This window comes from Leishmania infantum, chromosome 32 (genome assembly GCF_000002875.2).
Source record: "Leishmania infantum JPCM5 genome chromosome 32".
NCBI classification, from domain to species: Eukaryota; Euglenozoa; class Kinetoplastea; order Trypanosomatida; family Trypanosomatidae; genus Leishmania; species Leishmania infantum.
In genome coordinates, this window is record NC_009416.2 from 244300 (window position 1) to 350642 (window position 106343).

The 106343-nt window shown below is 57.7% G+C and overlaps 24 protein-coding genes and 1 pseudogene across 25 annotated transcripts; all 25 read left to right on the forward strand.

Annotated features, from left to right (window-relative positions):
- Positions 1-621: 621 nt before the first annotated feature.
- On the forward strand, positions 622-1326 carry LINJ_32_0730 (putative ubiquitin carrier protein 4; the record flags this gene model as incomplete). The annotated part of the gene is made up of 1 exon (XM_001467694.1): positions 622-1326. The coding sequence occupies one exon, from the start codon at positions 622-624 to the stop codon at positions 1324-1326; it is 705 nt and encodes a 234-aa protein (XP_001467731.1).
- A 5512-nt stretch (positions 1327-6838) lies between these two features.
- On the forward strand, positions 6839-7729 carry LINJ_32_0740 (conserved hypothetical protein; the record flags this gene model as incomplete). Its single annotated transcript, XM_001467719.1, has 1 exon — positions 6839-7729. The coding sequence occupies one exon, from the start codon at positions 6839-6841 to the stop codon at positions 7727-7729; it is 891 nt and encodes a 296-aa protein (XP_001467756.1).
- A 681-nt stretch (positions 7730-8410) lies between these two features.
- On the forward strand, positions 8411-9004 carry LINJ_32_0750 (U6 snRNA-associated Sm-like protein LSm4p; the record flags this gene model as incomplete). The annotated part of the gene is made up of 1 exon (XM_001467720.1): positions 8411-9004. One exon carries the CDS (start codon positions 8411-8413, stop codon positions 9002-9004), a length of 594 nt encoding a protein of 197 aa, XP_001467757.1.
- A 1759-nt stretch (positions 9005-10763) lies between these two features.
- On the forward strand, positions 10764-12209 carry LINJ_32_0760 (conserved hypothetical protein; the record flags this gene model as incomplete). Its single annotated transcript, XM_001467721.1, has 1 exon — positions 10764-12209. One exon carries the CDS (start codon positions 10764-10766, stop codon positions 12207-12209), a length of 1446 nt encoding a protein of 481 aa, XP_001467758.1.
- A 2461-nt stretch (positions 12210-14670) lies between these two features.
- Positions 14671-16464, forward strand: LINJ_32_0770 (conserved hypothetical protein; the record flags this gene model as incomplete). Its single annotated transcript, XM_001467722.1, has 1 exon — positions 14671-16464. The coding sequence occupies one exon, from the start codon at positions 14671-14673 to the stop codon at positions 16462-16464; it is 1794 nt and encodes a 597-aa protein (XP_001467759.1).
- A 1237-nt stretch (positions 16465-17701) lies between these two features.
- On the forward strand, positions 17702-18874 carry LINJ_32_0780 (conserved hypothetical protein; the record flags this gene model as incomplete). The annotated part of the gene is made up of 1 exon (XM_001467723.1): positions 17702-18874. One exon carries the CDS (start codon positions 17702-17704, stop codon positions 18872-18874), a length of 1173 nt encoding a protein of 390 aa, XP_001467760.1.
- A 654-nt stretch (positions 18875-19528) lies between these two features.
- On the forward strand, positions 19529-20236 carry LINJ_32_0790 (putative RNA binding protein; the record flags this gene model as incomplete). Its single annotated transcript, XM_001467724.1, has 1 exon — positions 19529-20236. The coding sequence occupies one exon, from the start codon at positions 19529-19531 to the stop codon at positions 20234-20236; it is 708 nt and encodes a 235-aa protein (XP_001467761.1).
- Positions 20237-21886: 1650 nt separating this feature from the next.
- Positions 21887-22777, forward strand: CYC9 (putative cyclin 9; the record flags this gene model as incomplete). The annotated part of the gene is made up of 1 exon (XM_001467725.1): positions 21887-22777. The coding sequence occupies one exon, from the start codon at positions 21887-21889 to the stop codon at positions 22775-22777; it is 891 nt and encodes a 296-aa protein (XP_001467762.1).
- Positions 22778-23814: 1037 nt separating this feature from the next.
- On the forward strand, positions 23815-28746 carry LINJ_32_0810 (conserved hypothetical protein; the record flags this gene model as incomplete). Its single annotated transcript, XM_001467726.2, has 1 exon — positions 23815-28746. The coding sequence occupies one exon, from the start codon at positions 23815-23817 to the stop codon at positions 28744-28746; it is 4932 nt and encodes a 1643-aa protein (XP_001467763.2).
- Positions 28747-31106: 2360 nt separating this feature from the next.
- On the forward strand, positions 31107-34523 carry LINJ_32_0820 (putative protein kinase; the record flags this gene model as incomplete). The annotated part of the gene is made up of 1 exon (XM_001467727.1): positions 31107-34523. One exon carries the CDS (start codon positions 31107-31109, stop codon positions 34521-34523), a length of 3417 nt encoding a protein of 1138 aa, XP_001467764.1.
- A 1567-nt stretch (positions 34524-36090) lies between these two features.
- On the forward strand, positions 36091-36588 carry LINJ_32_0830 (conserved hypothetical protein; the record flags this gene model as incomplete). Its single annotated transcript, XM_001467728.1, has 1 exon — positions 36091-36588. One exon carries the CDS (start codon positions 36091-36093, stop codon positions 36586-36588), a length of 498 nt encoding a protein of 165 aa, XP_001467765.1.
- A 1389-nt stretch (positions 36589-37977) lies between these two features.
- On the forward strand, positions 37978-41625 carry LINJ_32_0840 (annotated as a pseudogene). The gene is given in 3 exon segments: positions 37978-38916; positions 38919-40184; positions 40186-41625. Coding segments are annotated over 3 exon segments (3645 nt in total).
- Positions 41626-43239: 1614 nt separating this feature from the next.
- On the forward strand, positions 43240-46635 carry LINJ_32_0850 (hypothetical protein, unknown function; the record flags this gene model as incomplete). The annotated part of the gene is made up of 1 exon (XM_003392673.1): positions 43240-46635. The coding sequence occupies one exon, from the start codon at positions 43240-43242 to the stop codon at positions 46633-46635; it is 3396 nt and encodes a 1131-aa protein (XP_003392721.1).
- A 5338-nt stretch (positions 46636-51973) lies between these two features.
- LINJ_32_0860 (putative serine/threonine protein kinase) lies at positions 51974-56065 on the forward strand (the record flags this gene model as incomplete). The annotated part of the gene is made up of 1 exon (XM_001467729.1): positions 51974-56065. One exon carries the CDS (start codon positions 51974-51976, stop codon positions 56063-56065), a length of 4092 nt encoding a protein of 1363 aa, XP_001467766.1.
- Positions 56066-64722: 8657 nt separating this feature from the next.
- CYC2 (putative CYC2-like cyclin) lies at positions 64723-65217 on the forward strand (the record flags this gene model as incomplete). The annotated part of the gene is made up of 1 exon (XM_001467730.1): positions 64723-65217. The coding sequence occupies one exon, from the start codon at positions 64723-64725 to the stop codon at positions 65215-65217; it is 495 nt and encodes a 164-aa protein (XP_001467767.1).
- Positions 65218-69805: 4588 nt separating this feature from the next.
- LINJ_32_0880 (hypothetical protein, unknown function) lies at positions 69806-71209 on the forward strand (the record flags this gene model as incomplete). Its single annotated transcript, XM_001467731.1, has 1 exon — positions 69806-71209. The coding sequence occupies one exon, from the start codon at positions 69806-69808 to the stop codon at positions 71207-71209; it is 1404 nt and encodes a 467-aa protein (XP_001467768.1).
- Positions 71210-72362: 1153 nt separating this feature from the next.
- LINJ_32_0890 (conserved hypothetical protein) lies at positions 72363-73898 on the forward strand (the record flags this gene model as incomplete). The annotated part of the gene is made up of 1 exon (XM_001467732.1): positions 72363-73898. One exon carries the CDS (start codon positions 72363-72365, stop codon positions 73896-73898), a length of 1536 nt encoding a protein of 511 aa, XP_001467769.1.
- A 5744-nt stretch (positions 73899-79642) lies between these two features.
- On the forward strand, positions 79643-81919 carry LINJ_32_0900 (conserved hypothetical protein; the record flags this gene model as incomplete). Its single annotated transcript, XM_001467733.1, has 1 exon — positions 79643-81919. One exon carries the CDS (start codon positions 79643-79645, stop codon positions 81917-81919), a length of 2277 nt encoding a protein of 758 aa, XP_001467770.1.
- An 898-nt stretch (positions 81920-82817) lies between these two features.
- Positions 82818-84524, forward strand: LINJ_32_0910 (conserved hypothetical protein; the record flags this gene model as incomplete). Its single annotated transcript, XM_001467734.1, has 1 exon — positions 82818-84524. One exon carries the CDS (start codon positions 82818-82820, stop codon positions 84522-84524), a length of 1707 nt encoding a protein of 568 aa, XP_001467771.1.
- A 3986-nt stretch (positions 84525-88510) lies between these two features.
- On the forward strand, positions 88511-90010 carry LINJ_32_0920 (putative phenylalanyl-tRNA synthetase alpha chain; the record flags this gene model as incomplete). The annotated part of the gene is made up of 1 exon (XM_001467735.1): positions 88511-90010. One exon carries the CDS (start codon positions 88511-88513, stop codon positions 90008-90010), a length of 1500 nt encoding a protein of 499 aa, XP_001467772.1.
- A 1933-nt stretch (positions 90011-91943) lies between these two features.
- LINJ_32_0930 (putative 60S ribosomal protein L18a) lies at positions 91944-92483 on the forward strand (the record flags this gene model as incomplete). The annotated part of the gene is made up of 1 exon (XM_001467736.1): positions 91944-92483. The coding sequence occupies one exon, from the start codon at positions 91944-91946 to the stop codon at positions 92481-92483; it is 540 nt and encodes a 179-aa protein (XP_001467773.1).
- A 1335-nt stretch (positions 92484-93818) lies between these two features.
- Positions 93819-95027, forward strand: LINJ_32_0940 (ethanolamine-phosphate cytidylyltransferase; the record flags this gene model as incomplete). The annotated part of the gene is made up of 1 exon (XM_001467737.1): positions 93819-95027. One exon carries the CDS (start codon positions 93819-93821, stop codon positions 95025-95027), a length of 1209 nt encoding a protein of 402 aa, XP_001467774.1.
- A 1948-nt stretch (positions 95028-96975) lies between these two features.
- Positions 96976-97377, forward strand: LINJ_32_0950 (conserved hypothetical protein; the record flags this gene model as incomplete). Its single annotated transcript, XM_001467738.1, has 1 exon — positions 96976-97377. One exon carries the CDS (start codon positions 96976-96978, stop codon positions 97375-97377), a length of 402 nt encoding a protein of 133 aa, XP_001467775.1.
- Positions 97378-98248: 871 nt separating this feature from the next.
- LINJ_32_0960 (conserved hypothetical protein) lies at positions 98249-99091 on the forward strand (the record flags this gene model as incomplete). Its single annotated transcript, XM_001467739.1, has 1 exon — positions 98249-99091. One exon carries the CDS (start codon positions 98249-98251, stop codon positions 99089-99091), a length of 843 nt encoding a protein of 280 aa, XP_001467776.1.
- Positions 99092-101224: 2133 nt separating this feature from the next.
- On the forward strand, positions 101225-103906 carry LINJ_32_0970 (putative vacuolar proton-ATPase-like protein; the record flags this gene model as incomplete). The annotated part of the gene is made up of 1 exon (XM_001467740.1): positions 101225-103906. The coding sequence occupies one exon, from the start codon at positions 101225-101227 to the stop codon at positions 103904-103906; it is 2682 nt and encodes an 893-aa protein (XP_001467777.1).
- Positions 103907-106343: the final 2437 nt, after the last annotated feature.

Below are 106343 nucleotides of genomic sequence, written 5' to 3' on the forward strand. Positions count from 1 at the left end.
AAAACGAAAAGGGCGACGCGTAGTCCCACAGCGGCCTTCCGCGTTGCTGTGACCTCGACGCCCTCTTCGTTTGCCCTCTTCTCCCTCTATTTCGCATTTTTTTTTCGCTTATCCTTGCCGCTGTCGCTGTACCTCTTCAACGTGTTCGTCCCGCTGCCTCACACTCTGGCTGATACCGACACACCCACATAGAGGAGTACGGCGACCGCGTTGTGAGGGCAAACGCACGCGCACCGAGTGAGACGCAAGCAGACAAAGATTTACTCGACAGCCTGTTTGTGCCTCCCCTCCATATCCTCTCACTACTCTGCCTGCGCCGTTGCTTTCCTCTCCCCCTCACGCACACCGGCATCGCACAAACCTTCGGCTATTCATACTCGGCCCCCCTTTTTGCCCGTTCCGTCTGCCGTGCCCCTGGGATACATCGAGGAAGGCGCAAGGGACTCGGCGGATCGCGAGGGAAGGACAGAGGAGTCCCCCTCCCTCCCTGGTGTCTGCTCCCTTTCAGCCAACAGCACCACCCTTCTTTCTTCTCCGTTGCTGTTTCTCGCTCCACCACAGATCCCAGCCGCCACCACCGAACAAGGGAAAGGAGGCACACATATTTTCACCGCATCCAACATGAGCGGCGCAGGCAACCTCCGCAGCAACCGCCGTCGGGAGATGGACTACATGCGGTTGTGCAACTCAACGCGCAAGGTGTACCCGTCCGACACAGTGGCCGAGTTCTGGGTAGAGTTTAAAGGTCCGGAGGGCACGCCGTATGAGGATGGCACCTGGATGCTGCACGTCCAGCTACCATCCGATTACCCGTTCAAGTCACCGTCCATCGGCTTCTGTAACCGCATCCTGCACCCGAACGTCGACGAGCGTAGCGGCAGCGTCTGCCTCGACGTCATCAACCAGACATGGACCCCCATGTACCAACTGGAGAACATATTCGACGTCTTCCTTCCGCAGCTGCTGCGCTACCCCAACCCATCAGATCCCCTAAATGCGCAGGCCGCGCACCTCCTCCACGCCGACCGCGTCGGCTTCGATGCGCTGCTCCGCGAGCATGTGAGCACCCACGCCACACCAGAGAAGGCGCTTGAGTCGATCCCGGAAGCGTACAGGCCACATGACAACACGAATGAGGAAGAACCAGACGAGGCCAACGCCAAGGACACGGCCTCTGACGGCCCTGTGAATGCAGGGCACTCGAAGGGATTGACGGACTCCTCAGTGACACCGACAGAGGACCACCGAGTCATGCACGACGACATGGCCATCGACGGCGACGAGGACGTAGAGGCCGAGTACGAGCCGGAGGAGATCGATCTTTGATACTTTGCTGCGACCGCCTCTTATACCCGCCGCTTACTCGCGCGTTTGAGGCATTCCTCGAGAAGTTGTGTGCGCCCATCGTCGGCCCCCTTTCCGAGCGCCCTCTCTCGCCGCCGAATGTTGGGAGACTCGCCCGACGAGGCGGCTCTTGATGCCCCAATATGAGTCCTCCATTGCGAGATGAGAGGTGTGCATCTGGCGCTGCTGCCCCTGGAACCCTCCGACAGCGAACAAAAGAGTAGATGCCGAAATGACAACAACAAGTAAAGCTGCACCGTCGATCCTTGCTGTGTGCGTGCGTGCCTGTGTTGGAGCGTGCTGAATTCGCAGACTCCCGTGTCCTCGTGCGCATCCGTCTCCCACCCCCTCGCACTGCTTCACACCCACCCTCACAAAACTCACACATGCATAGGCATTGGCACAACCCCTCTTCGCTTCATTATGTTTTATGTTTTTTTTTTTCCCTTTGTCTTGCTCTGTTTTACCTCTGCTTCCACTCTTTCTTCTTTTTCCCGGTTATCATCTCCGTTCTTGTTCTCACCTTCTCTTTCCTTCGCTGGCCGGTTTCGCTGTTTTTCCTTGTTCTTCCCTTTTGTTTTCGATGTCATCGTTGTTTCTTTGCTGCTGCTGATTTCAGATTTCTGCTTACTTGCGTTCGTGTCTACATGTATGCTGGTTTAAATGAGGGTGGGGGAGGTACTGCTGCTACGGCTCACCCGTTCGATGGTTGTCTGTGTGTCTCTGGTGTCGCCCACCGCACGTCGCTACGGATGCTATAGCGTTTTTTCTCGATGTCGTCTTTGGACGTTTCGTTTTTTCTCCGTAGGTGCGTGTGCATCTTTCTCTCCATCTCCCCCCCCTCGCAGACGAGCCTGCAGTGTCTGACGTTCTCCACTTGAATGGCGAACAGAGAGGAGAGAAAGAGAAAGCGAGGCCTCAGTGCACGGAACGGCGAACGTGCATACAGCGACTCGCACGAATGCGTCCGCCACCATGGAAAATATATGCGCGGGTGGCGAAGCGAGGCGATTAATGCACCTTCATGCGTTCTGATGTTGGGGCGATTCCGAGCTCCCTGGCACACGACCGCACATACACACCATGGCTTCTGTTGTCGCTCTTGTGGTTGTTTCATTCATTGCACTTCTTTGCTACCTTCCTCCCTCTCCCTCACTGGCGAAGGCGTTGGAAAACGAAGAACAACAGCGAAACAGGTGGTCGCCGCCAGAGGCAACCCATAAACAGCAAGAATAGCAATGGCTCTATCAACACCGCAGGAGTGCGAGCTGGAAGAGGAGGCATTTTGTGGAGCGTGTTGCAAGAGCGACAGCGAGAGCTGCAGGAGGATGGTATTATGCACACTCCTCATGTGCCCCAGTATGTGATCGTGTGCGCTCATTCCTGCTCTTTCACGTAACCCCCTCAAGCAAAAAGGCGACAGTAACTCGTCTTCGCCCTTCCCATCTCTTTTCGCTCTACCTATCCACTGCGTGCGTGTGCCTAGGTGTGCCCTCCCTCTCTCCCCTCCTTGCTGACTTGCCCGTATTTTCCTTCTGCGTTTCTCTGTTGTCTTTAAGTGCGAGTTGACCGTGGCGTTGTTTTTCTTTGCCCTTTTTCCTTTGCTCCGTCGGATGAGGCGGGGGTCGTGTAGCCGATTTCCCGCCTGCTTTCTCAGCGTGTCGCCACTCTTTTTTTTTTCTCCTTTTTTCATGTGCCTGTGTGTTTCGACGTTTCCGCCCATTCATTTCGTCCACCATGTTTCTTTGACTTGTTTGCTCTTCCAAATCCCCTTCATGCTCACTCGCGCCACACTTCTGCGCATCTTTTCCACATATGAGGCGGCGCGCGCCTACCGAAACAACAAAAAGGAATAGCAGCACGTGGCATGATGTTAAACTTGTCAGCCCGTTCCAGCACAAGCGTACTTCGCCGTCTCACGCGCACACACGCGTATGCATGTATACCTGTGCACTCTATAGCTCCATGATGGATGTGGGCACCTGGACATGCGCTGCGTGTCATTTCCCCTATTACTTCAGTCCGAATCGACCAATGACTCTTTTTGAAAATTTTTTTATTGTGCCAAGAGCTCAGATCTTTGGACATGTGCATCCGTGTGCATCTCTGTGCGTGCGTGTGTGTGCTCTGCGAACGCCGTAACACTCGCAAAGACATTATTACTTCTTTTTTTTCTCGCGCTGTTTTCCTTGCTGTTTTTGCTTGCCATTCTTGTGCTTTTCGGTCTCTGTCGAACTTTCGGATGATGCCAGCCACTTAACAGTGATATCAGGGTGTAGTGCTCACTCAGTGGGAGGCCAGCAACCTGCAGTCTGCTGCTGGGCACGGTTTCGGGCTCTTGGCGTTGGCAGACGTGCCCGCACTGGAACTTTGCCGAAAAGATGTGCTGGCATGGCCACACTTGTACCACCTCAGCACGAGTGGTGTCTGCGATTCAACGAATATAAACAAGGATATTGAGCTCGCGAGACGGCAGCCGACGATGCTTGCCCAGCTGCGCGCGTGCAGGTGTCTGTACGGTTGGTTCCTGCAGCGGCGGGTGACTGGAGGTGACCGCATGAGGTGCCGATGGTGTGCCGCCTACTACACCGCTGGCACCGTGGGGGTACCCCTGCGCCTCCTGGTGACATGAACGGAACTGCCAGATGGAGACAGCGAGCCACCCGGGCAGCAGCGTTGCCCTGAGGCAGGCCCCGGCCCCGAAAACGCGCGCCCCGCGCGCACGCGCTGCGAATGGCCGCTGGCACGGTGTATCCCGCCCAAGCAAGGCATGGAGCGGTGAGCAGGGCGCGGGCGACGGTGGAGAGGGGCGCGCAGAGATGCACAGTGATGAGCCCCAAAGTGCATGTGTGGGGAACGTGCGGCATCTCCTGCATCGGACCTGGTGGGCTGATGTGGCGCAGATGCCGGAAGCATGAGGGGGCCACCCCGGGCTGCACCGTCGAGCCCCCGCAGACTCCGATGTGGAGAGTCGCCGCACCACATTGAGGAATGCCGCGGCCTGAGGGGACGGAGGGAGAGGCATGGCACACAGGCAGAGTGTGCGGGGCCTCCGAGGGCCCTCGCCTGCAGCTGGGCAACTGCCTCCCTGAGCTCATCCGGCACGCGCCTAGGCCCGCCCCTAATTACCCGCGCGCCAGACGCCAGGGTGTTCCGCCCCTCGAGCAGGACCCCGGAGGTGGCCTGCTTGGATCAAGGCATGCAGTCCAGCCGGGTCCGCCTGGCGCCGATCGCGCAGCACGTATCCGAGGAAGGACGAGAGGTGCACGCTAGAAGCATGGCCCAATGCAGCGGCAGGACGGCTCGTCCCAGACGAGCAGGGCTGAGCCATGGCGCAGCAGAGGTAGGAGAACTGCGATTGCGTGTGTGCGCATAGTTGTTGACTTGCTCGTGGCAGAATGGCCACGCGGACAAAAAATCTCTCAAGCTTTTTCTCTCACTGCCGCTGATGCCACGAGTGTCTTTCGTGTGTGGATGAAGGGATGCATGGCCACAGTCTCGCACAGAAGCATGCTTGTTGTTTTTTATGGGCCCTCCTTAGCAGGCAAGGATGCGCAGAGAAACGCAGAAGTGGCTGCGGAATTCGCGTGTATGCGCTCCTGTACACTCGCACATCTTTTTGCTGTTCTTCATCACTTGCGTGCGGTTGCGTCTTGCCGTGTTTCGGACTTCTTTTCTACTTCCCATCGGTGGTTGTGTCTTTTTTCGCGTTCTTGTCACTTCTTCGTTGAATGTGCGTCTGCGTCTGCGTCTCTCTCTGTGTGTTGTCGACACACGCGGTTGTTGTGGCTGTGCGTCTCTCTCGCTTACTTCTCCTCTTCTTTCCTTCTTCTGCCCCGCTCTTCTCCTTTTTCGTTTAACTTCTCAAAGGTGAGAGAGAGAGGGGGGGTGAGGAGGAGAGGTGGTCAGGGGTGCAGGCCATCCTGCAAACGTTTAATCTTCTCTACTGACATAACTTTGCCTGTGTACGTGTGACAGCTGCTCTTGCTGGACTGTCTTTCTTTCTCACACGCACACACGTCGCCTCTCTTGTCGGGTGCTTGGCGTGCAGCCGACGCCTCGTCATCTTTTTGGACCTTCGCGTGTCTGATCCGCTCGTTCATTTCTCTGTGTTTTGGCCCTGTTCGTTTTTTTGTTTCGTTTTTTTTCACCTCCGTTTCCGTTTTTTTTTTCCCCGCTCTTCTTTGCTACCCGTCTTCTTTTCTTGGTGAGTGTGTTGGGGCGTCGGTGTATATGCGCTTGCGCGTCTGCTCTCCCTCCATCATCATGTGTCCCTGCCTCGGCCTCTCCCACTCTCCCCGTTCTTCTCGCCGAGGAAGGATGGTGATGCCATTCATCTCAAATCTGCGCGTCGTTTTCCTTGCTATTCTTCGTGTTTGTGCAAACTTAGCAAGCCCGTCAAACGCCGCGTCTCATGTTTGTGGGGCCACCTATGCAGAGCCTAGGGGACTGTTTCTCGCGTCTTTGTCTTGCCGAGTAGTAGGCAGCGCTGATGCGCGTGTCGCGCATCCGCACATCACTGCGGCCGCCTTGCAAGCGCATGAGCGGGCGCGCACCTCTTAAAGAAAGCGCCCTTCTTACGTGGCAGAACAAACAGTGAAGCTTGCATTCCCCATAAACGACGGAAAGGGACGAAAACAAGAGCAGCATGGGGATTCAGCACGCACGGAGACACCAGAGAGGGAGAGCGATGTGTGCGCTATCTCTCATGCACCTCTCTGCCGCACGCGACTGTTTGGAGCCAATGTGCCATCGCCCTTCTCCCCCTCCATATGCGGCTTCTCTTTCGACCTTTGGCCGAGGTAGATGAGGGGAGAGGCCAGCCTGTGCTTGTGTCTCGGTTTTTAGGAGAGGGAAGGGTAATGTGGCTTCGCGCACCTGCTCGCCACCTCTGCGTTAGCGGTACGCCTTTCCACTATTGCAGTCGTGTCTGTGTCTCCGCCTCCACGGTACAGCTGGCATTGCGTTCCACGTGCGCGGCTGCCTCGCCGCGGCCGACGCTCTTAGTGGTGCTCGCGCGTTTCACATTACCTCTCGCTGCGGCTTTGCATGTGGAGGCTTCGCCTTTTCTCATCGCCATCTCATCCCTTGCTCTTTGCTTGTACGAGTGCCCGGCTTTATGTTGCTTCATACCTTCTCGTTGGTGCGTTGTTGCCGCATCACACACACACACACACACACACACGTACACGTGTGAGAACGCCAACAGCGCAAACACCGACATAATGAAGTTACTGATAGAGTTCACATCCCACGAACCCACTCCCCCTCCCCTCCCGCGCACGCACATACACACACGCACACATTATCACCTGGCCGGCACATGTGATCCCGCAAGGGTACACTGCCCTCTTTAATCCGTTGTTATTTTTTCGTTTTTTTTTTTGTGCTGTGCCCTTGCCGAGCAGAAGTCTTCTGTGACTGGTAGGCACACGGCGACGAAACGCTGCCGGCAATCCCATCAAGAGCTTCCGGTGTGAAGCGTTTAGCCTCCATGCCGTGCAACGTGTCATGCTCTACCTCCCAGCACAGCGTGACCGACGAGCCGCGCTTTATTATGGATTTTAGCATGAACAAGGTGGCCAAGTACTTCCGTCTATTAGGTTACGACACGCTCTGCTCCCGCGACGTGCCGCAGGCCGACCTCATCCCCGCCGCGTGCGCTGAGGGCCGAATACTTGTGACATGCAGTCGGCCACTAGCACGCAGCGTGCAGCTGCACAACCACCGCGTGCGCACCATGCGGCTTGGCACTGCAAAGGCGATGACAGGCGCTGCGCGTCATGTTGTGGCATACGATTCGGATGGGGAGTCCATCTACTCGCATGAAAGCGGGGAGGTGGACGTCGAGCTACGGTGCCTCTTTACTCAGCAGTGGCGCAGCAGCGAGTTCAAGCGCGCTATGATCGAGCTCATTCAACAGGCGGGGGTGACGTACGACCTGAACCGGGTCTTCCGCCGCTGCGTGACATGCAACGAGCTTCTTGTCACGGTGAAGAAGGAGGAGGTGCGCGGCCGCGTCGTGGCAAAGATTCACGAGATTTACGACGAGTTCACTGAGTGCCCCGCGTGCCGAAAAGTCTTCTGGGGCTTTGATGGCATTTTTGCGATCAACTACAAGAGCTTTCGCTCCCTCAACCTGTTGCGCTCGCTGTGCATCTGCGCTGGGGCCCCCGTGGAGGAGGAGCGGACGCGACTTACTCGACTTCGCTGCTTTCGCTCGTTTCCTCGTATTGCGAAGGTGCTCATCTTCTCCTACCTGGAGGACGTGGATCTAGCGAACATGATCGCCGTTTTCCCTGCACTGCGCGACCTCGCCGAGGAAGTACAGGAAAGTCGCCAAACAGGGGAGCCTGTCCAAAAGATGCGGCTCAGAAAGCGTTGATCTAACCGCGTCGGTTGAAGGACACGCCGACGGGGAGGAAAAGAAAAGAGCCACTGAAGATGTGCCGCGCCGATATCGTCTTGGCAGCCGCAGTTCTCTCGTAAGGTGAGTGTGTCGCACTGTTCTTGCCGCTCACTTATCTACCCGCACACGCACACAGAAGGAAAAAGAGCAGAGCAGCAGAGCGAGAGGAAGAAAGAAAAGGAGACATATGTGCTGCTGCTCTGTTCTTGCTTGCGCGTTTTGAAAGCTTCCCCGCGTTGCTGTCCTTGTCCCCGCCCTCACACCCGCGCTCATGCATGAGAGGTGTACCGCTCACTGCCTTTTCTTTTGACTCTTGCCACCAGGACGAGGCCAAGCGTCTCCAACGGTGACGGTGCGCATCTCCACACTCGGAACGCTGTTCTCAAATTCACACACACACACACACACACACACGCACAAACACACAGTCAGAACCAGAGGAACGTGCGTGAATTGCAGGATGGGCCACACGAAGTGTCCATTAGGGGAGGTTTCTACCGTAAAAGCGGAGGCCGGCAGAGCTTCATCGCTTAGTTGCACCTCCTCGGTGCAAGACGACCAGTGCCTTCATCTTCTCTTCTTGGTCGCGACGGAGGCGGCGCCGAATGTGAGGGCCGCTACACCTGCCTCGCTCATCATGATCCCTCTCTTTTTTCCATGACTAGCACCACGTCATGCACCAATTTAAACGCCTGTCTTGCACTCACTTGTTTTTTCAACCCCTCTGGTCTTCTCAGCGGATCTCTTGCGCCTCTGTTTTGTGACTCGCACCCACCATTCCTCCTCCCCCCTTCCCTGCCCACACGCATGCAGGCACACCTCGAGGCGGCAAGAGGTGCCCTCCACAGGATATTTTGTTGTTACCGTGCACACCCTCACTCCCTCAAACAGACATTCAGAATGAGCTTCGCACGCCGGCCAATCACTCCCATCGAGATCTTGCGTAACTGCCGCGGCAAGGAGGTCTCCATCGAACTTGCGGACGGCGAGACGGTGAACGGCACCGTCATGCGCACGGATCGTGCCATGAACGTGGTAATCAAGCAGTGCACTCGCACTGGCGCTGACGGCGAGTCGTTTTGGAAGTCGCGTGAGTGCTTTATCCGTGGCGCCAGCGTCAAAAACGTGCGTATGACGGACAGTGCACTTGTCGCCGTGCCGGCGCCATCGAAACGCAAGGCGGCGGGCGGCAAAGGCACCGATACCCACAAGGAGAAGTCGGTAGGAGGTGGCAAGCGGCCACGGAAGTAGCGCTGTTTCCTTATGGGAGGTGAATCGGCGCCTTCCTGACGAGGGAGGGGACGGCACACCGCGCAGCGCGTGGTATTTCAGGGGTCTGCACCCCATTGTGTGGGGAGGCGAGGCAGCCCCCACTACCCCTGCCAATGCACAAGCACCTCTGGTGGTGACAGGGTCAGGTGCCTGCGACGAAGGGAGGTCAGAGCGATGCATGGCTGCTGATGCCGGCGCTCAGGCCCTGGATGGCGTTGCGTGGGGGCGACCTGCGACGGTGAACGCGTCTGTGCAGCCCATATGGCCAGGCAGCGTGTGAGCGTGACTGGAGTGCTGCACCTCATGCGCCCCTCGCTGGCCACTGGTGTGGGGAGCCTGAGCCACCCCGCGGCGGGATGCGCGAGGTGGCGACCGGCATAGTGGGGGCAACTGTGGTGCTGACTGCGAGGCGGCGGGTGGGTAGAGCTTGAGGGCAGGGGGCCGTGCTCGGGTGGCTGGGTCGGCGCACGACTGTGATGCGTGTCGAGTGCTGCTTCGCGCGACGCGATGGGCCTGCGACATGCCGGGCGAGTAGGGTGGGCCTGCACCCATGTAGTCTAGCAGTGCATGATGAACGGGCTGAAAAGAGGCGAAGTGGCTGTGTGTGTGTTAGAGGGGGGGGCAAGACTGCACGATTTTGTGACGCCTCTCCGATGGAACGTTTTCTGCTGCTCCTGCTCTTATTGCAAGGCTTTCCGCAGATGGTACACGTGTGCTCGCGTTGTGATGAATGTCTTTCCGGGTGTCTGCGGAGGCGCACGAAGGCGCTCCACTGCGGCAGACACTTGAGACCCGAAGAGTTGCGAAAAAGCAAAGCACGGAGAAAGCGCCCAGGCTGCCAGTGCGTGTCTGCGTATGTGCCGGGACGGCTACAAGAGGAGCTGCATTGTTGAATGATGCGTAAGAGGCCGTGCTTCGCCCTCTCTTGGCAACTGCATATATCTGAGTGCGTGCGCGGGCCGAAACAAGCACCGCGGAGGCCTTTGAACTCCCCCACTCTCGGCATTCTGCCGTTGATCTTCATTCTCTGCCCCGTTTCCTTTCCCTGTCTCTCTCTCTCCGCTCCTTTCGACCTCACCGTGCACTGCGCTCACACACACGCACGCAAACGCTTGCATACCTCTGGCGCAAACGTTCACGCCAAACCCGTTCTACCCTCCCCCCCCCATCCATCCACACACGCCTCGCTCTGTCTTTCTCTGCCCTTGGCAGGACGACACCTTAGCGATACACGTGGGAGGGTGTTTTGGTTTTAGTGGAGTGTGTGTGTCAGTACACGATAGCAGCGGCACGTTGTGGGTGTTGCTCCCGGCACTCCGCTCCTTCGCCCCCCAAAAGGAATAAAAGAGAGGGAAGCGCGCCGCTTGTGCGTGCGCGCGTGTGTGTCTGTGCCTGTGTGCTGTGACGCCGACATCGACAATCAACGACCGTATCTGCTTCTTCCTTTCGTTTCTAGTTTTCCACTTTTTGTTTCGTCTTCCGGTGCGTGCGCGCTTCTGCGCGTTGTGAGCGGTCTCTCTCCCTTCTCCCTATCCGTGGCGGTTGGTGTGCGTCTACGGCAGTGGAAGGCGCAAGCCAAGCAGACGTGGAGGAAAAGAGGCGTCGTTGTGTAATGCTAGGCAATAGCCAGCACACTCTTGCCAGCACAACTTGTGGCCTGCTCGGCCTCCCTCTTAGCTATCAAGGCAGCAGCAGCAGCAACAATACGAGAGGCCCCGCGAGCGGCGAGCGTCAAGGAATGAACCCAGTCACTGGAGGCATTCCCGGAGTTGCGAATGGCGCGCAGATGATGTCGCCGACGTTTCCGTCGCCCCATAGCCTATACAGCCCGCAGCACCACATGGATGTGTACCGCACGAACGGCAGCCTTTCTTTGGCGGCAGACCCGTTCCCCGCGACGCCGTACACCCCCATCAGTAGTCTCTTCATGTCTCCCTCCGTGCGCAACTCACTGACCACCCCGCACTCGGTGCGGCCGCGTCGCCCGGTCACACACGTCACGTCATCGAAGTTTTCCATGTACACCACCATCTACAACCTGGAGCCGGAGCCGAAGCCAAGCGTGATGATGCCCAAGGTGCGCATGCAGATATACCAGACGAGTGCGCGGTACACCGGCAAGGACATTCTTCTGCGACGGCTTGTGAACGTTCCAGTGAAGGAGGAGGAGTGTGCGGCGGTGAAAGAGGCACTGCGGCAGTATCGGCACCCCAACCTGGTGCCACTGACGAACCTCTTCGCCACGGAGGAGTTCGTGATGGGCAGCACTGACGTGATCATGGAGTACCGCTACATGTCCGGGGCAAAGAGTTTGCAGGAGGCCTTTTTTACAGAGGGACGCCGCGCGACGGAGGGACTGCTGTGGTCCTTCACATGTCAGCTCGTCGGCCTTCTCCGCTCCTTCCACGAGACCCTTATTCCGTTGCACGGCTTGCACTGGTCAAAGATCATCTACGTCGAGACGACCGGGCGATTCTACTTCACCGGCTTGGGACTGACAGACCTGCTAGAACCGCGCGGCACAACGGTGCAGCAGCACATCCTCATGAAGCAAGACATTCAAGCCCTCGGCTTTATCCTCTTCCAGCTCGCCTCTCGGAACCTCAATGTCAAGCTGGAGACCTTCACGAACAAGCAGCCGCTGCCCGGCTTCTCACAGAGCTTCTGGGAGCTCATCAAGACATGTCTGGAGGGTCACGCCGACTCGGCCCAGCTGTGCCACGCTCTCGGTGAGCGGATGTCGATGGAGGTGGGCCACCAGGAGGGACACACGGACTTTCTAATGTCCCAGTGTCAAAAGGAGATGCACAACGGCCGTGTGATGCGCCTGCTCATCAAGCTGAGCTTCGCTCTAGAGTCGCCGGCGGAAGTGCACGAGTACACGTCGGAGAATCAGCGCTATGTTCTGCGCCTCTTCAACCAGTTCCTGTTCAACCAGGTGGATGAGCAGAACCGAGTGAACGTGGACTGGGGCCACGTGTACCACTGCCTGAACAAGCTGGACATCGGCTCTGACGAGACGATCCAGCTGATCGGCACGGACACCAGCAACACTGTGCTCGTAGTGAGCTACGCTGACTTGCGTGCCATGCTCGACAGCGTTTTCGATCGTGTGCAGCAGGTGTCGCAGATGACGACGGACGTCGACCCTCAGCGGTACACCATGACACCTGGTAGCATATAGACGCCGCAAGCAAGAGGGTCGCGACGTGGGTACGTCGGCTTGCTCTTGGTGCGCATGCGCGTGTGGCTCTCGATTGAGTGTGCCTGTGTGGAATGGAATGCGATGCTCATCTTCGTTCTTTTTTTTTCGTCCTCTTCCCCGTTGCGTTTTGCCTTTCTTGGTATTTGCCGCCCCTGGTGCAGTCTGCGTGTGCGCACAAAGGGAGGCGAGGGAGGAGAAGGAAAAGGATAAGCATGCACAAGTTCTGCGGGTTGGGTGCCGGTGGGCCTGTGTGCGTGTGTTCGTATGTTGTTCTGTATTTGCTCTTTGCCTTTGGTTTCTTTTTGTCCATCTCTTGGAGTGTGTGTGTGTGTGTAGGTGTGTGTGCCGATGCGCGGGGCACGTGCTCTCCGTTGCTTCATTCATCAAACGTTGGAGCTCTATTACTACATGGGACTGCGTGTCTGTGTGCCGGTGTTTGGGGAGTGCTTGCACACGGAAAATCGAGGGCGGCTGCTGAGTGAGAAAGAGAGATAGAGAGATATTGGAATTCACTGTCTGGTCCGTCAAGCATGATTTGCACGATGCACCGGCACAGAGTGCAATCGAACCTTCCTGACGCCTATGACGGAGGCGTGAAAGGCAAAGGCGTGCATCCTCTCAGTGCGAACACGTGTGTGTGTACGTCTGATGTCGGCCTTGATGCTAATGACGTAGCACCTTGTGGGTTCGTCTATGCGTGCGCGGTGTGTTTTTCTCCTCCAGGTTCACCCACCCACCCACACACACTCTCTCGCCCTCTTTCTACGTTCATGTTTGCGTACGCGTGTGTGCGTGTTTGTGTGTGCGCGTCGGCCGCCGTGGTGGACCACAAGCGTTGGGGCCAGTGCTCTTTGTTCTATTTTTATTTTTCTTGCTCGCGTCCTCTCTGTTGCTCTCGTTCTTTTGTGTGGGCTCGTGGCGACACGCGTTCTGTATACGTGCGTGTGGGATCGTGCGTGCCGGGTGGTGTCTGTGCGTTGTTATTGGGACCGTTTTTTTTTTCTTTTTTTTGTCTGTCATGATGTGTATGTGCATGTGCGCGTGTGCGTGTGTGTGTGTGTCGTCTGCCTTTTCACTGTTATTTTACTGTTTTTTTTTTCCTTTTAGCTCTCTCATGTTTGCCCTCCTCTCGCTCTCCCCGCCTCTCATCCTCGCCCCTTCGGATGTTTTGTTTTGTGTTGTTGTTCGGCCCTCCTCCCTCTTTCTCGCCTTCCCACCCTCGTGTCGCTTCAGTGCTGCCCCCCTCCCCCTCTGTCTCTCCCGTAATCGCTCTTGTGGTATTGATCGCTGGTCTGCGCACGCTTCGCAGCTTTACCTGTTCCGTCCATCTTGACGCTGGTCGAGATTGCAGTAGAGGTGAAGCGGTGGCAAAATGTCTATGCTTGTGTGCGTGTGCGCGCGTGTAGGGCAAGCCGGCAAACTGCTTCGAGCGCAGACACATGAAGAGCGTGAGAGGGAGAGCGAGGGAGCTAGGGAAGAGTTGACCATAGAATGAAGGGATGAGAAGAGAGCGAGAAACGGCGAGAGACAGAGGAAGACTTTAAAGACGCCAACAAGCAAACGAAGAGACAAAACCAAGAAAACGCGACAGCAGCTAGCAACACAAAAGACGAAACTACCGGGAGGGGCATGCAGTCGCTGTTTTTCGGCGTCTTCCGGGGCCTGCCACCGCTGTCGCCGTCGTAGTGGCACCTCACGCCCCTTCAGTCTTGCTCTTGTCGCCTCAATCTGTTCCTGGTCGCGCCGTCTCTGAGATGTGCAAAGCCCGACTGAGCGAGGCTTCTCCCTTTCCAACTCATTTTCTGCGATGCTCGTGCGCACTAGTGGTGCGGAGAGGCAGGCTGTGGCCCTTCCAAGTCACACCATCCCCCTCACTCAGGGCACAGCGACGCCCACAGCGATGCAGAGGAATTCGGTGAAGAGGCTCGGTTCTGTATGCGGGTATGCTTTTCTGATTGTCTTCTGCTCGTAGACGGCACGCTCCGACTCACGCGCGCACACCTTCACATTCAGAGACGTGCGCTACGACTGAGGCCCTTGGCCAACCATGCTGCGCGCCTGTCGAAGGCGCGTTTCTCTTGCTGCGCGTTTCGACGTGATAGCGATCCCAACACAACACCTCTGTCACTCTCTCTTTTTTGATCTCTCTCGTTGCTCTGCGCGTGTGTCTTTGCCCTATCGGCGGTATCGGCATCCTCGAGCCGTGCGTCCACGCTCGACAGCAAAGGAGGAACCTCCGCCGCGCTTCAGCTTCATACCTCTGTGCTGAGTATTTCGGGCGTGCATCCCTTTCTTGCCACCCCCGTCCCTTTCCACTCGTTCTGCTGTTGCAGAGACAGTGCGGATCCCTCTTTTTTTGTTTGGTCTTGTCCTGAGCGACGCCCTCTCCCCACTTCCATTCCTCTCGCTCTTTGAAACGCAGAGGCGGTAGCATGCCGGGATGGCGGCGATGACCAAAGACGTGATTGTGGCCTCGTGCAAGGCCAATGGCGGGTACGCCGCGCCGTGCCTCAACGATCAGCTCTTTCTTCACTGCTGCGGTTTCACCTTGATTCAGAACCTGGAGCCGTACAAGGATGTGAAGGTGCTGTGGCTCGAGCAAAACGCGCTTTCCGAGCTCAGCGGCTTGGAGAGCCAAAAAGACACTCTCGTTTCTCTCTTTGTGCAGAACAACCTCATTCGGTCACTATCATCGTTGACGGCGACTCTCCACGGCCTGCGCGTGCTGAACGTGTCGCACAACTACCTGACCTCTCTCCACGGCATTGCCGCGGGGTGTCCGTCGCTGGAGACGTTGCAGGCGTCTCATAACCAGCTCACGTCTCTCGAAGTGTGCGAGGAGCTCTGGCAGCTGGCTGGCAGCCTCACCAGTGTCGACTTGTCCTTCAACCGCATCGAGACCGCCCGCGAGCCGGCCGGCAGAGCCGTCACAGCCCCCGGCGCTACCGCCACCACCGCGGCCGTGGGAGAGTCAGAGTGCACTGCAGACGACGGCGATGTTCGCATAGTCGACGCTTCGGACATCAGCGCCATCGCACCCGTCGCTGTCTCCACCACGGCGGTTGCGCTTCCCAAGCCGGACCCGCTCGCCATAGCACAGTTTTTCCAGCACCTCCCGCTGGTCAGCGTCATCTATTTCCAAGGTAACGGACTGTCCCACTGCTTGCGTCACTATCGACGCAACATGATCCTGCACCTGCCCGCCCTCACCTACCTCGATGACCGTCCCATTTTTTCAGAGGAGCGCCGTGTGACGGAGGCGTGGGGCCGCGGCGGAGACACGGCCGAGGCGGCCGAGCGTGCGACTATCCGCGAGGAAAAGCGTGCACATCTCACCCGGTGCGTAACGTTGCTGACAGAACAGCGAGAGGAGCAACGGGCGGTGCGGGATCGTCTGACGCGGCAGCTTGACCAGCGCCGCGCGCAGGAGCTGGAGGAGCTGACTCAGCGGCGTCGGCGCGACCGCGACAACCGCGCCGCCGTGGAGTCTGCAGAGGTTGTCGCCCGTGACGTTGTGGAGAAGGCGGAGCAGGATGCTCGCTGGGACGCTGAGGAGCTCTTCCAGGAGGCCCACAGGGCCATGTTGGTGGCCGAGACGGAGCGCCGCCACGCCTACGAGCAGCGTGTGGCTGTGAAAGAGGCTGCACAGGCCGCGGCGGAGGAGGCGGTGGCAGAGCGCAAGGCGGAAACTGGTGCTGGCAGCGGCGACGACGACAGCGACACCGCCAGTGCCGCCGCGGCTGCTGCCCTGAAGGTGCTCGAGGACGCGGCGACGTGTTCGCCCGACGGATTCTCCTCCACGTGCCGTGACATTGATGCCACCGACACGATCGCGACGACACTCGAGACGCCTCTCTCCCCACCTTCGAGCGTTCTTGCCGCACTACTGCAGTTGGATGACGACGTTCTGAAAGAGATGGAGATGGAGATTGAGCACGTGCTCCATGACATCAACTCCAACGCACTCCCCACCAAGTACGCTTCGACCGCCCTCGACGCTGGGGCAGGGGAGCTCGATCACAGTCGCGCCATGTTCTCAGGCCACCAGGTCTGGGACCGCGCCACGTTGCTTATGGAGAAGAATGTGCGTGCCGCGGTAGGACACGTGTCGAAGCAGCTGCGGGCACAGCGGAATCAACAGCGGCGTCGCAGCTCTGACGTGCTACAGGAAGAGGTGTGGCAACGTTTCGAGGAATGGAAAGCGCGCCGGGCCTCTCAGCCGTTGGATTTGTAGGACAGAGAGAGTAAGAGAGGCGGAGCAGGAAGATACCACTCTTCCTGCTCTGTATTTTGTTCTTTTTCTATTCTCGCTTCAACTGTTCTTCTCCTCCTCCCTATAGACCGTGCCACGTGCCTCTTCGCGATTGCTTCTAACGTGCGTTTCTCTGCAGATTGCATGCTTGTAGGCCTTTTCTCTCCTCTCCACGTACCCTCTCCCCTCTCCCCCACCCCCGTTCCGCGGCTTTCGCTGTCTGTCTCAGTCCTCTGCATGATGTAGATATGCCACCGCTGCGCTGTGCTTTGAATCCGATAAAGTAGCGCTTACAGCTCCGTCTTCCTCATTTTTTTTGTGTGTGCGCGGCCTCGCTGTGATTGTCCTCTGGGTGGGGTGAGGTGCCGTGCTGCGTGTGTTTGAAAGAGGAAGCAAAGACGAAGGAGGGCATCGCTGTGGTGGTGCAGAGCTGTGCAACGCAGGGATGCATCCAGCCTTAAGCCCTCCCTGGACTCTTCGCAGCACCTCCGGTGTTTGTTGCCGCTGTCCCCCCATGTAGTTCCCCACTCGTGTAACGCGATCGGTGAGCAAGAGTCAGTGCGCTCACTCGGCCCCGTCCCCTTCATTCTCTCTGCCCTCCTCCCTCTCCGTGCTTGCACACATAGGAGTGCAGCTCCGCTCGTTACTTGTCAAAGGCTCTGTAAACACACGCACAGATGACGGCAGCAGGGCCATTTAAATACGAGTGCGGCATCTCAACGTATCGAACATCTCGCTCTTGCTCGCGTGAATGCGCCACACGTGAGATACAGAGAAAAGGTGAGTCGTGGTCCGCTATTCAACCACTATGCGCGGTGCGAGAGGAGAAAGAGAGCCGTGGCTTTGCGCGTGAGCCAGCGTACGCCTGGCAGCATCTTCGCTCCTTTTCTCCAGATCGTATTTCAGCTTGCCTCCCGCGCGGAGCGCACTGCGCCGTGCAGGAGACGAGCGAGCCTTGCGCCCCCCCTCCCCCCGTACCTGCACCCATGTACGTGCTGCACTGCTCTGCTGTCTGGCTTGTGTTCTTGTTACTCTCCTGTGTGCCTGCAAATCTCTTGGTTCCTCTGTTCCCTTTTCGCCGCTCCATGCGCTGTGCAACGACATTTGCGCCACGTCTTCCCCACCCCTCCCTCCCGCACCAGTGGCAGGGGAGACAGCTGTTAAGCACGTGGGACTTTCTGCTTCCATTCCCGATTTTTTTTTCAGTTCCCTCTCTCGGATGCCAGGGGCGAGTGACAGAGGAGCCGGTTATGTGTCGTGCCGCATCCATTGTCTACCCGCGTGCTTCTCACGTGCGGTCATTGCCGTTTGCAAGCTGAACTCACCAGCGCCAGACATTCCACCGCTTGTCTCTCTCTGCAGGTGTGGACTGCCGGGCTACAGCGCACGGGAAGGTGAAGTGTTCAGCGCAGCGGCCAGCGGCCTTCATCCACGACAGCAGCTGCCCTTCGTGCTCTCTCGCGTTGCCGCCTCCAAGGCAATTGCGTCGTTGTCGCCCGACGATCGCGCCGCCTGTCTGAAAGAAAAAGACGGCCTCACCGTCGTGTTCACGGATCGTCGCGAGGCGGCGCCAACGCTGCACGGGTGCTGCCTCAGCATTGCACACGAAGACTCGGTCGCGGCATCGGTGGCATGGCCAGTGCTATCGTCCGACTCTTCTTCCTTCAAGGACTATAATGCGGCTTCAGAGAGGCTCTACATGGGAGCACAGCTGGCGTGCTCGCACTCCACTTTGCCTGATGCGACGGCTACCTCTTTTACATACGCAATCGACGTGGCAAACGTGGCGGAGGTTCACCGCGTGCGCAGCCGCTTTCCCCACCTCGGCCAGCGATGGATGCCTCAGTGCACCACGACCGCGTCCGCCGACGATGTAGGGCGTGCTTTAACGTGCGTTCAGAAGCAGCACCAGGAATGTGTGGCGGCGGTGGGGGCGCCGCGGGACAGCCACGGCGGCGAAGGCGCCAGCGCACGCCAGGCGGCATGCCGCCGAGATGAGTGGTGGAAGCACTTGGCCACGCCGTATGTCACCGAGGCGGACGCATATGCCGCAGTGGTGCTGGCGCAGCACTGGGGTGCGCGTGAGTGCGCCGTGAAGCTGTTAGGCATCCCTGGTCGCTCTTTCGCATACGAGTGCGTGCGTGCGCTGCCGCCAGGAGGTGGTGGTGCGGTGATTATGGAGTCCACCCCGTTTACAGCGTCTTTCCTGGTGCCACACACCCTCTATTCTGCGGAGGTACACGGCGCTGAGGCGGCGACCTTGGCGCGGCAAGGACTGCATCCTCTTCTATACCTCTATACATGGACGGAATGGGTGCCGCTCAATAACACGGTGGATCTCCCCTACGTGGTGGTGCTGGCCTGCGCACCTTGTCGCTCAGGCGCACGGTGATGCACCCTCTCTCTCTGTTTGTAAGTGTGCCGCGCGCGCTTCTTGTTTGAGAGGTACATCCCTTCTGCCATGGTGGCGGTGCGGGCGGACGCGTGCATTGCTAGCTGCAAGCAACGGTGGCGCACTGAGGGGCACTCCTCAGCCTTTTGCTGGCTATGCCTGCATGTCAAACACCGACTTCGCAACTGCTCTCGACCCGGGCACAATGAGACGACCCGCAAGCGGCAGAAGCAATGAAACGCGAGACCAATGCAACACGTCAAACGCGGTCGTCTTTTATGTGATCTGAGAGTTCACGTTGTATCCCATTGCGTATCGGTGGTGATAGTGCTGTGGCCGAGGACTCCTCGACTGTCAGCATTCGTGCTTCTGCTCTTCATGCACACACTCACCTTCTTACCCACTCGCTCTTTCTCTCTTCAACCTTATCGACTCTCTGGTGCTTTCGTGCCTCTTTTGTGCCAACGCGCGCAACACACACACGCACACACACGAACGCACACCACATCTGCTTCGGTGACGCTTCTCTCCCTTCCTCTCTGCGCTCGCGCGGCTCCAACCAACACACCTGCCACGCAGCTTTCAGCTCTCAGCGATCACCTCGGCCTTCGAGTAATAAAAATCACCCACCTTCACACCTCTTCACGTTCCAACATGCCCGCCAAGGCCGCCGCTAAGCCCGTCAAGCCCGCCACGAAGGCAGCGCCCAAGCCCGCCAACAAGGCTCCCGCGCCGAAGGCTGCTGCCGCGAAGCCGGTCGCCAAGGCTGCGCCGAAGGCCGCCGCCCCCGCTGTCCGCCCCGCCTCTGGCTCGTCTAACGGCGTGTACGTGAAGAACTGGGGCACCGGCTCCGTCGCCGACGCCACGAATGTCTTTTCTGCCGCCGGCAAGGTGGTCAAGGTCCAGCTGCGCCGCCAGCGCTACGCCCTCGTCTTCTTTGAAAACTCTGCCGCTGTGAAGAAGGCCATCGACCTCTTCAACGAGAAGGAGGTGCTCGGCCAGACTGTGCTGGTGGTGCCGGCAAAGGCCAGCCCCAAGCCGGACGCGCACGAGAACTCCTCGTGCGTGTTCGTCAGCCCCATCTTCCGCCCTTCGACGACGAAGGCGCAGGTGATGGAGCTGTTTGCTGGTGTGAAGGTCCAGCGCCTGCGTATGTACCGCCAGAACTTCGCGTACGCCTACCTCGACTCCCCCGCTGCGGCGAAGAAGTTCGTGGAGGAGAAGAACGGCACTGCGTTCCGCGGCCACACGCTGCGTGTGGCGCTGTCGGCTCGCTCTCTGGAGAAGCTCCGTGCTCGCCAGGAGGTCGCCAATGTCGTCATTGCCGCTCACCGCCACTACAAGGTGCATGAGCGTCAGTAAATCGGCAAGGCACCTCCTTCGTGATGCACAGCGCCCGGATGCTTCGGCAGAGGGCGTGCCTCACGCCGCTTTCGCCTACACACGCGCGCACCTTATCCGCCTTCTCACCTCCTGACCTTTCCTTCTCTTTGAGTTGCTCATCTTCACCGCGCCCGCTGTACCGCTCCCTCTCTTGAATGTTCCTTCTCTTGCTCACTGCGAGGGAGGGGCAGACATAGATAGGAAGAAACACTGAGACGGAGGGCAGTGAGGATGTGTAAGGCAAGCGCGCGCGAGAGGGAGAAGTAGGGAGCGAGAGCGACGGTGCTCTGTGGCCTCCATGTCTGCGTGTGTATGTGTGTGTGTCTGTGCGGAGGATGGCGGCGTGAGGGCGCATTAATGCCCCCTCCCCCCACTCCACCCCCAGCCGTTACCTCTTTTTTCTGTGCGACGTCCTGGCATCACTTTTTTTCCGTTGTTTGGACGCACACACGTGCTCTCCCCGTCGCACAGGAGGAACGGCCCTCGCTGAAGCTAACCAGAAGGCAATACAAGTAACGCGTCTCCCATCCTTTCCTTTTCCTAAGTGTGCAGGCTCTCGCTTTCCCTCTTTTCGCCGCATGACACTCCGCCCATACCCTTTGCATGGAGGGGAGGGAAAAGGGGTGGAGAGAGAGACGTGCATGGGCCACGCGGACTGATTTCTTTTGTGATTTGTTTTCTTGTTTGTCATGCCCTTCATTTTCCTCCCCCAAACAACAATCAAACGAAGAATCGCCGATGAGGAACCAGATCGTGTTGGCTTGTGCATGCGTGCATGTTTGTGGGTGTGCGGGGGTTTTTAGTCCCACCTGCACGCCCACACCCATCCACACAGGTACGACTTGGCCTCTCTGCGAAGTCACCCCCGCCGCCCGCCGCCACGCAGCGTCTCTCGCGGGATGGGCTCCATCGTGCGCCGTGTACCCACGCGAGAGAAAGCGGTGGGGGAAGGGTGCCGCTCTGCCACACTCTTCAGGCTTGTTCGTCTGCCTTTGTGCCGCTTCTCTGGGTGGGAGCTGCTGGAACCCCTTCGCACGCCACGTCGTCACCATGACCTGGCCAGTGCGGTGCGCGCCATGAAAACCTCCATAGCCCATCATCTTATGCGCATCTCCCTCTCTCTGCGGCGGCGTCATCTCCTGTTTTCCCGGCACCGAAAACACACACACACACATACACACATGCACACACATATAAAGCCGCATCCGCATACGCCTACACGCGCCCTTTTGAGCTGTGCAGCCGCACTTGGTGATTTGATACCGCCTACGTCCCCCCCCTCATACACACACAAGGTACGCACAGGGAGAGGGAGAGCAAGAGAGCCGACGCAGGTGAAGAAGGACAGCCGTGCACGCATCGGGGTGCCGACAACAGAGGAAAGGACACCGACGCCTTTGCCCGTTTCTTTTTTTTTTTCGCTTCCTTCCCTCCTCTCTCCCTCCTCTCCGTTGTCGAGCTGGCAGTCGTGGTTGGGGCTTCTGTGGTAGGGGGGGGGGCGGAACTGTGTCGACACGCACCGCTTGGGCTTTCTCCGACCTGTGGCGGTGCGCACTGCCCTTTTCTCTCCATCTACACGCCATCCTTGATGCACGCAACATCACAAAGGACCCTGCGTTACACCGCAATATGTCGTCAAGCCCATCGTCGCCGGTGCACAGCTCACCTGCGTCTACCGGCTTCGCTGCTCCTTACCTGCCTTCCTTCACGCGCCGCTACTTTCGCCTTTCTCAGTCTGCCTTTGTCATCTCCGACTACCTTGTGCGCAAGTTCCGCCTCACTGAGAGCGTCCTGCTAACGTCGCTGTGCTACTGGCACGAGTTTGTCGCCGCGCACGGGCTGCGCAAAGCCAACGAGATCGTGCTGGCCACCACGTGCGTCTTCCTCGCTGCGAAGGTGGAGCATGCGCACATACGGCTGGCGCGCCTAGTGGAGGCTGCGTTTGACCTCGATGTGAACACGACTGCTCCAGCAGAGCTGGAGCAGTGGTGCCGTGCCGTGCTGGACGTGGAGCTGGTGTTGTGCGATACCATCGGCTTTGACTTTGTGCGCATCTTCCCCCTTGCTGACACTCTGCGATCGGTGCAGACCCTGGCTGAGGCGGGGCAGCTGCAGGACGCTGCACGGCAGGAGATTGGCACGGCAGTGCGACGCGTCTTTCTTTTCTCCTTTGTCACACCGCTCTGCATCAAGGTGTCGATGCAGCGACTCTGCACGTCAATCCTCTATATGATCGTGACGGCAGCGCGCAGGGAGCTGGTGACGGCTTTTCAGTCCATCTGGAGTGCCCCAGAGGCCGAGTTTCCCGATGAGGCGGAGCTGGAGGGGATTACGGCCGTGCTCATGGACGTCTTCGCGTACCTGCACAAGAAGTTCGGCGTGCCGGCACTGGACGACGTCAACGAGGCGCGATACAAGCGCTGCCGATCGCAGCATGGTAACGATGCTGGTGTCGCGAGCTCCGTCTTTAGCAGCGCCAGCGCCGACTTTACACCACTCATGAAGATGTCGGAGCAGTGAGTGGCCTGCCCGAGGTAACTTTTCGACTGCAAGAGAGAACAGCAAAGAAAGCGGCTTTCGCAGTCTGATGGACTGGAACTTGACTTCTTGTGAGGTGCGCCGAACTCTCTGTCCGCTGCTCGTGGCCACTCACGGTGGAAAGGCCGAAGGGAGAGCAGCATTGGGGGGGGGTTTCATGGTGTATATGTGTGCGGACTCGTATTTGCCCCCTGCTTTCTCCCTTTTCTGTCTCTTGGTCTAGTACACCGGTGCGATGACGGCGTCAGAGTCGGTCTCTTGTTTCCTCTTCACAATTGTGCCCATTAGCACATACTGTGCACCTGCGCTTGCGAGTGACTGCTACTATGCTTCTCCAGAAAGGAAAAAAGGGGGCGAACATGAACAAGGACGGTGCCACGCAAGACGTCGCTAAGCCTTGGCAGCGGGAGGGGGCTCGGGTAGCGCTGCTGCCGAGAGCCGGGCGTTTGCTCACACTTTTGTTGCGGATCTGTTTTGTGTGTCTGTATGTGTAGACGGTGTCGCACAAGTAAGCACACCAACTAGTGAGAATCGTGGAGAAAGATGCCAAGCATTCCCGTGACCAGCCTCCCTCAGTCGACACCCCATCTACGTGACCTCTGACCTCGTGCCGCTCTACTCGCACCGGTGCTTCATCCTCCATGTCCTCCCCCTGTACGTTCTCTGGCCGAATTCAGTAGCGCATCTGTGGTGGCGTGTGTCTCCGTGTGTAACGAGGCAGCGTGTCTCCCATCTCACCTTTGTTTCCGTCTTTAGGCTTGCGCCACCTTTTCATCGGCTTTTGTGTGCTTTACGTTTTTCTGTGCATCCTAGCGGCAGTGCTGTCGCCCTCTTCCTCGCGAGGTAGTACCGCGTGGCAGTCACCGTTCTTCATCTTTGTGTTGTTGCTCTCTCTTGCTGCTAGCTACACGCGCGTCCCTCTCTTCGTTGCATTTGAACTGCACCCTCACAGCAGAGGACCGCCCCTCTCTCTCTCTCTCCCTCCCCCACCACCTTCTTCCATACCGTCGTGTGAGGGGATGCAGCTGTGCAGTGGCACCGTGAGCGTGCACTGCCGCGAGGATGTCTGCCAAGATGGCGAGTCCGTGCAGTTCATGGCGGTCAACACCAGCGGCACCATTTTGGCGGTGCTCACGCAGCTCCGTATCCAGTTCTGGAGTGCGGGGCCGAAGGTGGTCTATCTGACCTCACTCGCGGTGCCTGACACCTCACTCGAGGATAATCCGGCCATGTATGTGCTGTGGCGTCAAAGACCGGGTAACCACCTCGCCGTCGTTACCGCTCGCCATGTTGCTTTTTTCGAGGCCGACATCAACCTTAGGACGCCCGATTTCCTCCAGGCGATCGAGAGAAATCGACACGCAGTGTATCTGCAGCACGTCGACTCGGCGTCGCGCGTGTGCTACTCGAGCGGCGTGCCGCTTGTTACGGGACTCGCCACATCCGCCGCCGCCGCCGGCCCCTACGCCTTCCTGGTGACAACCACGGCGGGTGTCGTCTACGTACTGGGGTGGCACCAGCAAGACATCCTCCATCAGTGGACCACTGTTGGGCTGCAGGGAGGCGGCCACACCTTTCGGTGTGCCACAAAAGACGAAGCGTGCGACCTCATGACTGCAGCAGGCTGCGTTGACGCGCTCGCCGCACCGGACAAGGCCCCGGCCAACTCGTCCCTGTCATCACCGGCAATGAGATTGCCCATGCCGTTGACGTCGCCAAAGTCGCGCGTGGACCCCCTGCAGCGGTGGTGCCGGCAAGACCTACGGGTATCCTTCACGGACGCTGTCGGCGACTCCACGACGAGCAAAGCTGTGGCGGCGTCAGCACCCGCTGGCGTTCAGCCACCGGGCACCGCCGTACGAGCCCATGCGACGCAGCTCCACTCGAACGACACCACCACGGCCTCGCCGCCGCTGCCAGACGGCGAGGCGACGAACACCGCGGTGCCACCCGAGAAGGACAAGGATACAGGAAAGCCGGCTGCCGATGCGCGCAGCATCTGTGCCAGTGCCACCATGGACACAAGACCTCAGAAGCCGTGGCAGCCAAGCCCCTTGCTGCCTTCCTCTTCGCACACTGACTGCGCCGCCGCCCGCAGCAGCGCCGGGGCGGAGCTGTTGGCAGGCACCATCCTGCACGCCTCCTTCGCCTCTCGCATGAAGGTGCTAAGCTTCGTCTTCACTAGCGGTAGCGTGCTGCTGTGCCGACCCTCCTGCGGCACGAACTTCACGCACCAGAAGGTTCAGCTGCAGGGTTTCGTGACACCAATCGTGTCTGCGTGCATGGTGGCCATCAACGTGCGCCACCTCCTGTTGGCGGTGTGCACCCAGGCGGGTGCGCTCTCGTGCCGGCGCATTGATAGCACGTCCTTGGCGGTGCATCCGAGCCCTCTGTGGAAGGGCCTTCGCGGTGTCAGCGATGCCGTCTCCAAGTATTCTTGTGGTGTCCCGCCCGCCTCGCAGTCGCTTGGCTTGATTGCCGGGATGGAGTGGTCGCCGTCTGAGGAGCTGCTTTGTGTGGCCTTTTACAAGCACGGCATCGCCCTCGTGCACTACAGTGGCGGTGTCGTTGCCCGCCATCTGTCGGGGCCCGCTAGCGCCACTCTCCTGCGCACTCCTCCAGTGCCTGCGAAAGACGCTCAGCGGCCCCCTGATGATGAGGCGGCTGTGATAGACGAGAACGCGCAGCCGTCATCGCTGCGCAACGAGCAGAAAAAGGAGGCAGCGCTTGGCTGCTCTGCCGTTTCGTGGAAGCCGGACGGAACGCGGCTGTGGATGGCAGCCCCTCGCCAGCCATGCTTCTTCTCGACACAACTGTCTCGTGTGCTGACCGTGGACACGGTGGGACCTACCAGCGGCAACCACACTCCGCTTGCCTTGCTCGCTGACAACGCTCTTTACCTGGTCTCCGTGTCAGAGGCACCCGCTGCTCAGGGCGTGCGTGAGATGGTGCTGCTACCGGACGACTATCTGCGCGACCAGTACCCACTCTTGCACGGTGCTGTGTCGAGCGACGGGAGCTGGATGACCTGCGCTGGCCGCCGCGGCCTCGTCCTCTTCAACCGGGAGCGCTACTCGTGGAAGCTGGCCTCGAAGGAGGAGGAGGAGTCGTTCAGCTGCGTAGCGGACCCCGTATGGCTGCGCGACGTCGCCGTGGCGGTCCCGGCACTTCGGACCGACTCGAAAACCTTTGAGCTGATTGTCTTTTCTACTTCGAGCGTGTCACCGTCGCGCGCCTCGGCACGCGTGGCACTCGATGGCAGACCGACTCAGCTTTCCTGCCTTCACCAGGATTACAGAGGGGAGGGCTACGTGGTGGTCGTGGACTGTAACCAGATGGTGCGCATCTTCCGCTACGACGTCTTCACGGACATTGCCACAGAAGGGTCTTCAGCGACGCCGTACGTTGCCCTCACACCGGTGCAGCAACTGACTCTCCCCAACGAGCTCTCGAACCCTCTTAAAGTCATTCCGGTGTGCCTGCATGGCGACGAGGATGACCGCGAGTCGCCGCAGCGCACTCAAGACCACATGGGGCTGCGCCTGCTGCTGCACAAACGCAGCGACCACACCCTCGTCTGGGTCCGAGGGGAGCGATGCGCGGCTGGCGATGCTGGCTGCGGCTGCGCTTCTTCAACTGGCAGCTTGCCTTCTCTCAACGCCGTCGCGGAGCCGGTGGGCTTGACGAACAGGTGCTTTGTGTTTCGGTGCTGGGTGGACCGCACAGCACCAACACGTGGGGCGGTGCTGCTGGCTCACGAAGAGGAGCAAGGGCTCGTGATGTACCAGCTGCAGCTGTCCGGGCTCCGCTCAAGTGCGACGGTGGCCCCTGTTGCTCACCGCATGGAGGTGGCGGCGACGCGGGACTCGGAGCTGCTGCCGCTCTGCCCTTCCCCATTTGACGGGTACATGCTCTGCGTCGCGACGGACATGTCGGCGCCGCGACCGAGCCGTCGACACAGCGACGCCGGCGTGATTGGTGGCGTAAGCCAAGCCAGCCCGCGGCCGCAACTAGCGCTGCGCCCCATCCTGTACGCTCACCGCATCTTGTCGCTGCTACTGCTGGCGGCGATGCCGAGCAGCCCGGTGCCGCATCGAGTTTCCAATGCACAGGAGGCCAGCGCGTCTTCTCCCAGCCTCATATCATTGGCATCACCCAGGTTAGAGGGGTGTGCTACCGCTCCTGCAGTGAACGCATCCGCGACCTCATCATGCCGCGCTGCCGAGGTCGACGGCCGTGTTGCCACCTTCATGTGGGACCGCAACTTGTTCTACTGGCTGGAACACATGCGGCTGAACGACACCTTCGCGGCGGTGCTTGACTACTTTCTTCACACGGCGCTCAACGAGTCGCCTCCGGCGGCAGTTCCAGGACTGGGCCGATACAGCGCCGTGCGGGCCGCCATCTCTCTCCTCCGCAACTACCCCGAGTTTTACGCGATCGTGGTGGGGTGTGTGCGCAAGATCGACTTTACGCGCTGGCACCTTGTGATGGACTTCCTTGGAACGCCGACGGACCTGTTCCACGAGTGCGTCGCCCATCATTGCTACGCGGAGGCTGTGCATCTGGTTCGGGTGATCATGATGGGGACCTACAAGCCAGCGGCGACGCTGTCTGTCGATCGCGTGGCCGAGTTGGGCAGCGGCGGCCGCTCCGGAAGCGACGTTACACGCCTGCAGCAGGCCAGCCAGTGTGCCGTGGAGCTCTTCGTCCTGTCTGTGGAAAACGGAAGTTACACCGCGGCCTACGATATCATGCGCTTCATGGCACTTCTGGAGGAGGAGATTGGCATGCCGGCTGCTGGCGGCCTCGACCTTCACGGCGGCAGTGGCGGCGGCGCAGACGGGTCAGCGGACTCCTCTGGCAACTTCTTGACTTGGTGGCTTCGGCAGCTCACATTCAGCGGTTCTGCGCGCTACGATGCAGAGGCAGCCGTGGAGGAGCCGTCTGGAAAGAAGAAAGCCTCAACCGGCTCATCGAGTGGCGACGCCACGAAGACTCACTCGGTCGAGGGGTTTCCTGCCCTGGTGTTCGACATCACCCGCTGCGACCCTGTGCAGAGCGGGCGCACGGCCGAGGAGGCCGCCGAGGAGACGCAGCGCCAGGCCGCCGTGCATCACATGTTTCGGCGGCACGGTGCGCTGCCTGACGCGGTGCATCGGGAAGCGCTGCGGCTGCTGCGCACCGGGTACGTGACACAGCTAGCCAAGCTTATGAATACCTTTTCCTTCTCGGTCCCGGAGTTCCTGCAGGCTGTGCGCCCTGTCCTCGTCGCGGCTGCTGCGGCTGACAGCAACGATCCTGCGGATGGAGGGATCGGGTGCGACCGCGTCACGGCGTGTCTGCACGACATCTTTGACGGCCTTCACAAAGAGCTCGGCTTGCCTCGCAGTTTTGCGGCAAACGTGGGACCGACAGCGAGCACGACGTGGAATGCATGGCTGGTGGAGAAGCAGACGGCACAGGCTGCCGCGCTGCCTGGCGTGCTGAGTAGCACGAACCCGAAGGTGTGGACGGTGGCTCAGTCCGCGCTGTACGCCTCGCCAAGTCTTCTCAGCTCCGTAGAGTCGCTGCACCAGCTCTTCGCCCCCGTATTTGTTGACAATTTGGCCTTTTGTGTGCTGCTGATGCGCAAGTCGGACCTCATTTCACTGCTTCTGTCACAGGAAGCGCCAGCACATGCATCCGCGGGGAAGCCGGAACAGGTCTCGACAGATTCCGGGGCGCGAAGCGGCGTTTCTCCAGCGAAGCTCATTGACGTTCTCGGACAGCTCGACTCGCTCTTGGCAGTGCCAGAGAACGCAGGGTACAGGCCTTTTCTGCACGACATCTTCACCTCACTGCCGCCCTCCGTCTTGCAAGCCATTGCGCCACCAGTAGCCTCTCCTGCTAGTGTTGTCGCCGCCGCCTCCTCTGAAGCTGATGCAACCTCGACCAGCGCGGCGGAGTAGCGCCGGTGCGCGTTTTTTTTTGTCGCGCGCTCCTCCTGACCCCCGCCCCTACCCCGCATCCGCCACCCCACACGCACGCACGCTTGCATTTGTGACCTCTCGCACCCATCTGGTGTTGCGTCCGTCTCCCCTTCATCATCGTCTGTTCACGGTGCTAGCGACTGCCCTGCGAGCGGCTGTAGTTGAGGAGATGCACGGATCTACTCGGTTATGTGGGCGTCTGTGTGCCCCCCCTTGTTTCCCCACACTTTTCCGAAAGAAAAAAAAACGAAGGTAACGAAGCGGAAGCCTTTAGAGCCCTTTCTGCTCGCCGCCGGGTAAGTTGGCAACACGCCAGGGGTGTCGATGGGGGCCTCGCGCATTCATGCCCACACCCCATACTTCCCCTTTTTGTGTCTTGATAATCAAACGCGCGTGTGAGGGGCGGTGCCCCGCATTCCTCGCGTTACGTTCCTGTGCACCCGACCTCTTCTCCGCTGCTTTCTCTCCTCTCCCTTCCTCCCCTCACCCTGCACCGCAGGGCGCGCTTTCATGTGCAGCGTTGGAGCTCTGCGACGGAGACCACCTCTCGCTCCCCCATCGCCGCTTCGCTACTGTAGCATACCTCTCATGCCTTTCTTTTCTGCTTTCGATCCACCCTTCCTCACTCTTCTCTCTCCCACGCTTCTCTCTGGCGGACCTTCAGTTTTTCTCTTTCGTGGTTTTGTGTGCTGCTCCCGTGCGCATCCACCGCCGCTACCGTTAAACTCCCTCCCGACTTTCCCTAGCCGCTGCATCGCGGATTCACCAGATCACCTCTTTCTCGCGCGGCAAGTGCCCGGTCTGCGTGTGCATACGCTTGCGTCCAACTTTAGCACTGAATTGTAGCGGGCCGGTGTCGCGTCGCAGTGATACAGAAGGATCGACAGAGGAACACGTCAAGTAGGGTGAAGGAACGGCGCAGAGGCAGAGAGCTCATCGTACCAGTCACCTCTACGCATATATATATATATATATACATGCAGGTGCATCCATACACACGCGAGCTGCTTCAGTGTTCATGTAATCTTCCCCCTTCCTTTTGCCTCCTCCTCTATTGCAGGGTTTCACCTGGAAAGCAAAACACATACATACACACACACACACCAACTCGCTCATTCTCCTTCGCACAGGTTGCCGTCTTCCTTGATTTTCACCAGGAGCACGCTCCGATCTACATATCGCTGCTGCCGCTATCACGGACGTTGCCGTTTTCTTCTGCCGTAGCTGCGACGGCTTCTGCTCTTCTCTTCCTTTTCCTCTCTCTTTGGACGCCTCTTTTTGTGTGTGTTGTTCCAGTGTGCTTGCTAATGCTCGTATTCTCACTGTTGTGCGAGTAGACGTTGCCTCTGTACCGCTCTGCTTCTTTTCGGCAACTGTGGCTGCCGTGTACGTGCGCGAGAGTTTCCGTCGCGTAATTGTGACTGTGACTGTGTGTGTGTGCAGCTCTCTTTCTCTCTGCTGGTATGGGCGTATTTGCTTACTGCTGTCACCCACCGTTTTTCTTTGCTATTGTGTTCCTTATACCTTGATACACGCCTGCCTCCCTCTCTCTGTTGTACACGCGCCTCTCTCTGTGTGTTCCTACGAAACTGCGCGTGTGTCTGTGCGGTTAATCTCGTCGCTGGTGCTCACTGTGTAACATCTTGTTTTTTTTTCCTCGGTAAAGTTCTGTCTGTCTGTCTGTTCTCCCCACCCTCAGGCTAATTGTGAAAGCCGTTGTTTGTGCGGGGGTGTCCGTGCGCTTTCTTGGAGACCGTGTATAATTCCTTTCGCACTCGCCTCTCATCACCGCAGATCCACACCGTCTAACACCCCCTTCCCCCCTCTGTGTATGTGCACGCGTGTGCCTGCGCACAGACGCAAGCACGGGCGGACACGCTAAGATACACTATCGTCCATATATATCGCGAAGAATTGTTCTCTTCCCGATTGGACATCGCATTGCCCGACAAGCGCAACAAGAGGAAAGAGAGACACAGGAAGGGAGAGCGACAAGGGACCTGAACTCTGGGGACTCCTGCCGTGGCGGCGACGGACTTGCTGCTGAGCGCCGCACAGCCTTTTCGGATCTCCCAAGATCATCTTTGCTCTTTTTTTTTTCTCGTTTTGCCCCTCCCCCCTCCCCCTCCTCCTTCTTCCCTTTTTCGTGTTGTGTTTGTCTTCCGTGCTACGTCTGTGCTGCTTGTTTGTACGGGCTTCATCACCAGGGAGGAGCGTGAGGAACGCCCTCACATTTCACGAACTCTTTCTCTCCAGCCTTACAAAAAGTCAAGACCACCAAGCGACGGCAGCTTCCACTGCTTCACCTCATCCCGGCGCGCTCTCGGCCATCGCTTCTGATGGACAGCACGCTGGCAAAGCTCCCCGCCACGCGGTGGGACCGCCTGATGGCGGTGCTGGAAGAAAACGAGCCCGAGCGAGCGATCGATGCCCCAAACATCCTGGAACGGGCCAAGAAGCTGAACTTGTCTGACTTGGAGCTGTTTTATCTTCTACTCATGCGCTACCAGGATAAGCAGCCAAAGATTTTGATGGACGTGGTGAGCCTCTACGCAATGATGAGTACGTGGATGGAGTGGATCGTGCAGGTGCAGCGCTGCCTGGACGCGAAGAAGCGCAAGATGGACGCCGGCAGCCCTTCCCATACGGCCACAGGGGTGCCGGTGCTGATGCCCACTTCGTCCGACTTCGCCGACTCTGGGCGCACATTCCTGTCCTGCCCCAGTAGCAACTGCACGAACACCCCGATTTCCTCAAATCCGGCGTACAGTTCAGAAAACTACGGCAATGACTTCGGTAGCCGGCCGGACAGCGCCACCCATGCCGCCCGCAACCCCGTCTCCTCGACCGTGCGCGGGTTTCACGATAAATCGGGCCGCCGCAGCCACTCGACGAGCTTCCACTGGTGCTTTGACCTCGGCCCTGACTGGAAGTGGGACGGCTCACTGGACTTTCTGCGCAACGGACGCGTGCTGAGCTGTCTCGTGGAGGAGGCCCTGGACCGCTGTGGCAAGTTGGAGGTGCTGCCGGACGACCACCGCGTTCACCCAGGGACGCCGAACCCCATCACCCACGAGATCCTGTACCCCTCGCTGGCGGACATCGATCGTGTCTTCAAGGGTGCAGCCGAGGATGGAGCAACTGACGTCGTCAGCGCGAGCAGGTCCTTTAGCAAACTGAACTATCTCTCCACCCTCGACTTCTCACGTGGGCTACAGCTAAGCCGAGGTGACAAGGCGCAGCCCTCAAAGGCACTGAAACTGATCGAGGAACAAGGGAAGAACCTTGCAGCGGCGGAGCAGTGGGTGCGAAAGCTGAATAGCATGTGCGAGCGCTTTCTCGGCTGGGAAAAGTCGGCGCACGAAAACCGCGCCTTCTTCGACCTCTGCAACCCCGACAACCTTGTACGCCCGCTCAACTCGGACGACGCGCGTTTGCTCTACCGCATGCACTGGCTTGCCGTGGCACTTTACCGCGCTGTCAAGGATGCGTCCATTATACCGGCGCCACCGCGCATGAGCTTCATTGTATGCCACGACGACCTTGGAGGACTGCCGGACACATCGGCGGAGGACGACGAAATCGGCCTTTTAGTGGCTACCAAGTGCAGCTGTCTCCCCCTCAAAGCGCGTCTGAGCGTGACCATGAAGGACTTCAACACCATGCAGCTGCTCCACCCCGACATGAAGCACGGCCCCCGCGTCCTGCCGTGCACCATAGTGAAAGGCGAGGTATTTGCTTACTTTGAGGAGCGCCATACCTTTGTCCCGGTTTGGTCGGTCTTCCAGTACCATCTCCAGCACTTTGACGGGCTGGTCTGGTGCTTCGAGATGAGCCGCCAAGAACGGGAGCAAGAGCGACAGGTGCTCGGGACGAACTTCTCAGCCACTCGCCCGGACCTCGGCGCCAGTGATGACTTCGCCTTCAACGGTAGCAGTGCGGCGTTCGACCTCACGGTGCACAGCTCCACTGTTCGACACGACCGCCAGCGCAGACCACCAGAGTCTCCGAGCAATACCCAGTGGATGCGCGGATCGATCACCCCCAAACCCTTTGATTTGCCCACTGATTGCAAGGCGTCTGTCACGCTGCTGCCACAACGTTTTCCCCACCAGCCAGCGGCACAGTCGGGCACCGGCGTCGAGATGGGCGTCAGTGTGTCAAAGGTGCGGCTAAACCGCATTGCTATTCCGTCCCCCCGCCCTTCCTCGGCATGCCCGTCGCCCTCCTCATCACCGGCTACCACTTCAAGGGCTGCTGACCCTTTTGCGCAACTGAGCGCCACCCCAGCTGCTGGAACCGGCATCACTAACAACGCCAACGCCTTCTCATCGACGACCTGCGGAGTTTCTACCGCTGTCGTCACCAGCGCGTCATCATCGGGCATCGACGCAGTCTTGAACGCCATCAAGAGCCCGATTTCAGACTTGTCGCTGTCGATGACGGCCTCGCGACAGGCTACGGCGGTGTGCACGACTGGGGAGCAGGAGACACCGTCGACGCACATTGCATACCTTCTCCCCCCCAAACGATCGAGCGAGGCGCTTGACGAATCAACAGAGAACACCGAGCTTCTCTCGCGAGAGGTGACGGTGTGCATGGAGGCAAAGACGAAGGAGGTTGTGGAGTGTGACCGCATTGTCGGCGCTGCCGCCAGCGATGCGGCGGTGCTGAAGCCGTCCTGCACCATTTCCTGCTCCCCTTGCTCGCAGGTGATGGTGACTCAGGAGGCGCACTATCACGGCGGCGCCGAGGCGCCGGAGGAAGACGATGATGTGATCAGCGACGCGACGATGACGGTGGTGTGCAGCGAGAGCCACACGATCATCCGAAACTTCACTGCAGCAGTGGTGCAGGAGTCGGAGCAGAGCGGCATTTCGATCTTGTCCCACCACTTCCGCGTAAGCAGCGGCCCCATCGGGAAGGGTGCCTTTGGTGCCGTATACAGGGCTCTGAATCTGGATACGGGCAGAATCGTAGCGGTGAAGCAGTCGCGCTACTCTTACGATGACAAAACAGCGGACCTCAACTGGCGTGAGTTTCAAATGTGGTCGATGCTGCCGCCGCACGCAAACGTCATCACCTTCTACGGTGCGTCGAGGGAGGTCGACACGAACCAGCTACTGCTCGTCATGGAGTACGCCAGCGGCGGCAGCATTGTGCAGCTGTACCGCTACTTTCGGCCCATTCCAGAGCCGCTCTTCTACGATCACGCCGTCGGCATTGCACGCGGCCTGAAGCACCTGCACGACCACAATGTGATCCACGGTGACGTGAAGCCGGAAAATGTGCTGACGCGCTCAGACGGCAGTGTGGCCATCTCTGACTTCGGGTGCAGTAGCTTCTCCTTGGTCAGCTCGGACAACGGCAGTCCTTTGCTCCGCTCCTCCAAGCGAGAGAGCGGCTCCTTGCAGCTATTCGGGACAGCTGCGTACATGGCACCGGAGGTGATCTTGAATGAGCCACACCTCAAGTCAGATGTGTGGGCCTACGCGTGTACGCTGGTGCAGCTGTGGCTGGGAAAGTCACCGTGGTCCTATGGTGAGCGCCGCTTCTCGGCACTGGACTCTATTCCACTCATGTTCTACATTGCGAATGAGGAGGTGGTGCCCTTCACGACGGAGCAGCTAGAGAGGTCGCCGAGGTGGTTGCAATGCATCGCCCGACGCGCGTTTGAGCGGGACGTGGAGCGGCGCTGCACCATGGCAGAAATCATCAGCATCCTGGCCGATTACAGCAAAGTGTACCGCCCGTAGGCCACTCCGCAAGCTTTTTGCGGATGTGCTCATGCCTCATCCCCCTGTTCACTTTATTTCTCCTCTGCTCACCACCTCTCTCGCCTGCTCTCGATCCTCTCTGTCCTTGTACCGTCCGCGCTGTTCTTGTCGTTGCCGCTGGTTCTCATGTCGTGCTTCTGTCTCTTCCATTTTTCCTTTTTTTCCTTCGGGATTTGTGCGTATTTCACTGCCGCCTTCCTCATCACTTTTCCGCCCCTCTGTTGTTGCTGTCTTCTTCGCCTTTGTTGTCCTTTTCGTGGGCAGGCGCCTTTCTTTTCTCCTTGCTCTACCCTCCTCCCCCCCATCTCTCTCCTTGTGCGTCCGTGTGCCGGCCTCGTCTGTCTCTCTCCCAGCCTCATCACAGCCTCCCCTTCCTACACCTCTGCTCTGTGTCCTATGTGTATGTGCGTTCACGATTGCGTGCGCGCATGGGTGGGACAGGCTCATGAGCGTATGTCTCTCTGTATATGTGTATGTGTACGTGTATGTGTATGTGCGTGTGTGCGGTCATACCTTTCCGACCTTTCTTGCTACTGCTTCTTCTCTCGTCGCTTCGCTTACCGACTTCTCTTGCCTTTTGTATTTTTTCTTTTTCGTCGGTGCGTGCTTTCCTCACCGTCGAGCTCTCCCCCATTCGTCTGTTCGTCTGGTCGGCTCTCACTGTATGCCCAACGACAGCGAGAAACCGAAAATATAACATACACTCGCACACAGCCCCCTCACCTAGGAGCCGTTGCAGGAAACGCTGCGTTATATGGAGAAAAGGGTGTCTTATAATTCCGCCCTATCGCTTTCTTGTTAACCCACCGCATCCTTGTCGTGGCGTGGGAGGGGGCTGGTGACAGCGAGAGCGAGTGCGTTCGATATTGACACCTGTATATGTGTAATGTGCCCGTAGATCCTCTGCTGGGGTGATCTAGAGTCCCATGGGAGAAAAGAGTGCTGCGCAGCCGTCCTTAACATGAGCGCTCCTCCGCGTGCACGTGTGCTATAATATTGAGCTGCCGAGAGGCTGCCGCACATGGTGAGCATTCCCGCGCGGCACAGATCCTCTACTCGACTTGCCATGCACGCACGCTGTACAGCCCATATGTCTGTGCATGATGGATGCTGCATATGCGCCCCTGCTTGCCTCTCTGATGGCCGTACGGTGGATCACGGTACTCGTTGCCCTGCGCTCGCTCGTGTGAGCTCTCTTGTGGCCTCCCTCTTTTTCTTTTCTCAGTTGCGGAACGCCTTTGCCGAGCCATTCCCCTCCCCTCCCCCCGCTTCCTTCTTTTCGTTCGTCGGCTCTACTCGCCCGCATGCATATGTATGCATCCTCGCAAAGCGTGCGTCTTGCCGGCGCACCTCCACTCCCGAGTCTCTGCCCCCGCTTCCCCCCCCCCCGCACTCGTCCCACGCAGTCGGCCGGCTTCTCGTTCTCCTTTTCTGCACCGTCGCGTGCTTCGCAGCTCACGTCTCGCGCCCCCTTTCTTCATCTCTCTTTTTTTTCCTCTTGCGCACAAAGCGCAGCGGCGAAAAGCTGACAGAAAAAAAAATAACGATGGGGCTTGACATTCTCGAGATCGACACGACCACCCCCCACCCCGGCGTCACGATTGACGGCACTACCGCGCAGCGCGAGACAAACGGCGGGTGGGTGACGCTGCGGGCGAAGACGCCGCTGTCGGCCACGAATCATCAGTGGGCCATTCGAATTATTGATCAAGGCGAAGGCGCAGATGGGTCTGGCTTGATGATAGGCCTGCTTCCCCAGCTCAGCGCGCAGCTGGCAAGCGCGACCGGTAGCAAGTACATTTCTGAGCTCGGCGGCTGGTGTCTCTCGCGGGCTGGCGACACCTACGGCGCGTGGAAGTGCGACCGGTTCCCCTACTCGACGGACTGCGTCGTTGAATTCGATTGGGACGCCGTGACGGGCACCCTGTGCATGGTGAGCGGGAACAAGAAGGGTACCGGCCACATCCCCGGCCTCAAAGAGAGCGACGCGCTGTACCCAGCCGTCTCCATGTACTACCTGAACCAGAAGGTGGCGTTTGTGTAGCGACCTATTGGTGCCGCGTTTGACAAATAGCGTTTCGACTTCCCCGCGCTTGCTGGACCATTTGCTACCAGTGGCATGGCCGCTGCCGTTGCTGGGGCTGCTGCTCTCTTGGATTCTGTTCTTGCCGTCTACCCCATCGTTCTCAGCGCTGAGGGGCGCCGTGCAGCGCGGTGTTTCTTCTCTGCTCTTGTCGGCGTCTGCGTGCACCCGTTCGTGCCTTGGTCACCTCCCACTCCAAGGTGCCGCTGCCCCTGCGGCCTTTTCTCCCTCCTTCCACACAGCGTCTTTGTTTTTAGTTTGCCGCACCAGCAGCCGCACGTGACAAATCAGCGACCAACGGACGTGAATGCCGCAGAGAAGATAAAGGCAACTCGAAGGCACACCAACACAAGGGCCGTGGGGACGAGCTGGTTGGTGATGGCCCAGCTGAGCACCCTGAACCCTTGCTCCCACTCCTTGTCTGAACAGAGCGCCGAGTAACACGGCTCTCTGTGCGAGTGTCCGTGATTATTCCACTTGGACCAAACAAACAACGGCAGCGAAACAAGAAGGAACAGTGCGGATGTGCCTCCCCCGTGCACGTGTGCGTGTCTCTCTCCTGCCTCTTTGGTTGGTCTGGCAAACGATCCGCATCACTCATTTGCCCCTTTCTTCCAGGCGACCTCCTGCTGATGCTGCCTTTTACTTTCCGTCACCCCGTCTCTCTCGCACACGGCGGATCTTGTCTTTTGCCTGCCCTGCTCCCCATCTCTTTTTTTTTTTGTTCCTTCCCTGATAGACGCATACGTACGAACACATTTATGCATGCGCTCCGGGCTCACTTCATAGCCAAGGATGTAGCCGACCACGAGAGGGAACGGCAGACGTCTCTGGCTAGCGGTGCCAGCTTCACGCACGATCCCACACCACAGGAACACAGACGAGGACTGCCTGCCGCAGCTTCTGTTTCTCTCGTCCACCATCTCACTTCTACAGTATCTGCGGACTCTGCTTGAGTCTTCATTTTCGTATTTTATGTTTGTTTGGCCTGCTTGCCTGTCAATTGAACGCCGTGCCCCTGATGCGTGGTGACTGCTGCTTATCCTGTGTCTTCTGTTGCCCCCTCCCCCCTCCGCCCTCTTGGCGCTCTCCTTCGCAGGAGTTTAGAGGTTCAGGGCTCTCTCGCGCTTGTTGGATTCCTGTGACACTATCGCGATGTGCCAGCACGCATTATTGGCGAGCCGTTTCGTTGGGGGATTTCTCTGGAAGCCTTCCCCGCGTTGCTGTCGGTCTCTCTTTCTCTGTCCCACTTCCCTCTATCCTGCCCCTAGGGTGGTTCTGGGAGAGGTGCTGCGTTCCACTTTTTTTTTTCAGTAGATGCCGCCGCGTTCGCGTTGCCTTACGTCTGTGTCTCTGCCGCTTTCATCCGTCTCAGCGGAGAACCATTGGCGGTGGACCGTGCGCAAGTTCGCCGCGACATTGTTTGCGTGTGCAAGCCGTCCTTCGAGAGAGAGAGGGAGGGGGGGGTTCCGCTCCTTTTCGTGCATCGGCGCTGCCTTCAAAGCGGCTCTCGTTCGTTCTCTTTTCAGAAGTCTTCCTTAATGCTGCTCCATGCGGCGCGCTCTTATGCCTTGCGCCTCTTCCTCTTCCAATGCTGCATTCCATGGGCGGTGGCGGCGTCGACGAGACGGTCCACGGGTGGCCCGACTGGATGTGGGGCGCTCTTCTTCGCGACAGACACAAATCTGTCTCACCCACCGACGGTGTCGACGAACACCACGCCGCCCTCCAGTGGCATGTGTTTGTGTAAGAGCAGATCGAGCCTCGTGGGGCTGCGCTCGCTCTCGCCGGAAGCGAGACGCTCACAAGCTCAAAGGGCCTCAGGTGAGCACGCCAGCACTCATCGCCTTCACCACGGGCCTTGGCGTGTGCTTCATGGGCCCGTCCGGCTTCTTGCCTAGCTACATCATTGGCTTCCGCAATGGCTCGGCGGCCGCCCAGGTGTCGCAGGCGCAGGCTATTGCACGTATGATGTCCTCCGCCTCCACCTCAGTGCGGAGACTGCCGAACACGTCAAAGGTCATCTTGATTGGCCACAACTCTAGGTGCGAGCGCGCGACGCCTTGCGTGCTGTAGAACCGCACCCAGGCGCTGCTCTCCGTAGCCGGCAGCGTCAGTCAGTAGCGATGCCGCGACTTCGTCTCCTTCATCAACGGCGTGTACGGCGAGGGGGAGAAAGTGTGGCCCGTGGCTGTGTCGACCTTCTTCAGGAAAGGCTAACTTGGTAGCATGGTGAAGAACGACTTTGACCACCATCGAAGCCGGTACCCGTTGGGCCCTACCACGCATCTGCTCCAGCAGCCCTTGCGAGTGTTACTGCGCAAGAGCTCCCCCCCCTCCTCCCGGCTAGTAGACTCATCACCGCACGGACCCCTTCTCTCTCCCGCTTTTGGGGAAGGGGGTCAGAGCTGATATGTCGGTGAACGCTAGTCGAGTGTCTGCAGCGCAGCGGAGCTGCGCGGGCGAGATCTGTCTCTTCCGACGGAGGGGTGGCTGCCCTTGAACTTCTCTGGCTGGTACGCCTACTTCTCCGTACAGGTGCTCGTGTGGGTGATCACCGAGAGGGGCAGCCAGAGAGAACTCTCAGGGGGTGTCGTAGGCAACGCAGATGCGGGGTGACCATCGTAAACTCACGGAATCAGTCGCGGCAGCGCCTGCTCGACTACGACTCCGCCTACGGCCCCTTCGCGCTTGCCAAGGTTCAGCGTCCGCTGGCGAAGGCGGTCGTCGAGTATCCTCCACGACGACGCGGCCATACGGCGGCTTTAAGGGATGTCGTCGTCGCTGCCGAGGGCATGGTGGCCTCAAGTCGGCTTGGTGGCGACACAGCCATGATGAGCTTTTCCTGCTGCAAGTGCGCCAAGGGGCAGGAGCCAGTGTTTGTGTCTGTTGTCCTCCAGTACGGCTCTTTCATCGGCATCCACCGCACCCTGCGCGTCCTCTCCCTCACAATGCTGGCAGCCGCCTCGCGCTCGGCGTGCGCCTCGTCCTATGTGGCTGCCGGCTTGCGCACGGTCGTTCATTAGCTCACAGCAGCGCTGTAGGTGTCGTCCACGTTGCAGCTCGTGGCCGACGCGGCGCGCAAGTTCGTAAACGACGCTACCAGCGAGTTTCGCGGCTGCCTCCTGCTCCTGCGCTCTGACTATGCCGTCATCACCTTCAACGCCTTGACGTGTCTCTGCCGCAGCACGCGAAGCGCTCGTGCGACTTTGCTATCGCAGTGCAGAGCCGCATCAAGCCCGAGAATGCCCGTCGGATTAGCGTGCAGGTGATCACGAACAACTTTCTTTTTGGCACCTGGGTCAGTGAAACCGGCTGCAAGAGCTGCGTTGTGTTCGGCAGGGCGCACTTTATCGAGTTCTTCATTCTGCTGCACAAACGCGCCTTTCCTGTGTCGTCGTCACGTAACCAACGGCGAAGCGCGTCGAGTTTTCCGAGACGATCCTTCTCGAGTTCGCTGCTATCCCTCATCGAGAGGTGCCGCACTCACTCTGCGAGCTGCACGACGCTATCGAAGGAAGGCTGGCGCGGATGCAGCCCCGCGCGGAACCATTCTGAGCGGGCTTTCAGTACCTGCGCGTGGGTGACTGCGTCATCGTGCTGCGGGCGCACAGGCGCGTGAGCGCTATCGATCCGACGTCGGCGCACTGTATTCAGCTGCGCCTCACGCGGATGCAGGAAGGGAACACGACGTACTATACGAGCCACTTCCACGAACCGCCAATGCGCATCGTTACAGAGGCTGTGCACTGCCGCAAATGTAAAGGGTATTGGCGGTACATGCCACAGCGCATGGGGCTGGCGCATCAGGATGGCCCGTTTGCTTCAGTTTCCGACACCGCTCGCAGCCTCATGGACAAGAGAGCCGGCGATGCGACCTCGCGCCGACCCGACCCATTCGCACCGGAATGGGTCGCGTGAAACACGGCGGAGGGCGTCCACTACAAACTGAGGATGGGAATGGCCAGCCTGGAGGCTCGTCGCTTTCCGACGCCCGGCATTCACTGAGGTGCGCCTCTGGCGGCCGTGACACCAGCGAAGCTTGCCTTCGCCAGCTACGCAGGCTCAGCGCTGAAAGGCACCGAGCAGGGACTTATGGAGTGGATCTACTTTTAGCCCCAGTCGGGTGCAGCAGAGGAGGAGGAGCTGCCGGCGCCCGACAGGGGCTCGCCGGCGACCGCCAAAAACATTCTGCTGTGCCTGCTGTACAGCAGCGACAAGACGTGGAGCCGGGCTCGCTAGCCGGTGCCCACGCGCTCATCCAGCATCGTGCACCCGGCGATCGCCGGCGGCGAACCTCCAGTGGCCATCACCTTTTCACCCCCCGACGAACCCGCAACATTCTGGAAGTGCCGGTTGCACAAGGAGATGAACATCATGCTCACTTTGAAGCCACTCAACGTGAACCAGTACATCTCCTCCACGTGGCAGGAATTGCAGACGGACATCATGATGGAGGGCGCACCGGACGGCTCGCTGAGGGACGCGACGGCCCGCTTCGGCGTGCCGACCAAGTCCTTGGCGCGCCGCTACAAGGTGGACATCCTGCACGGCTTGGCGTGCCAGCACGGCGGCGGCATCACGCATGGCGATGCGAAGCCGTACAACATCTTCCTTGGGGCGGACCGCATGTGAAAGGGGTCCGGCGTCGGCTCCACAGTTTCAGAGGCGGCGGACTTGGCACAGTGAAGCGGCACGCTGGAGTTCCGCGGAACGGCCGTGTACCAATCTCCTGAGGCCGAAACCAGCCATCCTCTCACCGCAGCGTTTGAAATTTACTCCCATCGGCATATCTTTCCTGGAGATGCAGGCGGCTCGCCTGCCGTAGCGTTCGAGGACTTCCAAGCTGCGTGCCAGGCACCAGGGGATTGCGTGGTGGTGCGTTAGGTGGCCTTTCTGCGTGTGGTGGGGATCGGCGAGGTCGAGCCGATGATGGTCCGTGACCTCCTCTCTGGTGCGGAGGAGTTCGCGCAGGCGTGTCGTGCGCAACCTCCTCTCCTTTTCACTTTCTGTTCGGGTATTTCCTTGCGAGGGCGAAGTAGGTGTGGGGTGGAAGCCGGTGTACGGTGGATGGAATTGGCTTGGGGATGGGGGGGCGGCACCAAGGCTGTGCACGTTGTGCTGTCCTTGCCATCGAGCGTGTTGTTCGGTGTGCACGTGTCCTCCTGTTTTGCGTATATCTCAACCACGACGCCGCCACCCTCCCTTCCACTTGTCTCCTCTCCCGCCGCCCTCCCTCCCTTTTGTATCTCACGTCGGAAGAGCACATCACCCGCTGGCGTAGGCTCACTCCTTTTTGTTTGGTTGCTTCTTACCAAGGTGAGATGTCGGTCCTCCCAGCCCCATTCTGCCTCTCACCATGTATGATTGCATCTAAAGTCCAACAGACAAGTGGAAAAGCAAGGCAAGGGTCATCACCACGCTACAAGCGTGACGGCGAACACAAATGCGCAACCCACCATCGTGCTGTTATTCTTGTGCGTGGGGTTCTGGAGGGGGGGAGGGAGGGACTTGTGAGTTCGTGCTACTGCAACCTCCTCGCTCCCGCTTTCCTGTATGCGCACGTCCAGCAGCTCAACCGATTTTCCGTGTTTTCCTCTGGAAGCCACGTCTCTCTCTCTCTCCCTTTAGTCGACCAGCAACGAATACAAGCCGAATCATCGCACCAGCCACATCAGCTAGAGGCAATCCGGAGTGGACAGGTAGTGAAAAAAAAAAAGAAACGGCCGACGCCGCGTTGCCGCAGATCCCGTGTGCGCGTGTGTGGGACGGCTGCGACTGACTCGCCCAGCATGGTTTGAGATACAACAGTGTGAAGAAGAAGGCGGAGGGGCGAGGGAAGAATGGGGGTTTCCACCACTGCGTGTGTGTGTGTGTGTGTGTGGGTGGGTGGGCGTGCACGCGCTCTACTGACGCCGTCTCTACCGTCTTCCTTCCTCTTTGCGCTGCGTTCACGCTCAGGCCATGGAAGAAGTGAGCCTGCGAAGGCGGCTTTAAGCCGGCTTGAGCTTGCGTCTCTCTTTGCCACTCGCTGTCAATCTCTGCCTTTTCTCCCCTGCGGCTTTTCCTCTGTGCGGTCTTCGTTGAATCCAGCCTGGCAGTCGTCGCTCCCGGCTGCTTTGTGCGTCGGTTTCGCTCTTCCAGACGCTGGCGCCGAGGCATGCTCTACACCCCTCCCTTCCCAACAGCTCCCGATTCACACAGATACACTGCCACGCCCTCACACTCTTCCAGACGAGCAGAGGGACACACTCGGAGACTGTCGAGATCAGGTAGGAGCCGCAGTCGCCTTCCGCTTGCGAATTTTCAGACACCGCTCCCTTTTTCGGCCCTCATCACTCTCTCGGTGTTTTGGTTTGCGGTGTGGCATCGCCATCCGTGCACAGCTGTGAGGCCAGTGCGTTCGATGCGCAACTTGCGCCCTCTCCCACTCTCTCTCGCCGCGACCCTTTTTCGTTCCTGGACCCTCTAGACCCTCCCTTTGCGCGTCTGTCTGTGTGTGTGCATGTGTGTGCACGCGCATGTGTGGGGTTGGACGCAATATGCTCCGTCATGCGGGCCAGTTCTCACGGATGGAGGCTGGGGTGTGCTTATTCGGGGGCAGCGGCACGAATGCTATCCACGCACACTTGCCATCAACTCGCCGCATTATCTTTTCTGCTGCGAGACCCTCGACAGTTCCCGGTGGTGATCGTGACAGGACGCTCTATGAGCGCTTTCACAACTCTCTATCGCCTTCTCCCGACTGCTGCATACATGATGTACAACACGGAAGCTAGGTTCGACGGATGCACCGCGTTCATCAGGGCCGACTATCCAGATGTGCCGCGTCCGTCGTCGGTGCGTTTGGTCCCACACACTTCAGCACTCCTGGGCCCGGAGCTGTGCGAAAAGAGTGGCGCTTACGTGGACGTCATGCAAGCAGCTGCAGAGACGGTCGGTGCCGCAGAGGTGGCGCCTTCGTTGAATGTTGACGATGGGGTCGCCGCCGAGTTCTGTGGAGGCGGGAGCATCACTCCAGGTGAGCTGGACGAGGAGCTGCGACAAAGCATTACCTCCTCCTTTAATGAGCAGTTCATCGCTTCCATCGAGGATGAGTGCGGCCCGCCATCCGCGCATCGGTCCTGCAGAGAGACAGCGCCGGTGCAGCCCGCGGGAAAGCTAGAGGCACGGCGGCGGGGCCGCGAATTCTTGCACCACAGCAAGCTTCACCGTGTCGGCAGTGGCTCAGTCGTCTCTCATCACAACATGCATCACGAGGCAGTGCAGCACGGCATTCATTGGGTGGTGCCACGGTGGCTCATCGACTGTAAAGTGGATCTTCGAAAAGCGATGTACGCATGGCGCAGTTTGTTGAGTCAGTCACGCCCCGGCGAGGTCGTTTCTCTTGTACTGTTCGTCAACGTGGATGTCGTGGACCTCACCTCCCTCATAGGGCATTCTGGTCTTCGCGACGCGCGGGGGTGGCCACGTTTGAAAAGCAACGCGGTCCAGTATGAAAAACTGTGCCGAGCCTCACCTCCACCTGAGGGCTGCGCAGCTTGCGCAGCCCTCAAGTTGCCTCTCCGCGCTCCTTCGCAGCTGCGGGCAGCTCTGCTTTCTCTGGAAGCGAACGCAACCGCCGTCGCCGAATCCTCCTCCGGCTGCGCGCCATCGGCTGAAGTGGTGGGTGCAAGAACACCTGCGCAAAGCATAGGCGCGCAGAGCGGTGCCTCAGCTGGCCTGCCGCCGCGAAGAGGGAGCTTAGAGGTTCCTATTGTGAATTGCTGGGCTAAGGCATCCGCGATGGAGATAGAGCACGCAAAACATGCACACCGACTTACGGTAGACGCTTTCAGACATCTGTTTTCCGTGTTCGACGTGCACCATCCGATGCACCGGCGTCGCCTGCGTGGCCAGCGTTCCATGCACGAGAGCCTTCAGCGGATTCCAGATCCGCTCCAGAAGTGGCAGTGGGTGTTGCAGAAGGACAGCACTCCGTACCCCGTGCCACTGTCTGATGCAACGCTGTCTCGTGTGTTGCCTTACGTGCTGGTAAAGGACGCGAAGGAGCAGCGCCGGCAGCACCAGCGGGCGCTCCGACGCAATGTGGTCGATGCGGCAACGTTGCAGAGCCTGAATTCCCGGGGTCTCTCCGCGGCCGTCTTCACTGCGGGCAGTGCCCGGGCTGGCGCCCCGTTTCCAAACCCGAGGTACTTCACCACCCTTGTGTCCGATGCGGGGTCGCTGCTCGTACGTGATGGGTGTCTCTCGGACCTCTTTGTGATGGAGTTTCAGCCAACGCTGCTAGAAGCGGAGTTGAGCTCTCATTACTGGCGGTCGGTGCGGGAAAAAGCTCTTGGCGGGATTACAGGCTTGTCACTGAGGCAGTATCGCGCCCTCCTGGAGCTTCTGTCAGCGGCTGAGAAGCTTGTGGCCGCAGAAATGCCCCCCGCTTCCCTGACTCGCGATGTTTTGAAGAATGCTGTGCGCTTTCTCTACACGTGCGGGCGCGGCCGTGGCCTTCTGGCATGGCCGCTCGCAGATCCGGCGGAGGGTTATCATCGCCTTCGGGTAGCCTTCACCTTGAGCTATGAGTTCTACGCAGACCCTCTTGTTTTTTCGTGGCGCTTTCGAGGTGCGCCACGAGCAGGTTGCGTGGGGGAGGCGCAGATACGCCACCTTGCATCTGGCGCTGGCGTAGCCTCGTACCACGCTGCTGCTGCCGCTGGATCTGGGAGTGCTGAATCACAGTGTATTATAGAGACACTGAAAGATGCTATTAGCTACATACTCGCGACCATGAGGAGGCTCGGCTGGGTCTTGGTCTGGCAAGAAGATCATCATCGCTGGCCAACCGCAGTGCCACCGCCGCACATGCACCACCCCCACATCAACGCTACGCGCTCTGTTTTTCCGCTGAGCAGATGTACCGGGCCGGCGCTGCAGGAACGGATTGCCGCGTCGCTGGAGAGGTGGCGCCACGAACAGCTGCGGTTCAACAACAAGAGATATGACGCTGACGTGTCGGCTGGGGCGTTGAAGACGCCCTCGTCTCACCAAACGGTTGAGTCGACGAGGGCAGCGGCTGCAGACGCGGCCACAGCGTCGCCGTACACGAGCCTCGATGTGTGGCAGGCCGCTCTCATCCCTGAAGACGCTGGCGTTTACCTGTGGGAAGGGCAAACGGTGTTTCTCGATGAAGGTTGCCCGGGTGTCATCGTCGAATTCCGACCACCGCCGGCGGAGCTGTTCACGCCGATCGAGCAGCACCCGACGGAGGCGAAGCGCGCGTACTGGCGTGCGCAGCAGGAGCTGCACGCCGACTTCATCCGCTTTTATCGCTGGCGCCGCGACTGTTTTGCCGCGGCAAACCCGCGGCAAGTCAGGGCCGCCTTCACCAGCCTCCCGCATTACGTACGAGCACGGGAAATGACGCACTTTCCTGTGGTGGAGCTGCTGCACGCATCCCCAGATGGTAAGCGACCGCTTGTGCAAGTGCTGCCGATACGCGCAATGCAGTACCACGTGGCGTATCCGCGCGTGTGCGCCGTGAGTGGCGCGGAGCAGAAGAGCTGGCACGAAGCGCAAGGCCGGCCGGCGCCTTCCAAGGATGAATTGCGAGACGTGGTGTGGAGGCTATCCACCACAGACGTGGACAACCGCTCTGCGTCGCAGGTGACGCTGTTGCGGCTTCCACTCTCGCCGTTTCGCATTGAGGCGGCCGCGTTGCCTTTTGTGTCTCGTGTGATGGAGCTCTCCAGGCGCCCTGTTGGCCATCGCACGCAACGCGCTCTGTGGCACGCGACAACTACGAAGAAAAGGCAAGCGCTCTTTCAGCGTTTGAATGTGGAGTGGGCCAGCTGCCATGGAAAAACCGTCGTTCACGACAGGTTGTCTACTCCGCAGCTGCGGGCGGTGAAAGAACGTGCGCACATTAACTGGAGGTTGGTACCCGCGTCGCGCCATTCCTCGGCAGCACTCTATTTTGCCTTCTTCACCGCTCATCGCGACACTGTGCTGCCCTGAAAGCAGAGGAAGCGCTGACGGACGATGAGACACTGCTGAGCCGCTAGCGTGAGCCCGCCCGTTGTCGACTTGCCCCTTGTTTTCGCTCCATCGTCGATCGGTTTTCCGCCGTGCGACAGCCGGGTGTCTCATGCGCTATTTTTTACCGCCTTCTTCACTGTATCGCCTTAACCTTCACCCTCTCCGCCGCTCGGAGGTGACTGCCGCGACTGTGGTGTGCAGGTACTGCGTGTCCTTGCTCATTTATTCGTTTTCCATCGATTGCTCCTGCTTGTTATCTCTGCTAGGTTGCTCCACTTCATCTACACAAGGATGCATGAATCCGCACCCTCCCTCTGAACCCCCATCCCCCGTGCTCACAACAATACACACACACACACACAAAGCGGTGAGGCTGCGGAAAAGCCGCCCTCCCCCCCTCCCGTCCTCCCTGGCGCTGGTGCTGGTGCTGCTGCTGCGAGGGATGGGGAGAGGGAGAGAGGAAAAAAAAGGAGCTTTGGGACGCGTTAGCGTTCACGCCACCCTCGCGCTCTGCCGCTCTCTTGCAACAGTGTGATGATACCCCTCCCCCCCTCCCTGCCTCCACGGCCGCGATCCTACTCTTTCTCTAGCGTTCTTGTGCTTCTTGTAAGGGTGCTGTGTGGGCGCTGTAGTGCTCGGGAACGCCGACGACGGAGGAGGCGAGGGGGAGGGAAACCAAACGAACGGATAATGTGGCGGATGTGCCAGGAGACGCGTGGGGCGAATTCGAGGTGGAAATAGGGCTGCGAGGCACAGTTCACTCTTGTTCTTGCTCCATGAAATGACGCAGGCGCCTCCTTCCCCTCTCCATTCACCACCGCTACCGCGACAGCTGCTTATCCTCTGCCTTGGTGCACATATATGTTGCTCGTATCTCTCTCGCTATCTTTATCCTCTCCTCGTTTCTCATGATTTCTTCTCCGCTCCTGTGTGCTTTACGGCGTCATCCATCGACACACGATCGCTGCTGCAAACGAGAAAGCGGTTCTCACGGCGCCTCGTTACACACATTGACACACACACACACACACACACACACACGAAAGCAGAGACTCTCTGGCTCTTGCCATTCCCCTTGCTTTCCTCATTTTCTCTGTGTGTGCCTACCACGAAAGGTGCGGACGCGTCTCTTGTCTCTTTGTTAGCCTCTCTGTCTCCCTTGTTGCTGCTGGACCGACCCGCGCCTTCTTTCTGTTTTTTTTTTGTCTCCTTCCTTTTTCATCGCACCCCCTCGTGTGTGCGCGCGTCGCTGCCGTTGTTGACTGTGAGTGTAGGTGTGTTTGCGACACAGGTAGTCGCGAGGAAAATTCAGCAAGAGAAACCTAGCAAGACACCAAGATCACGTGGTATTGATCATCTTGTTTCTGGTGTGTGTCTTTGAGCACCACAAAAAGGGAAGGCTGAGCGAAGGAAGCCTGAACCGAGGCGTGGGTCTCTACGCAAAGCAGCAAGGCAGCACACCGCGTGGTGGTGGCGGGAAAAAGACGATATATACAGCAACCCCTCCTCTCTTTCGCATCTTACTGTTTCTTGCCGTGAGCTCCGACAACGTTTTTTTGCCCGTTTTTGTTCACTTGTGTTTATCTCCTGTCCCTCTGGTGCTGTCAAAGGCATTCATTGCGTCTTGATGCTGGTGGTGTTGCGAGAAGGTCTTGATCCACATACGCAGGCGCGAACCCGAATACACAACCCCCTCCCCCCACGCGCGCGTAAATACCTACCTTCACCACTGTACCCATACACACGCACAAAGGTGTAACGCGTGCTCTCTCAAGACACTCCTTCCTGCTGTTCCTCTGTCACTCCCGCTGTTACATCTTTGCCTTTCCCTGTAGAAAACCTCGTTGGTGTTTCTTTTTTTGTTGTTGTTTGCTTCTCTCCTGCCTTGCATGTTGTCCTCTATCGTTGAAGGTGCGTTGTCATCTCCACTGCTGTTTCTTTCTTTTCCGTTTTTCTTTTTTTGTCTTTCGCTAGTCCTGTGCTGTTCACACGTGTACCTTCGCGCTCTTCTTGTTTCGGCGTCTCTCACACCTTTTTGCTGCTGTTGATGTATGTTTTGTGTGTGCGCGCGCGCTATCTTTTTCTGTAGATTTACTGAGTTTTGTTTCTGTGCCTTTTTTTTTTCGGGCTTTGTGATTTCTGTAGTGGCGTTGGGGTTTCTTCTTCGTCTGTGGATTTACTCCAGCTCGAACTTTCTATTGCGTTTTTTTTTCTAGCGCGCGCGTGTGCTTGTGTGGGTGTATCTGCCTCCCGCCCTTTCTCTTACCAACACCCTCTGCCCTTCTTTCTCACCCTCTCTTGCACGTTCTTTGTGCCTGAGTTGCATAAAACCTCGGCCCGTGCTTGTTTTGCCCACCCTTCATCTTTTGTGTGTGTGTGTGTGTGTTTTATGTTTTTTTTTTTTTTGCTCCTTTCGTCACCGCTCTTGGATTCCAAGCTGTCTCTTATCATTCTCCTTTATTTATCAATCTCATACACCCTCACTCCTCTTCCTCTCACCAAAAGAAAACAAAAGAAAAAGGGGGCGCACACGGCTTCCTCTGCCCTCCTTCCCCCCTCCCCACCGATTTCACCATATCTTTTTGTTGTTGCTGCTGCTGCTGCGGTTGTTGCTGTTTTTGTTGTGTGTGCGCTCTTCATTTGTGTGGGTTTGACCACCCTCCCGCGCTTCATCTTTGGCGCCCTCGTCTCACTGCTGCTGAAAGACACTGTGGTGCGCTTTAGCTCAGCAACGCGATCGTTTAAGGTGGGAAAAGGTGTTTTACGGCTCTCTTACTCATCTTTTTCTCCGCCTATATCATCTGTGTGTGCATGTGCGTGACCGGTGACTGCGCATAATATTTGCTGATTCAACAGAAGCAGCTTTTTCTTGCTGTTTTCGTGCTTGCGTTCGCTCTCCTTCCTGCATTCTCCTTTTTCGGCCTCCTCCCCAACCATTTCCACTGAATTCACACTTCAACCCTTTGGGCGTAGTCAGCTCTTCTTTTCGTTTGCGCCTGCACGCCCTTTATCTTACTTGACTCTCCGTGCTTCTTTCCCCTCTCCCCACCCACCCCATCCTTCTTCTGCCCCTCGTTTTCGAGGGTGCGTGCCTCTGTTGCGTGCCCTCTTTTTGTTTTATGCGCTCTTCTGCTTATATATACGTACATACGTCTTTGTTTGTGCACACAAGTTTTCGTGTTTTTTTTTTCCGCCTCTGTCTCTCTCTGCGTGGGTGTGGGTGTTCATGTTTCTTCGCCTTTGTTTGGTTTCACCTTTTTCTTTGCCTTTCTCGTTTTTCTCGTTGAGCGCTTTGGTTTACGCGCGTGCGCTTTATTTCCTCATCATTTCTCTTTTACTTGCCCCCCCTCTTGTTTTTTTTTTTCGGCTGCGTGCTGCTTGTTTCTCGAGGTCTGTGTCTGTGTCTGTGGCTCGTGTGTGTGCGTGTGCGTGTATTCGTCCCTCCGCACTAGAAAAAAAAAGGAGAGTCAACGAACACATTTTTTTTTTGCTCGCCTCTGACACTTTCTTCTCCATCCTCCTCGTCTTGTGTTCTTTCTCTCTTGTCTGCTTTCTAGATCGTACCGTGTGAGGTGCGGTCACACTGCTGAGTGTTGGTGTCTGCGTTGCCTGTCCGGGTGTTTGCGAGCCTACCCCCACCCATCTGCATACAACAGCGGCAAACAACATATACACACGAAAAAAGAACTGACTTCACTACCCACTCGTACTTCTCACACGCAGGCACCGTGCACGAGCAGACGCCAGTTTTATTGTTCCTGTATTCCTTTCTGTCTTCCAACTCGATCGACTCGTTCGAGCCTGCAGGTCCTCGCTCACCTGTCCTTTCTCTTCTGCCCTTCCCCATCACCTCTCCTTCGTCCTTTCTTCCTTTCCCGTCACCTGGTGCCGTGTCTGTCGGCGTGTTCGTGTTTGCGTCTAGTGTTCCCTTCTTGTTTTATTATTATTATTGTTGCGGTGCGTTTTTGCTCTTTCCTTCGTGTGGTTTCTCCTGTGTGTGTGTGGGGTGGGTGGGTGTTGCCTGCGCCCGCTGAGGGGCCCCCACCCGCGTATGAAAAGGCGTCCAGAGCTGGTTGTCTCGTTCTCTCTTCGCACCCTTCCCGCTCATCCTTATTTTTCGTTTTCTTTTGTTTTTGTCGACGACCATCCCCATACATGCCCAATACTTGTGCTAACCTTCATCTCTAGCGTTACTTTCACCCTTTCCCCTCCCTTCCTCCATACCCCATCCCCTTCTCCACCGATTCACGCACGCGTACCTGTACTCCCTCCTGTTTCTGTTTTGGCTTTGGTTATGTTCGGTGCTGTTGCTGCTTTTCGTCTGTTTTTTTTTTTGTTTCTTCTATTCCGCCTTTGCGCTCCCTCTCACTCACTCTGTCTTTCTCTCCCCCACCACGCCACACCGCACCGGGCGTTGTGCGCAAGAAACGAAAGGACGGCAAGCGAGGCATAGTCGCGCGTTGCACTGCTTGACGTCCCTTTTCGCTCTTTTTGCCTTCCTTCCCTTCCTCCGTCTTCATTTTTTTTCTCTGCTTGTTTGCTCATTGGGGTAATCGGTTTGCGAAGCATTTCCAGCACGCGGGCTCTCTGGTGTGTTGTTGCCTCTCACGAGAACAACATACGTGCAAGCCTCCACGCGCATAGTGGCGAGCCACAGGGTCATGCAAACGCACGCGCTTTCTCTCTTACTTAGTGTCTCAATAGGCTCTCAGCACGTACACCAGTGCAAGGAACAGCGGGTTGCGGAGCACCACTGCTAGCACAGATTCAGCGTCGACGGGAAAGCGCACTGCTTCCGCACACTCCACCGCACCTCAGCGCAGCAATGCTTAACGGCAATAGCGTGCAGCCGATCATCATCAACTCCAAGCGCTCGTGTACGTCCAGCGATAGCAGCGGCGCAGACGGCACTAAATCGCAGGGCGCACTGATTTCAGCCAGCGCGATAGCGGTGTCTCCGGGGCCGCCGAGCGGGTCTAGTGCGACAACGCCGTCTAGAGTCTCCGGGGCTGTGCTGGCCTCCCGGCAGCCGATTCCGTCGGGTGCCAGTCCATCGGTGACAGGCGGTGGCGCGACCACCGGCATGTGGTACGACCCCGCCGCCGCCAACTTTGCAGCACAAGCGCGCGGCTCTGTCATTCGCGTTCTGCCGACTGCTGGCGGCTACGCCACGGGGGAGCAGAGCACTCCTGCGCCGAGCCGGAACGTCCCGAATCCGGCGCATTCCGCTGTACAACCGGGACAGCACTTTTCATTGCTGGATCTGCAGCAAAGTCATGCAAATAACACGTCCACGACAGTTGGCACGGCCTCGACCATGATACGGAACGCCACGATCCCGGCGTACATCCAGTCCAGCCCGAATCACAGCAACCACAACAATATGAGCTTGTCGCTGAGCCTGCAGAAGCAGAAGGACGCGAACGCCGACGGTGAGGACTACGCCGACGGCCGACGCATCTTGATGCACAACCCGCTCAAGGGCCATCTCTTCAGCAGCACCTCGGACTCCTCGCTTCACAGCTCCATCGGCCAGCCGGAGATGATCGCGGCGGCGTCCAGCAGCGTGCAGAAGGGGAGCAGCGGCGCCGGCAACCGTCTCGACACAGCGCTCGGCTTTTGCGGTGAGGAGACGGCGCAGGGGCTGGTTGCTGAGCAAGTCGAGGGCCCGTGTGATGAGAAGCACGTGAACCTGATTGAGGTGCGCGCCATCGACTCGGACGACGATCCATCCTCGCTTGAGGAGCAGGAGCACCAAGTTTGCTGCACCATTCCCAGTCTTCCCGCCGTTGCTTTTATCATGTGCTTTGGCGCCATCATTGTGGGGCTGTTGGGTTTCCTTCCGTTCTACTTCGTCGGCGTCCAGTCCAACGCACACACGACAGAGTATCTGCTGAGTGAGGCCATGAAGGGCGTAGCCTCCATCACGCAGAACAGCCTGGCGATGCTTCCCGCGTTTGTGCACATTGTGACGTTCAACTACATCAAGCGTCATAACACGACACTGGAGGAGACGAACTTGCCCCAAGACCCGGATCAGCTGCTGGTATCGCTCCTCACGGTTCTCACTCGCTTCAACGAGGCCATTTCGTATCTGCGGTTCGTCTACGAAGGCGGTCTCTACACGAATGCCGGTTACACAGACCCGAAGCCAACCGATGCAAACCAGACCCGAAAGATCTACGGCGGTTACAGCCGCACGCACAACACGGTCCCCATGCTCGAAATGTACAATGAGAGCGTCACCGCGGTTGAACCGCCCAACGTATTGGGTTACTTCGACTTCCACCGCGAAGTCACGCTCCCTGAAGGCGCCATGAACCAGATTGTGAAAACGTGGGTGGCGGACCCGCAGAACAACACCCGCTGGCTACTGGCCTCTGATAACACCACTCCGACGTACTTCAACTTCGTGATGCCCTTTACCGTAAACGGCTCCCTTGGCTACTTCGCGGCCGGCTCCTCGTCGGACACGATCATCGAAGAAACAACCACCCTCGTAAGCTTTCTGCGCAAGAACGGCCGCATCTTTCTCGTGGATGCCACACGCAACATTGTTGTCGGTAACAGCTGGAACCAATCAGTGCAGAGTAGAACGGAGGACAGCGCGATCGGCGCAACCATCTACACCCCGACTCGCATCTACGAAATCACCGAGCCCATCATTCTTGCTGCCATGCAGGTGGTCAACGAGAGCGGTAGCTTGACGGAGGTGTTGAAGGACAAGGACACGGCCCTCATCACCTTTCGGTACAAGGGCAACAACGCGTTTCTGAACCTCACAAAGGTGAAGGACTCGTACGGGCTGGACCTCGTTCTTGGCGTCGTGGTCGTGCGGGCTGACTTCGAGAAGGCTTTCTCCACCGCGCGCACGGCGGCCTTCACGGTGACGGTTCTGGTGGTTGTGATCGCCGCTGTCGTCGCGGTGGTCATCGCGTGGTTTGTCGTGCGGGAGATGAAGCGGCTCATCCCGCAGCTCATCCGCGCGTCGAACCTTGAGGTGTCCCGCGGCGACGGCAAGGATCACCGCGTGCAGGGCTGGCTGGCGTACATTACGGAGATTCGCGGCATTCACGAGGCCTTCGTGCGCGTCGAGCGGAGTCTGCGAGAGATGCGCACGTTTGTGCCGGCGGCCGTCATGACTCTGGCGCCGTCCGACGGCTCTCACAGCGACGCGGATCTTGCTGACGGCAAGACGCGCCGTGTGCGTACCCGCTTTAACGCTAACATTGTCAAGGACAACACGAACGAGTTCTCACGAGTGGATGTGGCGATGGTGCTGGTGGATGTGCACCGCGCCATGGACACGACTGAGGCGTGCTTTATTATGGATATCATCTCGCAACGCGCCGAAGAGTACACTGGCTACATCGAGTCCGTCAGTTCCAGCAGCTTCTTCGTCAATTTCGGCACTCAGTCACAGAACCCGCTCGTGGTGTCGAAGATTTGCCGCTTTGCGCTCGAGGTGTACCAATCCGTGCCGGACTTCATGCGCAACCGCGTCGTCTGCTTCGCTGTCCGCATGCCGTTTCTTGTCGGCACGTGCGGTGCACGGCACAGCAAGGCCCGCGTGGTCTTTGACACGCAGCGGATGCTGGACATTTCAAAGGTGCTGTGGGACATCGGCTGCCACGTCGCCTCCACGACAGACACACTCTCGCACTTCGCCACGAGCAGCGCGCAGATCCCGTGGTACCGGATCGACTGCGTGCGCTTTCCGGACGAGGTTTCGCAGGTGACACTGTGCGAGCTGCGTGACCCGCGCTCGTCGCTGCAGGATAATGAAGACATGCCAAAGAAGATGGGCGACGGCCTCTCGAAAATGTGCAAGGGCGAGTACAAGCAGGCGCTTATGATCTTCGACTCCGCGCACAGCGAGAACGTGCAGCTCAAGCGGCTGCGCAAGATCTGCATTGACCGCATCGCCTCTGGCGACACAAGCAAGTACATCCATCTCATCCAGGACGTCTACGCGCTGGACGCCACCCCCAGTAACCACGAGGACATGGCGGTGGGCGGCGGCGCTGCGATGTACGACTACGACGCCGGCAGCCCTGCCGGCGTGGCGACGAGCAGCGGCGAGGTGTGCGATCCATCGAACGAGCCACCATTGCTTGCATGCAGCTCCTTCGAGAATGGTGCGGGGATGCCGGCACCAGTGCTATCGCAGCCCGCAGCTCACGCCTCGCCTCCTGTTGCGCCCCACACCACGCCAATCTGCCACTCGAAGACGTCGCCGACGCCGTCCGTGACGACCGGCGGTGAGGCGGCGGAGCCCTCGCACCTCACCGAGCGGGCTGTGACGGCCGCCATGGGCCCCCGCGAGTTCCCTCCATGCGGAGCATCGCAGGTGGTTGGAGCCAGCGGCGCGGGTCCTGGCCTCCCTCCCTTCCATCCACGAACCCCTGGCGCTACGACGACGGCGGCCAGCGTGCCTGGAAGCTCCCCGCCCTGGGGCGCGCGCGACGACAACGCGAGCGAGGCGCCGTCGTTTCTCACGAACGCCTTCGTCTTCGACTCCTCCATGGCCTCCGCGGACGCTGTTGGTGCGACCGTGCAGGCCGCCGACGAGCCGCAGGTGCTGCGGGACGTGAACCAGCATGAGTGGCAGGTCTCCCTCTACCCGATCGGCAGCGGCGCCTTCAGCTTCATCTACCTGGGCATGTCAGACGATGGCGTGCAAGTGGCGATCAAGCGCATTCCCCGGCTGCACCGCGGCATCAAGGAGGAAGAGATGGTGTCCGAGGTATGCACGTGCGCCAAACTGCGACATCCCAACATTGTTCCCTACATCTCCTGCTGCGTAACCCAGTCGTACCTGGCAATCATCATGGAATACATGCCAGGGGGCTCGCTGCATGACATCATCGACAACTTTGGCAAGCTGCCTCGCACCGTGGTGCGCCGGTTCATGCTCGACATCGTGAACGGCCTCGCGTACCTGCATGAGTCCACCACGCACGGTGACGTGAAGCCGCACAACATTCTGCTTGGCGTGGACGGCGTCTGCAAGCTCTCCGACTTCGGCTCCGCCTCGGACAGGCTCACGGAGGCGTGCTGCGTCAACGAGGACCGCCTGATGCGCGGCACGGCCGTGTACATCTCACCCGAGGGCGCGCGCAACCTTCCACTGACCTCCGCCTCTGACATCTACTCGCTCGGTATCTCGTTCTTGGAGATGGTGCTTGGCCGCCTGCCGTGGAAGTGGGCCGATCCCGAGAGTACAGACGAGCTCCCGCTGCGTCACGACCACGAGTTTGTGCAGTGCCTCACCGCCAATGCCATTGTCGTCGACATTCCCGACGACCTGGACAACGACATGCGCGAGTTGGCGCTGGCGAGCTGCGCTGAGAACCCGGAAAAACGACCGACAGCCCAAGAACTGCTCTCCTTCGCCTTTTTGATTTGAGAGCTCTGCTCCCCCGTACCTCCTAAGTGTCCATTGATGCATCCCTTCTGTGCATCACGTTGTTGCTTGCCGCGAAACGCAGAGGAACATCAGAAGGGAAGGATACCGCTGCGGCGCTCTGCACGATGCGATTATTTGCCCTGGCTGCCCGCTCCGAACGCGCGCGCCCATGACGCGCATGGCTTTTGGGTGCGGTGGCCTCCTTTTGTGCGTGTCGGCGATTTCTGTGTTTCTCCTCTCTCCGCGTGCGTGCGTTGCCTCTGTTGTTGTTTTCGTGATACTCTCATTTTTTGTTCGTGTTCGCTTTGTGTTCTACCTTTTTGCTGTTTTTTTTTTTGTTGATGCTGCACGCAAGCTGCCTCGCCGGGGTCTTTCCTCCGACACACCCACCTGCCACTCCTCTCCTGGCCACTTCCTTGTACGGGAGAAGAGGCCAGCGCGAAGAGGAATGGACAGTCATCGAGCGCCTTTGTCTTCTCCGCGTCGCCTCGCGTAGTTCTGAGCACCCCCTCTCTCCCTACCGGCTTGCCTGTTGATGGCTGCCCTTGTATCGCTCTTGCTTCTCTCCGTTGGTGGGTATCTTTTTTTTGGTAGTGGTTTGCTTGTTTCTTCTCTGTTCTTGCTGCTGGTTGCATTTGCCTTCTATCCTCTCTCTCCCTCCCTATTGTATGTGCGTGTGCTCGCGTGGCTTCTGTCGTTGCTGTGAACTCGTCCCCTTCCCTCCCCCCGCTCTCGTAAGTCTTCTTATCCAAATGAACTCACAGACACACAGCAAGGGCATACCGCTCCCTCCGCATGATTGAGTCGGGCTTGCTTTGGCCTTTTCCTCATCGACTGCCAGCACACCGGGGGCCTCACTGCCACCTCTTTTTATTTTTCTCCCTCGAAGGCGCACTCAAGCAATCGACAGCCATCATCGTCCTTCTTGTGCTGCGCCGGTGCCGTTTGACGTGCAAGGTTTGTTTCTCGGCGCTTTGTGTGCATGCTGTGGCTGCATGGGTGGGCCGCCGCCGCCACCGCCCCCCTCCTCCTCTCCCTCTCTGTCTTGCTCGGCCATTGGTGTTTCTTTTCGCGTTGGCTCCCGCACATGTGCGAGGGGTGATGCTAATGTGTGTGCGTGACGTTCTGCTCTTCAGGTCTTCTTTATGGCTCCCCATTCTTTTCCCGTCTCCCGTTCTCGCCTCCCCCACTATTTCTCTCATTTTTTCCTTTTTCGTTCTTCACGTTCTATACCCTTTCCCTCTTTCTTCTCCCCCTACATATCCTCTCTGCCTTTTGCCGTTGTACCCGCGCTCTTTCCCTACACACTAATAACGAAAGGGGTCTCTGTCACTGCACCGGAGAGTGCATCTACACGTATGTTTATATATGTGTGTATGTGTGTGTGTGTGGGTTGATGGGTAGCAGTGTGCGAGCACGAGTGGGAGAGAGAGGTCGTGCACACAAGGGAAGCACGAGAAGGTGAAGCATCGCGAACAAGAAGCCACGAGAAGCGGAAAAAAGAAACAGCAAAGAAGGGAAAGAGGAGAAAGACAAAAAAAAAGGGAAACGAGAGGAAACAGTGACTCAACTGTTCCCTCATTTCACTTCTTTTTCTTTCTCTTATCCTCTTTGACGCACTTACAACCTCGTTTCTTCGTGACATGCGTTTCGGCCTCGTTGTTTTGTGGTGGCCACGCCCACACTGTCTAACCGCGTCGCTCTTTCTTTCTCACTCTCCTGCTTCTTTTCTCGTGAGCAGTCGCGTGTGGAAGTATGCGCTTGTGTTAACGCCTCCTCTCTCGTGTGCCTTCGTTTCCCCTTCCGCCCACCGCCTAAGATGGGACTCTTCTTCGGTTGCTTCTTTTATTATTATTTTTTTATTGCTGCTGCTGCTGTGGTTGCTGTTCTGCCCGTAGCCCTTTCTATCTCCACCACCGTTTTCTCTAGACTTTGTGCGTTTCTACTTTTTTCCCGCTCTCTTCTCTCTCGCCTTATCTCCTTCGTCCACATCCGACGAGGTGTGAATCAGATCGAGAAGAAGAGAGGTACGACGCACAAAAGCGGGACAGGGAAGACGTGGGGAGTGGATGGAGGGTAAGGGAGGCAAGGAAGCGGCCGTATTCCAATCAGTCCTTTTCTTCGTCTTTCTTGACACGCCGAATCACCGCCCTCTCTTCCCCCCCTCCCCACACACACCCTTCCATCTGTTTTTTGATTCACTTTCTTCTCGCGTCTGAGGTACAAAAACAACAACAAAAAAAAAGAAAGGTGAAGGAGGGCGCCAGTAGAGGTGAGGCTGCGGTGGGGAGGGGAAGGGTGAGCAGCGGGGATAATGAGGGAGCTGCTTGGGGGACGGACAGAGGCCATACATGGTACGCTTTTCGTTTTCACCCTTTTATCACGAAAAAGAATTGTTGTCATTCATGCTCGTACCCCTCTCTCTTATTTCTACTCCTTTCTCCTCCTCTGGGTAAAGGTCACATGTTCGTCTTGTTGTCTTCATTTTCTTCACTCTCCTCTGCCCCCCTCCCCCATCCTTTCGTTCCCTTTTCCTATTTTCTCTCTTTTTGTTCTGATTCCTTTACGTCTTGTCTTCTCGCATCTTTCCTGCTTTCTCTCGCTGTAGCTGTTTATGTTGTGTTTCTCATCATCTTGTTCGTTTCACATGTTTGTGCTTCTTGTCTGACGGCTACATTTCTTCCTTGTATTCTGCGCCACTCCTTTCTTCCCTTCGTTTTTCTGTTGGACTTTCACCCGCTTCACCACCACGACCAAAAAAAAAGTTTCTGGCGTGCGCCGGTCTCCCATCACCCCTCACGTCTTCTTTGCGCTGTTTCTCTTGCTCACGCAGCTGAATCTTGGGTCTCTCTATCTGGTTCCCCACTCTTTCGGCTTGCTTGCTGCGGCATGCTCTCTCCTCCTCTCCCTTGAGAGTCTTTCCTCCTCTTGTAGCTCCCTCTCGCGCTTGACAAAGTCTGATTGGGCCTTGTAGAAGGCACGGACGCACGAACACAGGAGACTCCACAGGGAGGAGCGGACGCCAACAGCTATTCACACAGACACATGCACACACAAAGAGATGTGCACAAGAGGGCTTTTTACACTTGTTGGGCTCCTCTGCTTCCATGGATGTCCACCTGTGAATGCCTCGACGTGCTTTCGACATTGTTGTTCTTGTTTTGCTGTCCACGGTATGTGGAACTCCCTTTTTCACAGCCAAGTTTTTTTTTTGCGTCGTAGTTGCTTGCTTCTCGTTGCAGACGCGTATGTACCTCGCCACCTTCTCCTTATAGGAGCGCCTTTACCTCAGGCAAGCGATGGTGCATGAGGGGGTGGTATTTGCACAATACACAAACACAAACGCAGGTGTTTGCATGAGCGCAGCGCAGGCCTTGGTGTGTCTGTGCTTGTGTGTGTGAGGAGGGGGATATGGTTGTATACACAACTTCAATCTTTACTTCTCACTTTTTTCTTGTCGTTTTATGCCCCGTGCTTTATGTATCACTACCTCGCTCTCTGCTTTTGGATCTCCTCTCTACCCCTGTGTGTGAGTAACACACGTTTTTTTGTTTTCGTTTTCGTGCTTTCTGTCCCTACTTGTGCCATTGCCCCCTCTCTGTTTCTCTTGTTACTTGCTGTTATTGTTGTCGGTCTTGCGGTCGCTCGTGATTGGTGCTGCCACTCAAGCGCTTCTCCCACAAACGCCTGTGCGTGCGTCTGTGGGAGCGCGTAGGAGGAGACGTTAAAAAAGGGGAAGCATGAAGACAGATGTACACACTGACCCCCTCCCCCACCCACACATTCCACGCCCCTTTCTCCAGACTTTCTCTTGTCTCCTTGCTTTTTCTGCGCCGTTCTCGTTCCTTTCTTCGTACTTCACAGTCAATTCTCATGTACCCACAGGAACCTCCTTTTCCTCACCACGCCCTTCTCTCCCTGTGCTCTGTTTTTTTTTCCCGCCCTCTTCTTCTCTTACTCCCTCCCACCACCTCCCTTCGCTCACCTCTCGCTGCGTGTGCGTCTTTCTTGATGAAAAGTTAAAACGAAAAAATTGCCACAGGAACCGCATCTGCACCGAAGGCGAAATACGAGTTGAACCAGAACCGTTGAGACGGTGGACGCCATCGCTTTTCTGTGTATTTTGTACGTATATCTTTCTTTCCAGTGTGCTTACGCGCGTGTCGCGTTGCACACGTTATTCTCGTCCTCTAAAGTAGAGAGGCCCAAATAACGTGACTCTCTCTCTTCGTGTTTCTTTTCCCGTCTCCCCTCCTCCTCCTCAGAGCACGGCGCTAACGAGTCCCCCATGCGCCTTGCGGCCTGCGCCAACACACACACACACACGCACATAATGCTCACAGACAGAAGACCCTAGAGTGTGCAGACTCACGTTGGTCATCGCCCTAATCTCTATGCCTGTCCGGTGAGCCGCGTTGCGTGATTCTTCGTTGCCTTGCTTATTGCGCTCTTGTTTGTGCTGTTCCAGATCTTTGCGTGCGCACATGCGCAGAGCTGGAGGAGTAAAGAAGGCCGATAAATAATGGGGTAGGGAACTGCGAAGTATGCCTCTCCCCCTCTCTGGTCACGCTCACTTTCTTGCGCAGGCATCGGTGAAAAGAAAAAAGAAAACTGAACATGCCACGATAGGCGACATCAACAGGCCTTCTTTTCGGAACACCCCCCCCCAACAATAAAGGAACAGTACACGCGCACAACGGGCCACCACCAACACAGCACCAATCTTCTACGGTGCTTGAGCAATCATCTCCACATCAGTGATTGCGTTCGCCCTTTTCTCCCTTTTCTTTTTGTGCCTCTCTCGTCTCTCCCGCGCTCTCTCCTGCGCTTTCACCCGTTGTTTCCTGATCGCTCTTCTTGCTCCCTCGTTTGCTTTCTTCATACTTCAACTTCCCTGTGCACCTGCACGAGCTTCTGCGTGCGCGCGCGCGTACTTGTGTGTGTGCGGCTCGCATTGCACTAGGAATGAGCCATTGTTTTCCGCCACCTTTTTTCCACTTCGTTCTTGTGCGTCTTTTTTTTCGGTTAGACTGATAAGTAAAGGTACCGTAAGCAATCAATGAAAGCAGACCCACCATTTCTTGCATCATCGCCATGATGGAAAAAAACGCAGGGCGGGTAGGAGGTGCGGCTGCCGGCCGTAGTGGGGCGACATGAGGACCGTTTATGAGCTGCCTCTCTTGCAGTCCAACACTGTGGGACCCCGGCCGGCTTCCTCTCAGCAGCACCCCTTCTATCCGCCTCCTCCCACTCCGTCGAGCGTGTGTGACTGTCGTCCTCAACCCCGGCGGTAGCGAAGGGGGGAGAGAGACGCGTTGACTGACTGGATTCCCGTGAACCTGCTTCGACGACGATGTGACAGCCGTTTACCACAGCGTCCGTCCGTTCTGTGCCTGTCATTAGAAGCACCGCGACTCCGGGCAGGACAAGCCAGAGGAGCCGCTGCGGGTGGTGGACAGCATTTCCAACGTTTGCTCCCTCTACACCTTGCAACCCCTCCTCCCTTTCGACAAAGTCGACGAGGCCGCTGCGTGTGCCCGTGTCTGTGCTGTGCCTGGAACGCATGCCTTCACCCCCCCTTCCTCTCTCTTTGCACACGTCTCATTCCTCTCTTGCTCCGTCTCGTCACCTTATCATTGCTGCCGCTGCTGTGCTTTTCTTGACATTGCCCTTACGGCCTTGCGAATCCTTCATTGTCGCTATGGACTTCGCTGTACTCGTGCGCGTGTCCTGGGCGAATGCACTTGTCCCAATCCTCTGCTTTCACGCCTTTCATCATACCCACTCGCTCATCCGCCAACTTCTTACACCCGAAGCCGCTTGTAATCCGTCTTGTGGGTAACAGTATCCAACTGTTCTTCGTGCGTATATATTTCTCTATCGTCCGTGGAAGCTGTCATTGGTGGTGTCGTTTGCAGGTGCACACACAGGTATTATAATAAGCACACGCGTACACGTTCACACCCACATTCCTCGGCGCAGAAGAAGAGGACGGCCGCGCTGCTGCACATAACGACCCATTCATGCACATAACGGACATCTACGCACCCGCATACACCACGACCACCATCTAGCCACCTTTTCTTTCAATTGGAAAACCACAGAGACCGATAAATTTTCAGAGCTCTTCGCGTTCTTCCCACTCTTGTTCAACGGTTTATCTTCGCCACACGACTCCTATCCCTTCTCTCGCTCACCGACTGCCTCCGCTTGCCGCTGCTTCGCCGGTCTGCGTGTCTTGCTCCATCTTTGACTTCTGTTGCCACAACACTGTTTCTCAAGACCAGCGTGCTCTCCTTTTCTTTGCATTTCCCTTGGCTGTAAGTAAAGGCAAGGCCGAGCACGCTGACGTGCGCACGGGACAGAACGGCTGTTGCTCTTCTCTTTGACCTTTTCTTCCGTCGAACTCTCTGCGGATCTCCCCCCGCTCGCACACACACACACACACACACACAGAAAAGGAGAAACATCACTTTCACCACGCGTGCTGCCACCGCGGCATTACTAACTGGTACTTGGCAGCCTTCCCTATCACCGTATCACTCACTCACTCCTTTCACCTCCTCTCGTCGCTTCTTTTTCTTTTTTTTTTTGCAATATCAACACGCGCACACACGCACACATATATATTTGTCCTTTCCGTGTTATATACATCAAGAAAGGAACGGAAAAAAGAGAAGCGCTTAGCGACATCAAACACGGTGCTGATCATCTTGGGGGTACATCGCTTAGTTGTAGACAGGCACACAAACGCAAACGTGTTCCCTCTGTTGTACCTTCGCACAAGCGACGCAACACGCCCAAGGAGCAGCCCACGAGCGCTGGTCGTGCGCTTGTCAAGTTAGCGCGCCTATACACGTGCGCATACGCACCTTGGCAGAGAAGCGCAGGCAGATTGCGCATGCCTGATCTCTTGCATCGCGCAGCCACAGAGGGTAAAAGCAGAAGCATTGGTCTCTGTCCCGCGAGAGAGCCGATACACCAAGGAGCGGGGGAATTTTGGCAATACCGTGTACGTGCATAGGATCACCACTAGTATTTATCGTCTTAATTTTTGTTCTATCTGCATCGCCTTCGCTTTGGGCTTCCTGCCACGACTGTTATTGCGGACGGGCAAACGAGCGCACGACTTGAGTGGACTTTTTCGCTAGCCGCCCCCCCTCCCCCCACTTTTTGTCAGTTTTCTTTTCCCAGGGTCTCTCTCTTGCACTTGCTAGCGGACTCCACCAGTACTCTTCGTCCTTTTTCGCTTTCTGTGCTGCTCTTCTCTACGTGCGTCCGCCGGAGTCTGCCTGCCTGCCTTCCTGCCTGTGTGCCTTTACACGTCTCCGTCATCAAAGTGTTTCTCTCTTCTTCTCTCTTACATTCTCACGACATTCGCACCACCTCTTCAGGGCCGCACAAGGCTCAGCGGAGAAGGCTCGGAAGAGAAAGAGATTGAGGGCATATCCTATTACGTGTTTTCTCCTCCTGCCGAGCTCTTTGCTCCGCCGTCCACCGTCTGTCCACGCTTCATCTTCGCCTCTTCTTCGAGAGCAGCCCGCCTTGTGTGTTTTATTTTCATTGTGTGTTCCTCTTAATTTTGTTTGTTTCGCGAAGTATTTCTCTTGTCTGTTTTTTTTTTTGTGGTTGCCTGTTTTGTTCGTGTCGCCTCGTCTTCGGAATTTTGCTGTCGTTCTCTTCGGTGTAATTTCGTGTGCGTGTGCGCGTGTCTTCTTTTTTTTTTTCGCTGGTCTAGCCTTTTTCCTCTCGTGTTCTCTTGCGTTTTGTCTGTCTCTCTCTCTGGACCTTTTCCCTCTCCTGTTTTCTCTGTCTGTGCACAGCAACAACTCTGTTCCGAGTGCTGCTGTTGCTCGCTCTCTGTGTTCTTTTCCCTTCGCTTTTTCAACTGTGTTGCCTCTCTCTCTACCGACGAGGACGTGCTCATTTCGGTCTGCGCGCTTGTATGCGGTCACCCTCAAGCTTTCTCTATGGTGGGCCACATTGTTGCACCTCGAGTACTCTGGGTCGTTGATCTCGTGTGTTTGTGTGGGCGACCCCTTCTCACAAGACGTCCCCGCGTGTACCAGGCTACCATTTTCTCTTTTTTTTTTGAAGGGCATCGCGGGAGGGCACGCCTCTACGCCCCTCTCCCTCTGCCTTCCCACAACGGTAAGCATACAGGCGTGTGTGCACGGGAGCAAGCCTACGACCAGGTCCGGCTGCCGCGCGGCGGATAGGAAAGCTAGCAACAGTGCAGAGCACCTGGTTTCCAAAAGAAAAACGATTTTTGTGGATAGCGCTCCCAATCGCCACTGGAAGCGTCGCCAAGAATGATCTCAATACCGGTAATGACAGATGAGACCGTGGTGCGGTACCACTCGAACATGAACGGCGGCGGTGTTGCTGCGGAGGAGAACGGCGACTATCACACCGCGGCTGACGCAGCAGGGCGTGGCGATGGCGTAGAAGCAGCGACAGCGGCCGCCGCACCGCCGACAGCGATGGACTACTACGATCAGTCGCTTTCTAGTTCTCCCACTTCTCCAGTCAGAGGAGGCGGTGCGTTCGCAGCGCCGGCGCAGTACACCGCCGCTGTACCCTGCAGCTGCAGCATCCTTGACGTGGGTACTGACCCGGCTCCCATTGCGGCCCCAGTAGATGTTGCCCCACCGGAGATGCCCCCGCTAGCCCAGCTGTGCGCACTCGCGCTGCAATACCGCTGTGACCTGAGCCAAGAGACGGACCAGAATATTCGCTCGTGCTTTCACAGCAGCCGCGTCCCCAGTATCTCCCTCTGGGACTACGTACGACGCTTTGCCAAGTACTCTGTCTGTAGCGAGGAGTGCTTTATCTTAGCCATGGTTCTGATGGATCGGTACGTCTGCAAAACCAGAATCCCGATCACCCTTCGCAACGTGCATCGACTCTACATCACCGCCATGACGCTGAGTGTGAAGCTGCGCGACGACTCCTATTACAGCAATGCCTACTACGCCAGCATTGGGGGCGTGGTGAATGCGGAACTAAATGTGCTGGAGCTAGAGTTGCTTGATATTGTGCAGTGGTTCACGTGGGTAGAGAAGTCCGTGTACGATGCTTACGTAGCTCGGCTAGAGGCACTCTTCGGCGATGCGATGCCGAAGCGGTTGGTAGCATCGCCGACAAAGTAGCGGACTGAGGCGTTCCGTGAGGATTTTGCGGAAAGAGATCCCCACTAACCTGCTCGTCGGAAGGTGTTCGTTTTTTTTTTCGTTGTGCCCCCATTGCCCGCCGTCTCACTCTATCCCTAACTGTTCTGTCGAACTATTCTTAACTGTTGTAGTTTCTGTTTGTATTTGTTTTTCCTTTGTCGGTGCTGTCGGTACGATATCTTGTGTCTCTTATAGCTTGTTTCTGCCCCTCTGCTTGTCCTTACGTGCTACTCTGTTGGTTTCACACACACTCTCTCTCCTTTTTTGTCGTTGTCATGCGTGCCGTCATCCATTGCCTATCCTTTCCCCTTCTCCCCTTTTCGCCATTCTCGCCGTAAATTTCCGAAACAGAATCTGTAGGAGCTCTCTAATTTTCACGCACGCGTGCGAGAATATGCTCGGGTGAAGCGGCGCACAGCACCGACAAAGAGATTCTTTCTTGTGTATGTCTGTGTGTTGGTAAGGCGAGGTGGTGGCAGTGGTGGTGGGGGAGGGTGAGCAGCAGGGCCCCCTGGACACCGACATACAGAAAGGCACATACCATGTAACTGTATTTGTTTTTGTGCGGTGCGCGCCTGCCGGGGGGGGTGGAGTGTATGTACACTTCGCTGTTCTAAGCGGGCCCACGAACGCACGCACACACGCACGCACGTACCCCCCTCCCCCCCCCACACACACACACGCCAATGCTGGGTGCTGGCGGTGTGCGGCTCCATGCCCAGGCATATATATAATGAATTTTGATGCTACGCTTTGTTGTTTGTTTTCACAGGTTGTTCCTTTTTCTGTGTGTAACTTGTTTTATTGAGTCGCTTTCAGTTTTCCTTTTTTTTTGTCTTCTTCGCGTTGGTGCTGTTTGGTGATTGCGTTGCTCTTTTCCTTCTCCTCTCTCACCCTATATGTGTTTCTTTCGTTGTTATTTCCGTTTCTTTATGCCATACCACTGATGGAAGCAGTTGGTGATACGGGAAGCCGAAGAGAAGGTAGACGAGTCGGGGTAAGTATGCAGAAGTATCGTAGTGCTCATCGGTTTCGTAGGGCACCGGCAGAACTGTGTGGAGGGACAAGAGGCTGCTGGCGACTGCGAAAGAGAAGGAGAGAGCGTAGCGAGGTTGCCAACCTCAGCACTCTAATGCATCTCAGCGACTGTGTGCTCTCTTTCATTGGAAGTTCGTGTGTTGAGACTTCTCCGCTTTCTCTTCGTCTGCACTTCTGCGGTGCCCCGCCTTGCGCTTGTGTGTGTTTGTGTGAATTCCTGTACCCCTCTCCTCCTCTTCTCCCTCACACAGAAAGGGAGGAGGAAAGGGCAAAATCACGTGCACAGGTAAGCAACCACGTACACACGCACAAGCACACGCACACACACTCAAGCGTGCGCGGTGTGAACGCTTAGTAAGACGATTGAATTTCAAGGGTGTGTACGTGTGCATGTGCGTGTGCGTGTCTGTCACTTCAAAATACATGTCGTTTTGTGCACCTCTTTTTTTTTTTCAAGCATGTCCACTCGGCGATAGAACATGAACTAAACTTCAATTCACCCCCCCCCACTCCTTCCCCCAGTTTGTCGCAGGGCCATCGTGTGGTGCGAAGCAGCACAAGAGACGCGCCACAGCCATGCGACGACTTGGTCATGGGAGTGCAGCCTTCGTTTCACACTTTAGCGACCTCCGCTCCGAAGGTCGCCTCACAGCCGCTCCCATTGTGCCGGTCGCTACGTGGTGCATCCCCCCCTCGGTGTGGCACTCCGGCTCCCCACACCAGCAGGCAGTGTGAGGACCGGGCTTTGAGATACGCTCGAGTCGCGCTGGGACGCTCTGCCCATCATGTCGACGGCACAAACATGTTCAACACCGCAGGTCACTCCGACGCAGCGCTATCCAGGACCTCACCGCCGACACTAGCAGCAATCCATCGCTCTGACCTCCCCTAAGTCGTAGGTGCATGACTCCGCCACCACCAGAAGTGGCTCGGCATTGACAGGGACAGGGGCTGTTTGGCTTCCCCCCCACACAGTGGAATACTGGAGCGTGAAGTACCACGCACTGCGCGGTGTGTGTTTTCCCCTGTTTTCAGGTTATGTGCTTGTATTCGATACAGAAAGAGTTCTTGAGAGGCGACGGGGCGGGTGGGTAGATGGGGGGGGGCAGCAGCGCCATGATGACCGCTACTGCTTGTGTTGCACTTTTTTCGCTGTTTTTGTTGTCCCGCCTCCTTTGCTGACTCGCTTCGCTCACACTTTTGTGTGCGTTTATTTTTTTTTTGCGAAAAAGAAAATTGGGCTTCTGCTTGGATGATTCTAAACGCGCAGATGCTGAGATTAGGCACTCTCGGCCGCCGCTGATGCCGGCGCTCCTCTGGTCATTGTGGCGGGCGCTGCTGTGCGGTCTCCACGTGTATCCGCAGATGCCCCTTTTTTGTGTGTGCGTGTTCGGGTGCGTGTGAACATATCGGCACTGAGCATTGAGGAAGCAGCGCATGTGCTCATGTCGATGGTGCGCGCCTGTGCGTTCCATTGTTTGTTTCCTTGAAATTTTTTTGTTCGGTTCTCCTTCTTCTCACCTCTCCAGTGCCCCACGCCTTATCTGCGTTTTTCTGTTACATGTATTTTTGTGTTGTGCTGTTTTACGTCCTTTTTATTATTATTGTTGTGCGTACGTGTGTATGTGTGTGTTTCTCCCCGATTCTATCCCACGCCCATCTCTCTTGCCGTGTTTGCGCTTTTTCTCTTTTACTTATGAGGTGCTGCCCTCTTTCTATCACTCTGTCGCGTTTCTGTGGCGGGTGAGAGTGATGATGCTGTTGTTGCTGTTTCTATGGCGGATTGTTTTCTTCTCCCTTCTTTTGCGTGTGCATGTGTGTGAAGATGTTTGTGTGCATGCAGTTATGTTGCGTGTGGGCGCTTGCGTGCGCGTGTTTTTGTTTTGGCTGTTGTTGTTGTTCACCTCCTCCGTTTCGGCTCCCTTTTCCTCCACCGTCGTGGCGTCTTCTTGTCGTTTGTTTCCGTTTGTGTTTCTCTGTGAGCGTTTGCTTGTTTCCATTCTTGTGTGTGTGTGCGTGTGCGTGTGAACTTCACAAGGCGAGGCCGCTTGCTTTTTTTATCTGTCTGCGTGCGCGTGTGGGCGTGTACTCTCTGGACCTTGTGCCTGTTGCTCCCCCTCTGTGTATGTGCGTGTATTCTCCCTCCTTTCCCCTTCTCCTTTCGAGTGTGTGTGCGCGTGTCGTTGTGACATGCACTGGCGTAGTGAACTTGCACTTGGATGTCGTCTCCTCCTCTGCGCGTTCGCTCGGTACCTTTCTTTTGCTGTCCGTTGTACCGTTGCCGTGCTTGGATCCTTGCGGCTACATGGGTTTTGTGTCGCTGTTGGTGTTATTCTCTCGACGGACGTAAGAGTGTCTTGGAAGGCAACACACGCGCAACGTGCTGGTGGCGCCAATGGCCTTCACGGTTGAGCCACACACACACACACACACCCACACACGCAAAAAGAAAAAGCTGGAACATGCACGAATGAGCTAGCACAGACACACACACACACAGACACACACAAACACACACACAACGTGAGGTGACCCCAATCCGAGGCGATGTGCGGGGCCAACATCAGCCGTTGCGTCTTGATCTTTTGCGGAAATGTGAAGCGGCTCGAGTGGCATGGCGACGGCCTGCGTAGCAGACCATGTCGGTGCTGTTCGTCATTTGAGGCGATCGTTTCCGAGCACGTGGGAAAGGGAAGTGACAAGGAAAGCCTTTAAGGTGAGCGCCGCGGAAGTAGAGCGGACCTGCATACCGACTGAAACGAATGATGGCACGCTCATCAAGCAGTGAACACACAAGCGGCGTGGCTGAACATGTGCTCTCAAGAATAGCTCTCTCTTATCATGGTAATCTACTCTCGCGCGCCACCACTCCTCTTCGCCCCCCTTTCTCTGCGAGTGTCTTTCCCTGTGTCTGTGCGACTTCTTTTGTTCTCGTTCTCGCTTCTCTTGTCGGCACCGCTGCCCTCTCCCTTCACCCAACCTCGCAGCTACTTATCCCCCCCCCCCACGCTGCCGCTCTGCCTCGATCTCTCGATCGGTTACTGAATATTGCCACGCAGCACATCTGCGCAGTCAAACGATTTATTATTACTGCTGTTGTCGTTCTTGTTTTTGGCCGCTTCTCCACTGGTGCTTCCGTATTGCCCCTTGTTTTATTTGCCGTAATGCGCATTGCTTTTCTTCTCGAATACGCCCTCCTTCCCGTCTTGTGGGCGCCCCACAACGCTCAATACTGAGCAGGCATTTTCTTGCTCACGCGCACGTCGTATAATCGAGGCTGTCCATCGCATTAGCGTTGCTTTGCATCGTACGTTGTCGCCGTTGCCCCCCCCCGACTCAGGAGAGTGCACGGCGGCACTTCCCGGGTCAGGACAAGCACCATTCGAAGTCTTTATCGAGCCTTTCCACTCTCCTGGAGCCGGCAATCGCGATTGAGAGAACAAGAAAAAAACCGCCACACCACCAAGCACCAATTTATACAAACGCGCGCACCGTTATACAACGCTGTTAGGCACGAGCCTACCCAAGGATGTCACAGGAGTCGTCCACATCGCCGCCGACGAGAGCCGATCGACATAAGACGTCAACCTCGCCGTCTCGAAGCGGAAGTACTTCGTCCTCCAACACCAACATCCCGTGTGAATCCGCGCTGCAGCTGGGCCCCACACTCTGGGTGGAGATGTGGGAAAACCAGCGTTGGTATCCGGTTATAGGATGGGGAACCAGCCGCTTCCTCACCGACCTTCCGGTCTTCTGCTTTGTACCGCCGGCGTACCGCCTCTGCGGCGCTCACCCAAACGACTTCGACGCCGCTTTCCACTCGGTAAACCCTCCTTCTCCTCACTCCCCCAATCCACAGTGGCCGGCCCGCCGCATCCTCACGGTGGCGCTCCCCGCTGGCTACCGGTGGGTGGGTTTCTGGGAGGTTCACACAGAGCATCCACACGGCACTGACACGGCCGGCTGGCGCTACGGAGAGCAGTTCCTGCGACCTGTCGACGGGGCCAACGCTGACCCTGCCAATGCTGCGTCGCCTCAGCAGGTTTTGGCTCCGTTCAAAAAGACACACACGCCCTTATGCGTCGTCCGCCGTCGCCTATGGCGCCGCCGTGTGGCACTGGCGGGGGTGGACGAGCCTGCCTCGTCTACGGACGACCTCTTCCCTGGCCACTCGGAGCAGCAACTGCATTCCTACCTGAGCGAGAAAGAGGAAGAGATGGAGATGGCCGAGCACCTCAAGGAGGCGGAGTTCATGGCAGCCCAGGCTGGCGAGCCGTGGTCGCAGGAGCAGCAGATGCGGGCGGAGGAGGAGCTGCGCAAATTCTGCCGCGAGCGGCAAAACCGCGAGAGTGCGTCCCGCATGCGCACCATAAACCCGAGCTTCGCGAACCCGTTTCGCCAGCCAGAGGGCTCTTTTCATGTTTCTCCAGACGACGACGACGACGGCCCCACAGACGTCAACGCGCATCCGGAGGAGCAGTTCAGCGGCGCCGTGGCGGCGGCGTCGTGGGTGCGGGACAGTCGGTCGAATCGCGCGGCGCCTGCCGTCTCGTCCCCGGTGGCGACGCCTGATGACACGACTGCCGAGCACAGCGCCGAATCCTCGCATGGCGGCTGCACCGTTGAGGCTTACAGCACCACGGCGCCGAGTCGCGTGGATGGAAGCGATCTAGTGGGGCAGAACACGGTTCAAGAGTTCGTCGCGTCCACTCCGACAGATGCGGAGCGGTCGCGCACCGACGGTGCCGATGCTGCCGCCGAAAACGCGGTGGATCAGTTTGTGGCATCCTCGCCGACCGACCCCGCTGCCTTGAGCAACGACGACCAATCTACTGGTGTGTCGATCGGTGGCATCCGCGATCCTACCGATGCGGACTTCCGCGCGATTTTTTCGCAGTTTATGACTCCTTCCGGTGGTCAAAAGCCGTCGTGATCGAGGCCTCAACGCTCATCAGAAAAGGAATTAGAGGGAGGGGAGACACAGACGTTCGCCGGCAGGGCATCAAAACACACAGACACACGAGTGGCGCTTGGCCGTGTGCGGCCTTTGATAACGAGATGTGTCTGTGTCGCTGTGGTGCACACAGCTCTCATCCTTTGCTCGTTGCTCTGCCTTCTCGTTGCTATGCATCACCTCTCTTTGCAGCTGCTCTGGCTGCTCATGTGCGTCTGTTCTGTTTTGTTGCTCCGTATCAGTCGCCGTTTCCTTGCGAGACGTCCTGCCAACCTTTTTTTTTTGCCCACCCACTCCTCTTCCTTCCTTTCATTCTTCTTTTGCTGCATTCAGCCTTACCAGCTCTGTTTTTTTTTTCTTTAGCGCTTGTGTATTGCGTGCGGTGTTCATGCATCCTGTGCGAGTACGACCTTTGTGCTCCTTGAGTCTTTCTACTCCTATCAAGCGTACACAGTCAAGAAAAGAACAAAAAAAATGTCCGAACCCGATGCGCCAAACGCTCGAAGACAAGGTGAAAGAGGGCAACACCGCAGCGGTTGCGCGCCCCCTCTCTGTGCGTGGGTGTTCCTCCACCATCGACGGCATGCGTGTGTGTGCCTTCATGGCACACCGCCTGACCGCACAGTAAATTCCACGATACCCGCCTTAAAGGCGGGTCATGCCATCCTTTGGTGGTGCATTGCCATTAGACTCTCGCGCGTGCTGCTGGAGCAAAAAAAAATGGGCACAGATGTTGGTGATGGACTGCTGCAGGATACGGCGTCCTTGTATGAGCCCTTTCCCTTTCTCACGCGCTTCTTTCACCTCCGCAAACACTTATCTTTTTGTGTGCTTCTTTCGTCATTCACGCCCTTCTCCCGCCTCTCTCCCTTTGGCTCGCTCGCTTCCTTATTGGCCCGTACGTACGCTATTGCATTGACTGACGCCTCATGGTGACTTGATGTATTCTCCTGCAACGTTTTCGTGACCCTCGCACCAGTACTCCTCGTGCCCGCAGTCAGTTATTCTGAGTGTCTCTAAATCTCTCGCTCTCGCCGTGCTCCTCGCCACTCCCTCTTCTCTCGGTTTGGCCCTCCCCCCTTCCCCCACTCTTTCTTTTTTTTCAACCTACTTTACACACTTCTCTGTCGTCATGCGCGGTCGTGGCGGTCGTGGCGGTCGCGGGGGCAGCTTCGGCGGCTTCTCGCAGCAACCTACCAACACCATCAGCATTCGCGTGTCGGAGATTCAGCAGCCCGTCACGGAGGATGTCATGCGCCGCGTTTTCCAGAGCGTCGGCGTGTCGTGCAACTCGATCCAAATCACTCCGACAAACAACCCGCAGGAGACGTCTGTGGTGGCGCAGTTCCCCGACAACTTCGCCGCCGAGCGCGTCATGTCGAGTCTGAACAATCGCAACATCTTCAACAACGGCAACAAGATGACCATGCAGTACACGAACTGGATCCCGAGCGGCAGCCCGACCCCAATGAACAGCAACGGCGGTGGCGTGCTGCAGACCTCGGCCTTTGACAACGGCAACATCTTTGCGGCCCAGCAGTTGCCACCGCAGCCACAGATGCCGCCGCAGCCCCAGATGCAGCCACAAATGCCGCCGCAGCCGCAGATGCCCCAGCAGCCCCAGATTCAGTTGCCGACCCCACAGATTCAGCAGCCGTCGCAGATGCCCCAGCAGATGCCGCCGCAGCCGATGCCTCAGATGCAGCACATGCCGCAGCCTCAGCCGCAGCCGCAAATGTCGGTCTTCAACAACCCTGGCCCCGGCATGATGCCGCCGCAACAGATGGACCCCTGGTACGGCGCCAACCCCGCCATGGAGATGATGAGCGTCACCGTTGGCTTTCCGGGTGCCGTTCGCGGCAACGCTATGATGCGCGGCGGTCGCGCTCGCGGGCGCGGTGGCCGCGGCGGCTACGGCCTCGACACCATGGGTGTGCAGACTGGCTACATGCCATTTCCCCAGGTCGGCGGCATGGCCCGCGGTGGCGCCAACATGATGCCGCGCATGAACTACGTGCAGTACCAGCCGTTCGGCCAGCCGCCGACCGTCTTTGTGAGCGTGACCCTCGTCCCGATCACCGAGCCGCTGCAGACCATCTTTACGCTGATGGAGGCGTTCGGCGGCGTTGTGGCGATCCGCCGCAACCAGAACAAGAAGGAGATTCTGACAGTCAAGGCTGCGTCGCCGGACGACGCGCTGGCCATCGTGACCTTCATGCACCGTGTGCCGTACGTGGGAGGTCAGGTGAGCGGCAAGCTCTTTCCCAACTACGTGGAGCGCTACCCGTGCACTGACGAAGGCGACCCGCTCGACCCCGAGACGCTGCAGTACGACTTCACCGCTTCCCGTCACCGCAGCCCGGGCCAGCGCAGCAAGGCTGTGCCGTCACGCATCATCAAGATCACGGGCTGCAGCGCGTACGAGGATACTGAAGTGATGACGTACCTCAACAGCAAGGGCATCAACCCCGAGCGCGTCACCAAGTCCGAGGACGGCTCCTTCGAAGTTCATCTGAGGGACGTGGCGACCTCCGTGAAGGTGCTCCTGGAGTGCCAGGGAAGCGTGTGCGACGAGGAGAAGTCGAACGTCATCTTTGTCGAGGGCCCTCGCGACGATCCGGTCAGCACAGAGCAGAAGGCGATGGAGGAGCAGGCGAACGAGCAGTAGGTCCACGCCGACCCATTCTTTCGCCGATCACCACCGTATATATATATATATGGTTGGTGCCTCATCCTATGATGTGCTCTCTTTGGTGCCGGCGTTGATGGCACGTGCGAGGAGTGTCGTTTTGTGCTGCCGTCCCTTCCCTCCCGCCGTTTTCGTTGCGAATACGGACGCGTACGCGCGCGTGTGTGTCTGTGTGAGAGTCTGTTGCCGTCTTCGCTGGTTTCGGTGTCGGCGTTCTTGGCGTGGTGGTGCTTGTACTGTGAACACGTAGTGAATCGGATAGACGAACGACGGATTATTTAGGAATTTTTATCATTGTGTGTTTCTGCATTCTGTATTTTTCTGTGTAAACATGCCGATACTGTAAGGAGAAAGGGGGATTAGGGTTGGAGAATGGGAGGAGGAGCAATGCCCGCAGGTAGCCGTGCATGCGTGCGTACAAGCACGCACAGACGGACATATCGGTTCATCTCTCCATCTTGCTCTCAAACTCGTTGTCATCTCTATTGCCATCCTCTTGAATGCTGGCGTTTTCCGGAGTTTAATGTTTTTTTTTTTGTTTTTGTTTGTCCCTCTTGGGTAAGGTACGTTAAAAAGCCGAAAAGGAAAGAGAAACGAAAAGACCTCCATGAAGTGAAACATAACCCCCTGCCCGTGTCCTTGTGTTGTCTTTCCGTGTGCGCGCGCGCAGCCATTCGCGCGCACGCAGTTCTGGATTGCGTCGACGCGGAAACGCTACTTTAGTGTCTCACCGCTTGTCGTCTTTCCTTTTCTCTATGAAGACATCACCCGACTCTTGTCTCTCTGTGTATGCGCGTATGTGTGTGTATGTGTGTGTGCGTGAGTGATCGGCGGCATTTGCTGTGCGCTACGAGTTTAGAGAGAGCAAGAGTGACCCTGAACGGGTGCTCGGCGTGCGTGTGCCATTCCTCGTTAGACTCTCTCTTTCCGGCTCTGAGCATCGCCGCGAATTTCGCACCTCTGCGCTCATGCGTGTGTGCATGTGTGTGACGCCGAGTGCATTGCACAGTCTGCAGAGATGCGCTCGCTCAAGCTCCAGCACAAACGCATGCTCACGTACATACATACACACACACACACACACAGCCGCCGCCGGCTCCTCCGCATCCCTCTTCTGCACGCTTTCCAGTTTTGATTGGCGCTCGCGAGCTTGCAGTCGTACCTGTTTTTTTTTTTGCCTTTTCGTTCACCGTTTTCTTGTTGCCTGGGGAAGGGAAGGAGGGAGGGGGCATGGCCACCACACAAACCCCCCTCTCCTCCCCCATACCTTCCTGAAACCTCCACGTCCACTTTCGGTCGTCTTCTCCACCGTGTTCGCTGTCTCTTCTCCCCCTCTCTTCCTCTTTGTCCTTTTTTTTTGTCCAACTCCCGTGTTTCCCACATATGCGCACACCCACATGTGTGCGTAAACGGCACAGACGTCTTCAATTAACTTAATGCTCGCGCTCAGGGTTGCTCTTTTTGTTCGTATGTTTTTCCATCTCTTGCGCGTGTGCGTTTGCGTGTGTTTCTTCGCCTTCTTCTTGTAGCGCGTCGATGAAGCCCTTCTTGTCTCTCTCTCTCATCTCTATGTTTGCGTGACGTCTCTCGCCACACCGCAGCCCGTGACGAAGATCGACATCTTTGTTTTCCACTTATCGGCAGGCACTCACGCATATGCGTGTTATCCTGTTCTCAGCAGCCAAGGCACCTTTCCGTTTCGTGCCACATGATTGTGTTTCCATCCAAAACACTATACGATAACCGACTCCATCGCCAACACCCTCGTGGCAGCTCATGATGCGCCGTTGAGAGGTGGCGACTCATTCTAGGAGCTCTCCTCTCTATCGCTTTTCGGATATCTTTGTACCAAGCCACTGCTCACAGCCCGCCGTTGATGCATCATTCTTTTCAAGTAAATAGCTCCACTGATATCAGTCGCTTGACCACAGATTCCATCTTTCGCCCCTTTCATCAGCAGAACATCGCTTTCGTCTGCTTCGGCCTCCCCCTCCCAACGTCGTCTTCGATGCCCTCCCCCCACCCTTCTCCACCCTTTTCCCCCTTTTACTCTGCAAGCGGTGCCACGTCTGCGCCGCCGTCCCTGGCGCGACGCTCCACCGACGCAGGACCGAATATTGCCCGATCCTGAGCAAGACTCATGTGCCTGTATTACTTCCTTGTTTTCCTCGTCTCTCAGATGATGGAGACTTGTCCTTGTTTATTCATTGGAAGTGCTGCTGTCCTTCGTAACAGTACAAGACGAACTCGACGAGAGCCACAACTCCTCGGTGATGCGCCTGCTTCTTTTCCTGTTGCAGCTAAGGAAGCGTCGAATGTGTGGCGGCCCCCAGGCAGACTCTCTCCATTTACGCGACCTGCTTCGCCGCCAGCGTCGGATTTCTTCTCACCTCGCGCCGTGTTCGCACTCCCTGCCTGAGCTGCCCTTCGTCGACACGAGTTTTAAGCTCGGGTTCCACTTTTGCTCGAACGAGAAAAGCGGTGGGGGTCACACAGCACACGTGCGTCGTCCTTTGGCATTCTGCTGGGCATCGCCGCACGACTATGCGGATCGCCTTCTTGTGTATTTTTGTGCGTGTGCCGTTCGTAAACGATAAGCTGGCACCCTCGTGTAGTGCTCTCCTTTCGCGAACGAAAGAAAGGATGGTGGCGAGGAGGAGGAGGAATAGGTGGGAATGCGCAACGCTTCCTGCATCTTACCGCTCCCCCAAACCTCTTTCTATGCTATATATTTTTTTTTTTCGTGTTCCATTCCCGCGATGCGCACCTCTTCCCTCTCACCCATCTCTTGCCTCTCGATGTCAGAACCATCTAACAAACAAGCTGGGGGTGTGGCGTAGTGGGGTGGGAGAGCGCTCTGGATAGCCTTGCATCTTCTTGTGCACATGTGCGTCATCGTGTGTGTGTTGCGCGTTTGACTGTTGTAATCTTCTCTGCCTTTTTCTTTCCGGTTCTCTCGCTACCGGTGCTCGTATAACGGATTCATATCTGTGTGTGTGTGTGTGTGTGTGTGTGTGACTCGGGGACGGCAATGTGCTGTTTGCAAGGCTTGTGTGTGCGCGTGCACAGCTATCCGCCTTTGTTGTGGTACTCCTCCCTCCCTCTGCTCTGTAGAACTGGGTCTCTGTGTGACGTCCACAGGCTTACCTGCCGCCCCCACCTTTCCCACTTTCTATCAAGTGGCTTCCGCCCAACTGCCTCGCGCTGCAGCTTCTTTTTGTAGGCTGAAACATGGGGTATTGGAGGCGGTAAGGGCTCAATACCGCGCATATGGTTGCGGCGCGGCTGTTGGCTTCTCTGTTAGGCTTCACGGGCGAACACACACACACACACACACAAATCTTCGACAACCCATGTGTGATGGAAGCGTCGAGGTTCCATGGAGGCGCGCACAAGGCAACAGGCGGCGCAGCGACGCGGCTGCCCCTGTCTCCCTCGCCACCCCTCCCAACAGCAAAAAAAGAAATCGTCGACTCAACGGTAAAGGCGCTACATAAATGAAGAATAACCCGCGCGAGAAAGACTGTGGGCTGAGAGAAGAATGCCCGCCGTGGTGTGTGTTCTGAAGGATCTCACCCCCTCTCCCGAACATGGTTTAGATGCGCATGTGCGCTTGAAGGATCTGTTTCGTCTCCCGCATGTTCATCATTTCCACAGCCTCACGGACACGAATCGCCGGACGTAGGTGGACGATGGAGGCCAAATGGACTACGCTGGGAGTTCTCTTGAAGTTATGCCTCGCTCGCCGAGCGCCACGTGAAGCGTGCGCTCAGCAGCGTGTTGTTATCGACGACGCTACATGGGATCTTGCAGTGCCTCAGTTGGTAAACGTCTGATGGAGACGACGACGAACAAGAGGAATGTGTTGTGCTGCACCGATGCTACCCAAATGAGGGCGAGATGTGCAGGAAACGGAAATCAGAAGGAAAAAAATCACCGGTGGATATGACTGGTGGAGCATTGGGGTGAAATTTTGGAAACAGGAAACGAAGAAGGACCAGGCCGGCACCCGCGTGCGTCAGGTTGGTTTTGTGTGCATGAATGTGCGTGGCTGCATGCGCCGTCTCACCCGAAGCGTGGGGGGAAGAGGTGCGCCCGCGTGCCAAGGAGCGACTGGATTTCGACCATTTTGTGTGAGGGTGCGCGTGAAATGCTGGTGGAGCCTTGATGATCTTTTTCAAACACACTGTGCATTATCCGTCGACACGGGCACACGCACACGCACACGAGGAGGATGAGGGCCAACGACGCCACATAACCAAGACGAAAGCAAAGCGCGCGTAGAGAAAAAACAAAACAAGAGACAAACACTTGCGCTGCTGCGCAGGCTCGCAGATGAGGATGAAAAAGATGTTTTTTTTTTTTCGCGCTTCACCCGCACGCACACATGTGCTTTCACGGCGTGCACGATAGTAAACTACCGCGGTTTAACGGAGAAATACACCAAGAGAAGGAGGGAGGCAGCGAGCGATGGAAGCTGCCGGACACGCGCATGCAAAGAAAGAGAGACGAAAAAGCAAAAGGAAAAGCAGCATGTATGATCAGCCGCGCGCGTTGAATGCTTCATTGAACTCCCATCCCCCTCCCCCTTTCCCTTTCTCTCACACACATACATATATCCTCTCGCTGTCTCTGTATTGAAACCGCCCCCCTGCTCCTCTTGTGCGCGCGTATGTTGTGCTTTCTTCCCCCCCTCTTCTTCAACTTCACGGGTGTTTTCCGCGCCTGCGACGCGAAGCATCACGAAGTCAACGCTACAAGCACGAAGACGAGCCACACAAACAGGAGACCACGACTCTACGTCCGCTCGATTGCCTCTCCCGTGCTCCGCCTCTTCTGGAAGGTGTTGCCTTCCGTGTCTGTTTAGTAGTTGCGCCTCTCCCTTATTTTTTTTCCCGCCGCCTTTTTCATCATTTTCTTTTGTGCCGAGAGGAAGAAGAGAGGAAGGAGGAGGACGCAACACCAACGCAAAGCCCAAGCAACAGTCAAGGAATAAAAAAGGAAGCGGGTGGTTGCACAAGGCGCCCCGTGCCGCACTTCATTTTCAGAGAGAAGAAGTGCGATCTTGAGTTCTTAGTTGTCCTCCCTTCTCCCTTTCTCGGTGAAAAAGAGACGAAGAAAACACATCGGCGCAGGAGGAGGAAGATCGACGTTGTTTCAATACAAAAGAACCTGAAAACGCGGACCAGCCACGACGAGGAAGAAGAGGTGCGTGCGCATCGAAGTGGCCATTGGGGCAGGTCAGAACGTTTGCAGGGCAAGGTGACTTCACGTATCGGCTGTCTTTGAGTTGTTTTTTTTTTCCTACCGTCTTTCTTTTGTTTTCCGCGCTGCCATCCACACGCGCCTTTTCATCCTCGTCGTGTCGATGCGTTTTGTCTGTCGCACATTTGCGTGAGTTGATCGCGTCGCATCACTCGCCATCTCCCTTAACTCGCCAGACGGCATCTCCTTCGCGGACTTTGTCAGTGTCTGCCACTGTCGCTCTCTTTGACCCTCGTTCTCTGGCCATCTGTTTGTGTCTATCTATATCGATATATAGGTATATATATCCATATATAGTTTAACGTGTTGTTGCTTATATGTAGTTGTCCTCATCGAAGTGCTGCGCCGGTTCTTATTTCGCCCCTCTCGCTGTCTTGCTGCCCTTTTCTTGACTCCTCGTTCTCCTCCTCCTTTGTTGTTAGCTTCGCCTCCACTCCAGCCATCGTCGTCGTCTCAGAATGTCCACTGTGGTCCTCAGCAACCTCCCGATGGGATGCATCGAGTCTGACATCCATCGGGCTTTACTCATGTACGGCACCGCCGTGAACATTGAGATGAATTCGCACGCATCACAGGCCACTGTGACGATGCGCACAAAGCAGGAGGCGCAGGCGCTGCTGAATCGCCGCTCTGTGAACGTCATTGGCACCTCGGTCCGCGTAGACGCTCAGGTGCAGGCTCCACCTCCACCGCAGCAGCTCCAGCCACAGCATCAGCATCAGCCGCCTCAACAGCAGCAGATGGTGCCCCAGCCACCACCGCATCTGCAGCAGCAACAGGTGGGGAGTTACGGGTATGGGTCCGGCAATGTCGGGCAGCAGCAACAGCCCATCTATGGCAACATGGCACCGCAGCAGTATCCCCAGCACGAGCTCAATCATCAGCCGCAGCACTTGCAACAGCAGTATGCGCAACCGCAGCCGTCGTACCCGCAACAGCCGCAACAGATGCCCTTGCAGTCGCCACCGCAAAGCACGGGCAGCTACGTACCAAACACCAGTCACCGAAGCGGCAGCAGCGGCCAGGCAATTATGCCAGTGCCTCCGCAGCCCTCTCGGCGTCTGCGTGTTCTGGTGGAGGACTGTCGCTACCCGATCACCCGCGATGTGCTCATGCAGATGTTCAGCATGATTGCCCCGCCCGTTAGCGTGTCTTGTGGCCCGTACGGCCCGACTACCACCGGCGCGGTCGAATTTGCGGACGCGACGGCGGCGCAACAGGCCATGGATCAATTCCACAACAACGCCATCTACCCCAACTGCTGCTACGTCAAGCTGTTCTTTGAGCCGATGTGGGACCGAGTCGACCCGGTGCAGCCGCCTCTGCAGTCGCACCAACCGCACTCGTACGGCGGCAGCAACAGCGGCTATGGCTACCCCGCACAGGGCCCCACTAACGCGCCGCCATCGGTGCAAGCGAATCCGTACAGCGTCGCACCGCATGGCCCTGCGCAATCGGACGCGTACGGAGCTGGCTGGGGCGGCAGCGATGGAGCCCAATATTACGGTGGTTCCGTCCCGTCGAGTGCCGCACCGCCGTCGCAGCCGGGGCAGCCCGCAACCGATCCTTTCGGCCGCCGCCGAGGCGGCTGCGGTGCCGGTTCTGATTCTGCCAACGACAACGACCCTGCGGCGCAACATGGCAGCGAGAGCAGGGCTACTCGTGGCATGGCGCCTGGGCCGATGGTGAGAGGTGGCCGGGGTGCCATGCGAGGTGGCATCGGCGGCCGTGGCAGTGGTACGGGGCTCGGGGCTGCGACCGGCTTCAGCCCGTTCGAACCCTCAGGCGCACCGCCGGCGCGGGGTGGCGGTGCTGGCGTCGGACGCTATCCGGGATTGGAGACGAACGGCTGCACCGTCATGGTTAGCTGTGTGAATGAGTCGGTTCCTTTGTACGACCTATGGGTGCTATTGGAGGTGTTTGGCAACGTGAACTCCTTGAAGCGACAGTTTCGCGATCGCACGAACGTGATGGCGCAGTTCCAGCACCCCGGCGACACCCTGACGGCGATTCAGTACCTGCAGCACTGCCCGTTTCGCGGTAGTGTGCTGCGTCTGAAGCGCTTCAGCGGCTACCAAGATCGGGATACCGAGTGGGAAACAAAGTCATCGACCGATCCGGCAACTATGGCTGCTCTCTTCACCACGGGTTACCACCACCGCACGGCGCCGCGAGCGCCGGTGAACGTGCGAGGCCGCGTGCACCCGGACAAGAACCTATACATCACCAACCTCACTGAGGCCATCTCGGACGACGAGCTGAAGGGGATCATGAAGGAGGCAGGCTTTGAGCCGCATGCGTTCTTCCGTCGCGGCCCGAAAGGAGCCATTGTCGCCTACAAGGACACGGAGACGGCAGTGGATGCGCTCATCGCGTTACACGCCAAGGAGGTGCGGGAGCGCTTCCTCCGGGTAACCTTTTCGCGCTTCCCACCCGGCCCGCGACCCTCGCGCGACGGCGTCGACAAGGGAGACGACGACGACGACGGGGATGCGGAGCAGCGCGACGGGCAGCAGGAGACGCAGTCAGAGCCGCCGCCGCAGCAGCAGCAGCAGGTGCCTGAGCCGTCGCAGTTGAATGAGCCAGCTCCTCAAGAATCTGCCGAGCCGCCGGCGCCGCCACCACAGGAGCCTGAGCCTGCTCCGGAGGAGGCGGATGGCGGCGAGGTGGAGTCGGCCGTACCTGAGGCGGCTCCAAAGGTGGCAAAGGTAAAGGCGAAGCCTTCAAAGAGGTAGAAGCGCGGTGTATTCCTGCAAGGCAGCTGCACCTGTCTTGCGTTAGGTCGTCCTCGGCGCTGCAAGGGGTGTGACACGTGCGCAGAGATGAAGAGCGGCTGGGAGAGACTGGCACACCAAATCGGTTGAGGATCGGTGTCGGGTGTGCTCTGCGTGGGATGAGCCTGAATCGGAGCCGACGGGTACAGTCACTGCCGCTGACGATGTCATCAGGGAACACTCGTTTTGTTTCGTTGTGGTACTCTCGGGCCTGGGGCCGCTTTTTTTCTTCTTGCGGGATAATAAAAGGGCTGCCGGTAGGTGAACCTATGAGGGGGGGGGAGGAAAGGCACGAGAGGAATCGCCGCGCACGACCTCAGACGTCTGACCACCCGCGAGTATTGTACCCACTGTGCGCGGCGAATGCAAGAGAGGGCTTCTGAGAAGAGGGAGCGAGCCGCGACGCCTCTCCCTATCGCCTCAGCGCTTCTTCGGCTCCCCTCGCGCAACTAAAGTGCGCGAGACACGGCATCGGCCTCTCTGTGCGTGCTTGTATGTGTATGGATGCCGTGTCTCACAGCCACAGCGTCACGAGCGCGCGTACTTGACCGCGTCGTGTCTCTCCGTTTTCGTAGGCTTCGTGGCTCGCCTAGGTCGTGCTGAATGCACACAGTTCGCCGTGCGGGTAACTGTGCTGATGGCACTGTTTCCCTCACCGACCTTGCTGCACGTTGGCTGTGGCCCTCGACACGTGCGCAAATACAGTCGTCTTTGTGCATATGTGTGCTCGCGTATTATGACCTACCTCCCTTTTTGTCATTATTGTTGATCGCTTTACAACACACGCCTGAGTACATAAGCGAAGACGCTGACAACACGCGCCCCGACCCCCCCTCCCCAATCCACGTAGTCACTGAGGATGAAAGGGGCTGGATCGTTGGAGCAGGCGTGGGATCCGTCCGCGCCTGGCGCCGGCGCGCTCCGCGCCACGGCTATCGCCCAGCTCTATTTCCGGATGACCAGTCATCACCCACTGACAATCTTGGTTGTGGACGCGATGTGCCTCGTCTTCGGGGCGGACGGCGTAACAGTGCAGGAGCTGGTCAACTACTTGGGGATCACCGAGGACCGGGTGCGGTTTGGCCTTGAGGGCATTCCGGCGGAAATGCGGTGCACCGCGCGACAGCTGGAGTCGGAAGGGTCGCTTGTCGGCGCTGCGCCGGACGCAGTGTGGGATTCGGATGCGGCGCAACGTGGCCGACGCCTCGGCACCGGAGAAACAGGCTCGAAGGAGGTTCGATATTACCTGAACTACAAGCGGATGTTGCCGCTTGTGTACGCCCACGGGACGCGTCTGCTGCTGTCTGCGTGCGTGACTGACGTTCCACCATGCAGGTACGTGGAGTCGGTGCAGCAGGCGCAGTTAGCGGCGTACCAGAAAGCTGACGCGAGCATCGCTCACGCCTTCTTTGCCTCTGGCCACCCACCCCACGCAGAGGAGGCGCTGCACACCAGCGGCGGCGTCGGACCGTCCGACAAGGGCGTCGGTGATCACATCGACGTCTCCGAGGCGATGCGGCGCAGAAACGCGATTCGCGGTGTCCTCTGCCTCGGCTGCACTTGCTACTTCCTTGTCGAGGAGTTTTGTGAGACCCTTACCCGCTGCCCGCGGTGCGACAAAAACATCCTGAGCCTCTGCCTGCAGGCCATCCAGGCGCAGCTACAGGCGCTTGTGAGGGAGAAGCAGACGCTGGTGACACTGCTGCCGCCTGTGAGGCAGGTGTGGAAGCGGCTTTTTGCACGTGAACAATCACAGGCGCCAAGCGCCGCCGCAATGGCTTCATCATCGACGGCAGAGGCGGACAAGACGGCAGCGCATAATACTACAGCAGGCACAGGCACTTCCTTCAGTGCAGCTGCATTGCCGGTGAGACTCCAGCTAGATTGCATGCTGTCCCGCGACCCCTTTTTGTTTCAGCAAGCCGTCGCATTCTTGTCGCTCTACAGCACGCCCTTTGCCTCCGTGAGCGACGCAGCGAGTGTGGTGGATGCGCAAGAGATACTCACCGAGCGCGAGTACCAGAATCGGCTCTGCGGGCGCGCGTCGGTGGCCGATCAGTTTCGGTCTCTTCACCGTCACGCCTCATCGGTGCACGTGCGTCTCATGTCCCAGCGAGAGATTGACGCAGCGCGGCAGCAGGAGAGCCACCAGAAGCTGCTGAAGCGGGCGATGCTGCCGCCTTGGCTGCGAAACACAACCGCTCTTGATGAGCTTGGTGGCAGTCATATTTGCGCCAGCGCCGACAAGGGTGCCGCCGCGACGCAAGAGGTGGAGATGAACGTGGCGAAGGAGCCATGGGAGATGGAGGACTTGCGGTTTAGAGAGACTACAAAAGGACACGTGCCCACTGGCGGAGCGCTCTGGGCGGCAGAAAGTAGCGTCGCCCGCTCCTCGGTGACGGCGACGCCGGTGCAGAAGCGTCGGCGAGCCACAGCCGATGCTGACGAGAAAGCCGAGCTGACACGCACCGCCTCCTTTATCGCGACTCACTACTATGATGACGAGTTTGATGCGGTGGCGCTTCCACAGACGCGGCGCTTGCGAGGGAGAAAGAGGGAGGCATGAGAGATACAACGAAGAGTTCTAAATATGAGCTACCTGCGTTTCTGGTGTTTGGCAGAGTCTGCTCTGCAGGTAAGGATGCGTGTTGCTTCAACTCGGGGGTTTTCTCTTTTCCAGCCATGCCTCACGTCTCCGTGACGGAAGGGGGGGGTGCAACCTCTGCCAAAGATGTCCGTGGCACAAACAGCGTGGCCGGAGCTTTTTTTGCCTGGCAATTCTGTGGGCATGAACAAGTGTACCCCCTCCTCCCCCTCTTCTTCCGCCGCGCTGAGCGTCACGTGCGCCGTTCAGGTGGCAGATGTTGAGGCTAGTCCGCTGAGACTCGCGCTCACTGAGCGGGAGGTTGTATCCACATGTCGTTCTTCACCGAAACAGTGGCGAGACGATAGTATGAAGGATTTTCCCATGTTGCCTACGTATGCTCTCTCCCCCTTGTGCGATGAGGGGCAATGCAGTCCTTGTCGCGCAGCATATGTTTGTGCGTCTATCTCCTACGTGCCTCGGAAGCACGTGTGCATATAGTGTCTCGTCTGTTTCCTCTCTCTTCTCCGTGAGCTTACCATCGTACCATCAGCCTGTGCTGCCTCCCTCCCTCTTACGGACACCCATGGCGTGTGCACGCGCCCGCGTTTTTTCACTATTCACACCGGCACTGCTCCTGGCATGCTTCTGGCCACCGCTGTGCAAATCCGCAATTCCATCACTCCAGCGTATCGTGGACGTGGCACCATCCCCTCACTCGCTTCCGTCCTCATTCCCGCCCTTTTTTTTTCTCGAAGTCTCTCCCTCTGACTCCCTCATGCATCTTGTGAATCCCTTTGCCCTTTGATGGCTTCTCCGTGAAGGGACACACAACCGAAAAGGAGAAAGAAAAACGCTCTGAGTAAAACACACGCGCGTGTATGCCTGGGAGTGCCACTGCGGGATCGTTCCCGTGAGCATTCTCCCATTCTCTGTCCAGCCTTCCCTTGCTGCTATTTCCTCCCACCCTCTCCTTGCCGTTCTCCCGTGCGTAGCGGCTTCTCTCTCGCTTTTCCTTTACTAAGATCGTTGGGCTCTCAGCATCCACAGCACCGCTTCGGTCTTTGGCTCCGCTTCTCCTTCCTCTCTTCGTGCACGTGTGTGTGCGTGTGCAAAGCCAGCCCACGCCACCTTGCCAGCGCTCCACGATCCACTTACAGCGAGCGAAACAGGCACTCTCCCTTACCCGCTCATTACGGGTGTTGGCGGCCTTTTTTTTGCATTCACGCAGAACCATCCCGCCTCCCTTTCACCGCTCTGACGTGCACTTGCCTTCGAAACGCGCGCGAGAGAAACCAGAACGCAGTATCAGAGACGTGGGTCAGTTGTGCAGGTGGGCCTTGAAGCGTTGGCGCGTTGGGTGTGCGTGCTTTCTTGTCGCCCGGACTCTCTGCGATTCGGTGCGCGCGTGCCTGTGTGATGAGGTGCTTAGGTTTCAATCTCCATCGTTTTGTCGAATCTACGCCGCCGCCGCTACCGCCGTGAACCCTGCGGCGCGTTCATTTTTTGCCGATTGTTGGGTGTTCTGGCTGCGCTCATCTCACTCGCTCTCTGTGGGTGTGCGTGCAAAGTCTTCTCTTTCTGGCTGCACTTCGCTCGCTTGTTATCCTTCCTTCGTGCATCAACTGCATGCCCTCAATATGGGGTGCGCCAGTGCTAGATGAATCGCCAGTGTACACGGAATGTGCCCTCGTGTAGGGCTCGGCCACCGATGGCGTACCTCTACTTATCCTCGTGAGGAAGAGTGCGTGGAGGGCGAAGCAGCAGCAAAGAGAAAGCGGTTGCCACACCTTGTAGCGACTACGCGGTTGCGCAGGTCCGGCAACGACGTCAGCGCCTCCAGCGTGCCGATGCCGATAGGGAGGGAGGGGCGTGCCTCTTGGCAAATGGAGCCGCCACTCCGCAGCCGGCGATTCGCTGACGCACACCGGCGCCGTGGATGACGACATCGGTTGCGACCGCTGCAGCACCAGCGAACTGGCTGGGCTAATCGCGACGGAACAGCAGTTTTCGAGCGCCTCGCGTCGCACCTCAGAACCTCTCCATTCGTGTAGTACCAGCATAGGCAGAGTTGCGATGAAGGTCGCACGCCCGCCGCTGCTGCGCCATTGGCAGCTGGCATTGTCGCCACGGCATCCGCATCAGCAGCTCGACAGCGACTTCGCCGACGACTCTGCCTCGATTCACGCAAACCGCGGCAGAGGATGGCGTGGCAGTTTCCACCTGACCCACGACACGGGTTCCGCACACACGGGCCGGCGGCCGAGCTCGAATCGTACGGTGACTACCGTAAACTCCCTCACGGCAAGCTTCATCTTCTGGGGCAACAACGCGGACGGCGTCGCGACTATCATCACGGGAGACGTGCTGCGCTACTTCTTCTGCGCACGCGGCGCCGCACTACGTCATTGCGAAGCGCGACGTGGCAGCGGTGGTGGTGTTGTGCATTTACCCCCGCGGCGGAGGACAGCGCCCTCAGCTCGCAGCTCTAACTCGTGCTGATCCCGCGCGCCTCGTTTGTGCTGCGTCTGACCAACACAGGCGGGCGGGCGTACCTCTTCACCACAGCCGACAAGCGAATGGGGCTGCGCGGCGTTTTTGAGGACCGTCCTCAATTTTATCCCCATTATTGCAAGACTGTGTGGGTGGCCACTCATGCCTGAGAGGAGGCGGGCACAATACGTGACGATGCGATGCTGTCCGCGCGCGCCGCGGAAACGCCTCCGCTGCCCATCTCCGACTCGTTGCCGAATCTCGTGAGCACGCTGATGGATAAGCAGGCAAGCAACGTGCCCCTCGATGCTGACGACTACCACTGGCTGGCGCACGAGCCGCCGCCGTGGCGACAGCGAAAGTCGGTTCCCCTGCACTCGTGGGGCTCATCGTCCACTTGAGTCACCGGCGGGGAGGGGGTGGCGCACAACGGCACGACATGGAAGCGGCCGCTCGAGCGCGGTGGATTTCGCAACGCCAACGAGCAGCGGGCTGCGATGCCGGTGCCTCCGCAGGTCGCCTTTACATCGTCTCCTTTTGCAGACGGTATCTGGTACACCACGGCCGCTGGCCCTGCATTGGCGCCGCCCGCTTGCCGCTGCACTCTACTTGAGACCTGTTCCCGGTGCTGCGCACCATCGCATGCCGTCGTTGGTGGGCGCACAAATCCCTGCAGCCGCTCGCGGGCGTTTGGCAGCTGCGTGATGCTCATCGAGCCGCTAGGCGTCCTCTTGCAACTGTTCGAGACATCGGAGGACATCTCTGGCACGCTGCTCGTCGCCGTTGATTGCGACACTGCTGCCGTGGCAGCTGCAGGAGCTCCTCTTGAGCGATAGACGAATAACGGTGTCTGCCCCTGTGCTCGCGAAACGAGGTGCCACACCAGTGATTGAATACGAGCAGGGTAGCGACGGCTCTCCCCACAGAGATACACCGCCCATTTCCTCGATCGCGTGCACTCGGCACCGTCCGCATCGCCTACGGCAATGTGCACAGCGTTTTGGTGCAGTAGCGTCCGTATGCCGCGGCGGCAATAGGCGTGCTGCCGTGCATGTGCAGCCGATTCGCTCTGGGAGGCCAGCAGCCAAAGGTGAGCGCGCGCGCACACGTCCACGCCGTAGGGGGTGAGCTCTCCCAGAACCGTTCGCGTTGCGATTGCGAAGCAGTTGTCCTTCTTTGTCCCGGCAGCGCCGTTTCCATTCTCACCTCTGTACCACCCCCTGCCGCTCTCTCTGTTTTCCGCTCCGCTTCCCTGAGTTTATGGGCCGCACACGTATGTAAACAAGAAAACAAAACGAAAGGCGTGCATCGAGGCGAAACCCTTCGCGCATTTCCACAGACACGCACCCAAGCGCCTACGCCCCAACTGCGTAATACCACTAACAAGCGCTGTCATTCAAACATATTGTTAGCTCCACTTTCTCGTTTGTTTCGCAGCAGTTTTTTTTTTTTTTCTTTTTGTGCCGGCCGAAATCATGGAGCAGGCGTTGATTGAGGCGGCCATTCTCAAGGCGCTGTCGAGTGCCGAGCGAGTACTCTCGACGGATGTGGCAGACTCGATTAGGGCCGACCACCAGGACATCGTGGGCGCCGGCAAGTCCCTGGAGGCGGACAACTACATCCGATCGGAAATGGAACAAAGGATGGTTCTGAGGCTCTCCAACGAGGCTCAGCAGATCATGGAGAGCGGCAGCCCCGAGTACCTGGTCTGGTGTCTGCTACAGGACGGAAGGATAAGCCAGGAGGATGTAGCAGCCAAACTTGGCAAAGAGGCGACGGGGGTGGCGCTGACCAACGGCATCAAGTCGAAGATGTTCAAGACGATAAAGGAGAATGGGAAGGTGTTCCTGGAGCGTGTGCCGCGCAGCGACAACGTTGTCGATGCCGTTCGTGAGTCGCTGAAGCAGGCTGCCGCCGCGGCGGACGAGGTCGACACCAAGACGCTGGAAACGCTCAAGAAGCGCAAACTCGCTGCGATGGAGGCGAAAAAGGTGTTTGTGTACACGAAGGGTGCCGCGTACGCTCCGGAGCGCGCCGCTAAGGCCGTGGGTGACCTGACACGCGAGATGCTCGTCGACGGTTCTTGGAAGAACCGGCAGTTCAAGGAGTACAACTTTTCCGCACAGGGTGCCGAGGTAGGTGGCGGTGCACTGCACCCGCTGTTGAAGGTGCGGCAGGAGTTCCGCGAGATCCTCATGGAGCTCGGCTTCCAGGAGATGGACACGCAGCATTGGGCCGAGGTGTCGTTCTGGAACTTCGACTCACTCATCATTCCTCAGCAGCATCCGGCGCGGGATCTGCAGGACACCTTCTTCCTGTCGAAGCCGGAGACTTCGAAGGTTAACGATTTGGAGTACGTGGCGCGCGTCAAGGCGCAGCATGAGGAGAGCTTCCGTACGCCGTGGAAGCTTGAGGAGGCGAGCCGCAATGTGCTGCGCACTCACACCACCGGCTCCTCGGCCTTCGTGCTGAAAAATCTCGCCAAATTTGCGATCCGTGGCCCGGATGGCAAGCTGCACTTCAGCCCCGGGCGCTACTATAGCATTGACCGCGTCTTCCGCAACGAGGAGATGGACCGCACCCACCTGTGCGAGTTCCACCAGGTCGAGGGCTTCGTCATTGACCGCGACATTTCGCTTGCCAAGATGATGCACACCTTTGACTCCTTCTTCCGTCGCATTGGCGTGTCGCAGCTGCGCTTCAAGCCCGCCTTCAACCCGTACACGGAGCCTTCGATGGAGATCTTTGGCTTCCACACCGGCCTGAACAAGTGGATCGAGGTGGGCAACAGCGGTCTCTTCCGCCCAGAGCTGCTGCGTCCGATGGGCTTCGAGGACGGCGTGACGGTGATGGCTTGGGGCCTCTCGCTGGAGCGGCCGACAATGATTAAGTACGGTATCAACAATATTCACGAGCTCTTTGGCCATCGCGTTGACATCCGCTTCATCAAGCGCGCCGCGATTGCCCGCTACTAGGCGTGAGCGAGGATGTTGGGCGAAAAAAGTAATGCGGCGTTCCCGGTGCTGGAGGCGCGTGTAGTCTTCACTGGTGGGGTGGGTGCTGGCTGCCCCTTCGGCTGTCTTTTTTTAAGGAATCTCCGCTCTCCCCATCTCTCCTGCGTACTGCATTTTTTTTTTCGCCTCCCTGCATAATCTCTTCTTCCCCTTGCGACGTGTCAGAATTGTCGAGCAGACGTGCAGTCGTGGGTTGCAGCAACGAAGCACCGCTTTCCACGTAAGCGCGTCTTCTGACCCCGCGGAGTACCACCCCAGCCCCTCCTGCTGCCCTCTCTACACCCTGGAAGGAGGCGCTCGTGTGTGTGTGTGTGTACAAGCCGTGGTGCGCGCGCAGTTTATCCACTGGTTCAATCAATGTTTTTGGTTGTTTGGTTTGGCGCTCTCGTGTTGGCCGTGTGCCGTGTTTTTTTTTTCGTGTGTGTGCGTGCATACAGGCGGTTGCTTTCAATGTGGTAAAGGGGCAAGAAGAGAAAGTCATGCCGAACCCCCACCTTCTCTCCGAAGAGGAGAGGCAGAGAGACAGCAGACGAGGCCGCGCCTATGAATGATGTGCGTGGCTATCGTCTGTGTCCCCCCCCCCCTCCCACACACACTTCTCTTATTTGCTTTCTTTGACAGGACATGCGTCCTCCCGAAGCCCTCTCGTCGTGTGCGAGCGTGAGATGGAGCGCATTCGGGACGCAACACAGAGGGGACTGCGGGGAGTGGGGAACTGTGATCCATGTGGAAGGGTGTGCAGGTGCAAAGGGTTGGTAACGATCGCTACTTTTCTCTCTCTGCCTTCTTGCCATCCTTGCCGCTGCGGTGGTGGTGTGGTGGTGCGCAGGGTGATGCTCACGTGCCCGCCCTCTCTTAAACCCCCTCCTTCACACACGCCATGGCGATAATGGTTGCGTCTGTGTGGATATGTGACAAATCCGCTTTCTCGCCTGATTCTTTTTCGTGGCGTATGTCTGTTGTGTGTCTCTTTCTCGGGTTCGTGACAACGTGCCCCCCTCTCCCTGGGGGAGATGACGCTTCTACGTTTGTTAAGGCTGGCTCGTGTACTTAATGGATCAGAGTATGCCTCCGTGTGTTCCGTGAACAGCGAGATCAAGGGAAAATGGAAAGGTCTCCTAACGACCGAAAAAAAAAAGAAGCGGGACTAAGATGACAGGATTGACGAAGGGCGTTCGGCTCACGTATTCCGTATAGCGTGGCGAGGCAGTCACCGGGAAAGTCGAGGGTGAACTGTCTGGTGGGGGGGGGGAGAGGGATACGAGAGTAGGAATGGAGTGTGGAAGCGTGGGAGGAAAGGTAGAAAGACCACGTGTACTGTACATTCAGTTGGGCACAAGCACCTACCAAGCGGCATGAACGACATGCGCCGTGCCACTCAGCTCTTCTTTGCTGTCAGTACGTCTTCTTTCCCCTCCCCACACTCGCCGCTACCCCGCCTCAGCGGCGTAGCGATGCGTTGCTGCAGCATAACTGCTTCTTGTCTCACATGTGCCGCGCCAACTTGCGGAGCAGAGCGTCCACGTTTGTGTGTGCCACCTTTTCCTTCCTTCCTCTCACCCTGCATCTCTATGCTCTTCTTGCACTGCTTTCGATCCACCCCCTTTTCCCTCCCCTCTCTCACGCGTCCGCGCTTCCCCGGGCTTTACATGTTTTCTGTGCCTCATTTCCTCGTGGGAACATCGGTGGCTAACCACTCCTCCCGCTTCGTCAACCATATCAAAATAATCGAACACACATGCACTGTGCCTCCTCGTCCCCTGCTGGCACTATCCCACTCCCGCCCACATGCCTGCGTTCGTGCGCGTCTCTTTCTTTATTTGCCTAACGCTGCTGCGGCTTCAATAATCGCCGTGCAGGAAGTGAGGAACAACTCTTGTGCGTCTCAACAAAAATGGTCAAGCCGCACTTGCGCCACTACCAGGTGGTCGGCCGCGAGTCGCCCTCGGAGAAGAACCCGGAGCCGACTGTGTACAAGTTTGAGGTGTTCGCCCCAAACTTCGTCGTCGCCAAGAGCCGTTTCTGGCGCATGATGAGGGTCAAGAACAAGGTCAAGGCCACGCACGGTGACGTGCTCTCCTGCAAGGTCGTGAAGGATGCGAAGCTGGTGGCGCGCAACTACCTGGTCGACATCGCGTACTACAGCCAGCGCTGCGGCTACACGCGCATGGTCAAGGAGTTCCGCGACGTCTCCAAGACCGGCGCCGTGAGCCAGGCGTACCACGACCTGGCCTCCCGCCACCGCGCCCGCTACCACAACATCGAGGTGCTGAACGTGAAGAGCATCCCGGACCACGAGGTGAAGCACCTGAGCATTGCCCAATACCACGCTCCGAACCTGTCCTTCCCGCTCCTGCAGCGCCGCATCAAGGCAGCCCGCAAGGACCGTGCCATCTTCGTCAAGAAGAACACGAAGCGCGCGGTGGTGGCGTAAGGGAGGGGGTGCGGTCTCGGGTGCTTTGCCCACATCGGCACGAGCGCATCCACAGGAGCGTCTGCGCGGGCGGGGGGGGTGCGCACGCTGGCCTGGGCGCTTGTGCGCTAGTGCATGTGCGTGCAGTCTTCTTTCGCGGTGCTGTGCTCTCTGTCGTGCGCGGGTGCTTCTGGCGCCCACTTCCCTCGTCTCATTTTTTCGGTTCCCCTTTTTTTTTGTTCGCTTTTGCGTCTCCTTTACGTGAAAAAAAAAGCACTCTTGCACAACGAAGAGAGAGCAGCGAAGGAGGTTCCACTCACAAACGGAGAACCTTGAGTAGCCAGCACTTACTTGTGTGATGGACGATACTCCTCCCCCTCAGTGGCCCATCTGGGTCGTGCCGCCTCCAATCCCACCCCGCTTGATGCGTCGTGAACACAGCCCGCATACACATCGAGGATGGGTCGCTTTCACGCGGTGAGAAATCGGAGAAGGGAGGCGAGGGGCCGAAAGGTATGTCGTGCGGCGGGCTTTTGTTCGCAAACTGCCGGGTGCGCGCTGTACAGTGGGCATAACACGCAGCCCGTCACTGTTGTTAAGTACGGCTTCTTGTTCCCCGTTTGGGGGGGGGGGCTCTCCCAACGAGGGGGGAGGGCAGAATGTGACCAGTAACGTGAGGGAGAGACAGACACCCAGACGCAGGTACGCACGCAGATACACACACCTTTCGCCTCTCGTGTGACGCGCCTTCCCCTCCATTTTCCCGGTCACCTCACCCTCGCCTCTACTGAGGCGCCTTTTTAGCAGCGCATGTTTTTTTTTTCATTATATCGGATCCGTCAGAGGTATACAGACAGACGGATACGCACACACACACACACACACACATGTATATGCGTATATGCATACCTGCTACACGCAAACCACCGCAACCCCTAAACGAAAAGGAAAAGGTATTAGCTACTGAACACACAGACACTTCTGTGCTCTTCACATTTCGGTATTTCGGTCTCTCTGCGCCTGTCGCCCCAAACCCCCTGGCTCGCTCCACACTCCCAGCATTAGCTGTGAAGGCGGCTCCTGTCGTCTCTTTCCTCTATCCCCCTCCCTCCTCAGACAGTGTGCTGTGGAACCTCGGAAGTAACGCCCCTTCGACGCGCCCTACTGCACCGCGTTAGCGGTCGCTGCCCTATCCGCGTGGCGCATTCGTGCATCGCGAGGGGCAGCAGCACACGACAGCGGATACCTCCTGTGTCTTCACTCTTCGAAGCGCATACACAATCCGGCGTGGTGCCCGCAATTTCATCGCGCCTTTCCAGTGAGACGGCACTCATCCTTTCCGCTTCTGCCGCCATCATGCCCACCGTTCCCTCTTCAACTCCGTCGCCCGCCTCCGCACCCAGTGTGGAGGTGCCACCAGGCAAAGTGTGGCTGAACGCCGACGAGCCGAATGACGAGTACTCGCTGTTCTGCACCGAGGCGATCCCGCCGAAGGTGCCAGGCACAGTTCGCATTTGGGTGGACGGCTGCTTCGACATGCTCCACTTTGGGCACGCGAATGCACTGCGTCAGGCACGTCGACTCGGCGACGAGCTCTTTGTCGGGTGCCACAGTGATGAGGAGGTAATGCGCTTCAAGGGGCCGCCGATCATGCACGCCGAGGAGCGCTATGAGGCGCTGCGGGCGTGCAAATGGGTCGACTACGTTGTCGAGAACTATCCCTACTGCACACGGCTCAAGGATGTCGAGCGGTTGGAGATTGACTACGTCGTTCACGGTGACGATATCTCCGTCGACTTGAATGGCCGCAACTCGTACCAGGAAATCATCGATGCCGGCAAGTTCAAGGTGGTGAAGCGCACCGAGGGCATCTCCACGACAGACCTGGTGGGACGCATGCTCCTATGCACCAAGAACCACATGCTCAAGTCAGTGGACGAGGTGCAGCTGGAGAGCTCCCTGTTCGAGCACAGCCCCACTATGCACTGCCTGACTACGTCCCGCAAGATTGTGCAGTTCAGCAACAACTCGAGCCCCAAGTCAGGCGACCGTATCGTCTATGTGGACGGGAGTTTCGATCTCTTTCATATTGGCCACATCCGCGTTTTGCAGAAGGCGCGCGAGTTGGGCGACTACGTCATTGCCGGCGTGTATGAAGATCAGGTGGTGAATGAGCACAAAGGCAAGAACTACCCAATCATGAACCTCAACGAGCGTGTGCTCGGCGTCCTGTCGTGCCGTTACGTTGACGAAGTGGTGATGGGCGTGCCGTTTGACGTCAGCAAGGATGTGATTGACGGCCTCCACATTAACGTGGTCGTAGGCGGCAAGTTCTCGGACCTGGTGGTAGAGGAGGGAGGGAGTACGAGATACAAGGTGCCCAAGGCGATGGGCATCTACCACGAAGTGGACTCGGGCTGCACCCTCTCGACGGACTCCCTTATCGACCGCGTGGTCGAAAACCGCCTCGCCTTTCTGAAGCGGCAGGCGGAAAAGCAGATCAAGGACAAGAAGAGTCAGGAGATAAAGCCGGACGACTACCGCAATGTGCGGGAGGTGAGCTAGCGTAGTGGGCTGGAGGAAAGACACAGAGGAGCTGCGTGTGTGTGTGGGGGGGGGGGGGTGGAGAGGCCGCCAAAGGTGCAAACGGCGGGAGCGAGGGGGGAGGAGGAGCGGGAGGAAAGAGGGCTTGAGGGAAAGCGAACGTTGTTGTCGGACTCTCTTGCCACCAAGGGGAACCACTCTCCTCTTTTGAGTGGTTTGGTGTGTGCGTGTGCAGGTCGCGGCTGACCTTCCACCTCGGTGCTCTTCTCCTTCTCTCTTGGCGCTTCGGTTTGCCGAATCCCATGCAGTGTTGCCTTCAGCGTGGTGTTGCGGCGAGCTCGCCCGTATTCTCACCGTTGGCATTCATTTGCCTCGGCGGTGCCTTGCCTTTCTATCTCTCTGTGCCTCCTTAGCGGTTGCTGGCCTCGAATTTTTGTTTTGCGTACCTTACGTTGCTGGCCGCGACGGCGCACATAGCTGCCGGTGCCGCACAGCACCGAAACAGCAGATGCCCTCCCACGAAGACACTTTTGTATTTTTTTTGCCCATGTTGCCGTACCATTTCCCGTTGCAATGTGAGAAACCAGACCACCACCCTCAAATTCGCTTATTACCCTTCAGGACACATCTCCTAAGTAAAGCACGCCCAAAAACGATTCGAGGAGCATAGACACAGCTCACACATCCGCACTAGAAGGGGACTGTCGGCTTCGTTAGTGCGATGTGCGACTTGAGGCTTTCGATCGCCTTCATGTTTGTTTTTCTCCACGGCGGCACGTGTGTGGTTCGGCAAAACGCTGTAACGTGCTCTTCAGTGAGTTTCTTCACAGCCTATGGAGTGAGAGGAGGCTCATACTCGAGCCGCGTTTCCCTCTTCTGCAGCTGAACCGCTTCCAGCGTCGTGTGTACGCCGGCCAATACCTGCCCACGTCGACTCCTGCCGCTGAATTTATTTCAAATATCCTCCTCTCCACTCTCCACCTTTCTTTTTCCTTTTTGTGTGGTCTCTCTGCTCTTCTCATGGCTGTGTTGTAATGCATTGGACTTCTAGGCTGGCACGCGTTCCTTCTTCGTTCTTTTGCTGCGTCTGGACACATTCATCCGGCAAGCAACGCCTGAGGGAACAGAAACAAAAAGAACTGATCGACACACAAGCACACACACTGACGGACAGGCCACCGCGTCTATGTGCTCCACGTTATTCTCCTCCTCTCGCTCTTGACCCCCTCCCAGGAGCCACCTCAGTGTCGGCCGACACAACACCGCTAAATCTCTGAAGCGCCCCTAGCAGCGCCGTCTCTCGAACTCCCTCTCCTCTCTTAAAAAAATAGCAACGAAGTTCTTTGTAGCGCAGCCCCTCCGCCCCTTCACCACCCCTTCGCTGCTTTTACTCTCCGCCTCTCCTCTTCCTGCCATCGCACGCACTCTTCTGTCTTGTGCGCTCGCTTCTCGCGCACGTGAGCCAGTCGACGTAGGCCTGTAACGTTAGTGTGTCAGTTCTTAGTCCATGCTCGCGATGTTTGATGGGGTGGCACTTCCGTTTGGGGACGCCCCCCTGGATGGGACTTCCTCAGCGTCAGAGGAAGTTCGATGGATGGCCTTTGCTCGCGACCTGGTTCTGCAAGAGCTCCGGAGTACCCCTTCTACGGCGCAGGCGTGGGCTGATGCGACTGCCCGCTCGCAAGAGGCGCAGCGTGGGCATTACCGAACCTACCGCGACTTTGTCAACCATATGCAAGAGCGGCTCCCGTGCCACATGGGTGTCGGTAGTCCGTCACCGATTTCAGGTGCTGTTCGACCCATTGCTGGACGCTACCGCTGCGGTTTGCTCGACCGCGTTGAGGTTGCCGCACCGCCTGCTACACTGTGGCGTGCGACGGCGCTGGGTGCACCAACGAGATCTGTGCCGCGCCTTCGCAGCCACGAAGGGCCGATAGAGGAGGATGGAGAGGAGGAGGAGCCGCTCTTGATGTCGTCGTCTACGAGTGTCACGGACGGCATGACGCAGATGGTGGTCTCCCAGGCCTCTCTCGACGGCGTTTTTTTTGAGGCTCTTCTGGGCCAAGAACTCAACCTAGCGCTGTGGCGGAGCTGCGGCGCACCACAGGAGGCGCTGCAGTGTGCTCTGGAAGAGATGCAGCGGCTAGATCAGGCCGCTTGTGAGGAAGACGCCGCTCTACGCTACCTCAACACCACGCGCTTCGCCGAGCAGCGTACGTACAAGCGACGCCGCGCTGAGCTGCAGTCGCAGCTGCAGAAAACGCGCGAGAAGGTCTTCGCTCTGGAAAAGTTGGTGCGCGTCGAAACTGCGGGATCGTCTCCGCGTGAAGTTGGTGCTGGCGAGCGCTTGCGTGCGTGCTTGCTCGAGTAGCGTTTCCCTCTTCGCGGGTCGCGCCTCCTCAGTGTCGGAGGTGACGGTCTGTGCCGCTCGCGGTGCAACGCCGCGGCGCTAAAATGAGAAGAAAACCTCCCCGTCTTCCCGCCGCCGCCTATCATCGCGCCACGAATGGCGACGCGTCCAGGGAATTCAAGGACAGGCAAGCCAAAAGGAAAGTACTTCATGGACGAGCATGTGCAAGTTATGCGGCGCTTCCGAGCTGGTGTGGTTTTGCCGAGGCTCCCCCTCTCCCCCCTTGTGCTGGAGGACCACGTCCGCTGCCTCGGTGTCGTTTCTGCCGCGCCAAGAGCTGATGCAGCAGGGAGTGACGCGGCAGGCGCGTTGTTCTTTATCTCCCTCAGTGCCTCCCCTCCGCTCATGCCGTCCCTTTTCCATCCTCCGTCGTGTCGGCTCTGGCTTCCTCGTGCGTGTTCCGACCCCCTCCACCCCTCAAACTTCGAGTAGAGAAGGAAATACGCACCCTTCATCCACCGGCAGGTTTCACACGTACACCCCGTCCACAGAGCGCACGCTCCTTCACGACTCATCCTGTACCGGCGCTACACAGGCGGTGATGATGTCCGTTGTTTCAACCAGTCCGCCGCTGCCGTCCCCTGAAGACCGCGTCTTCGTCAACGCACAAGGCGAGCGCTTTCACTGCACCACCTTCGCGCCGTCATCGTCGTGTGTGCCACCCAACTCGGCCCATGATGCACGGACCCCGCTTCTCTTGTGCGTGCATGGCGCCGGTATGAGCGGTGACTGCTTTTTGCGCATGGCGCGAGAGATTCAGCGACACGTCGACAAGCCCGGTGACGTAGCGGCGTACACCTCTTCACCACCGCGTGCGAGTGATGTGGCCCTGATGCCGCCTTCCGCACATGCGGCGACAGCGACAAATGCGGAGGCGCAGGGCGATGACGTGGACATGCACGTCATGACATACGACCAGCGCTGCCACGGCCGGTCCACCTTTGCCGGCGGCGAAGATCATCTCTCGATCGAGGTGCTGATGCGCGACTTTTTGGACGTGCTCCAGTATGCCAAGACTGAACTGTACCCCACCAGCAATGTCTACGTCCTCGGCCATTCGCTTGGCGGCGCCGTCGTGGCGCGTGCGCTGAGCGGAAACAAGTCCGCCCTCGAGCGTGTTTCGGGCGTGCTTCTTGTAGACGTGGTCGAGGGAACGGCGCAGCTGTCGTTGCAGCACATGAAATCGTTTCTCAAGAATCGCCCCAACACGTTTCCCGAGGTGAAGGACGCCGAGGTCTGGTTCCTGCGCATGGGTGGCATGCAGAACCCGCAAGGCGCCGAAGTTTCCGTGCCGCCGCTTTTGCAGCAAAATGACAAAACAGGTCTGTGGCAGTGGCGGACGGACATCCGCAAGATGGAGAGCGTCTGGGACGGGTGGTTCGCCGGCCTCGATGAGGCATTCATTTCGCTGCCGTGCGCCAAGATGCTGTGCACTGCGAACGCGGAACGGCTCGACAAGACACTCACGGTCGCGCAGATGCAGGGCAAGTTCCAGTTCGAGGTGATTGGCAACGGGTGCGGCCACTACGTCATGGACGACGCGACGTCGACAGTCGTCGCCAAGGTGCGGCGCTTCGTGAAGCGCAACGAGGTGTTGACGCAGAAGCTGCAGCTCATGAACAAGAACCTGTCTGGCCAGAAGAACAATACGACGGTTCCGCCAAACCGCATGTAGGCAACAACGACCGCTGTTGCGCCACACCTACGCGCTTATCCACAAGAGCGCAAAACTCACCGCGCGGAAGCGAGAGATGGAAAGGGACAGGGCACGGCGGCAGCAACAGCGCCGAATACATGGTGCAAAGGCTTTTACGTACGTGCGACGTTTGTGCTCAGGTTCTCCCGATTTTGCCGCACACGCGGTACATCTTAGACGTGACGCACATGCTCTCCTCCAGCGGAAATAATGCTTGCTTTGCCTGCGTGCCTGTTTTGATTGGAGACCGTGCAGGGCCCTCCCTGCCCCTCACACGGACGCGCACGCGCAAAGAGAAGGCCTGCAGCCCTATGCATACATCCCGCGTCTTGCGTGATGCTCGTAAATCCTCCTCTTCTCTCTACATAACATGACGCCAAGAGAAGATGCCACACTGATCGCGTGCGCGCATATGTGCAACCTCGACCTGGGCTCTGGCTTCCCTTCTGCAGGGCGTGAGGACGATCGGGCAAAGGCGGCGGGTGTCGCATTCGGCTTTCCCTCGTTTTCCTCGGTCGTCCTCTTTTCCGCACCGTCGCACGGCTGACGAAGCACGCGGCGTTCACATTCCGCGTTCCTCGCTGTGAATCAGCAATCCATTCTCACCCTTCGTACCTCACATTCTGCCCACGCTTCTCTTTCGTGTGTGTATGTGCTCTCCATGGCCCACGCCCTCTCCTCCTCGCGATGCACACGCTTACGTGTGCTGGCGCCGTGTGCTCCGAATGCCCACGCTCGACATGGTTCACGCTTTCCTTCTCCCCTCTCTCTCACTCGCTGCCCGTGCACGTCCATTCAGAAGAGTTCAGCTGCGTATTTCTATCGGTCCTACCACGTACAGTCAAAAATACATGTCGACGTACTTGAGTTGCGTCATCACAACTCTCCATTCCCTCCCTCTCCTGCCATCACCTGCACACACGACCCACTCGTTTTCACGCACGCACACATTCTCGGGCTCCACCACCGTACACATAAACGAGGTGGAGTCGACTCTACTGCGCGTCCATGCTTGGAGGTAATCAGCGTTCTCTGAAAAGAAAGAAAAAAGCGGTGCCTCCCTCCCCCCTGGCGAGTGCGCAGAGACTACAGGGCCCAAGAGGACGACACCGAAGCACTCCCCCCCCCCACACACGCTTCCCCTTCCCCCTTTCGCGTCTGCTCGCACTCGCCGTGTGCGTGTGCGTTTTCTTGTCCACAATTCGAGGGTTATCAGTTTTCTCTTGGGGGATCGAGGAAAGAAAGAAGTACGTGCGAGCGCGGGCGTGTCCCTCGGGTGTGTACCGAGCAGTCAGAAAACCTCTCTCCTCGCACCCTTCCGTTCTCTCTTTCTTTCTTCCGGGGAGAAGGGTGAGCTGCGTGCCTGCTAGGCGCTGTTTAGACTTCTCGTGTTCCCAGGGCATGCCTCTGCTTAGTGAGACCGCGGTGGGCCTCTGTTGTGTTTTCTTGTCGTGCCCTTGTTGTGCACTTTTTCACTCCTATTGGCACTGAAGCGCCTCCATCTCTGTCTGTTTTTCTGTATCATTGTGTGTGTGCGTGTTTGTGCGCTCGCACTTTTTGCGTTGTCCTCTTCGCGAGTTGACGATCACTTCACTTGTGAAGGATAAGAACGAGGCCGAGGAAGGAGTCGCACACGTGGGACAGGATAGGAAGGAAACACCCGTCACGCGCTTGGCTGCTGTGGCTTTTTTTTTTTCGGCGGCTGCTGTTGACTCGCGGTAACTCCGTAGCTTGCGATTGCGTTTCGGTGCGTTCTTTCGACGGCGGAGTGTGACAGCTGCTGCTGCTGCTGTTCCTCTTTTTGGGGTTTTCATGTTTTTCTAAACATCACTGGATGGCAGAAAGACCACGCGGCCCTCTTGAACGCTTTCTATTGGGCACCCTAACCTCCTTGTTCCTGCTCTCGCCGCTTTTCCGCTCTCGCATCAACTCCTTTTCCCCGCGCTGCTGTGCTGGTGTAACGCGACGCATTCCGCAGTATTCATTCTTGTCTTGTAGTTTTATTTTTCTCTGCTTCATTTTTCAAGGGCACAGAAAACAACGTATACGCACGCAGCAACCTTCTCGTGTACTGCCCTCGTTTTTTTTTTTGCATTGGCCCATATTGTCACTATGCCGTGGCGTCAGGAACATTGCAGCGGCTTGTGGCGGTCGGAGGACATGATCCGCGTCAACATTATCCTTCAGCGAGAGGTCCTGCACGACACCATGTATGAGGTTGGTATGCTGGGCCGCGTGCAGTTCCTCGACATGAACGAGGGGGTTACTGCGTTTGCCAGGCCGTTCACAGAAGAGCTGCGCCGCTGCGAGGAGCTGCAGCGCAAGCTTCACTTCATTGAGGAGTCGATGTGCAAGGACGCGGACTTGCTCGAGAGATACCCCGGGGACGTGAACATGAGCGCCACCGTGGAAGAGATGCGGTCATCGTTGCTGCGGGGACAAATGCACATGATCGACGACCGCATCGAGTCGACCGTGAACGAGTTGACCGCAATGCTCACATCGCTCGAAGGGTTCCAGCATGAGATGAACCAGAACCAGGAGATGTCACTGCTCTACTACAAGTACAGGCTCTTGGTGGATACACCGTCCGACATGGCAGCGAGCAACAGCACCTCCCCCCACCACGGCGCTGCCGTCAGCTCGGATGCGTTCTCCCGGCTAGCCAGCCTCTTCGGCTTCATTGAATCAAAACTCAGCGAGGAGCTCTACCGCCTCTGCTACCGCATCACCCGCGGCAACGCCATCGTCGAGATCAGTAACGAGCCGGCCATGTTTGTCGACGTCCAGACTGGCGAGCGCAATGTGGCCAAGACGTCATTTGTGGTGCTGTGCGCCTCGCCGACGATGATCGTCCGCTTGAAGAAGCTCATGATTGGGCTCGGCGCCGACGTTTACACCCTGGACGAGGTGCAGAGTCGCGGTATCGAGCTCACCACCTCCACCACCGCCCACCACGTCGAGGACACCATCGAGGGGGTCGAGCGGCGCAAGCGCGATGTGCTGACGCAGTGGTACGAAGAGCACCGGCTGTACAAGACCTACCTAAAGGTAGAGAAGGTGGTGCTGACGGCGATGAACATGTGTGCCATGTCCGGCTCCACCTGCACGGCCTCCGCGTGGGTACCACTGCGCCACGAGCAGTCCCTTCGCCGTGCGCTGCAAGACGCCGTCGCCTCGGCAAACGGCAGCGTCGAGTCCATAGTGACGCTCCACGCCGAGCAGAAACACCCGCCGACGTTTTTTGAGACTAACCGCTTTACCGAGTCGTTCCAGGGAATTGTCGACAGCTACGGTATGGCACGCTACAAGGAGGTCAACCCGGGCGTGTTCACCATCATCACGTTCCCGTACCTGTTCGGCATCATGTACGGCGACATTGGCCACGGCTTTCTGCTGCTCTTCATCGCCCTCTTTTTCATCGGCAAGGAAAAAGCGTGGCGGACGGCGCAGCTCAACGAAATAGTTGCCATGGTGTTCGGCGGCCGCTACTTATTGCTGCTCATGTCCCTCTTTGCCATCTACATGGGAGTCCTGTATAACGACTTCTTTGGCTTTTCTCTGAACCTCTTCTCCAGCGGCTACACGTGGGCCCCGATCTCGGAGCAGAAGGGCACCACCTACCCGACGACGCCGAACGGGCTTCCAAGTGTGAAGCCGCCGCACGTTTATGCGATGGGTCTGGATGCGGCATGGACTGAGACAGACAACAAGCTGGAGTTCTACAACTCTGTGAAGATGAAGCACGCTGTCATTGTCGGCGTGGCGCAGATGTTCGCTGGCCTCTTGCTCTCGCTCAGCAATAGCATCTACGAGAAGAACTGGTACAAGATCGCCTTCTTGTTTGTGCCCGAGTTCGTTTTCCTACTTTGTACCTTTGGATACATGTCGATCCTCATCATGGTGAAGTGGTGCCGCACGTGGGAGAACACGAACAAGGCGCCGAGCATCCTGGAGATCATGACGAACTTTTTTCTGCAGCCTGGCTCGGTGCCGAACCCGCTCTTCAGTGGACAGGCCGGGCTGCAGGTGTTTCTGCTCCTCGCGGCTTTTGCGATGGTTCCGTTCATGCTGCTGGGAATGCCATACATCGAGATGCGGGACTACAAGCGGTGGCAGCAGCGCCGGCAAGTTGGGGGCAGCCGCCGCCACCACGGCAGAGCGCTGCGGGTCAGCGTGGTCGCAATCGAAACCTCAGACTACACGGACGTCTTCTTGAATGAGCCGTCGGCGTCCCTGCAGCACCGGCAGGCCAACTACAGCGGTGACGAGAGCGCGCATCGCAATTTGATGAGTGACGACGACGAAACGGCGAACATCTTCGGTGACGACAGCATGCATCCCTTTGGCGTGTCTACAGCGAACAGTGAGGAAGGTGCCACAGCCACGGTGATCGAGCGCGAAAACGAGAAATTCGAGCACTTTGATGTCTCGGAGTTGATCATCCACTATGTGATTCACACCATCGAGTATGTGCTGAGCAGTGTGTCAAACACCGCCTCGTACCTGCGTCTGTGGGCGTTGTCGCTCGCCCACGCGCAGCTTTCCGAGGTCTTCTTCAGCTTCACGGTGGCCAAAACGCTCGACATCGACAACAGCTCTGGCTTCGTGATTGCCATTGGGGTGCTGCTGTGGCTTGGCGCGACACTCGGTGTGCTGGTGGGCATGGAGGCGCTGTCGGCGTTTTTGCATGCGCTGCGTCTGCACTGGGTGGAGTTCCAGAACAAGTTCTACGCTGGCGACGGGCAGACGTTCGATCCGCTGGACCTGACAACCCTCAACACGGCAAACTAGCGTGGCGAGCGGAGGAATGGAAGGCGGCGTTTTCATGGTCACCTGCTCTGGGATGAGTACAATGCAGGTGGGACCAGGCACGCCATTGCAATCGTTTTCCCCCTCTTTTGCGCGTGTGTGGAAGTATCAGGGAACCCGAGCGGAAACCAAGGGGCACAAGAGCCCGCGAAAGGTGCCATCGGTGCCACTGGCGTAACCCACGTCTTTCCCTTACCAGCTTTCCGCCATCGCCTCCTTTTCCCCGCTCCCCGCTTCCGTGTTTTGCCCCACCGCCTCCTGTCGTTTCGCTGCTCTCTTTTTCGCGCCTCATTGGCGATGAGCGCTGCGGACAGCTCTGCTCCCGAATTGCGTACACAACGTCAGTGAAGTGTGTGAGTGTCTCCCTCTCGGCCTGCCGTTGGCGTCTTCCTCTCGTTTTGTTTTCGGCGATGTGTTTGTTTCGGTGCTCCCTTTCTCCTGTGTCGCCGTACTTTGCTCGATGGCTTGCGGCGTCGAGGCACATCTCACGCATTCATACACAGGACAGCACACACACACACACACACACGCAAGGCAGAAGAGCCAACGAAAATGCGAAAAGAAAAGGGCGAGGCCGTGCCCCTGCTGCCTCGCTCTTTTTCCTCTCAGCCCTCCCTTGCTGTGGCATTCTGCGTCGTCCTGTACGCGAAATGAACGAGCGGATTCTTGGCTGGTAGGCGGCGGGTCGTGTCTTAGAGCACGCTAGGTGTATTGACCACAAGAGATGCTCCGCCTCCCTCCCCCCACCAGAGCACCCCTGTACCGCGTCCATGACAGCTGTCAACTGCCCTGGTGCGCGCACCCATCATCGACACACTTCTTCCACTCCCCCCCCCCGTCCTCTACGTTCTATTTCCCCTGTTTCCCCCTCTGTGTGCGTCTTTCGCACTGTCTCCACCTCCTCTCGGCTTCCCTATGGCTCGTAAAGAGTCCACGAGTCCTCCCAGCTCATTGCATCATATAAGAAAACGCAAATATCAACAACACAAAAAGCGTTCATCACGTACACAACTCTTCGTTTTTGGGCTCCCCTCCTTTCGCCTGTCGTCATTGTCGCTGTCCTTTCAACACCACCATTAGACCCCGTCGACATCGCCAACGCCCGGAGAGTTTTCTGCTTCTTTCTCACTCTTGTTTCGCCCCACGTCTATGGTCGTCGATTTCATTTCTCTGCGCCTCTCTTAGTACAACTCTTTTCACGCCCCTCTGGCACAGGGTCGGTCGAAGTCTCCCTCCCGTTTTCTTAATTCTCTTGCTTTCGCCATACACACAGCGGCCGTGGTCCTCTTTCATCGCTGCTGTTTGGTGTTCCGCTTTTCGCCTTCCTGCCTTTGTGTGCGTGTGTGTGGTTGGCGTTCTGGTCGATTTGACTGCAGTTTTTTTTTTTTTCATTTATATTTCAGTGTGTGTGTGTGTGCTCCTTCACATACACCCCTCCTTTCTTCTTCTGCATATGTGCCTTGTTGTCGCGTGTGTGTGTTGCTCTCTGTACCCGTAGCGCTGGACGCTTCTTTTTTTTTTTCGACCTCCTTTGTTTTTCGTGTTTTTTTTTCTTCATTAGCTCCAGCTCCATACGGCGTTTGTGCATCGTGTTTCTCATCTCCTCCGTTGCTTTCCGTGCTTTCCATTCTTTTCCCTCTTCCTCCTCCACCGCTCTTTAGACACCATCGTCAGTGAAGAACCGCACAGCTCGTACGCGAGATCGAAACGAGAACGGCAAGATCCAAGAAAAGGGAAAGCGGAAAGGCAAGCTTGGATTGCGTGCACAGGAACTCGACTCAGGGCATCCGTTCCCTGCTCACTCCTTTCAAGCTCTACTTCTCCGTTTTTTTTCCCACTTTACCGGCTTTGCTCGTCTTGTTTTCTCTCCAGTCCCCGACCCTCTTGTGTGCCGCTTCTTTCCGTCACAGCTGCCGATTCTTTGCCAATCACCAACCTCGCCGAAGGCGTAGTAAAGAAATAAAAACACACAAACACGCCGAAGTCTTTATGCCAGCCATGACAGAGCTGCGTAGCAAGAGCTCCAATGCCCTTGCGGATGTTGAAGACCGGCCATTTTTCGTGGCCACCTTTCAGCGCACCACCAGCCGCTGCGGTACTTCAGATAAAGATGATGATATGCCGTCGAACTTGATCACCTCGCGCTCCAATGTGCCTGGTATGACACCACAGGAGCTCCTGGCAGCACACCGCATGTCCCTCGCCGAGATATCGAAGCGGGCAGATCCCGATCTGCACAGCCTCACCCTCAGTCGCCATCAGGTGGAGCAGGGGGATATTTGTCACGCTTCGCTAGGCGACATCTCAGACCAAGCGTACCACGACGCGTTGGAGAGCTTCAGATTTCGTCCTGTCGAGGACTGAGAGCGATAATCGTCTTCTCTTTTTCTGCTTCGTTGCTGCTGCGCACTGATGTTGC